The sequence below is a fragment of the Peromyscus eremicus genome, chromosome 8a (genome assembly GCF_949786415.1).
Source record: "Peromyscus eremicus chromosome 8a, PerEre_H2_v1, whole genome shotgun sequence".
Classification (NCBI taxonomy): Eukaryota; Metazoa; Chordata; class Mammalia; order Rodentia; family Cricetidae; genus Peromyscus; species Peromyscus eremicus.
The window spans coordinates 38,045,047-38,186,483 of NC_081423.1; the positions used below are offsets into that span (position 1 = coordinate 38,045,047).

The 141,437-nt window shown below is 51.2% G+C and overlaps 3 protein-coding genes and 1 long non-coding RNA gene across 7 annotated transcripts; 2 read left to right on the forward strand and 2 right to left on the reverse strand.

The window, feature by feature from the left end:
- The first annotated feature begins 4,217 nt into the window (after window positions 1-4,217).
- On the forward strand, window positions 4,218-12,788 carry Gpx3 (glutathione peroxidase 3). The gene is made up of 5 exons (XM_059270579.1): window positions 4,218-4,353; window positions 9,161-9,314; window positions 10,926-11,043; window positions 11,391-11,490; window positions 11,818-12,788. The coding sequence occupies exons 1-5, from the start codon at window positions 4,267-4,269 to the stop codon at window positions 12,037-12,039; spliced, it is 681 nt and encodes a 226-aa protein (XP_059126562.1). The 5' UTR covers window positions 4,218-4,266; the 3' UTR covers window positions 12,040-12,788.
- A 1,077-nt stretch (window positions 12,789-13,865) lies between these two features.
- On the reverse strand, window positions 13,866-67,311 carry Tnip1 (TNFAIP3 interacting protein 1). Of its 3 annotated transcripts, none has more exons than XM_059270578.1 (18): window positions 59,961-60,065; window positions 45,574-45,745; window positions 44,450-44,587; window positions 41,270-41,388; window positions 39,379-39,462; window positions 36,782-36,973; window positions 33,607-33,701; window positions 31,814-31,937; window positions 28,864-28,953; window positions 26,807-26,872; window positions 26,530-26,661; window positions 22,936-23,064; window positions 21,119-21,250; window positions 20,152-20,277; window positions 19,659-19,724; window positions 19,204-19,398; window positions 17,887-17,977; window positions 13,866-13,936 (listed from the first exon to the last, which is right to left on the reverse strand). In XM_059270578.1, exons 2-18 carry the CDS (start codon window positions 45,707-45,709, stop codon window positions 13,905-13,907), a joined length of 1,947 nt encoding a protein of 648 aa, XP_059126561.1. In that variant the 5' UTR covers window positions 45,710-45,745; window positions 59,961-60,065; the 3' UTR covers window positions 13,866-13,904. The 3 variants fall into 3 exon arrangements, with proteins under 3 accessions (XP_059126561.1, XP_059126560.1, XP_059126559.1); XM_059270577.1 differs by lacking the exon at window positions 59,961-60,065 and adding an exon at window positions 67,223-67,311 and having other exon boundaries at window positions 13,872-14,010; XM_059270576.1 differs by having other exon boundaries at window positions 13,872-14,010.
- Window positions 67,312-84,848: 17,537 nt separating this feature from the next.
- On the reverse strand, window positions 84,849-117,121 carry Anxa6 (annexin A6). Of its 2 annotated transcripts, XM_059270580.1 has the most exons (24): window positions 117,010-117,121; window positions 114,659-114,753; window positions 114,077-114,190; window positions 112,055-112,145; window positions 110,612-110,691; window positions 109,714-109,770; window positions 108,963-109,056; window positions 108,515-108,610; window positions 106,986-107,044; window positions 105,287-105,409; window positions 103,967-104,025; window positions 102,623-102,701; window positions 100,624-100,705; window positions 99,282-99,376; window positions 98,874-98,987; window positions 98,691-98,781; window positions 97,101-97,180; window positions 96,520-96,573; window positions 92,566-92,583; window positions 91,626-91,719; window positions 90,715-90,810; window positions 88,426-88,484; window positions 86,752-86,874; window positions 84,849-85,261 (listed from the first exon to the last, which is right to left on the reverse strand). In XM_059270580.1, the coding sequence occupies exons 1-24, from the start codon at window positions 117,092-117,094 to the stop codon at window positions 85,202-85,204; spliced, it is 1,998 nt and encodes a 665-aa protein (XP_059126563.1). In that variant the 5' UTR covers window positions 117,095-117,121; the 3' UTR covers window positions 84,849-85,201. The 2 variants fall into 2 exon arrangements, with proteins under 2 accessions (XP_059126563.1, XP_059126564.1); XM_059270581.1 differs by lacking the exon at window positions 92,566-92,583.
- Window positions 109,066-112,888, forward strand: LOC131916933 (uncharacterized). The gene is made up of 3 exons (XR_009380621.1): window positions 109,066-109,223; window positions 111,305-111,409; window positions 112,592-112,888. It is a non-coding gene; the product is annotated as an uncharacterized LOC131916933 (long non-coding RNA).
- Window positions 117,122-141,437: the final 24,316 nt, after the last annotated feature.

The following is a 141,437-nucleotide window of genomic DNA, read 5'->3' on the forward strand; positions in this document are numbered from 1 at the left end:
CAGTGTATAAAATAAGCAGGGGCCGGGCGGTGGTGGCGCACGCCTTTAATCCCAGCACTTGGGAAGAGCCAGGCGGATCTCTGTGAGTTCGAGGCCAGCCTGGGCTACCAAGTGAGTGCCAGGAGAGGCGCAAAGCTACACAGAGAAACCCTGTCTCGAAAAACCAAAATAAAATAAAATAAAATAAAATAAAGTAAGCAGGACATGATGATGGGATGGGTAGCTGTTTTAAGATAAACAAATAAAGAAATTACATTAGCTGGGCACACACACCTATAATCGCTACACTTGGAAAAGTGGAGGCAGAAGGATCAAGAGTTCAAAATCCATTATCCTTGAGAACTGGCTAGATGGCCCAGCAGGGAAAGGCACTTGCAGCCAAGCCTGATGACCTGAGTTCGATTCCTGGGACCCACATGGTAGAAGAAGATGAACAACTCTTGCAAACTGTCCTCTGACCTCCACAGGTATGTGAAGGTGCATGTGCCTTGCCTCCAAATAAATGAAAGTTGAAGTTTTAAAACAAAAGACTATGTATCAAATTTTTGGGGAAAAGAAAGAAAAAAAAAAAAGAAAAGAAAATCATATCTCCTTTGGGAGATCTTTTTAATGTTTTCTTAATAAATGTACATTCCCTATGCTAAAAAAAAGTGTAATAGAGTTGAGGTAGAAAGTGTTGAATATTCTAGGAACTAATAAAACCAGGGGTCAGGTATGGGAAGCAGAGGCAGGAAGATCTCTTAGTTGGAGACCAGCCTGGTCTACATAGTGAGATCCAGGCCAGTCAAGGCTATATAGTGAGACCCTGTCTCAAAAACAAACAAACCAACCCAGTGGATCTGAATAGCACTCAAGAAATGATGTTAGCAGAGTCCTGAACTGGTAGAAGAAAACTAGCTAAAGTGGAAGGTCGGGTTTTTGGGGTAGGGGTGGTGTTGGACACCGCACAGAGAAAGCCTGCAGGTGCGGATGAACTGCAGACTGAGAACAGAAACCCTTCTATCTATCCAGCTAAGGAAGGCAGGATCGGAAGAGTGGCCGGAAGACGAAATGGGTAAGTTCCAAGTCCCTAAAGGAATTTGAACTTTAACCTGAGGGCAAATGGAAGCTGCTTGGTGGAGAGCATCTCTCAGGAACAAACCTGCCAGATCTGCTTCAAAGGTCTCCCTCTCCTCCTTTCACTGGGGATCAAATCCAGGGCTTTGGCACTTACGAAGCAGGCACTCTATGATATTTTCCCCTCTTCTAGACAAGCTCTCACTGAGTACGGGACTGTTCTGGAACTCCCTCTGGAGACCAGGCTGGCCTCACACACGGGTGATCCTTCTACTTCAGCCTCCCCGGTGCTGGAATTACAGGATGAGCCATCGCATCTAATCCAGCTGTTTATGCCTCCTCTTTCTCCTCCTCCTTTTGAGACTCTCGAGTGTGTGATCCTCCTGCCCATTTATGTGGTGCTGAGGCTGGAACCCAGGGCTTCATGGTGCCAGGCAAGCACTCTACGAACTGAGCTATATTCCCCATTCTTTTTTATTTTTGGTAACTTAAGACAGATGTTCACTAAGTTTCCCAGGCTGACCTTGAACTTGTGATCCTCCTCCCCTGGCACCCCAAGTCATGGAGCCATAGGTCATGTCACCAGCCTCCATGCTCGTCTCTTGCCTGGTTGGTTTTGGGGGAAGGGCTTTTTTTTGAGATAGTGTTTCACTTTGTAGCTCAGGCTATTAGTTATTTTTGTAGGGGAGGGGTAATTCTTTTTTCTTTTGTTCTTGAAACAGGGTCTCACTGTATAGTGCAAGTGAGACTGGCCTTGAACTTGCTACCTACCACCTCACCCTCCTTAGTTACCTTAGCCACCTCAGGATCCCTGGGATTCATGCCTCCTCTGTGTAGACTGTAGAAAGCAGTTTGTTTTCTTATACATGCAAGGACCACCTGCCCAGGGGTTGAACCACCCACAGTTGGTTGGACCCTTCTACAATCATCAATCAAGAAAATGTCCCACAAGCCGGGCGGTAGTGGCGCACGCCTTTAATCCCAGCACTGGAGAGGCAGAGGCAGGCGGACTTCTGTGAGTTTGAGGCCAGCCTGGTCTACAGAGCGAGATCCAGGACAGGCTCCAAAGCTACACAGAGAAACCCTGTCTCAAAAAACCAAAAAAAAACCAAAAAAAAAAAAAAAAAAAAAAAAAACCCAAAAAAACAAAAAAAAAAAAAAAAAAAAAACCCAAAACAAAAACAAAAACAAAAAAAAGAAAAAGAAAAAAAAGAAAAAGAAAAGAAAACGCCCCATAGACTTGCCCACCAGCCAATCTGATAGAGGCAGTCCTCAGCTGAACTCCCTCTTCCTAGATGACCCCAGTTCAGATCAAGTTGATAAAAACAAAATACAAACAAAAAAAACCACCCAATCCAAGCACACTTACTAAATGCAGTCATTCAAAGCCCAGAGTGTGAGGGTTGTAATTCATGCCAGACCGTACAGAACAAAGGAAACAGAGCAACATGGACTAGAGACTGGTCTCGGGGACCTTCTTTGCCATGAAGTTGCTGTGGGAATTTTCATAAAAGACTCCAGTGTCAATAGGCCTCAGGGACTTGAGGTGACATTAATTGAGAACCTATTGTGTCACCCACAGTCACATTTCTCCATGTGTTATAAGGGTTTTCTGGTTCCAAGTTCTTTCTACTTCAACACAATGAGTTTATTATCTATCTATCTATCTATCTATCTATCTATCTATCTATCTACCTATCTATCCATCATCTATCTATCTATCTATCTGCCTATCTATCTATCTATCATCTATCTATCTATCTATCTATCAATCAATCTATCTTATCTATTTATCTATCATCTATCTATCATCTATTATTGTGCTGGAGGTCAGTGGGCAACTTCAGAAATTGGCTCCTTCCTTCCACCCTCGGTTCCATAGATTAAACTCAAGCCATTAGGGCTTGCACAGCAAGGGCTTTTATCTACTGAGCCATCTCTCCAGCCCCACCATGAGGTTTGAGGAAAGCTTTATGAATGCAGCAAACAGCTTCCAAATTCCACAGGTCACATTAACTTCCTGAATCATCATAAAAGCATAGTATCTCCAGGTATTTCTGGGTCAGGAAATTTCTAGAAGGCACCCAATCCCAGGACTCATTGACCAAGACTGAGGTCAGGTGCCTTAGAATCCCTTCTGCAAGGTGTCTGAAGACAGAGGCTCAGCAGATGCCTTAGAGACTACATCATAGTGGTTCCGATGTGCAGTCCTAGGAATCTATTCCCTGTCGCAGGGATCTATCCCAACCGCTCCCCAGTAGCAAGGCAGGAAGCACCGATTCCCTATTGCCGCCTGATTAGGCCTGAAAGCCCCTATCCAGAGCTGCCTGGCCTGACCTTATACGAAAGCACAAACGAATTTAATCATTGATTCAACAAATATTATACATCTGTTGTATACCCTCAGAGATTCAGGGGCTAGGTCCACCTCATCGTTCAGTCAGAGCCAGTGGGACCTGAGAGATCATTAACCAATTCCATCATTACAGTGGGGAAACAGAGGCTCAAAGAGGGAAAATAATGAGTTTAGGACCACAGGGATGAACACATAGTTTTTATGTGCTAATTAAAAGGGGGGAGGGAGATATATTTTCTGGTCCCCACCCACCTGAGTCGTTATCCATAACTTAACCAAAGAGAAGACTGAATTCAAAACCCAACGCATCCACACATTCCTCTCGTTTGCTAGGGATTGATTGGACTTATGACCTCATGCATTCTGGTCAAGCAATAAACCACTGAGCTACATCCTCCAGTTGACATAGGGTCCCACTCTGTAGCTACTGTTGGTCTTGAATTACTGCGCAATCCTCCTGCTTCAGTCCTTTGGATTCCGGGATTACACATTGCTGCTTCTGCACTAAATGGGTCCGTACCCAGGGCAGGGTCCCTGGGTTTTAGAGGTTGGGGAAAGAGCTGCGTGCTGGGGTGCTGTCTGGAGCCCGGGCCGCGCCCATCTCTAGTACCACCCTGGCAGCTGACTCCCTTCTCTCCCTCCTAAGCTTGGTGTTACTGTCGCCCCGGGCCTGGGGAGAGGGAGGAAAATGGGGGCGGGAACGTCTCGTCCTTGAAATCCCAGCCACCTTGCCATTGGCTAGGAAGACCCCGGCTTAGCTGCGGATTGGCTACCGAGGAGGGCTTGAAAGGTGGCTGAGCGCCTCGGGCACCTCAGACGGACGGTGGCCATCCCGAGACGCGCTCCAGCCCGCCATGGCCCGGTTCCTTCGGGCTTCCTGCCTTCTGTCCCTGCTCCTGGCTGGGTTCGTTCCGCCGGGCCGGGGACAAGAGAAGTCCAAGGTGAGTGAACCTCCAGGGCGCCAGACAAGTTCACTGCGCCCAGGTGCCCACCGCGCCGCTGGCAGAGCCACGGCTTCCCCAGAGGCAGCGGGTGCCCCGAACCTCGCCCTGCCGCGGGGACCCCACCCTGCGACCCCCGGTCTCTGCGCCCTTCCATCAAACCCAGACCCGCGTGCTTCAGCGGGCAGAACGAACCCGGGAGGACAGTCTTTCCTGAGTTCCTATGTTCTCCACGGTCATCTCGGGGTTGCCCTACCACGTTCAGTTACCTGGGACCGACTGTCCCATTCAGCGGGTTTTGGAGAGGGTGTGGGTTCCACTCCCACCCTCCCCCACCAGGTAGCAGGAGAGTGCAGCTGGTGGCCATCCTGAAAAATTGCTGGGGGCGGGGGTGCGGGGGCGCGGGGGGCGCGGGCTGAAAGCTTGGAGGCACATCTCTTTCTGGGCCTCAGTTTCTCCATCAGCAGGGCATAGCTGGAGAGGAGAGAGAATGGTTGGAAGGCTATGGAACCCTCTAGCTGCCCTATCTATTCACAGCCCACTGGCCAGCCACGGAGTAAACACGGTAGCTAGAGAAGCCAACCCAGGCCAGGCAGAGTCTTCTGGAGCTCCGTCCATGCTGCTCCAGGTGTGGCACCCTGAGCCGGAGTCGGGATGGGGAGGCTGAAGGCAGATGACCCGGAATGCTTATCTCCTTGGTCAGGCCTGGGTGGGCTCTGCAGACCTCTCCTCTCCCTAGGGTGAGGAGAAAGCAGCAGAGTCAGACCCAAGGAAAGAGAGAGGTGTCTCCAACTCCTCTCTCTCTCTCTCTCTCTCTCTCTCTCTCTCTCTCTCTCTCTCTCTCTCTCTCTCTCCCTCCCTCCCTCCCCCCCCTCCCCCCTCCCTCTCCCTGGGTAGGCTCTAGCTTTGAGTTTCTGGGTTTCTAAAACCCTCTAGGTCTTCATTCTAAGATCTTGTAAGTCTACAACGCTGTTTCCAGATTCTGTCTACCTCTTAGAGAGCCCCAAGAGTGGTTCCTGTTTTTAAGGCCCTTTCTGCCCTCAGCTCCTTCGTCTAAACTGACCGGGTCCCTGAAAAGCCTTTATTTTTCTCTCCAGCCCCATTCCTGATCACCAGCTCAGTAGGCATTTTCTATGACAGAGACAGGACGGAGTTCAAGATTAGGGTGTGGAGTAGGGGTGGGGGTGGACTGGGGCACCAGCCCTGTGCCTTCAGTGGGAATAGCTTGGGGTGGGGGGTGGGTTGAATCCTGTCCTAAGGAGGCTGCAGGTAAGCGCACAGGCCCTGATACTCATCACAGCTATCCATGGAATCAGGGAGGGATGGGTGAGTTCAGAGAGAACAGAGAGAAGATGGTCTAGAAAAGTCTTAGGGTGAGGTGTGATCTTATCTCACAACCAGCCGAGGCTTGTGGTTCATGACAGCCCAGGCATGCCCATCTGGTCTCCCAGGTCCTTAGAGTTCACATGCTACCGCTCTGGCTTCTGGAACTCAATGGCTTGCCTTGGCCCAACTTCAGGACAAGGGAACAGGGAGGGGACAAGCACAGACCCAAGGTGGCGCAGCCACAGGACGATGTCCTCTTGACTCAAAAGGAGGGGCAACAAGAGGGGAAGCGCTCTGTCTGGTCCAGCTTACAGCTGCAAACGGCTTTGCAGAGCTCTGGACTAACAGCTGCTGACGTGGGATCCTAGTAACCGCTGGTTTCTAGGTGACTGCACAAGGCAGAGAGCATCATGGGACCACGGGGTGACGTCAAGGCTGAAGGGCCTTGAGTGGCCCTGAATCCCACTCTTTCAGCAGACAGGCTGGAATCCTGAGAGGGGAGGGGTGGTCACGCACTGCCAGAGGCACAGCTGGGCCCAGTTGCTGGTCTCCTACCTCTCAGACCTGTCACGTTCACAACATCACATCAATGGGCGTGGGAAGATGGCAGAGGGGAGGGCATGGACCAGCAGTCCTGGGCAGCCAGGTGCCTGGTCCAGTGTCACCCCAGCCTCCAGCTCTCAGCCCACTCCTGGTGTCCACTCAGTACTCTTTTCTGGTCCCTCTGGTAGAGGAACAGGGCTTTGGGACTCTGGACCCAGAGGAAGGGGGCTTTTGTGGGGACTGAGCTGGTGAGTGCCATCCATGGCTCACTCACCACTCACCACAGACTACCCTCCCAGCCTGGGCTCCCAGAATGAGCCCCATTCTCCTCCCTATAGAAAGCATGACAGTTGTAGCTATTCATTTTTCTTTCTTTCTTTCTTTTCTTTCTTTCTTTCTTTCTTTCTTTCTTTCTTTCTTTCTTTCTTTCTCTCTCTCTCTCTCTCTCTCTCTCTCTCTCTCTCTCTCTCTCTCTCTCTCTCTCTCTTTCTTTCTTTCTTTTTCGAGACAGGGTTTCTCTGTGTAGCCCTGGCTGTCCTGGATCTCGCTCTGTAGACCAGGCTGGCCTTGAACTCACAGAGATCCACCTGGCTCTGCCTCCCAAGTGCTGGGATTGAAGGCATGCGCCGCCACTGCCACCCAGCTGCTATTCATTTCTTCAGGCAGCTAGCGAACACCTAAGGCGGCCCCTTACTCTGACAGAGGGGCCTCACAGGCTCTTGGTCCTTGCTGCAGGTACAGCAAGCTCCATGTCCTGCTAGCCCAAGCCTGTGCTGACCTGCTAACAGTTTCTCAAAATAATTTCAAGTGTTGGGGAGCTGACTCAGTGAGTAAAATCACTGTCATGAAAGCAAGAGGATCCGAGTTCAAATCCCCAGCATCCATGTAAAGTCAGCCCTGGCCATATGTGCTAACAATGGGGGACTTGTTAGGGGCAGAGACAGGTAAATCCAGGGGCTCACTGGCCAGCCTAGCCAAACACTGAGCACAAGCTGGAGAGGGCCAGCAACATAGCTCAGTGGGCCAGGATGCTTGTAGCCAGACTTGACGAGCCGAGTTTGAATCCCGGGACTCACATGGTGGGTATGCACTGACTTCGGCAAGTTGTCCCTTGATCTCCACATGGGTGCTGCGGCGTACATTCACAAATAAGTGGATAAATGTAACGAAATACTTTAATGGAGACAGTCTCGCAGCTCTCCCTTCGGCTTCTACGTGCATCCCGGCACAGTCAAACCAAACAACCGAAACACGCGTTGAGAGGCAGAGGGGTTAAACTCTTAGACTGAAGCCCGAAGAATGAAAGCGGCTTGCTCAGTGCCATACAGCCAGTGAAGAATTCAGGGGGCTCCCCAGGTTCCCTCCCCTCGAAACTATCCCTCCCATTGTTTCAAAGCTCCCATTACCCAGTCAACTCCTGGGACTCTCTCTTCACCACACCTGAGGTTCAGCATCCGGGTGGTGTGGGGGAGGTGGGGCAACTTGCAGGGAGGCAGCAGGGGCTGTACCCTGCTGTTTGTGTTGTTCTTGTTGAGGCAGGATGTCCCTATGTAGTCCAGGCTGGCCCTGAACTCTCCATCTCCTGCTTCTGCCTCAGGTGCTGGCATTACGGATGTTCACCCCCAAGCCTGGTACTGTTTGCCCCTCAGGGTGGAAGTGATTCTAGCTGGGGCTTCAGGAGCCTGGAGCAGGGCTAGCCAGCTCAGCACTCAGTCCAACACCCAGTAATAGTACCTGGACTATTAGACCCATGGAGAGCAGGGGCTTTGCACCACAGCCTGGAGAGCTGTTAGCTGTCAGGGGTGACCCAGCAAAGGCAGCCAGATTCACTGCCAGGCCTGCAGCGACTCCATGACAGAGGCACTCGGCTGCATCCCACTAGGGGCCCCTGCCCTGCTGCCTGGGCTCCTTCACCCAGTCCGGCTGAGGACCTTGCTTTGGCAGCAAGTTTTCCAGAACCAAAGGCAAGAGGGAGTGATCTTCCTTTCCCATGTGGCCCTCTCACCTACTGAACCAATGACCTCTCCCACTTCAGTAGCAGCCCTGGGGGGTTGTTGTTGGGGGTGAGGTGGGGTGAGGGTGGGGATAGGGCAACATTCTGCTGGCCGGCACTGGGCCCCTTTCCCTCTCTCAGGGTGAGGTGAAGTCTGGGACGGCACTGAGCTGGTGCAGGGCTGTAGTGGAACCTGGGTGCCCTGGGCTCCCCTCATTTTCCTGGGGCAGACTGTGGAGTGGCAGCTGGACAGACAGGAAGGTGTACGGCTACCGTCATACTGTTCATCTCTGCAGACTATTCTGTCTCACACTTCGGCCTCGCGACAAACCTTTCCATACTCCTGGATCCTGGTCTCCTATCCCTGCTTCCTCATACTTCATCTTTCCTGTCCTCCAGACTGGGAGGCTCTGACTCATTCTCGACATCTTGACACATCCTTTCTGTCCAGCGTCTCCTCCCCAGTTACCTAGCACAGGCACAGGCCTCTTTCTTCATATTTGTCTGGACTATTGCAGCAGCCACCCAACTCTGCCCCTCATCCTAACCCAACTGCCTATAAAATACAGAAGTGATTACTGCTAACCTCAGGATTCCACAGCACTCAGTAAGTGCTTAATGCAAATACTGAGTGTTACAGGGGATGAGGAATTAGGAGACTCAGTTTTAGCCCAGTTCCAGGTTCTGTTATCCTGGGTAATTCTCTCTTCCTGTTTCTTTCTTTCTTTTTTTTTTTTTTTTTTTTTTTTTTGGTTTTTCGAGACAGGGTTTATCTGTGTAGCTTTGCGCCTTTTCCTGGAACTCACTTGGTAGCCCAGGCTGGCCTCGAACTCACAGAGATCCGCCTGGCTCTGCCTCCCGAGTGCTGGGATTAAAGGCGTGCCACCACCGCCCGGCTCTCCCTGTTTCTTAAATGTCCCTGGTGTCCATCTTTTTCTCTTCCAGATGGACTGCCATGGAGGCATGAGTGGTACCATCTATGAATATGGGGCCCTCACCATCGATGGGGAGGAATACATTCCTTTTAAGCAATATGCCGGAAAATATGTCCTCTTTGTCAACGTAGCCAGTTACTGAGGTCTGACAGACCAATACCTTGGTAAGAGCTCCCTTATGCCTTAACTTGCTGCTTAATTCAGGGCTGATTTGGTCACTTGGATACACTTTATTTTTTAAAGATTTATTTTATGCCAGAATTAACTTTAACCATTATGCCAGAAGAGGGCATCATATCCCATTATAGATGGTTGTGAGCCACCATGTGGTTGATGGGAATTGAACTCAGGACCTCTGGAAGAGCAGCCAGTGCTCTTAACCACGGAGCCATCTCTCCTGCCCACTTGGGTATACTTTAATCCCATAGGGTGTAAGGAGAAAGGGGTGATGGTGGCTGAGACCAAAGTCCATATCCCAGCTCCACTGTATTTCATATTTTCTGGAGATAATTATATAAGCCTGAGGTCTGATGGACGTATTCTGGGGAAGTTCTCAACTACCCTTCACACACACACACACACACACACACACACACACACACACACACACACACACACCACTGCACCTCAGCTATCTTGGCTGCATGCTTGCTTTCCTTGACTGGAATAAGAAACCATGGCTGCAGCTCACTGTGAGAATGCCTCCTCTCCCTTCAAGCCCTCCATCTGTGCCCTTCTCTTGGCCCCACTCTGGAGAGTGGGTCCCACTAGCTTGGAGCCCTGGAGGGAGTTGATAAGGAAGAGGTATGGGGTGCTAGTGGCACCCAATAGTTCATTCTTTTTTGTTTGTCTTTTGGAGACAGGATTTCTCTAGATAGCCCTGGCTCTTTTGGAACTCAATCTATAGATCAGGATGGCCTTGAACTCAGAGATCCACCTGCCTCTGTCTCCAAAGTGACAAGATTAAAGGCGTGTGCCACCACACCAGTTAAACAGTTCATTCTTGAGCAAACTTTTCAAAGTCCAGCTCAGCCCTCCTCTTAACTCAGTCTACAGGACAGGGCACCAAGGCCCAGCATGTGTAAACTAGGGCCACAAGGCTGGTGATGGGTGACCCCAGCACCTGCCTGGAGCTCAGTCTCCTTAAGTCAATGTCCTCTATCCTTTCTTCTCAGTGTTCCCAAGGGAACAATCAGGTCAAAGCTTGACGGCTCTCGGGCAGTGTTTTGAAGCCAAGCAGACCCTGTCTGGCACCCGTGGGGCAGTTCCTGGGTTTGCAGAATCTGAAGCTCTGTGCCCATGCCTTTGTCCATTCCTTGAACAGCGCAGTACATCTTTGAAGACAGAGGCTGGGTGCTAACACTGCACCCAAGTCCAGGGGTGCTGAGGAAACTGGAGAGCTGGCCAGGGCCTCTCCTGGGTTCCTGAATTCCCAGATTGGGGGGGTGGGTGAGTGTGTGTGTGAATCCTGCCCTCACCACCACCCTAAGAAGTCCTCATAATCTGCCCAGGGCAGATGGAAGAGCCCTTAGCTGGCCCTGTGACTACTGACATGAGGAAGCACATTCCCGACTCTTCTCCCAAACCTCACTGTCCCCAGAACTGGAATCAGGACAGGACCTGAGTCCCAGCCTTGCCACTGACTCATTGGGTCACTCTGGGGAAATCTTCCCTCCTTTGGGCCTCAGAGGTTCCAGTGATCTGGAGGGAGGGTGGGTGGGGAGCAGGGTGATGAGGCAGGTTCTTTACCTGCTCTTTGCTCTCTCCCTGACAAGAACTGAATGCACTACAAGAAGAACTTGGGCCATTCGGCCTCGTCATTCTGGGCTTCCCCTGCAACCAATTTGGCAAACAGGAGCCGGGCGAGAACTCGGAGATCCTACCCAGTCTCAAGTGAGTTCTTGTGGTTGGAGATGGCGGCCTCTATGGGGCAGAGGCGTGGGAGGCTGCAGAGGTTGTTGACTCTCCATGCCAGTTACTCCCTCATGCCCATCCCAGGATGGGGTTTAACGGAATGAGGGTGAGGGGATAGGAAACAGAAGGCCATGGGTAACTGGTTGGGAGTCCTGAGGCGTGTGAGGTGGCGCACAGGAGACTGAGATGGCAAACACACACTGGGCCTGTGTCCAGTAATGAGCTGCCACTGGGTAAGATTCCCAGCTCTCCTTCTCCTCAGTTCCTTGGCCTCACTTCTGAGTCACGTGGGGCTCCTTTGGACCCACCAAGTACATTCCTTGCAGGTATGTCCGGCCAGGTGGGGGCTTCGTCCCTAACTTCCAGCTCTTTGAGAAAGGAGATGTGAATGGGGAGAAGGAGCAGAAGTTCTACACCTTCCTGAAGGTGAGAGTGGGTCCTCTGGAGGACCTCCCCCCCCAGCTGCTCGGGCCCATCCCACACACCTCAGCCCCTAGAAATGTCCTGGCATTGGTCTAGGACTCCCATGAGAGGGCTTGGCAGACCCTCTGGTCCCTCAGCCTATGTACAGATAAGGCAGGACCCACAGGGGCATCCGAGGGGCCTACAACCTTCCAGTCACTGCAGAGATGGGCAGTCAAGTGTTCTAGCTCCCAAACTGGGGCCCTTCCTTCAGATTTCTCCCAGGAAGGCTGAGAGGAGATGAGGAGGGGGCTTTGAGACAGGCTGACACCCCTCTCACTCCTACACTAGAATTCCTGTCCTCCTACCGCGGAGCTCCTGGGCTCACCTGACCGCCTCTTTTGGGAACCCATGAAGATCCATGACATCCGCTGGAACTTTGAGAAGTTCCTGGTGGGGCCGGATGGCATACCTGTTATGCGCTGGTACCACCGGACCACAGTCAGCAACGTCAAGATGGACATCCTATCCTACATGAGGCGGCAGGCAGCCCTGGGGAACAGATGGAAGTAACTGCCGCTCCCCACCCCATCCCGTCCATCATGCAAGGGCTGGAGAGGGGCTCTTCAGGAAGAACCCACATTCCCAATCATTCTACACACACCCCGGGCCCCTTTCTTATTACGTAAGACAAGCCTGGCACAACTGTTGTGTCTGTGCCGCTGTGCACACGTGTGCCCTTTGTGCCAGTGTGTGCATAGCTACACAGCCGTGTGCCTGCCTGCTTGATACCCAGGGATGACCACCCGTGCTCACACCTTGGTACTGGGGAACTATACACTTCTATTTTTTCCAGCTTTCTGTTCCAAATGAGCCCGGCGGAAACACCAGTGCTGGGTCCAATAGTCCTGCTCAAACCTGGACATCACCCTTGGGGCCAGCATCCCCCACATGCCCACACTGAAGTCCTCATACACATCTGGGTTCACTACACTGCCAGCCTCCTTCATCCTTCCTGAAGGGCCCTCCCAAGTCCCCAACCCCATCCCACAGTGTTCCTGAGAACTGCCAAGGCAACTGTTGAGTGTGATGGCCATGTACCCCAAGTCAGGGGTGGTGTCTCCATGAAGGAGGGGCCCGAAGCCCTTGTGGGCGGGCCTCCCCTGAACCTGTTTGTGGGGCCAGCCCTTAGTGCATTCAGGCTTAGGCTCCCAGGCAGGGATACTCCCCCTGCTCCTCTGGAGGACATGCTGTTCTCTCACTTTGTCCACTGGCATCTCACACCCCCATCTGCCCAGTAAAGGCTTTTCTGCAGCAGCTCAGCTTACCTGTGGTGGCTTCCTGGTATGGGAGGTGGGGACTGGGGATGGAGACAGGGAGGGTGAGGAAGGAGAAAGAAATGAGGTGTGTGGGGTGTGCTTCGGGGCCTGTGAAAGCTTTGGCTTCTATTTAGGCCCATACTGCAGCCCTTGCCCAGCTACTGGAGTCTATAACCAAGTTCACATCAGCTCAGTCTTACCTGCCTGTCCCAGGGCATCGAGGGCTCAGAGAGTGTCACTTCTGAAGGGCTGAACTAAGGCTCGCCCCAGCCCCAAGACCTCTGATTCCCTGCCCAGGATCTTCCCTCCACCCTTGGGTGCCTCTAAGATGCTAGCAACATTCTCAGGGGTATGCAGGAAAGGAATGCTGAAGGAGGGACTGGAATCAGAAACACAGCCTCCCATTGGCTATGAGGGCATGAAAAAATTACCAGTCACAAAATGTTGATCCTCAAGTTGGATTTATGTCCAAGATTTGTGCAAACAGCTGCCTAGCAACAGACAGCTACTTAATACAGACCTCTGGTGCCATAAACATCTAACTGTGTGGCTGAGGGCCGCTTCAAGGTTGGGGCCCTTCAGCAGACACGGCTGGTGTGGCCTTCGTCCCAGATCACGGTGACTCTCAAGAGGCGGCTGCCACGGGTACAGTGAAGAGCACGCTGACATCCTAACATCCCATTGTTCTTCTGCTCGAGAGAAGCCCCCTCCCATAACTCCTCACAGAGGGGTAAGGAGGGGGTATGGGGCAGGTCCTGCTGCTGAGCTTGAGGCAAAAACTACACACGCACGCACATGACCTGGGTGTGGTCTCTGGAGAGCCTGGAACACATGCTTCAAGGTTCTGAGAGGAAGGGGTCTTGGTTGCACCCGACTCTCAGGATGAACACAGCCGGTGGCCTCAGCAGAAGAGGGCAGGTCAAAGCCAGGGGAGGCCCCCTTGTCTTGGCAAGAGGCAGGGTGGGTTAAGTTTTTCCTAGTTGCATCCAGAAGAACCTGGTAGAGACCTCGTGGGTAGAGTCTCCCTAGTCTTGTAAACAGTTCGAGGTGGGGCTTGTGACGTGGGCCGCCTGCTCATCCCAGCCTCTGCTCGGGCCACACAGAACATGCACATGGCCTCTAGTTTCTCGGCAATCTGAGGTCAGCTGGCTCTGCAAGATGAAGGTGGAGCCAAATGACCCAATGCAGTCTCACTGAGGCCCCTCACAGCCACTTTTTGCCGACTCTAAATAAACAAAAGTTTTGAAGCTTTAAGATCACGTGGTCTGGTCAGCCTCACTGTCTCACACAGACACCAACTCAGGCTTCCTCACCAGAGTAAACAACAGCTGGTTATTGAATGCTACTGAGTGCCAGGATGTCTCAGGCACTCATCATGTGATCTGCACCCAGCCGAGGGGCAGGTCATCTGTTACCCCTGCAACAGGAGGGACAAAGTCACACAAGCTTGCCCCACGTCCTCAGTCTGTCCATCTCCAAATCCCACAAGTACGTACCAGAAGAGGTCCAGCCCTGCCCTACCATGCCACCCTCTGCCACTCACTAAAGCAGCCCCAAAGGACTTCAAGACCCTCTGGGGAAATGACCAGCCGGCCCAATCCCTCCTTCTAGTCACCAAGTTCTCCAGCCCCACCCGAGTCTTCTGTCTGCGGCCTCTGCTTGCACTAGCTCCTCACAGAGCTGGCTTCATTTCTGCACAACAATGGACATGGCCTCCCTACTGTATGCACCCACTTCTCACGATGGCCTTCCCAGAGTCCCACAGGTTCAGGGGGAATGCAGAGAGCGAGGTCCCAAGTCCCCGACTAGCTTGTAGCTCCAGGTCCTTTAACCTCTTCAATGGCACACTCTGCGGCCAGGTGGAGTTTTCCAAAGTGTCAATCTGGCCATGTCACTGTGTTTTACAACATCCCAGGACTCCACACTACTCTCAGGATTCAGACCGGCCCTCCTACCACACTCTGCAAAGGCCCCACACCTGGGGACCTCTGACATCTCTCACCCCACCTTGCCCCCAGCTCTCACACCTCCTTGATCTCACACCTTCTTCAGATGGCAAATCAGCCACTTTCCTTCACTCCTATTAAAATGCCATGACTTGGATCTTAAATGTTTTCCAAGAGGCACATTTAAGACCTTAGTCACCAGCTAGCCCACGGTGCGCTCAGGATAGGACAGTTAGGAGGTAGGGCCCCATGGGGGAAATCAAAGTCACCGGGCAAGCACCCTTGAAGGGGATGCTGGGACTCCGGCCCTTTCTTGTTTCCTGGTGAACAGGCCTACTCTGCGATATACTCCTACTATGAGAGGCCATGCCCCAAATGACAGAGCCAAGTAACCATAGGCTGAAACCTCTGAGATTCTAAGTTTAAAAAAAAAAAAAAAAAAAAAAAAAAAGAAATCTTTCCTTTGTGTAAGCTGATTATCTTGAGGGTTTGGGCCAAGGGATGGAAAGCTGAGTAACACAGAAAAGTAAGCTGATTATCTTGAGGGTTTGGGCCAAGGGATGGAAAGCTGAGTAACACAGAAAATTGCCCACCAAGCAAGCTGCCAACCAAGGAAATTGCTGACCAAGAGAGGGATCAGTCATCACGGAGTCTGTGATGCAGTTAGTTCAGAGCCGCAGATACCACCTAGATGTCTATAACCAAGACTAAATGGGCAACTGTAGTGAGGATTCAGAAAGCTTGATACTGACTGGTGTGTGGGCAGTGAGGCCAGGCTCATGACATTTTGGCTAGACATGAAGATCCTTCTGGAAATCAAGCCACTTGTGTTACACTCTAGCAAGAACCCATCTGTTTTGTCCATGCCCTGACACTTGTGTGAGGTGGAGTTTTAAGTAACAATCAGGTGGACTAAATGTCAAGGTCACACAGCGTTCTTTCTGGCAGTGTCATGGCTACTGCTGACTGCTTTCAGCCAGATTTACTCTAAGAACAGGAGCAAAGGCAGAGCAGATTAAAAAGTACTGTAGCTTGGCTGGAAAAGCAGCATCAAGTGTACACCAAGGGGGACCCTTAAAAAGAATCAATTTGGGGTGGAGAGATGGCTCTGTGGTTAAAAGTACACACTACCACATCAGGTGGCTCACAGTCACCTGTAACCCCAGCTCAAGGGGGATCTGATAACTGACTTCCATAGGCGCCAGCACTCACACATGCACATACCTACATACACATAATTAAAAATAATAAATCTAACAACAACAAAAGCAGCAAAGCTTTGCCAAGAAATAGTCAGAAAGATGTATTGAGGGTATCTCCATAATAGGAAGACCCCATCTTGGTGGTGACTTCCATCCATAATTCCAGCACTTGGGAGGCGGGGGCAGGAGGATTACCACAAGTCTGAGTCCAACTTGGTTTATTACACAGTCCCAGGCCAGAAGGCCTAGACATGTAAACTCTCTGATTTGAGATGAGAGCACCAGTGTGCCTTCAAGTGGGGCTACCTAGAGAACTACTTTCAGATTTCTTTGCCATGTTCAGGTCCAACATACTCATAGACTCTTGACCACTGCAGCTGTGACTCAAGCAGGCTCTGGCATAGCGCTAATTGGCAGTAGATGTTGGCATTTGTCCACATGATGGTAGTTTGGCAGTATGCATAATGCCAAGTGTTATGGGGTCATGGCTTCCACCCAGATTTCAAAGGAAGGGCTGGGGTCAGGCAGTATGTGTGGCAGGATCCAAGTCCCAGTGGGCAAGCCCAGACAGGGTAGTAGGTGAAACTGTGATGACGACGTCTAAGCTGTACTGGAGACCCCAGGAAGTTAAAGATGCCAGGAGTGTAGAATGTGGACCAGCAGGGAGCGAAGGGCAGCAGGCACAGCCAGCCAAGGTGACAGACAGCCCAGAGCTATGGAGCGCTTGTTCGCTTTTCTGGGTTTTAGTGTTCCTTCGGTCTACTCCTTCTTGTCTATGACACTCTCTCTCCCTTCTGAAACAGGGATATTTACTCTATGCCTGGCCCAATACTGTATACAAGAGCATGAAACATCCTCTTTCGATTTTTGTTTTGTTTTGAGATAGGGTCATAGCCCAGGCTAGCCTCAAACTTGTTATGTAGTCAAGGATGATCTTGAACTCCTGATTCTCTGGCTTCTACCTTCCAAGTGATGGGAATATAGTGTGTGCCACCATATCTATCTTCTTCGTTTCTGCAAGTGCTCACAGATGAGTCTGCCTGGAGCCTTAGAGACTGGGCTTTTAAGCAATGCCAGAAAAGTCAAGATCATGGGGACTCTGGGAGACTGCCTACGTGCACTGTGCACTGTGAGAGGGACACAAGCCTCAGGAGCCAGAGGCAGAATGGCCCCAAATGCTTTCGTCACCAGCCTGCGGGTCTCTGGGAGTGGTGGACCTTTAGGAGGTGGGGGGCAGTGTGGTCATTACAAGTACAGCCCTGCAAAGGATACAGGCCTCCCAGCTCCTCCTTTCTATTTTTGCTTCCTGGCCATTAGGAGGTAAAGAGACCACCTCTGGTGTGTTCTCCTGCCAGGATGCACTAGACAGCCATCGGCTCAAAGTGATGGGACCAGGTACCCAGGGACTGAAATCTGTGAAACCTTGAGCCAAAACCGAAATCTTTTCTCCTTGGAAGTGGATTGTCTCAGGCATTTTGTCCCAGCCACAGAAAGCTGAGTAATATATGAGGTCTTTGTGGCTGTCCTTTTTCTCTGCAGGAATATCCTCTACCCCTCTGGCTTCTCAGCTAGGATGTCACCGCCTCCACAAAACTCCCCTGGCCCTGCCTGTTCCAGGTCAGGCCCCTTGACCTCTCTCACAGAAACTTGCTCTTCTGGGCACTTGAGTGCAACTCGTCTGTTTACATGAGTACTGAATTCACTTCTGCTCACCTCACTAGGACAGGAACACGCCTGCTTCCACTTTTGAGCAGTGCTAGCTCCCAGCACAGTACGAGAAAGCGAATGCGTGCTCCTTCCAATCATTTCTAACTGCAGTCCACATCTTTCCCCTCTCAGTACCGTTTCAGGAAGCTGGGCCTCCATGTTACCAAGCTCACAAAATACCAACATTTGCAAACTGGGTCAATGTCGGTGGGTGAACGTCCTTTCTACCAGGGGACTCATACTCACCTGCTTCTGAAGGCCTGTCGGGGGGCGGGTCCATCACTTGGGAGGTCGGATTCTGGATCCCTGCACAGGGTGGACGCCAGGGGTACTCCGGCTGCAACAGATGGGTGCTTAAGAACTCACAAATGAGCCAGGCATGGAGGCACACACCTTTAATCCCAGCACTGTAGAGGCAGGTAGATTTCTGAGTTCAAGGCCAGCCTCATCTACAAAGCTAAGGCTGTACAGAAAAATCCTGTCTCAGAAAACTAAAACTATGCCAAATCAAACAAACAAAAAAACTAACCCCCACACCCCGAGGGGGGAAGAAAAAGAAAGGAGGACTCCACAACCACGTTCCAGAGCCACAGCAGGAACCTCAGCCAGAACAGTTCTAAATGTACAGGAACAAAGTACCAAATCCTAATACATGTCGCTCAGCTGAGAAAATGGCCAAGTGTAGCTTTGAGTCCATGCCTCCTTCCCTCTCTTGTTTTATGAGATAGAGTCTCGCCAGGCAGTGGTGGTGGCGCACGCCTTTAATCCCAGCACTCGGGAGGCAGAGGCAGGCGGATCTCTGTGAGTTCCAGGCCAGCCTGGTCTACAGAGCAAGATCCAGAAAAGGTGCAAAGCTACACAGAGAAATCCTGTCTCGAAAAACCAAAAACCAGAAACCAAAAAAAAAAAAAAAAAAAAAAGAGATAGAGTCTCACTCTGTAGCCCAGGATAGCCTCTATCTCACTGTGTTGTCCAGGCTGGCTTCAAACTTGTGGGCAGGTTTCTTCCCTCAGCTATGCTGGGGTTGCCTAAGGCAGCCAGCTTGACAAGCTCTCAAGGCCACCAGTGCTGAAGTGTGCACAGGGGAGAAGCGAGACCGGAGGCTGGACCGGAGCCACTGTACCTGCCGAGGGGAGGGCTGGGCACACCTGAAGGGGCTGTGACAGAGACTGCAGAGGAGGGGAGGGGACAGCAACGCTGGGGGTGGGAGAAAGAGGAGGGGAGGGGGAGGAACCGAACTAAGAGGAGGAAAGAAGGGAATCAAGGTGACGTCAGCCCTGACTCCACTGAAGGTGATGGATGAAGTGCGGAGCCAACTCGGATGCCCAGCTGGGGGCACGATGGCAGTCCTTCCTATCCTGTACTCCTACCGGGCCTTCTCCCTTTGACACTAGGGCAGCTAGGGGCTGCAGAGTCTTGACCCCCGGGAGAGCAGCCCAGGCCCAGGCCCGGGCACCTGCCCACAACCACCCTATCTGTGAGAAACCGCCAGGACAGCAGGTTCCCACCCCTCACGTGGCCTTCCTTTCTAGACAGAATCTGCTGGAAGGGACACAGACTCACCATGACGAAGAGACGAGAGCTGGGGAGTGGGGGCGGGTGCTCCATGGGCATGGGGGATGGAGGGTAGCGGATCTGGGACCAGTCCTTGTAGGCGTGCTGGGGCACCATGGCTGCTGGTATGGGAGGGTAGACATAGGGATAGGCCCCACAGAGGTGCTCAGGGTGGGGTTCCACGTGGTAGCGCTCTCCTGAGGCCTGCAAGAAAGGCTTGTATCTGCCTCTGGCCTGGCACCCCCCCTCGTTGCCCTGTAGCTGGAATCTTAGTTCTCCAAGGGCAAGGGAGGCTGGGACACAGGCAGGACTGGGGACCTGGTGACGGATGACTGATAATGACAGTTAATGGGGACTGTTCTGTTGGCACTTACCTGGCAGAGGGTCAGCAATCTTTCCCTTGGGACCCCACTCCCTGAAGGTGGCCAGACAGTGCATGCTGCCCATTCCCTCCAGCGGCTCACCTTCGCTTTCCTCTTCTGCTGTTTGAGGGCTTCTCTGGCCTTCTCCTCATCTTTGAGTGCTTTGAGCTGGAGGAGAGAGGGAGGGAGGGAGGGCCTGACGGTTCACAGGCAGGTGTGGGCCCAACGCCTCGCCACCCTGGGGGCAGATGGCTGAGGCCCAGGAGACCACTCATGCGTGGGAAGTTCCAGGAAGGGCAGAAGCTGGGCTCTTAGCTGTGGCCCCCCCACTCCTCCTGGTGGCCCGAACACCGGTCAGGAGGGCAGTCAAGTGCTTCCCCGCTGGTGTCCTCTCACTCCCCCGTTAACTTTGCTCCTCTAGGCATCAACTCTGATGGAGAGTCAGAGCTAGAACACCGCAGTTAGACCAGACACTGTACAAAGTTCAGAGGACAAGGGGCTGGCGGGGTCAAGAGAGCAGGGGCAGCAGAGCTGGATGGAGGCCAGGAGGTCCCCAGGGTCCTCGAACCCCGTGAGGCCAGGGCAGTGCTCTCACCTGGACATTGGTCAGGGTGACCTGAGCCTGCAGCTTCTCCACCTGCTTCTTCAGCTCTTCCTTCTCTTCGTTCATGCGCTCACGGTCACTCCGTTCCCTCTGGAAGTCCTCCTCAAAGATCTTGACCTGGAGGGGATCGGGAGGTGAGGGGTCAGGGCGGCCTTCTGGAAGCTGCACTGCTCAGGCCCGGACTCCAGGCTTCTCGCTGGGCTGTCGGGGAAGAGCTGCAGACACTGGAGATTGGAGTAGGCCATCTCGAGCCTCAAATCCCACTTCTCTAGAGGAAGTCAGTCTGCGTTCTCCTGTCTTATACTCGGGACTCTGGGACAGGACTTTATTGGAACAAAGGGATCACTGACTTCATGTTAAAAAGGAGAGACATGATGGCCAGGCCCACAGAGACGGGACAGCAGAGCCAGCCTGGGGAAGGTCGGCTGGAGACATGACGGCCAGGCCCACAGAGACGGGACAGCAGAGCCAGCCTGGGGAAGGTCGGCTGGAGACATGACGGCCAGGCCCACAGCGAAGGGACAGCAGAGCCAGCCTGGGGAAGGTCGGCTGGAGACATGACGGCCAGGCCCACAGAGAAGGGACAGCAGAGCCAGCCTGGGGAAGGTCGGCTGGAGACATGACGGCCAGGCCCACAGAGAAGGGACAGCAGAGCCGGCCTGGGGAAGGTCGGCTGGAGACATGACGGCCAGGCCCACAGCGAAGGGACAGCAGAGCCGGCCTGGGGAAGGTCGGCTGGAGACATGACGGCCAGGCCCACAGCGAAGGGACAGCAGAGCCAGCCTGGGGAAGGTCGGCTGGAGACATGACGGCCAGGCCCACAGAGAAGGGACAGCAGAGCCAGCCTGGGGAAGGTCGGCTGGAGACATGACGGCCAGGCCCACAGAGAAGGGACAGCAGAGCCAGCCTGGGGAAGGTCGGCTGGCTCCCAGGGAGGGATCAGCTCTCTGAGCCTCACCTGCTGCTTCAGCAGCTCATTTTGCGTCACTAGCTCCTGCTTCCTCAGGTGGCCCCCAGCCCCTTCTGGGCTCCCAAAAGCTGGAGGTGGAGAGGATGGCGAGGCCTGGATGCTGAGAGCCTCCTCCAGGGCCTGGGGTCAGGAGAGAAGAGACAGGGTCGTCAGCAGGCCTCCCTGGAAGTCAGACCCCTCTGCAGACCACCCCTGGAGAGCCTCTCTGATAACACAGTGACTCTAAGTGTAACCCCAGCAGCAGTGGTCCCTCACTGCCCAGCAGGGCTGGACTGGCCACCGCACTGAAGCCTCTTGTCATCCCACGGGGTGAAGGCTAGACCCTCACCCCCACTTTACACATGTGAAAACTGAGGCCCAGAGACCCACTGTGACTTGGCTGAGTGTCCTGTGTTGGTTTTTCGTCAACTTGACACAAGCCAGAGTCATCTGAGGACAGGAAACTTCAATTGAGAAACTGTCCCCACCAAACTGGCCTATAGGCAAAGCCTTTGAGGTATTTTCTTGCTTAGTGATTGATAGGGGAAGGCTCATCTCACTGTGGGTGGGGCCACCCCTGGGCTGGTAGTCCTAGAGTATACACTAAAGCAGGCTGAGTAAGCCATGAGGAGCAAGTCTGTAAGCAGTGCTCCTCCACGGTTTCTGCTTCAGTTCTTGCCTCCAGATTCCCTGACTTCCCTCAGTAATGGACTGGGACCTGAAAGTTATAAATGAAATAAATCCTTTCCTCCCAAGTCGCTTTTGGTCATGGTGACTTATCACAGCAACAGAAACCCTAATGGAGACTACTGAGGGTTTCTGTTGCTGAGGGAAACTGTAAACAGAGACAGTTAATGAGTGAACACAAGGACTTCAACCCAGCCTGTCCGTGCTCTTAACCTGCAGGTTAACCTGAGCCCTTCACGTACAAAGACCTTCTCTGAACAGGCCTCGCTCAACTTTTCATACCCAAGACCTAGAAAGAAGCCTAGCTCTCCAAGAAACGCTGCATTGTCTGACAGATTCTTCAGGATTCTCAGCCTCAGCAACCCACTTTGTCTCTAGTTACATAAGCCTGGACGGCAATTTCCACTTAGTTTCTATTTTACCTACCAACCCTGAAGATCAGACAAAGCTGGGGTGGGGTGGGGCAGGGGAGTCAGGCATGATGGTGCACGCCTTTACTGCCAGTACCTGGGAGGCAGAGGCAGAAGATCTCTGAGTTCAAGACCAGCCTGGTCTACAGAGTGAGTTCCAGGACAGCCAGGGCTACACGGAGCAACCCTGTCTCAAAAAACCAAAAAACAGCAAAGTGCCCTTAGTCACCCACACCTTCTCATTCTTTCTTTCTTGTCCACAGGAGCCTCCCTGGACTTCAGTCCCTAGACATCAGGGACTCTCAGCGAAGGTCTCTTACACTGCCTTCAACAAGTTTGTGTGTATGTATGCATAAACAGGACAACCCATCAGCAGGGTGAGAAGACAGCTGTTGCTACCCCAGGACCATAAAATGGGGCCACCAAAAAGAGACAGTTTTGCTGATCAATTGACATTCAAGCTTGGGTAGGCCAGGTACTGGCAGGGGACAGAGGCCCTCAGAGGAGGCCACCATGTACAAAGGCTACATGGGAGGCAGGAGTGAGTCCAGACTCCCATTGGGGCTGTGACACCCAGGGTGTGTGGGGGCAGGGAAGACAGGAACTGGGCCTCTAACCCACTGAAAGGGGTCACCTCTCCTGAACTGGGGGTGCCAGCAGAAGGGTGGATGGGCCTTGCAGCTGAGCTCACCATAGCCTTCCCCCGTGGGAGCATGTCTCAGTGCCCACCTTATTGAGCCGCTGGATCTCCTTTTCCTGGTACTCTCGATGCCGGGTGAGTGGGCTCAGCTGATCCTGCAGATACTTGACCTTCTGGCGTAATTCCTTGGCCTCCACTGCCAGCTGCTCCTTGCCAGTCTGCAGAGAGTGCAGGGTTGGTAAACAGGGACTCTCCAGGAGGCCTGGACCGCCTGACTCCCCACCCTGGCTCTCCTACCCTCAGGCCATCTCAGTGCTTTCTGCACGGAACCTGGGGAGAGGCTGGTGTCTTTGAGAGCCCATTTGTCCCGCTCTCGAGGAAGAGAAGCCTGGCAGAGTGTAAGGCCCTCAACTCTGATGTTCGCTCCTGCAGAGACCAACTGTAGAGACCTGGGGCACCACACAGGTCCTCTAAAGTAAGCTTTCTAATCCTGGGACTAATTGAACCTTAACAAAAGTCACAGAGGGACCTCATGAGAGCTGTGAGTCCCCAAACTGGGTATAAAATGTTGTCTGTGAAATTCAGGAGTAAAGCCCCTGTCTCCACCAGATTCTCAAAGAATGAAGAATAACTCAGCCCCTTAAGGACCTCAAGCTTCTAAAAATAGAAGAGACTATGCTCAAAGACATAAACAGGACAGGAGGAGGCCCTCCAGAGTAGAGCACAGAGACCTGGAAGCATCACACAGTCACAGCTGGAATGGAGCAGGGCATCAAGGCCCTTTGCTCAACGGGAAACCAACGTGTGCATGTGCGTGTGTATGCATGTGTGCATGCGTGCGTGCGGTGACTTCCTGCAGACCACACAGGGAGCTAGGGCGGAATTCAAGGCCCTCATGTCTAATCCATTCACATCAAAGGAAGGGCTTCCTCACTTCTGACATTTTATTTATTTATTGTCTGTGTGTGGGTATTCACATATGGAGGTCAGATGACAATTAATGAGGGTCGGTTCTCTCCTCCTACCATATGGGGCCCGGCAAGTACTTTATCCATTCCGCCATCTCACCAGCCCAAATATACTTCCCTGGCTGGGAATCAAACTGGGCTATAGGGGTGAGAGTAAACGCTGTTCACCAGGCCAGGAAATGGACTGTTTCCTTTTCCAGGGGCTGAGTTTCATGCTTGCTAAGCAACTGTCCTACCCCTGAGCTATGGCCCCAACTCCTCAGCCCCTGACTTTTGTTATTTTTATATTTTAAGACGTGGTCTTACTAAATTGACTAGGCAAGCTTTAACTCGTTCTGTAGCCCAGGGAGGCCCTGGGTTTTGGTGATTATCCTGACTTGGCCTTCCAAGAATCTGGTGCTGCAGGCCTGCACCATGGGCCAGCTAAGCAGTGTTAAACTGTGTTTGGGGTAAAGTGGCGGTGGACACTTTTAATCCCCACAGCCCGGAGGCAGGGGCAGATGGATCTCTGAGTTCAAGCCCAGCCTGGTCTACATAGTGAGTTCCAGGCTACCTAGGCTACATAGCAAGAAGCCCATCTCAAAAGTAAATTAAAACAGTGCAGCATAAAGAGCAGGCACAGCTAAAAACTGTATCGCCAGCAGATGTTTGATCTGAAAAAAGGTCTGGGACTGGAGGGACAGCTCAGGGGTTACAAGCACTTGCTGCTCTTGCAGAGGACCTGAGTTCAATTCTTGGGACTCATATGGTGGCTCACAAACATCCAAAACTCCAATTCCATGGGATCTGATGCCCTCTTCTGGCCCCCATGGGACCAGGCACACATGAGGTGCACACACATACACCAAGGCAAAATAATCATATACATAAAATAAATAAATCTAAAAAAAAAAAAAAATGTAACCATGGTTACTTCTTGGAGGACCAGGGTCTGGGGAGGGGGCGGGGAGGTATTCCAGGAAAGTGTTTAGCTTATCTATAGTGTGTCATGTGAATCAAGTGACAGACTGAGGAGGATCAGTGCTCATCCCTTCCTGTGTGACCTTTAGTCAATATTCACACATCAATGGGTGAGTGGTTTCTAGTTGGAGGTGACTCATGGGCAGCCTGGGCCAAGACACAGGGGTGATGTCCTGGCTCCTGCTGAAGACTCCAGGACAAGGCATGTCCTGGACCACGGGGTTCCCATCTGCAAGGCCAGGCTGAACCTGGAAAGGCCCTGCCCTCCCCCAGCAGACAGGACAGAAGGTCAGATTCCAGGGATTTGTCTCCCTTGTAGACATGAGTGAGGAAAAGAGACCACAGAGCCGGGACATCTGGCTTGAGAGCCATGCTGATGAACTCAGAAGCAAGTACACAGTGTCTCTGTAACCAATCCTCAAGGGAAGGGGGTAGTCACAGAACAGTGCTCAGATAAGACCTGGGTGTCACGTGCTGGTGGAGGGCCTCTGAAACGCAATCCGTGTTGAAAATATCCGATTTAAAGCTAGGCAAAGCAGCCCACGTGCAGTTCCCACCAAGAGAAAGAAGTGGTTCTGTCACTAAACCCCCAAGGGTCTGGGAGGCAGGTGGCCTTTCCTCACTCAGTTGCTCCAGGACTCCGGAGGGCCACGGCTAGCACCAGTCCCACATGGCAGAGCAGATGCCATTTCTTCAGAGTGCTGCTCCACAGCACAGCCCAGCCCAGGTCTCTGCTGCCCAGTCTCTGGTCACTGCCCCTTCTTCGTTGTGGGACTTAACATACTTTTCCTTATTAGCCTCCATCTGGTTGCTCAATATCTCTTCTCCAGCCAGGGTGGAGCTGACTGTTTCCCCTGACTCTATCTGGTACAGTGCCTGAGCAGGCTGGAAAGATGCCTGGATAAACAAATCCCCTCTCTCTGAGGCCCTACTCTACTCTGAACAGCACCTCACCCCATCTAGGCCTGCTTTTATCTGTTTCAGAACACAGGGTCTTTTTATTTTATTTTGACAGAGTCTCATGTAGCCCAGGCTGGCCTCAAACTCACTATGTAGCCAAGGATGGCCCTGAAGTTCTGTACTTCCCTCTGCATACTCCCATGCCTGATTTATAGAGTACTAGGGACTGAATTTAGGACCTCATGCCTACTAGGCAAGCACTTTACCAACTGAGTGCCAGCTCCACTCTGTGACAGGGACTTGCTATATACCTCAGGTTGGCCTGTAACTCTCTATTCTCCTGCCTCAGCCTCCTGAGTGCTGGGATTGCTTGCAGGTGTGAGCCTACCATGTCCCATTTTTATATTTTTATATTATTTGTATAGTTCTTTAGGATTTAAGATTTGAACTTATCAGCAGATAGAGAGATGGCTTAGTGGTTAAGGGTCCTGGCTGTCCCTGCAGAGGACCTGGGATTGGTTCCCAACACCCATATCGTGGGTTCACAACTGTCTGTAACTCCAGTTCCAAGAGATGTGATGCCCTCTTTTGGCTTCTGCAGGCACTGGGCACACATATGGTACACAGACATAATGCAGGCAAAACACTTACATACATAAAATAAAAATAAGTAAATCTTAAAAATAAAGTCAACTGATCAAAAAGCTGTGCAAAATGCAAGCATGAAAAACTGAAAAGCAATAGTTATCCCATGTTCTCAATTTTAAGAAGGTCACAGAGCACCTGGCTCTGTCTTTGGCTCACTGGTCCCAGGGACTCTGGAACCTCAGAGATTGGGAGTCTGGTCACACTTGCCTCCTCCATCTCGATCTTGGACTTGGCCAGGAGGAGTTTTTGGTCAAAGTCCCGCTGCTTCTGCTCACGCTCAGCCTCCAGCTCAGTCACCTGTTTCTGCAGGTCCGACAGCTTCTGGCGGAGCTCTGTGATCTGGAGGAGTGGCAGAGAGGGAGTGTGAGGGCAAGGGGGCAGCATGCCCCAGCTGTCCCTCCCCCACCCCACCTCAGCCTGGCCACAAGCCTCTCATCCCTCCTCCCTGAGCCATCCTCGGCTCAGCTCCCAGGAACTCCATTACCTTCTGCTCATACTGCTGCTTCATGGACCGGAAGTGCTGGTCCCACTGCTTGTTCACTTCCAGCAGCTGTGGGCAGGCAGGTGCCAGGTTAGGAACCTGGGGAAGGGGTGCCCGATACCCACCCCATGTCCCAGCTCCCCAGGTGCCCAGAGTACATGCAGGGCTGAGCTGTAACACTGCCTCCATGGCCCACTGATCCAAAGCTCCCTGCTGCTCCCCAGCTGCATTTCACCCTTGCTGGGAAAGCAACAGGGAGCGCAGACCATAAGACAGTCACTGCGAAGCACAAACGTGATTCTTCAGAGGGCAATCTGAAAGGGGTGTGACAATCTCAGGTTTTCCCTGACTTTAAATTTCACTCTGAAAAATGTAACCAATGGAAATACTAAAACCAAGGGCTGAGGTGTGACTCTGTAGGAGAGTGCTTGCCAAGCATGCACAAGGCCCTGTTTTCATTCCCTGGTACAAGAAGAAAAGAAGGAAAGAAAAACACTTTAGACAAGTGTGAAAACAAAGACTAATTAGCCAGACATGGTGGCCACATCTTTAACTCCAGCACTAAGGAAGCAGGAGGATTTCTGTGAGTTTGAGGCTAGCCTGGTCTACATAGCCAGAACACAGAGAGACCCTATCTCAAAACAAAACCAAAAATAAAATGATATTCTTGTGTGTGTGTGTGTGTGTGTGTGTGTGTGTGTGTGTGTGTGTGTGTGCGCGCGCTCGGGGGCCCAAAGATCAGCATAGTGTAGGACATGGATTAAATTACACTATAAACAGATAATGCAAAGTCATTAAGAAAATAAAAGACACAATACATTCTCTCAGCTTTAAGATAACGCTAATTATAAGCCATACTCTTGACAGAGCAATTACTTGGGGAAGAAAAACAACCCTACATCACTAAGAAAATAAAATGACAGACCATGAGAGAGGATATTCTGATTTCAGATGTACCACAAAAGACAAAAGTACTAAAAAACAAAGAAAATGGCCTACGCTGTAGATCTGAACAGATATCCTGAGATAATTTTAAAAGAAAAAATTAATCTGAAAAGCAGTATGTGTCATTTTATTTTCTGCATTAAAAACCCTGAATACAGGGTTTGCACCTCTGTGCCCTCAGCTACTTAGGAGGCTGAGGAAATTGACTAGGAGTTCAAGGTTCACCTCGGCAACTTGGTGAGGCCATAGGTCCAGTTCCTAGTACCACAAAAAACTGGAACAAAACAACCCCGCGGGAATGCAGTGAGCTGAAGTCAGCTGTAGTTATTACTAGGGAGATTCTTGGTTCATTTTATAATGAGCATTCTTTAGTTGTGAGATATGAGTAAGATAAATCTAGAGTATGCACATAAGCAAGCTTTCAGATGTGTGTGAAGGCAAGAGCGGCAGGTTGGGGAAGGACCCAGCTGTGAGAAGAGGCCTAGAGAAGAGGCACAGGGACAGGCTACTGCCCTGGGCCGGAGGTGGGGAGGGGCTTGTGAGACACACAGTGCAGCTGCTGCCAGGGCAGTGAGCTTCCTTCCCCGTCGGCCCCTCCCTACACTGCAGCACTGCAGCACGGGTCTCCAACGCTGATGCTGGCCTGACTTAGCGCGACCTCCCCAGGCTATTCAGTTTACTTTAGCCATCCTAAGCTCCCCCTTTTAAGTTATGTGTGTATGTGTGTGCGCCTGCATGAGTGTGGGTGCCCATGGAGGCCAGAACAGGGGGTCAGACTCTCTGGAGGTGGAGTTGTGAGCTGCCCTATGCGAGTCCTGGGAACTGAACCCAGGGTCCTCTCCAAGAGCAGCGTGCACTCCTACCACGGAGCCATCCCTCTAGCTCCCTAAGCTGCTCAAACAATTTCAGGCTGTACCACAAATACAGTGTACTCAGTGATCCCTGTGGTGGATCAAGAGAGACCTTTCCCATGGGCAGATGGTTCAATGGTTTTCATGATAACTCTCCAAGATGACCCGGGACCAGTGGGCACCAGAGAGCCAAGTGGGGCCTTCATCCCTCTGGGCCCAGGAGGGGAGAAGGGTGCTCACTGACCGCCCTGTCCAGCCACCTACCTCCATGCGTTGCTGCTCCAGCATCTTCACCTTCTTCTCGGCTGTACCCAAGACCCCCACCTCGGGGACTTTACCTGCCATCGCACTGGCCTGGGGAGAAACAGAGAGAGCCTTCACCGAACTGAAGTCTCAGATACAGCGTCACTCCCCAGCCCACTGCCCTTCTAGGGCCCAGCCCTGTCTCTAATCGCCCTGCTCCTCCTACCCAGCAGCAGCACCAGGAGAGGTAGGTGTCACAGCCATGACCTTCTTCTGGAAGCCCATAAGGATTTCTTTCCTTTGCTGATGTGTACTATGGCTGCCGGCCTCAGCATCCCAACCCCATGTCTTTCCACAGCCATCTTTCTGGCTTCAGCCCTATCTCTGAGGCACTGCTGGTCAACCCCCATAACAACCCCAAATCCCCTGACCTGGAAGGTGTGAGTACATACTTCTAAAGTTATCAGGAGCCAGTGAGATGGCTCAGTGAGGAAACCAAGTCTGATGGCCTGAGTTCCATCTCCAGCACCCACATGGTGGAAGGAGAAAACTGACTCCTACAAGCTGTCTGACGACCTCCACACACACATGCAACCGTCAACACAAAGTAGACAAATGTAAAAGTTTCATGGAACTCGGCAGACATGGAGCCCAGATGCATGTGCTAAGAGTCCAGCACTGTGCAGATGTGTGCACGTGGCAGCCACTTCTGAGATTCCTTCCGAATTCTACACCCACAATCTAACAGAAACCCAAAGCTATTCTGCAAAACTGGCCAGCATAACTCAAAAGCGTCAAGGTCATGAAAACAAGGAACAGCTGAGCAATGTCACAGGCATGAGGAGACTAAGGAGCTGTGACAACTGACTGCCATGTGGGTCCTGGACTCAGTTCTAGAACTAAGAGAGGACAGGAGGGAAGGACGTGTGGCATCTGAAGAGTGTTGCAATGCCGATGTTAACTCCTACTTTGGTGACTGAACCAGAGTTATGTAAGATGGCTGGTGAAGTGGTTCTGCGGTTATGGAAGCTGGCCAGGGAAGCCAGAGGGAGTTTGGGGACAGAACTCATTTCTGCCTAAGTTTCAAGTTACTTCAAAATAAAGTATTTTGAAATTAAACAACTAGTAAGTGTTGAGGTGACAGCCACAGAGCAAGGCTGGAGTTGCAGATGCAGTGACTGTCACCACGGCCCTCAGTGTGTGACCAACACTGTGGGGTCTGCACGGCCCATCGACTGGAGCCCACATGGTGAACCATCCACCCTGCAGTCATGCTGCTCCTGCTCACATTCTCTATTCCCTATCACAGGCTGGGCAGAGGCTGGAAGCAGCGTTTGTGGGCCTCTAGTGCCCCCTACAGGCTATGACCTGTAAGCACACCATGGCACCTGGAGAGGAAAAGGTGTATGTATAAGGTGGCCTCGTGAGAAAGGGCAGGGATGCCTGCTTCCAGGAAGCCCACTGTCTCCTTGAGGGTGCTGCGCTCCCTTACCTTGGCAGACAGAGGCACCTCTGTCCCAAATCTACTGTTAAAAGCAACAGCTAAAGGCTAGGTGTGGTGGCACATATCTTTAATTCCAGCAGAGGCAGGAGGATCTCTGTGAGCTGGAGACCAGGCTGGTCTACACAGTGAGTTCCAGACCAACCGTAGCTATACAATGAGATCCTGCTTTAAAAAAATTAAAAGAGGGGGCCACAGATGCCAGTGAGAATGAGAGTGAGGAAGTTTGCTGTTTAGCTGGCCAAACCCACGTTTGCTTGAGAGGTGATGGAAGAATCTTTTCTTTTTCTTTCTTTCTTTCTTTTTTTTTTTTTTTTGGTTTTTCAAGACAGGGTTTCTCTGTGTAGCTTTGGAGCCTGTCCTGGAACTTGTTCTGTAGACCAGGCTGGCCTGGAACTCACAGAGATCCACCTGGCTCTGCCTCCCAAGTGCTGGGATTAAAGGCGTGCACCACCACGGCCCGGCCAGAAGAATCTTAATTACATGATGGCACATGACCTCTCCAAGACTCCTGCCAGAGGTGTACATGGAAGAGACATCCTTTTAGGAAGAGCCTGAATAAGCTCAGGGCTCTGTAAGTCCTGGGTAAAGTACATCTCCACCAAGTGAAGAGGAGTGAGTGACCAGGATAATTACATCACATAGTATAAAGTTATTAGCATTAGGGCTTATGCCGCAACTGATCACACTCACGTAAGGAGGAGGGAGAGCATGTTCTGTATGCTGCAACTGATTACAACTCACTCCAGCGTGGGGTGGGGAAGCATGTTCTGTTAAAGACTGGGTGAGAGGAGACGGGAGGTCCCGGTGAAAGTGGAGCAAGGGACACTTGGGACTTGGCTGTGTGGCAAGGCTGGGCCTGGAGGTGGGGAGGTGTGGGTCAGTGCTGTGGCATCCCGAGACCATAACGATGCTGCCAATGTCTTCCTCTCCACGCAGAGGCTCCAAGGTGCAATCTCACAAGCTTAACACAATCCCTAAAGGATCTCACTCAGCCCGACACCTCAGTTCTGCCATGGAATGTCTGATGTGCTACATGACTTTTGGGAGTCACCTTTTAAGAGAGAGAGAGACCTTGACAACCCCCCCATCCAAAAAAAAGGCGTATACATTAAGGTGCTAGTACCCAGAATGAGCAAAACACTGAACCCAACTCCCAGGAGCAGCAGCTGGATATCTGAGCTAACAAGCAAGAGAAGCAGCCACTGTGGAGGGAGGGGTCACAGAGCCACGTGACCGCCATTAGTTCTGAGCATGTGTCTCAGGGAGTGGGACACTCCACAGGGAGTGAAGGCAGAACAAAAGGCTAAGGAGTGGTCATACCCCAGAGGCGGATGCTGAGCTAGGAAACGCGGTCTATCTAGAACCTTCTGCTGCTGGAACTGTGCAGGAGGAGGTGGGCTCACTCTGAGGAGGTGAGCAGATCCCGGGTCTAAGAAGCCTGGGACACTAGAACTTCCCGCCACGCACCTGCTGCTGTCCGGCCAGGCCCTTCTTGCCAGCACCCTGTGTCTTTGGGGGGCTGGGCTGCCCACAGAGGCCCTCCTTGCAGCTGCTGTTCATCAACAGTTTCTTGAGCTCCATGTTTTCCTCCCTGGGTAAGAGGCAAGTGGAGAAGTCACAATGTCAGCCCTGGTTAAGGAGCCTTTGAAGCCAACGACCCGCTGCCACCGGCACTGTAGCAGTGTTCTGGGAAGTGTGACAGGACCGAAAGGACATCCACGAGCCACCTAGAGGGTGTGCGAGCTTGAGAATCCTTAGCAGAGTTTCCCTGTCTGTGTGTTGTCTGCACACATGACGTCTTCAGATCCTACCATCTTGTTCTCCTAAGAAAGTTCTGTCCCTCTGGTTACAGCCGAGCGTCCTGGCTCAGCTGAAGCAGCCGGAGCCTGTGTGGTGGTAGTAGGTCCTGAGCATTCACTAGCACCTGCCACTCCCCTTCGTCACCACAGAAAGAGCAGGCTCCTGCCTCAGAGCTGCTGCTGGCAGAACCATCTTCTCACCCGTCAGTGAATCTGTGTACACCTGTCACTGTATCTGCTTCTCCAAGGTATTCATCTGGTGAATACAGGTGACGCTCCAGGGGAGACCTTTGTAATTTACAGTAGGGGCAGCTGCCAAGCAAAGCTGAGTGTGGGTGCTCACACCTGCAACCCCCATGTTCAGAAGGCTGAAGCCAGCCTGAGCTACATAGTGAGTTCCCTGGGCTATGGAGCAAGACTGTTCCAAACCAAACAAGCAGAAATCTAACTAAATGAGAGTGAAATCCTAAGTTCATGAGGCAGGTAGTGCTGGGGTCTCAGGATGCCTGTAATTGCAGGAACACCATGGAGTCAAATGGCTTTTCCCCAGGCCACTCAGCAAGGACCTAAATTCCTGCCTTCTTACCCATATATAAGCCCTTGGGAGAAGGCTTTTGCCTTCTCACCCACTCACCTTTCCTTTACTCTGGGCATTGCTGCCCTTGACATTATCCATGTCCTCCATGAATAATGGCATATGGCTCTAAAGCTCCAACCACCAGGCCATCCAAAAGTAAAGCACGGCACCATGATGCAAAATGGCCCGTGGCCACAGTGACCAAGAGGGAACAAGAGTGGCAAGTCCTGGCTCTAATACAGATTCTCTTGTCCAATAGATAACCCAGCACCCTTACCCAGGACCACAGTGAGCAGGAACTGTTGTTACCCCAGTGAATGCCTAGGTCCCTTTGTGAGACCCTTAGGAAGCCCACCTCTCTCTGGGCCTGTCTCCCCTCAATGGTGGTTAGTCTGTATGATATGAGGACAAAGGCCCTTTGAGATCCAGCAATCACAAATTCCTGTTTCCCCAGGCCTCCTACATTGTGGTCACAGAGATCTTGGTGATGGGCAGACCTTATGGTTCATTAAGACATCCCAACTCAGTCTTGCCAAGGACAGAGACACTGGAGTAAACACGTATGCCTTCCCATAGGCCTGAGTCCAGTGAGGGACTCCCAAAGATCCCAGAAAAATGGGAGCAGGGAATGATAATGACCACCAGGGGGCATGAGAGTCCTGAGCCAGCTCGTAGCAAGTGTTAGCAGTTGCCCGGATGGAGAAGGGCAGCTTTCAATGCTGTCTACATCCCCTCCCAAGGTGAACAAAATACAAGGAGAAGGACCAAGAGATCTGCTGTCAGAACAGAGCTCCGAGACATGGCCTCATCCCGGGAACCAGTGTGTCACATGACTCCTCCTGCCCTTTTCCTCCTCTTCCAGTCTCCAGGTGGCCTGGACTTACCGCAGCCTCTCAGCAGCCTGATCCCGCTGTTCCAGGCCCTTGTCCAGCTTGGCCTTCAGGAGCTCATTCTCCTGGCGCAGCTGCTCACACAAGGTCTGTGGGGCAGATGGTAGGCAGGGTGAGGGTTAGGAGGGAGGCTGACATACTAGATCAGCCTGAGAGTGGCCCAGGCAGGACTACACACTGTATCCCCTTGATTGGCCGACATCTGGGAGCCAGGCCACTAGGCCCATCCATCCAGGCTTCTCTTCCATGGGAGCCAGCAGTGAGGATGCACTGGGGTCCTGGTCCTCCCAGTGAGAATTTCCTCCCTCTTCCCTTCATGGCTCTCCCTACCTAGACTGCTCCTCCTTGGCAGCCCTCCCTGGCTCACTTCTCTGGTCTCTTTTTCTAACTAGGGTAGTTATCTTATATCCACTCTAGGAATGGTATGGACAGAAACGAATTCCTACTACACAGAATACAAGAGAAATTGTGTCATGTCACCAAGGGAGACCAGAGCTGCTGGCTTCCTTTCTGACCAGCCTGAGACAGTCCTGGATGGATGGAAGGGCAGCCTTGCACTGTGGGTGTTGGACACTGTGGGTTGAAGGCTGAGAAACCTTGTTATTGGTTTCTTCAAGGTCCAGCAGAGGGCCCTGTGCCACATTTGATCTCATATATATATAAAATATATAATATATATATTATATATTATATATATATCTTTTTCTTTTTTAGGCAAGGCCTCACCCACAGACCGACTGGCCTGAAACTCACTCACTCTACCCCTCAGCACTGAACTCCAGCAATCCTCTCCTCGGCCTCCCAAGTGCTGAGATTACAGATGCTAGCCTGCAGTTGTTGTGTGGACCAGACACAAACCAGATAAGAATGAGGTGGAGCCGGACTCGGCTTCCTCCACTGAGAGGCTGAGACACAGGGAGTTGCTGTGGCTGTGGGTGGGGACTCCAGGGAACAGAATGTTCTAATGTCCTAAGGAAAGGCCACAATGACAGCTCATTTGTTACACTGTCATTCCGGACCAGAGGGCTGTTCTGGGCACCTCTAGGTAAGTGCCCTGGTACACACCAGATGCTGGACAGGATCAGCAGCAGCCAAAGGTCAGCACTCTCCACCAGAGAGCCCAAGAGCACAGCAGTGAGCCCCTCTACCGTTTGTTTCAAAGACTGGTTTGTCTTTATTTTATGTATACAGGTATGTCTGTGCACCATATGTGCGTAGGGCCCACAGAGGCCAGAAGAGGGCATCAGATCCCCTGGAACCAGAGCTATAGAATGTGAGATGGATGCTAGGTGGGTGCTGGGTACCAAACCCACACCCAGGTCAGCGCTCTTAACTGCTAAGTCATCTCTCCAACTTTGTTTTTTGTTTGTTTGGGGTTTTTTTTGTTTGTTTTTTTGAGACAGGATCTAGCTATATAGCCCAAGATGGCCTTGAACTTGAGATCCTCCTGCCTCAGCCCCTAGAGCTGGCATTATTGGGTGTGAGCCTCCACACCTGGCTTGCTCACTCATTCTTTCAATTGTGGATGAAGTGCCAGGCACTGGGGCACCATGGTGGGTACACTCCCTCTCTGAAGACATCACTCAGCAGGGAAACAGATTAAGCCAATCAACTACCTAATAAGATGGAACTGTTGGGAACTGTTAGAGCCAAGATAGGAATAATCAGGAAATTGGTATAAGAGGCTGGTGGGTGTCAGGAGCCAGCACACACTGTGCTGAAAAGCTGATGCTCAGAATGATCTCAGCCCCCATACCATGCCAGATTTTCTTTCTCAGGGCTCAGCTTGGAAACCCCAAAGCCTTGGCAGCCTCTCAAAGAGGTCCCCTTACCCAGCCTAGACCTGTGGGCCCTCCACCACACATTCCCGTTGCTTCTTCAGCCTCCAATGAAAGGATGTCCTGTGTGCTCCTTGCCATAGAACTAGCCAAGACTTCAGCTGCTCAAACACACAGGGTGGATCCCTCCATTCACCAGTGTCGACTGGCCAGAAGGAGGAGTCTCCCCAAAAGTTGGGAGCCTTCAGGTGAGGGCTCTGCCCAAAAGGAGGGTTGCTCAAGTCCTGAGCGGGCCCTCTAGGAACTCACTTTCACCATCTTCTCAATGGTTACCAATTAACTGTAAGTGGACCATAACTAACTGCAAAGCCCTCCAAGTGAAGACGGCCTGCCCACGGGGATGAGTACCATCAAAGCTGACAGTGACCTCTCCCAGCGCTGGGTTCTAGACTGCACAAGGGCCTCCTCTGATGCAGTAGCCCCAGGATGGGGACACTGTTAGCTCCAGGACAGAGATTAGTGATCTGTCTAAGACCACTCAGTAGTGAAGAACCAAGGGCCTGACCTGAGCAAAGAAATCTGACCATTCCCCAGCACAGGGAGCCTTTTAAGAGGGATTTGAGAAAGCAGGTGGGTAGGGAGGGTGGCTAAGGGTATGAGATTTAAAATATGACAGATTAAAGCGGGGTGTGGTAGCTCATGTCTGGAATCCCAACACTTAGGTAGCTGAGGCAAGAGGATGATGTGAGTCTGAGCCCAGCCTGGGCTACAGAGTGAGACTGCCTCAAAAATAAACAAACAAACAAACAAACAAACAAAAAACAAATAAAAGCAAGAAAATAAGAACTGAGGTTCTAATATCAGCCCATCATTTACCAGCTGGGTGACCTTGGGGTTTAAAAAAAGAGACTTTTTTTTGAGGGCTGTTTGCCTATCTGGGTAGGGGTCATATGAACAGCTCTTACTGTGGGGGGCAAAACATACAAAGAGCCGCAGTGACAGCAAAGCAAGTCTCAGGGTGAGTTCAGGTGGCAGAGGCAGGTAGATCTCTAAGTTTAAGGCTAGCCTGGTCTACGTAGTGAAGTACAGGCCAACAGGAGATACACAGCGAGACCCTGTCTCAAAAAACAAAAACAAAAACAAACAAACAAAAAGCCAAAGAGAGACCGGAACAAAGCAGGCCATACCCAGCTGGCCAGGCTGCGGCCCGCAGGGCACCCATTATGAGTTCACCCACTTCCCATTTCCCCATTTCCTTCTTTTTCACACACCTTCCCACAACTTCCGTACTGCAGTCACCAGTGTGAATAAGAGGCCCCATGTAGGCCTGGAATCCAGCCCTCCAAAGTCCCCCATGAACAGCTGGGGGGAGGGGCACTGGCCTGCCTCACCTGCAGGATGGACGTGCGTTGCTCATTTTTATGCACCTTGGAGGCCAATCTGTTGAACTCGAGGGCCATGCGGCCCAGGTGGGTGAAGAGCTGGCTGTGGTCGGGCTCCTCGGCACACACGCTCAGGGTGGTCTCCAGGCGCTGCAGGTGGAGCATGAGATTGCCGTCGTCCGGGGGTGGGGACCCCAGCTCCTGTGAGAGCAAGGGCACGATCTTCACCAAGCCTAAGCAGGCAATGCCAGTCAATTCTCCCACTGCTTCCCCATTCCTCATGACTCAGTTTCCCCTGTGGCCTCTGCTTAGCCCAGGGAAATTTTCCAGTTACACAGGTTCCCCATCTGGAGCTGACTCACAAGGCAGGACCTAGAACTTCCAGGCCACTTACTGGCCTAAGCAGCAGAGCCATCTTCCTCCTATGCTTTGAGTCTTACTGCGTGCCCGAGGGTAGTCGGTTCACCCTCCCCCAGGCGGGCATCCTCTCCGCAGTGTATCTATCACTTCCCTCCTTTATTGCAGCAAAAATTCGCAGCAGGGAAGGCAGAGAGTGTCTCTAGCTGCACACACCCTGCTTCCTGAGCTCAGAGAGGCTCCACACGGGGGAGGGGGTCTGCCTGGGAGTGGATGCGACACCATCTGATTCTAAGACACAGCAGCCTGGGCAGAGCAGTTCAGTACTGCTCTCTGCACTGTCTCTAGAACATTCCCACTGAAGCCACTGCCCTGGTTATGCCCACATCAGGCCTAAGGGTCCATGCCAGTGGGACTTCCCTTCTCACTGCACCGATCCTGGCCTCCCAACCTCCTCGTGCCCAAGGCCCTGTGCCAGACCCCAGGGTTCTGGAGGCCTCACTTCTGTGTATCCTGATCATCTACCCCAAATGCTCCCATGCTTCAGCTCCTCCAGGCCCCCTCCCCCCAAACACTTCAGAGACTCCCACAACAGACCTCCTGCCACACTTCAGGGAATCAGAGAGCAGAGCTACAGGGACTTCAGGGTTCAGGCTGGGACAGTGACGCACAGTGACAGAGAATGTGCTCACAGCAACCCAGTCCGTACATGGCAGAGCCAGTCCTACAACCGGAGTCTTCTGACTGCAATCCAGGGCTCTGGGACCTGCTACTAAGTTCTGTGGCAACTGGATGCTCAGCCTGTTCCCTATCAACACCATGTTCTGAGACAGGCGACACCACTCTTCAATTCTGCATCCCTTCCCCACCACTTCTTCCCACGAAGGGCCAGGGGTGGCCAAGGCTGCTCTCTGAAGGTTCATAAAGTGCTTCAGATCCCTCAAATTTCTCCAACCAGCCCACAAACTACCAGCAGGAGCTGGTGCATTCCTGGCTTGGCACAGGCAAGACAGACTGACTACGCAGGGACTTTTAACTCAAGAGGTAAGTTACCGGCCCATGGTCACATGGTGAAACCTCTCTGAACAAGGGAATCTTCTCTCCTCAGTTGTGTCTGAGTCCTCAGGGACAGAACAGGACGAGACATAAGGTCCCAGGAGATAAAACACAGAGGTTCTGTCTCACACTCAGCACCGTCTGACAGGATGATTCTCTCAGCACTAAAGGTTAAATGCTGCAGGAGGTGGGTTGCTGTTTGTGGGTGAGCAACAGTGCACCAGCCACTCCAACCTTCACGACTGGAGGCGGTAGAGGCTGCAGCATCCGTGACGGTGAGGTCATGTAGCACTAGCATGACAACAATCTAAAAAGAACTTTGGTCTACAGTGGGGCATGCCTGGCATTGCGAGGACTCAGGAGATGAGACAAGGGGCTTGCCCTGAGTTCTGGGCTAGAGTGAGACCTTATTTCTCTCTCTCTCTCTCTCTCTCTCTCTCTCTCTCTCTCTCTCTCTCTCTCTCTCTCTCTCTCTCTCTCTCACACACACACACACACACACACACACACACACACAAAACAGAATAAAGTAAACATTAAATGGGAAGGGAGGGAGGGATGAGGAGAAGGTAGGAACTGGAAGGTCTCTGACGAATCTTCCAGATCTTTCACAATAGCTCTCCCAGAAGTCTGGCAATTTAAGGAAGAACAGGACTACATGGCTGGGACCAAGGCGGCAAGTGCTGCATGGGTAGGAACAGGGATAAGTGCGGCCCCTCTGAAGCTGGAGGAGTGTGTGCACCCCGCCCCACATGTGAACAGAAAGTTTAACCTCCAACCCATCGCTCCTGGGGAGTCAAGGATCTGCACAAAAGGGTAAATTACTCCCATCCCCCACCCCCACCACAAGCACCAGGCGGACCCTTTCCACACCCCCAGGCTTGGAGCCTACAGACCCAAAAGGCTGAGTCATCATAACTGATAGAAAGGTGATTGGCCCAGAGGCCAGTGGGGCTGGCAAATGGCCCAGGCTTTCACAACAGTGGGGTACTGGGTGCCCCAAGCCGGGGAAGTCACCAACAGGGGATTTGCATATGAGAACGAGAAGCACCCCATGCTCTAGCCCCTCTGTGTCCCCCACATAACTCCAGGGGACTCAAGGGATCTGAATGGCCCCAGGGTCTGTCACGCAGGGCAGGTGACAGACAGAAAGGAGAGCAGAGGATGTGCCCAGGGGGCCTGCCAGTGCTCACCATCATGGTCCTCTGGTGGCTGCCAGTTTTGGGTGGGGAGTTCTGCTCCTCAGTGGGGACCACTTCAAAGTCAGAGGAGGCGCCCTGTGCAAAAGAGAGTTAGAGGCTGCCCAAAAGAAATGCACTCTGCCCCCAACGAAGAGCCGTGAGGGGACCGAAGGGCAAACAGTGTAGAGTTCCCAGAGGTGACCAGTCACACACCACTCACATGAGACCACCGAGACCCCACACAACTGCCACCACCCTCCTTGTGATCGGAGGTCACACCCCTCCATGTGAAAGGGTTGTGGGGTGAGCTGACCCTGAACCACTGTTATTTCTTTGTTCACTGGTGTGCATGTATGTGTGCACATACGTGTGTGCGCGCGCGTGCGTGCGTGTATGCGTGTGTGTGTGTGTGTGTGTGTGTGTGTGTGTGTGTGTGTGCCACAGCACACGTGTGGAGGTTAGAGAACAGTGTTGGGAGTTGCTTCTCTCTCCCCCGTGGGTTCTGGGGCTAGAACTGAGGTTTCTAGTTCAGACTTGACAGCAATCATCTTTACCTACCAGGCCACCTCACAGGCCCAAGGACTCGGTATTTTAAAATGTTTCACGAGCTTTACTCCCCAAAGCCACTCACGGAGTGGCTGGGAGGTTCACGTTCTCTTTGGACAGACGAGGAAACCGAGTTCACAGAGTCAGTTAACACACAAGGCGTGACTCTGCACAAGGCGACAGATCCTGCCAAAGCAACCAATCCACCTCCTAGGTCAAGTGCCTCTAGCTCACCCCTGGGTGACAGCGGCCACTACAGCCACCACTAAGGAAGGTCCCGCCCAAAGGGTCCCCAAGAGAACTGCTCTGAGAACACCGAGGATGGGTAGACGATGCAGAAAGGGTCTCGGGATGCACCCCAAACTGAGGTGGTGGCTGCTAGCCAATCTTCTATTTTTTCAAACCTCTAGACATTCTGAGCAGACTTTACTGGTTGTTCAATCACGATGGGTCCACAGTCCATCTGAACTGCACTTGGCTCTAAGATTCCCCAAAGCTGACCAGGGGCTAGGGAGATGGCTCAGTGGGTAGAGCCTTTGCTACTCCAGCAGGAAGACCTATCTATGTTTTGATTCTCCCACACCCATGTAAAAAGCATGGCTGGGCATCCATGACCCGTAACCCCAGTGCTAGAGTGGACAGAGACAGGGGGATCCCTGGAACTTGCTGGCCAGCTGGCTTATCTGAAAACAGCAAGCTCTAGGTTCAATGAAGAGACTTATGGGGATAAGGAAGAGAGCTATAAAACAAGATACCTGATGTCCTCCTCTGTCCTCACAAGCACACACTGGTGTACACCCCCCCCCCCATGCATGTAGTGTACACACACACACACACACACACCCCAAAACAAAATTAAACAAAAACAAAACAAAACAAAACTCTCCTGACCTGCAGAGACTATCCTGGTTTCCCTTCCCTGAGATGGGGTAGGACAGATGGGAGAAGCCAGTCCAGCTGGCTGCCACCTAGTCACAGCCACCATGACCCTATCTATGGTCTCAGCCCTGCTAGAGAAGACCTCCCCCAAATCTCCACTCTCTGGGTTCCACACATGACCAGACATCTGAAGGGTCCCTGGAGGAACTGATCCTCCGACATCAAGCTAACCTTCTCCACTGAGCCTGCAGGCCATGGTTTCTGAGCCTCTTGGCAGTCTGTCTCTGTACCACACTGGTGAGCACATCACATCACACAGCTCAGTAAATGAGAACTTCCCCGTCAGATCAGGGCCTTCCCGATCACATTAACTATGATTTCCATCTCAGAATGGCAAGCTGCCCCCTCCCAGCGCTCCAGACTAATGTGAGGACAGAAGAGCTTCAGGCAGCCAGTCACAACTCCAAATGCAACTTACATTGGATGGAGGCTTGGAGGCTGGTGCTGGCTTCTCCATGGAGTTTTCGGTGGTGGTGGTGGTAGTGGTGGTGGTGGTAGTCGTGGCATTAGGATCTACCTGGACCTGTGTATCCTGTCCTGGAAAATCAAGACTGTGGTTAAAGAAACCCAAGAGGGAAGAAGCCTGAACCCAGCCCACAGTGATGGAAGCCCTCTGACTGAGTTCTCTCTTGATCTGGAGAAAAGGGGGTCTGTCCCTTTAAGACAAGAAGCCAGGTGAAATGACTGGCCTGGGTAATGGGGACAGAGCTTGGGCAGAGACCCTCTCCCCAGACCTTCCTAGGAAAACTCCAAGGTGTCCACGGCCGTCTGTTCCCTCCATCTGCCTCGGGGATATGGACAGAATTTTTAGTTAACCAAGTGCTTTCGTTTGGGTTTTGAGAGAGGCTCATGTAGCTTCTTAGGCTGACTTCAAACTTGGTTTCATATAGCTCAGGCTGGCCCCAAACTCAGAACGCAGCTGAGGATGACACTGGACTTCTTGTCTTCCTGCCACCAACTCCAAAGTCCAGGATGACAGGCATGTGCCACCACGCAGTTTACTCAGGGCTTCATATGCGCTGGGTGAGCACTCTGCCCTCTGAACTACAGCCCCACCCGCTATGGTGTCCTCAAGACAGCTCATATTATTCTCGTTTTAAAGAAAGGAGGCCAAGGTTTGTCATGGTCATCAACTTGGCTAGTCACTCTTGTTAGCAAACTGTAAAACCTGGACTCAGAAGCGGCTCAACTCCCCTAGACTGGAGGCCCCTGCTGCAGAAGCCTGTGAGTGTCCCCCACTGCACTGGAGGAGGCCCCTGCTGCAGAAGCCTGTGAGTGTCTCCCACTGCACTGGAGGAGGCCCCTGCTGCAGAAGCCTGTGAGTGTCTCCCACTGCACTGGAGGCCCCCGCTGCAGAAGCCTGTGAGTGTCCCCCACTGCACTGCAGGCCCCCGCTGCAGAAGCCTGTGAGTGTCTCCCACTGCACTGGAGGCCCCCGCTGCAGAAGCCTGTGAGTGTCCCCCACTGCACTGAAGGCCCCTGCTGCAGAAGCCTGTGAGTGTCTCCCACTGCACTGGAGGCCCCTGCTGCAGAAGCCTGTGAGTGTCTCCCCACTGCACTGGAGGCCCCTGCTGCAGAAGCCTGTGAGTGTCTCCCACTGCACTGGAGGCCCCCGCTGCAGAAGCCTATGAGTGTCTCTCCACTGCACTGGAGGCCCCTGCTGCAGAAGCCTGTGAGTGTCTCCCACTGTACTGGAGGCCCCCGCTGCAGAAGCCTATGAGTGTCTCCCCACTGCACTGGAGGAGGCCCCTGCTGCAGAAGCCTGTGAGTGTCTCCCACTGCACTGGAGGCCCCCGCTGCAGAAGCCTGTGAGTGTCCCCCACTGCACTGAAGGCCCCTGCTGCAGAAGCCTGTGAGTGTCTCCCACTGCACTGGAGGCCCCTGCTGCAGAAGCCTGTGAGTGTCTCCCCACTGCACTGGAGGCCCCTGCTGCAGAAGCCTGTGAGTGTCTCCCACTGCACTGGAGGCCCCCGCTGCAGAAGCCTATGAGTGTCTCCCCACTGCACTGGAGGCCCCTGCTGCAGAAGCCTGTGAGTGTCTCCCACTGCACTGGAGGCCCCCGCTGCAGAAGCCTATGAGTGTCTCCCCACTGCACTGGAGGAGGCCCCTGCTGCAGAAGCCTGTGAGTGTCTCCCACTGCACTGGAGGCCCCCGCTGCAGAAGCCTATGAGTGTCTCCCCACTGCACTGGAGGAGGCCCCTGCTGCAGAAGCCTGTGAGTGTCCCCCCACTGCACTGGAGGAGGCCCCTGCTGCAGAAGCCTGTGAGTGTCCCCCCACTGCACTGGAGGAGGCCCCTGCTGCAGAAGCCTGTGAGTGTCTCCCCACTGCACTGGAGGCCCCTGCTGCAGAAGCCTGTGAGTGTCTCCCACTGCACTGGAGGCCCCCGCTGCAGAAGCCTATGAGTGTCTCCCCACTGCACTGGAGGCCCCTGCTGCAGAAGCCTGTGAGTGTCTCCCACTGCACTGGAGGAGGCCCCTGCTGCAGAAGCCTGTGTCTCCCCACTGCACTGGAGGAGGCCCCTGCTGCAGAAGCCTGTGAGTGTCTCCCCACTGCACTGGAGGAGGCCCCTGCTGCAGAAGCCTGTGAGTGTCCCCCACTGCACTGGAGGCCCCTGCTGCAGAAGCCTGTGAGTGTCTCCCCACTGCACTGCAGGCCCCTGCTGCAGAAGCCTGTGAGTGTCCCCCACTGCACTGCAGGCCCCCGCTGCAGAAGCCTGTGAGTGTCTCCCACTGCACTGGAGGCCCCTGCTGCAGAAGCCTGTGAGTGTCTCCTCACTGCACTGGAGGAGGCCCCTGCTGCAGAAGCCTATGAGTGTCTCCTCACTGAACTGGAGGCCCCTGCTGCAGAAGCCTGTGTCTCCCCACTGCACTGGGAGTGGACCTGGCACCAATCAGACCCTGAGAGTTAACAGAGGACTGGGCCAGTGAGGACTAGAATGCCCCTCTGACAATAGTACCACAGGCTCTGACACCCCCACTTTTCTCATCTGTCCAGCAAGTCCCATCACCCTTGAAAAAGAAGGTGTCACAGGAGCCTGGGCTGAGTCTGAGGAGGAGCAGCAGGAAGTGCCCAAGTCTGGTGTTTTGTGGGGGATCTTCTCTTGGTTCCAGACCTCGCCCTGGACTCGAGACACTCTGGAGTACCACAAAGTGACCACACAGAGACCAACCCTTAGTCACTGTCCTCCTCTCCTTTAACAGACAGTGTAGTCACTGCTGAAGGCTGAGAGGCAAGGCCAGGTTCTTCTCTGGGTGTCAGCCTTCCTGATTATGAAACAGAAGCGAGGAGAAGAGGGGCGGGACGTCCAGCTCCCATGCCTGGGGGCTGGGCCTGCCACACAGCAGCTGTGGACTCAATAACAATGCCGATAGGGTCCTAAGGCTATATTCCTGGTGCCATGGACCACTGGGATGGATCATTAATGCCTGCCAGGGCATCAGGAATGCTGAGTCACTAGAGTCTTCTGGGGTCCCTTATAGATCTGACCATCTACAGGTGCTGTAGCCAAAAGATGTGCCCGGGAAGATGGTCTGTGGGAGAAGGGGCTATTTGGGGCCTGGTTCAGAGAAGGCAGGGGTTCTAGATTTTTTTTGGTACCTGTGAGCTCAGCCAGGGGATCAAAGGAGCCCAAAGAAGGGGCAGGTGGTGGTGGAGGCAGCTCACTGTCCTTGACCAGTTCCTCCACTTTCTGTCGGAGCCTGGACGCTTCCATCTGAGACTCCTCCAGAAGCTCCCCTAGAGACAAGGTGGAGAAGCACACAGGTTTACTCAGCTCAGTGCATGGCTCTCCCATCCCTGACCCAAACCTGGCCATGGACTGACTTCATTCCCACCGGGGCTAAGTGGGCTCTAAGCCCAAGCTTGTGCTGTCCCCCTGCCCCAAACAGGCCATTGTAAGAAGAGTCTGGCAGTGGAGCCCAAGGAAACGCCCTACCTCTGGCCTCTTCCTCCTGCCCACGTCTCCCTTCATACCTGCTCCCCCCATGCAGAAAGTGAGGGGTTCTTGAGGGACTGCTTACATCCTAGGCCCCAGTTTCCCTTCTGCAAGTGGAGAAAGGAAAACTCCCCACCCCCACCCACCACTATCCCACGTGGGTTCTGCCAAGCAAGGAGAAAACACTTGGAAAGCCAGGGTGCTAGGCCCTCCACACCAAGTGTGAACACAGAGAAAGTGACTTCCAGACACAGTGTGAAGAGAGGAAGTAGGGTAAGGCTCTGCACCAAGGAGAAGCATGCTGTGCAGTGATTGGGGTGGGCGAGGATGGAGGGAGGAGGCTGGACAGTGGGGAAAGCCTGAGCAGAAGCTGGAGGAAGAGGGCCGAGGGCCCTGCTGCACTGAGCTCCGGGCCAGCTCTGCTCCCGGCCTGGCATATCCAAGCCCTGAGTTCTGGGGTTGCCCTGGTACACTGGCTCTCCTCATCTCGCACACTTCACTTCTCCAATAGGTCGAGACCATTCTGGCTCCAGGTCCACAAACTGGGCCTTGTACTCCTCTCCCCCTGCATGCTTCCTTCTTGGTCCCTCAAGGACACCCTTTGGGGTGGGAGAAATCAGGGCTGGGAATGCCATCACCAGGCTACAGAATGCAAAGATGGCAGGGGCTACCACTGGGTCACAGGGGCAGCAGCGTGATGGGCAGAGGCACCTGCCAGCCTCTGTGAGGGGGCTGGCATGGCAGGCTGCGGGAAGAGGGACAGGGGCAGGGGCATGGTCTGCTTTACCTAACGTCTTTATCCCTTGTATTTTCCCCTTCAGCCGGGTATTCTCCACCACTAGGCGTTCAAAAGCTGCTGATGCCTCTCCCTGAGGCGCGCTGCCCCCTGGGTCGTAGATCCGGTAGGGTCCTCTCCCTTCCATGAGGGTAGCTCAACCCCTGCCGAGACGGCCACCTGGCTGTAGGGACAACGGCAGACATCAGAGGGCTGGCCAGGCCCTTAAGTCATCTTTTCTGGGGACGATGATGTTCTAGTCTGCCACAGCTCCAAAAAGTAGTCCCCACGACCCAGCACAGAAGCCCTCACTCAGGCGAGGCTGGTCTGACCAGCACTGCATAGGACACCTCCTCTGATACACACGTTCTGATTCTAGGAGAGTAAGCGGCGCGGAAGCCGCTTCTTTTAGCAGGGGCGCTGCCCTGTAGCTCACCTGAGATGGTGGTAAAACGGACTGTGTGACAGAGAACCCGGAAGGAGCCAGGAGAGGCCTGAGTGCCGCCCGCTTGGCCCTTCCCAACACCTACCACATGCCAGTGACAAAGTAAACACCCAGAACATACAGCACTTGAGTAAATGGCTTGGTCACAAACCCACTATGAGGCTGGGGGAGCTCCTCTCCCTCTCCTGGAGGGGAAAGGAAAGCCTTAAACTCAAACAATGATCCCTAAGGTAAGGAAGAGACCCTGGCTAGGTTCTAACACACTGTCAACCTCCTCCCTGGGTCTCGGGTCATGACTGCTCTGTCCCATTCAGTTCTAAGCAGAATTTCCCATCACACCACTGTGGAGCACATTTCCTGCTGTAAGTTGTTGTTGTTTATCGGCTTTATTTCATCTGAAACCACTCTGCTAGTACTATAGACTCCTGTGGCTTAGCAGCCTTCATTCATTCATCCCTGCGTTCATTCAACAACGACCTCTGGGGTTTGGGTGCTGGATAGAACTCTGGGTATGGGGTTGCAAGTTACCAGTCTGGGGTGGTGGGCCATAACTCCAAAGACTTCCACGGGGAATGGGAAACTCAGGATTTGGGGGTACCGAAACTGCCTCCCAAGATCATCAGCCCACAGTAAAAAACTGCTTCAATCAGGAACCTCAACAGCCCTTTTGACCTCCACACTGTCCACACTAAAGGCAAGCATGCAGCAGGGCTGGTGACAGTGACTTCACCACCATGTGCGAACTGCATGTCTGTCTGATGCATTCTGTTGGGGGCCCAGCAATCTTCACTTTATAAATCAACAACAGAGGCCATTGAGCCTAAGTACCTCAGCCAGGCGGCAAGGCCAGTGTGTGGGCATCAGATGCAGAGCTTTGCCTGGAAGGACCACAGTTCCTACCCCTGCTAGATACTCATGGTGGGGACCCATAGCTCCCTTAACATGGGCCAGAACGGCAGAGTTCAAGCCCATTTGTAGGGTAGTCTCAGGCCACCGAATAGCCTCTAGCTCAGTGGTTCTCCACCTTCCTAATGCTGTGACCCTTTAATACAGTTCCTCATGTTGTGGTGACCTCAAACCATAAAATTATTTTCATTGCTACTTCATAACTGTAATTTTGCTACTGTTATGAATCATAATATAAATATCTGCGTTTTCAGATGGTTTTAGGTAACCCTTGTGAAAGGGTTGTTAGCCTCCAATGGGTCATGACCCACAGGTTGAGAATCTCTCAAATATTATTATGGTCCAGCCTTAATAATCTTCTTCCCAGGGGCCCAGAAGAGAAGCTATGAACAGTGCAAATTGTTTTTGGGAAAAGAATCTAAGTACACCAAGCTCTTTAGTCTAGTTCTCAAGTAAAAAAACTTCTCCAGTCAAAATCCTCCCCCAGTCTCTGAGGTTTACAGTTAAACACCCATGCAATAGCAGTGCTCTAGCTAAAGCAAGGTCACCAGGCTTGAATTCTCACAGGGCCGTAAAGGCAGTCAAGAGTTTTCCTCAGGCAGTGACCACCAGGCTTTGTTGGTTTGTTTGTTTTTTGAGACAGGGTTTCTCTGTAGCTTTGAAGCCTGTCCTGAATGAAACTCGCTCTGTAGAACAGGCTAGCCTCAAACTCAGAGATCTGCCTGCCTCTGTCTCTCCAAGTGCTGGGATTAAAGGTGTGCACCACCACGCCCAGCTTTCTTTTACAATCCAAAAGGGGAGTGGTAAAGGAGGAGGTCAACTAAGAGCTGAAATCGGTTAATAAATCAGAAAAGGGGAATTTATGTGCTCAAACTACATTCCTAGAGGTGGTGAGGTAAATGTTAGGAGTCTACAATGTTAGTATAAATACCACTAAGGCTGTATAAGAAAGGAGAGTTTGAGTTTAATTTACCTTAATTCAGGAGATCGTTTGGCCTTGGATGCTTGATAGGTATTTCAGATAAAACACAGTTATGAGTTCTTGGGAGCATACGTAGCATACAAGGAAATCATTGCAGGAATCGATTAATTTATATACAAAAGCTAAAATATCACCAAGACTTCCTAAGCCATGGCTTGACCTTGGGAAAAGTCCTTGACCTTCCCAAGTAGTAGCTTTTGTGATAGCAGCTGGATTCCATTACGTTTTCCTGCGGCTTGCAGCAAGAACCACTGCTTTGCTCTGTTTCCTTCAGTGCACGAACCAACAGCCTTCTTTTTCTTTAGGTTTTTCGAGACAATGTCTCTCTGTATAGCCCTGGCTATCCCAGAACTCGCTTTGTAGACAAGGCTGGCCTCAAACTCACTGAGATCCACCTGCCTCTGCCTCCCAAGTTCCCAAGTGCTGGGATTAAAGGTGTGCATCACCATGCCTGGCAGCCATCAGCCTTATGCTGGGGACAGAGCAGGGCCTTGTCCACTGGACCAGTACCACCAACACAGCCACACCCACAGCCCCATAAGCCATCAGCTCCCTTTACCAAGGGTATCTGTGGAACACACTGGGACAGAAGGAAAAAAAACGAAGCTGTGACAAGCACCCCACCCCACCCCAAGGCTGACAAACACCAGCTGAACACCCACTTCGAGAGGTACCCACTCCCTGCTGGGCCCTGTGAGGCAAAGGACAGCTGCCCACACACCCACATCGCTGGCTAGGAGGGATTTTTTTCTGAAAGGTCAGCATACACTGCAGAATGGTAAACACTGATGCACCGCTGAGCGAAAGGAGACAGTGTGGGTGAACTACTAGGTAGACAGCTGGACGCTCAGACCACCAGCCCACATGAGAGTCCTCCTCTGCTCACCTACAGTTGCCACCACGTGACTGCACCCGGCTGGAGCCTGTGTCTGTCCATTAGCGTAACACCCTCCTGGGCAGAAACAGGCTTCACATCTCTGTGTTCCTGTCACCAGCAAAGGGAGGAAATGGGGAAACTGAGGCTGGAGCCACCCTGAGTGGCAAGTAGCTGCAGGTGGCCTGTCTCCTAGCCCCACTCCCTAGGGTTCACAGTAGACTCAGAGTCACTGTTATGGGCCAGTTTGGTCCCTTTCTCCTCCGTGTGGCTTTCTCAGTACACAGAAACTCCATGGAAGCAGAGACCAAGGCCAGGGCTTCTTCAGAAAGCAGTGATCCCACAGGTCCAACACACACCACTCATTTCAAGGCCCAGAGCCTGAAAGGACTTACCCCACCTCCCAAGAGACCATGCTGAAACCAGCCAGCCAGCCCAACACTTCTAGAATCAAAACTAGACTCCCCCCAGTGCCGCCCAGAGATGCCCAGACAGGTGGCAAACTGGTATATAGGGGCTGACAAGCAAGGGGTTCACAGGAAACATGACCAGAGTGGACAGAGGAATGGCCGAGCTGGGGCAGGGGTCAGGCTTGCTGCAAGGTAGCAGACTCAGGAAGAACCCCAGAAAGGAGTGGCCTGAGAGATGCCAGGAGGAAAGAAGTGAGAGCTGAGGGGCTTCCAGCCAAGCTCTGGACCAGTGGCTAGTACACCTCCAGCACGGCTTCTGATGGTGTGCAAGGATGGGGGGATGAAACACGAATTGCTAAACGGTCTTATTAATAAAAAACCTGGAGCCAGACATTGGAGTGAAAGCTGAAAGATCAGAGAAGCTGAACAAGCCAGCCACAAGTTCTTACCTCTACAAAATCCTCGGTGAGTTCCTGTTTCCTCAGGCCTTCTGTACCTTTTTCTGCCCTGCCATCACTTCCTGGGTTTAAAGGCGTGTGTTCTTTCCGAGCAAAGATATGAGATCCCAAGTGTTGGGATTAAAGGTGTGTGCCACCAAGCCTGGCTCTGTTCCCAGTGTGGCCTTGAACTCACAGAGATGCAGATAGATCTCTGTCTCCTGAGTGATAGGATTAAAGGTGTGTGCCACCACTGTCTGGCCTCTATGTCTAATCTAATGGCTGGCTCTGTCCTTTGATCCCCAGATAAGTTTATTAGGGTACACAATCTATCACCACAGGGGACCTCCAAGGACTAGCACCAGGAGGGCTCTCCCAATACAACAAAGCCAATCTCACCCCCAGGCAGAAGGCACAGGGAACTGCTGGAGACTGAGAAGCTGCCTAAGAGAAGATAGTGTGGTCCCCAAGGACCAGAGCAGTAGACAGATAGGAAGATCAGAGCCTGCTTTTATGTGATTCTCCCTCTGGGTCCATGCAGGGCCTGGAGCTGGGAGGCCAAGGCCACACAAAGGCCCATTTCCTTGTGGGTCTGGCTGCAGACTCTCTATTAACCAGGGCCCAGGAGGAAGCCATAGTGGCCACCTATACAGATGCCACCATTCAGCAAGGGGCCTTCCTGCAAGGTGCCACCAACACCTTGCCCAAACCAAAGACAGACACTGATAAAGAGGCAGCCAGCTCAGACCTAGGTAAGCCCTGAGCTGGTGAGTAAGGAGCTCCCCATGTCCCTCCCTGGACTAGATCTGGCTATGTGATGGAACTAGAGAGGCCTGGTTTGAGGACAGAAAAGGACCCAAACTCACAGGTCAGCCCACAAACTCAGAGCATGTGATGAAGTGATGCTGTGACTCTGAACACACTGTGACTGGGGAGCAGCTAGGGGCATACATGGGGCTGGAGCGGGGCTGAGGCAGTAGAGTGGACCCCCATTCCTGACCCACTTCTGGAAGAGAGGGATGGAAGGGCCAGAGCCACGCTAAATTCACACTCAGCTCCTGATTGTCTAAGGCTGCCTTGCCACAGCCATGTTCTAACGGCTGAGGAGGTAGGAGCAGGTCAGGAAGGATAGGACACTGAACCACAGGGAAAGGCTCCGTGACCCCCCCCCCAACCCCCGAAGTCATGCTCATTTGCATAGTCACTCGCATTTATAAAGTACGAAGTCTCAGGCATTCTTTCACCTGACTGTCCCAGCAGCCCTGGGGAGAAGGCATGGTTGAGGGACAAGATCACCAAGCTCAGCTTGGGGACTTGAGCCCCACAATGTCTCTGGTTTCTGGCTGTATCAGGGGACAGCTACACCCTACAGCCCTGGAGGCAGCAAAGGTCTCTTGGCACCAAAGGAATGGTTCCAGCACATCACATCATGGTGGCAAAGGTCTATGTCCTCAGCAGAGGCAGAGCTGTGAGATATGTCAGCAGGTGTGGCCAGAACACAGGGACAAAGGAAGCTCAGAAGAATTTAAAAAAAAAAAAAAGCCTGCCTCCTCCTCTGTTCTATGACCTTGGTCTCCTGTCCTCTTATGCAAGGGGAGGAGCCTGGATGACACAGACGCTGCCTGACTAGATAAAGCTGGGTGCTGTTCTAATGGCCAAAGGATGGGAGGGACCCAAGCCTGGAGAGGAAGAGCAGGTTAGAGAGCAGAGGAGATGGAACACAAGATGTACAGACGTACAGATGTACAGCTGCAGAGTCAGGAAGAAGGTTCCACCTAGGACCAGGAAAGGTGAGGCGCACAGGCCATGCACTGGCATGTTCTTGTGTATCACACTGCACCCTGGGGCCTCACCTGTACCAGGCCCAGCTCTGTCCTCCCTGCAGCTGTGGGATGCTGGGCCAGTCACTTATCCATTCTGGGACCCAGCTGTTCATCTGTAAAACAGGAATATGAAAACCCACCAGGCTAAGGGGAAGACATTCAATGGCGTGTCTGTGTGTAGTGGTGAGAGGTTCTCACTTCTGACTTTATTTCCCAAACATGATTTACTCAACAAGAAAACATGTTTCACGATGAAATACCCAATATAATGAGTAAGTGGTTCCCAGCTCAGCATGCAGCACACTGTAGGTATTCAGCAAAAGAGCAAGGGGATCCCACCACTGTGCCCAGTTGACCTCAGAACTGTCCCGACACTCCAACTTTGGCTGGTTTTTATTTTGCCTCTGTGTGTGTGTGTGTGTGTGTGTGTGTGTGTGTGTGTGTGTACTGGGGTGTGTGTGTGTACTGGGGTGTGTGTGTGTACTGGGGTGTGTGTGTGTGTGTACTGGTGTGTGTGAGTGTGTACTGGTGTGTGTGTGTGTGTGTGTGTGTGAGAGAGAGTGTGTACTGGTGTATGTGTGAGTGTGTACTGGTGTATGTGTGAGTGTGTACTGGTGTGTGTGTGTGAGTGTGTACTGGTGTATGTGTGAGTGTGTACTGGTGTGTGTGTGTGTGTGAGTGTGTACTGGTGTGTGTGCATGCACTGAAGGGTCAACCTTCTGTGCCATTCCTCAGGAGCTGTCTACTTTCTTTTTTTTTGAGGCAGGGTCTCTCACTGGAACCTGTAGGTTCAATGATCTGGCTAGGCTGGGCAGCCAAGGAACCCCCAGGGATCTGCCTGGCTCCTCCTCCTCTTCCTCCTCCTCCTCCGCAGCACTGGGAATACAGGTGAGGTGCCGTGTCCATCTGTTTTTTTATGTGGGTTCTAGAAATCAAACTCAGTCCCTTTCATGTTGGTGGAGCAAGCATTTTATTTCCCCAGGCCCTGCTATTTATAGGGTACTGTGGTGCTGAGGATGGAACCCACATGCCAAGCAAGTACTCTATCACTCAAATATATCCCAGCTGGTCTTAGTGTTTGAGATAGGATCTTACTATGTAGCTAGCCTCAAACTCACAGACCTCCCTGTGCCGCCTTCTGAGTCTTGGGATGTAGCCATGTGCCACCATATCTAGCTTTTTTTTTTTTTTTTTTTTTTTTTTTTTGATATACGGTCTCATGGAGCCCAGGCTAGCCTTAACGCCCTACATAGCCAAGGACAATGTTGAATTCCTGATTCTCCTGCCTCCAGTTCTCTAGTACTGGATCACAGGCATGTGCCACCATGCTTAACTGGACTGGACATTCTCTAAAGTTCTTTCTAGTTCTAACAGTTCAGGATTACTACTTCCACAGCCCATCCCTATCTGACCTTAACAGAATTATCATCTGTCCCCAGCTCTAGTCTCTACAGTAGCCTAGGGGATTCTCAACTCAGCAGTCTACCCATGAGTTTATTCTCAGGGACACACACACACACACACACACACACACACACACACACAGAGAGAGAGAGAGAGAGAGACAGACAGACAGACACAGAAAGAGAAAGGAAGGAAGCAAAGGCCTTGGGCTGATGGCTCTTTGCAGGCCCAGCTACTACAAGACATGCCAGGCTCCAGCCAAACCTGGGGACTGTGTCCCTCCAGCAGCACAGACCCCTCCCTGGGCCCTCTTCCCTCTCCTGTGTTGAGTCACTACAGAGGGAGTCCTTAGTGTCCCTTGATACAGGGTTCACAGCACTTGCCTGACAGCGGAGCTGGAAGGTCAGCTGGGTAAAAATGATATACACAAGCAGTACTCAGCAGGGTGAGGTAAGGAAATGAAATGGCTAGTTCAGCTCCACCATGTACCAAGTGCCAGCTGAACTATCACACACATCACCTCACCCAGAGCTAAACGTGCTTATCCCTGCTTTCCAGCAAGGAGGTCAACCCACCTGCCAGATAGCATGTGGGAGCAGACTCAGAGGGGTTAAGCTATCTGCCTGAGGATACACAGCTTGTTGTGTGTCAACAAATAATCCAGCTTCCAGTGCCCTGGGAGGAAAGAGGCAGAATCCCACAAGAGCCCAGACCCTGGCTTCCACCTCTGTCTGCCCTGACCTGCAGTCACCTGGGCTCAGCATCTCGGGCTGGAGGGCAGCAGAGATGGGGTTCTGCAAGACTAAATTTGGCACTTGGCACAATGGTGTTCCCAAATCTACCTCCGATGGCCTTTATATCCTGGGTCCCAAGGGAAGGAGCAAGATGTCACTCCTTCCACACCAGCCCCAAAAGTCTGGAACCTCAGGGCTTGTCTCGTAGCCTTGTTCCTGGCATTGTCCCACCATCTGCCAATCCGCTGTTCTAGCTGCAGCAGGCCCTGGAACTGGACACAACACTCAGGTATTGCCTCGTGATCAGACACACAGGGACTTTCGCTTCTACCCTTTCAGACACTATGCATCTGCTGACAGAGCCCTGGCATTCACGTGTTTCTTACAGTTGGGACACATACATGAAAAAGTCTCTGCTATAGTTGGACAGTGAACGTCCCCCAAAGCCCCACATGTTACAAAGCTTGATTCCAGGGTGCCCCGTTCTCCCTTTTCTTCCCGCTTCTTGACGGAGGAGGTGAGTGACCCTCCTCATGTGCTCTCCATTCCTGCCCATGTGCTATGCTGACTTACCGCAGGCCCAAGGCAATCACAGCTGGCCAGGAGCAGTGCCCAAACCACCAAAACTGTGCAGCAAAGCAGACCTGTCCTCCTTAAAGGACGGCTGTGTCCTCGGCAATGCTGTCACCTTCATACCCACATTCCTCCCCTCAGCTAGGGCCCAGGACTGACAAGGGATGTCACTGAGCCAGGGTGGCCTCGACTACCAGCTGAGAATAAGCCAATCTTAGGACAAAAAGGATGGTGTTGGGAGTAGCCTGTCTCTCAGCGCCCAAATACCACAGCTGGCTTATGCAACCCTGTAACTCCCCTCTCAGAGGAAGATACCGGTTTTTGTGAATTCTCCTTATACCAAATATGGTGGGAAGAGAATTTCAGACTCAAGCCTGACTCTGCTGCCTCCCCAAGACCTGTCGTTTTGCTTTCCCTATGGGAAATGCTGTGTGAACCGAGTAGGAACCACAGAGCTGTCTACAAACCTTAATGTGAAACCCAAACAGGAGTCGCCACGGCTAGGAAAGGGCCAGAGAAAGGAAGGCCACCTCAGGGAGAGACCCCAGATGCTCATCTCCAAGGGCAGCAAACAGCCCACAAAAGGAGGAAAACGATCAATACATGGTGGAGATGCCTCGGGAGTGAAAATGAATGGTGCAGCAGACACAGATGTGGACGGCTCTTTCACATTCAAGCTGTGTGAGAACGGGACAGTGAGGGGGGGCACAGAGCACATCTTACAACACACAACCACGTTACACACTGGTCAGAGACGCACACATTCGTGCTAAAGTTGGAAGAAACACAAGAGAGGGCTGGGGACAGGGCTCAGTCATTAAAGTGCTACCACAGGCGCATGAAAACCTTCGTTTGAGCCTCAGAACACACATTTACAGGGGGTAGGGGCGTGGGGGGGGAGGGGGGAGCGGGGGAGCGCTAGTGAGATGGCTGAGCGGGTAAGGTGCTTGCTCCCTAAACTAACGACCTGACTTTGATCCCACCCACATGGCACACTAAATCAATGTAATAATACATTTAAAAAGCCAGAAGCCCAGCATGACGCCCCACACCAGCAATCAATCCTGGCATGAGAGCAAGGCCAGCCTGGGGCACAGCCTGCAACCCCAGAGCTGAGGAGGTGGACATGGGTAAATCCCCAGAACTGACTAGCCAGCTAGTCGAGCCTAATTGGTGAGTCCCAGGCCAGGGGGAGAGAGCCTGTCTCAAAAAACACAGTGACTGGTGGTGAGCCGAGGCTAGCCAGGTGAAGATCAATCAGGGCTGAGGGACCTAGAGCAGGGGAGTTATAGAAGGGGTGGGGACCAAACTGAGGCCCCTGACTTAGAGGTTCCGCCACCCTACAAAGGCCAACTCTGGCTCCAGTGCCTCCTCATCTCTACCCCCACTCACCTGCCAAGGCTGAGGCAGTGGTCTGTCCACCCTTGTGCTCTGCAAAGAAAATGTCCCACAACTCAGGGAACAGCCTGGGGATAAGGTCAGTGAGGGAAGGCAGCCCTGCAGGGACAGCCATCAGAAAGGAGGCCGACACTCCTCAGCAGTCACCCTTCCCAGTCACTGGGGTGACCGTCCGTCCAGTGCAGGTCACGGGAAGAACACAGAGAACTAATTTCCTGCGGTAGCCTGCTGGCTGCCAAGGTCTGCCTGTGGCTGGAGACACCCCTCCTGAGAGACAAGGTGGACAGGGAGCAAGGGGCACATAGGGGACATCAGCAGGGAGGCAGAAGAAGACCTGGCCCAGCCGGAGCTACCGAGGACCATTCACCCAATGAACGGACAAGGAGGGTCCAATGGCTGGATTTCACTATTTGGAGTATTCATTTCATTTGGATTTTTGAGACAGAGTCTGGCCTTGAACTTAAAACATTAGCAAAGAATGATGCTGGACTTCTGGCTCTCCTGCCACCACCTTCTGAGAGCTGGAGTTATAGGCGTTCACTAACACACCTGATTTATGCAGCACGGAATGGAAGCAGAATTCACCCACAGTAGGTAAGCGCTCCACTAACTGCGCCACATCCTACGCCCAACACTTGGGATAGAGCAAAGGACAAGTCATTCAGAGAGCACAGATACAGGTCAGTAGAGGGTTGGAGGTAGGTTATTCAGAAGCCTGGGAAGTGGGGTCCCTTGCCACCTGTGGCTGAGATTCCAACAGCCTCAGCAATAACCACAGCCAGTACGCACAGAGAGATCTCCCACCATGCTGCAGGGTAATACTGCCATCTCTTGGAGTTGGGTGAGGAAACAAGGGGACACAGCACCCACCTGGTCTACACCAGGAGCTGTCACAGTGGGGTGGAGATTTCACCAGCCTTACACCCAACACTGGCACCTATCAGCCCGGCTGCTGCAGCCCAGCCATCGGAATGTCCAAATGGACACTCCCATGCCTGGGATCTTTGGGGGTCTTGCTCAGTCCAGCTGACAACTCCCCAACTAAGCACAGCTTCACTCCCTATCTGCCATGTCCATTCAGACCCCAATCCCTACTCTGTACATCACCATCCTTCCAGGGCCTACCCTTAACATCACTGCTCTCTGGGAGTCCCTCTTAACCCTCAGGTGCCCCCAAATGACTTCGCATCCTAGCTATATCCACAATGGCTCACATCCTAGCTATATCCACAATGGCTAGCCTTATTCACTGTCCACTGGCTCCTGATGCTGTCAGGAAGAGCTCTCAGCCAGAAGGACTGAAAGGCGAAGCCAGGCCCTCACAACAGGTGAGGCCTGAACACCTCCCAGCTGAAAGCTCACAGGACCATCAGAAAACTTACCCTCCAGCCATCCATCCTAGAACTCACTCTGTGGACCAGGCTAGCCTTGAACTCAAGAGACCTGCCTTCCTCTGCCTCCTGAGGCCAGGGAGCAAAAGCCTGCACCAGCACACTACATTTGGTGCACACATAAACTTATTTTAGATCATGATAAATGAATGAAAAAAAACGTAGTAATATGACAGAAAGTGAAAGGGGGGCTATTTTGCATAGGAAGAAGAGGGAAGGCCCCCTCTGAGAAGGTGACATTTGAGCTGAGACTCGACAGACAAGGAAAAGGCAGCCTTGGGAAGGGCGGGCTGGGAACTGTGTTCTGGGCACTGGGAAGGCAGGTGTGGGGAGTCAGCATGAGAACAAGCTGGGCACACACAGCTGGCAAACAGCGGGCAGCACGGCCTGCCAAATCACAGTGGGCACAGAAGGGAGCCGGTAACCAGCGGAGGGAGGCAGGCAGACAACCTCTCAGAGCACCATCAGACCCAAACCAGGTCGGCCTGACCCAGCCAGGACATCCGGGCCAGAGACACAGCAGCACTGGGGGTGAAGGAATGAGTCAGACCCATGGCTTCCTGGGGCCCCAAGGGAGCTGCTATGGGCATCCAGGGACAGGCACCCACCCCCAGCTATACTGTACCCACACTCACAGGACACCCACATGGAGGGGACAACATGATCATACACATAAGTACGCAGAACACTCCCATCTGTCGCTCTGAGGGACAAGATTAAATGTGTCCACAAAGGGCTGGGCCCTAAATATTTTCCAAGGACACAGCAATGATGACAGTCTAAGCTAGTGGAAAAAGAAGAGGGTCCTTGGGGAAAGGGGTGTAGCTCACCTGGTAGAGTACTTGCCTAGCGTGAATAAAGCCCTGGGTTCAATCCCCAGTACCACATAAACCAGGCACTGTAGGGCAGGCCTCTAATCCCAGCACTCAAGTGGATGCAGAAGGACCAGAAGTTCAAGGTCATCCTCAGCTACAAGTAAATTCAAGGCCAGCCTGGGCTATGGAGACCCCGTTATAACTTAAAACAACAGTTTAGAACTGTTGAGATGGCTCGGTGAGTGAAGGGGTTTGCCACCAAGCCCAACAACCCGAGTTCAAGCCCCGAAACCCCCACGGGAGAAGGAAACAGCCAAGTCCTGCAAGTTGTTCTTGGACCTCCACGTGGGCATGGACATCCTAGCATGCACTCACCCCCATAGAAGCACAAACAAACAAACGTAAAACTAAAAACCAACAACAGCGAAGGCCTAGCTGAAAATGGATGACTTCTAAACCTGAACACTACTATCAGGGTGGTCAGAAAGAACAAACGAGAACCAGGCATGGTGGAACACCCCTGTAATCCCAGCAGGTAGAGGTAGGAGGACCAGGAGTTCCAGGTCATCTTTAGCCACAGAGTGTCAGCCTGGACTACAAGATTCTATCGAAAGAAAGAAAGAAAGAAAGAAAGAAAGAAAGAGAGAGAGAGAGAGAGAGAGAGAGAGAGAGAGAAAGAAAGAAAGAAAGAAAGAAAGAAAGAAAGAAAGAAAGAAAAAGACAGAAAGAAAGAAAGAAAGAAAGAAAGGAGGAAATTAAGAAAAAGTTTTAAAAACTCATCTCTTAAGTGTAAAGTTACTAATTATCATTATGGGTTAGTTTCACAGGCCACTTGCTAGGGACAAAGGGATACTGAGCCTGCTTAGTTAGTGGGAGTATTCCGCTCTCCTAACACAATGTCCTCCGTCAAGGACCAAAAAAACCATTCTGAGAGTCCCCTGACTGTCCACTCATGAGTCTGAATTCCCCTCCACCACACCCCTCATTGTTGGTAGTATGAGTAAGAGCTGATCAAATCCCACTTTGACTGACTGTGAAATCAAAATGATGCATCAGGAATCCACACGTTTCCCACACTGTCATTCAGCAAGGGGGTGGGGATAGCTACTGCCGAGACTTTTGCTTCATCCCTGAAAGTCCCTCCCTCCCTTTTACCAAAACAGTTCCTCACTGACAGCACCAAATTCCCACCCACTGCCCGGCACAAGATGAATACATGCACAGCAAACCACTTCCATACACATGATCTCACACAGAGGCACAGAAACTTCCCACGGTGCAAAACACAACCCAAAGCATAAAAACTATCCCTCCATAATCATTCCCAGAAACTTACTGTATCTACCCAGCACCTGTGTACACAAATGCCTCCCAGGCTGTGCAAAACGAGCTCATTAAGGGTGGAGTAGGGGGCTTTAGAGACAAACATTTGGGTTAGAATCTCGACTTTGCAATTCACTAGTTGTGTGATTACAATCTGCAAGCTGCCTGTGCTCCTCACTGGTGAGGTGAAGATATAAAGTAACATTCATGGAGAAGGGTTGGCTAGATGGCCAGTAAAGACGCTGGCCACAGAGCCTGAGCACCTGAGTTCAGTCCCTGGCGGGAACCCACAAGGTTTGGAAAAAGAGAAATGACTCAGGCAAGTTGTCTGTCCACAACCTCACCACGCAAACAATAAATAAATGTATTTTTAAAAGAAGTAACAGTCATGCTTGGAATGAATGTCACAGTTGGATGAGTTTCACACTAAAAGTTTAGATCAACACTTAGATGCACGCCTTTTATCCTCGCACGCGGGAATAAAGCAGGAGGGTCTCTGTGAGTTCGAGGCCAACCTGTTCTATATAGCGAATTCCAGACCAGAGAGTACTACACAGCGAGACCTTGTCTCAAAACAAACAAGAAAAGACTATCTGGAAATTGACCAATAAGCGTGGCTACGATGATGATTTTCGTCATTATGACGTCTGCACACCGCTACCCAAACTTTGCTCGTTGGGCGTTGGGGTCCGCAGGCCGGTCCCAGGCGCGCTCCGCAGGCGGTGCGCATGCGCGCCCGGCTAGCTCCCGGGGCCGGGAGCCTCTGAAGCCTGACGACGGAGACGCAGACACCTCACGACTCTGGGACTCCCGCCACTAGCCCTCGCGCCCCGCGCAGGCCCCCGTCTCCTCCCGCCTGCCCATTCCCCGGCGGCCCCGCTCACCCTAGGACGAGAGCTTCGGGGCACCGAGCCAGACTCAGCAGCCCTAGGCTCCGGTCGGTACCAGGAAATACCGGGGCCACGCCACGCCCCTGGGAAAGTCCCCGGAGACCGACGGGCCGTCCATCCAATGGCGCTGCGCGCTGGGCGCTGGGGGTGTGGCCTGGGATGTAAACAGCTGCCTGGGCGCCACTGGGTGGAGCAGTTCATGGCTCAAACCTAGGCGGCCTCAGGGCACTGAACCGACCTCCCAAGTCCAGCTCGGTCCTTACCTCCTGTGTGAGTAAGCCCCTGCAGGGAAGCAAGAGCCGGGTCTATTCTAGTTCCCAGCTGCAGGACTTGCCCTCTCAGCACTCGGGAGGCTGAGGCAGGAGGATTCTGAGTTCGAGGCCAGCTTCGGATATATGAGACCACGGCTCACCCCACCACCACCAGAAAGAATTTTATATATTATATTATATATATATAATTTTATATATTATATATTATATTTAATATATATATATATAAAATTCTGGCTCAACAAGTAAGATGAAAGGCAAAAGAGAAAGACACCTGACGTTGATCTCTGGCCTCCATAGACATGAACATACACGATTCTGAAAGGTGGAAAGCCTTGACCTTGGAATAAAGGACAGCTCTTTAAACATGGAGGACAATATGCTTTTTAGGAGATTGAAACATTCTCTGACACTGGAATTGTTAAACGTTGACCGGTCTTCATCTTGTGGACTGGGGGATGAGGATCTAGGGGACTCTTTCATGCATGCCCTCATTGTACATAGAGACCTATCAACGGGGACTGTGAACAGGCACCTACTTAAGCATATGTCTTCAACAAGGACCTTCCTTTTGGGCTTTGTGTCACTTGTGTCCCAGCTACCTCAAAGGAGCTGGCAGGTTTTCAAAACAACATTCTAGGTCACATTTCTTATGCAAAGAAGCATGCATGTACCTTAATCCTGAAGGTTGGGAAACCAGGCACCCCAAAGGGGCTACACAGTCCCCCTCAGGGGAGGCTGCAGGGAGAACTGGGTCCTTTGTTCCATGCATCAGTTCCCCAAAGATCTGTGTCTCTCTGCTCTGTGCTTCCCAGTTCACCTCTTCCTGGAATGCTCACTTCTGAAATCTTGTCCCAACTCTCCACTCCTAAGCCACTACCCAGCACTGAGATTTCCCTTCAGATGGAGTCTCCAATAATTTCCATTCTGATTGCATACTGTTGCCACTGTTTTTGTAAAATATTTGACTTCAGAAAGTTGAGCGGTTTCATTCCCACAAATGTCCATGATTCCTAGGAAGCCTTTAATCCAAGCACTTGGGAGGCACAGGCTGGAGGACCACTGTGAATCTGAGGCCAGCCTGCTCTACATAGTGAATTAAAGGCCAGCCACAGCTACACTGTAAGACCATGTCTCAAAACAAACAAACAAAAAACAAAAACAAAAAAAATCTATCATCATCACCACCAATAAAACATCATCCAGGGGCCAATGAGCTGGGTCAGAGTTAGGTAAAGGTACTTGCTGACCAGCCTGAGAACCTGAGTTCAATCCCTGGAACCCTCAAGGTGGAAGGAAAAAACTGACTCCTGCAAGTGGATGATTCTCTTGAGGTGGGTAGGTGGGTGGGTTCTCACCATGTAGTCCCAAGCTGGTCTAGACCTCTTCATCCTCCTATCTGAGCTTCAAGTGGGATGATAACAACTTTGCACAATCGCACCCAGAACTTTCTTTTTTTTTTTTTTTTTTTTTGGTTTTTTCAAGACAGGGTTTCTCTGTGTAGCTTTGAACCTTTCCTGGAACTCACTCTGCAGCCCAGGCTGGCCTTGAACTCACGGAAATCCGCCTGCCTCTGCCTCCGAGTGCTGGGATTAAAGACGTGTGCCACCACTGCCCGGCCCCAGAACTTTCTTATCAGTTCCACTCATCAACTCAAGGTTGTTACCTTCTTATCCTTGTAAGTCTTAGGTTTCACTCCAAAGCACCACACCATCAGAGCCGCCTTGAACCTCAGCATTGCTCAAGACCCCACACATTGACACAACCAAAACCAGAACCCAGGGCCTTGGTTCCCAGTCCTGTTTGCTTCTATCCACAGTGCTGTGTTGTCTCCACAGTGTCAGAATGGATCTCTCTCTCTCTCCTTCTCTGACCTCAAACTTGCAAGGTAGGTTGACCCCTTGAATTCCTGACCCTCCTACCCCCACCTCCCTTGTGCCGGGATTTATTTATTTATTTATTTATTTATTTATTTATTTATTTATTTAGTTTTTATTTGCATTGGTGTTGCCTCCAAATATGTCTATGTGAGGGTGTCAGATCTTGGCGTTATAGACAATTGTTAGCTGCCATGTGGGTGCTGGGAATTGAACCCAGGTCCTCTGGAAGAGCAGTCAGTACTCTTAACTGCTGAGCCATCTCTCCAGCCCCTTATGCCGGGATTACAGACATGCACGACCACTGTCCAATTTATATAGTGCAGGAGATAGAACACAGGGCTTCCAGCAGGCTAGGCAAGCTCTCTACCGAGGTTCACCCCCCAACCCCTTTCTCACTTTCTTACAGGCCCCAACCCCAACCCAGCCCCTTACTACCCTGGTGACCTCTAAACCCCGGGTTCTTTTCTGAAAAAAAAAAAAAAAAATGAGAATGATTACACCTCCCCTTCAGGTGTTTGTGAGGATGAGGATGATTCAGACAGAGGCTCAGCACACACTAGCATCCGAGAAATGATGGTGATGCCCAAATGTAAGTTACACGCATTGATAGATTTCACTGTTAAAGCCAGAAATGTAGTCTTCTTTGGTTCCGTCCCCCTAGACTTGGGACATGGAGCTGGCGGGAGGCAGATGCCCCTGGCCTGGCATCCTCTGCCACCCCTTAGCCTGGAAGGGAGTTTCCAAGTTGGGAGGTGAGTGACTCAGGCAGGTGGCAACCTCTTACTCTTCTAGAGTGTCAACAAGCACCCTCAAAAAGCCCCACCTGGGAGGAGAGCCACACCGCCTGGGTTTTGTTTTGCTTTGTGCTGAAGAAGACAGCGTCCCATCCTCTCCGCCACTCCCTCCTCTACCATCTCCACCAGGGAGACTCCAGAGTAGCCAAGTGCACACTTATAAAAACATGCCCTGAAAAGACTATGCCCAGTCATGTGGCAGAAGCAGGAAGTGGGGGCTGTGGTATAAAAGCATTAAAAGATAACACGAAGGGGCTGGGAAATGGCTAGGGAGCAAGAACCCTTCCTGTGCAAGCATGAGGACCTGATGTGAACGTTCAGCACTCACGTCAAAAAGCCAGGTGTGGCTGTGTGTATGCCTAAAACCCTATTGTTGTTGGGGTAGGAGGTGGAGACAAGAGGATTGCTGTGACTTAGCTGACTACTGACTGGCCTAGCTCCAGGTTTGGTAAGAGACCCTGTCTCAAGGGGACAAGGAACAGTATGATAAAGCAGGGGTACATGATGTCTCTTTTGGCCCTCTATGCATGTGTGTACCCTCCCCCACACGTGAGCAAACCACACACACACACACACACAAGATGGAGTGCACACTAGGCCTGTGCTTTTACACAATTCATCTCCCATCCACTCTGTGAAATGAAGTTCATACAGAGCTTGATGCACCTGGGCCAGGCTCTTAAGCAGCACCATCCTGTCACAATATCTCACCGGCTAGCGGGCCACAGAGCTCAGAATGCCAGCCTCAAAAGGATCTTTAGAAGTGATCAAACCCCCAACTCTACTCAAAATAAGTGATGATATTGCAGTGAAATATGGACAAGAGGGAAGAGACAGGCCTGTCCTTGGTGGGTGGAGCCACACTGAGGGCCAGAGCAAGGCTAATATTTGCAGCAGGTGTGACCTTGAGGTTTAGATCAGTGCTGATACCAGCTCCTGGGCTCCCCTTGGGAGCATCTGCTTTTTTGCTACACACTCCAACTGATGGGAAGCACAGCTGCTCGCCTGTGTGTTTGTGTACGTGTGTGAGTCTCGGTGTGTGTGTGTGTGTGTGTTGAGCACAGGTGTGTGGAAGCCAGAGGTCAACCTGGGTGTCATGCCTCAGGAACCCTCCACTTTGTATTTTGAGACAAGGTCTCTCACTGGGACCTATGACTGGCCGATTAGCCTAGCCTGGCCGGCCAGCAAGCCCCGAGGATCCGCTTATCTCTGTCTCCCTCGATGCTGGGATATTAAGTGTACATCACTATACCCAGCTTTTTGTACATGGGCTTTGGGGATTGAACTCAAGTCCTCCACATTACTGTTTGAGCTGTCCCCTCACTTCTTTACTTTTTTGAGATGAGGTATCATGTAGCCAAGGTTGGCCTCAAAATCATTGTGTAAGTGAGGAAGACATGATATTTCTGGTTTTCATGACTCTTGGTCCTGGGTTCTGGGATACGTCACATCTCATTACTACTCTCCTGGGACCCCAGCGGGGCTTTATGTGTGGTAGGCAAGCTCTCTGACTCCAGAGCTAAGTTTCATTCCCAAGCTGGAAACAGAATTTTGAATCAAACAAGCATGAGCCTTATTCTGTTAGAATGAGAGACTCAAGAGCCTTGGCTGGGAGAGGGTGGAACTGAGGAACTTGGGTAGGAGTAATTAAGCAGTCCTGGATCCCTTCCTGGATCCTTTGCCTCAGGCGACCTCAGAATACAAAACCCTTCAGTGGATTCTAGGTACTTTCTGCTCTTGGGTGTGTGCTTATCAAAAAGAGAGATTTGGGTGATAGTTAATTGAGATAAGGAATGTCAAACATGTGACACTGACTAAAATGGGGCTTGGGGGTGCTGGTGGTGATTGCTGAGAAGTAAGTGATGCCAGTGAGGACAGTCCTCCCCTGCCATGCCCGAGAGCCTGGGTTCATCCCTAGCGCTCCAGAGAGCCAAATGTGATGACACACATTTGTAATCCTGCACTCAAGAGGTCGAGGCAAGAGGATGGGAAACTCAAGTTCATCCTCAGCTCCACAGGGAATTGGGGCTAGCCTGGGATACATGAGACTCAGCCAGAGAAAGAGAGAGAGAGAGAGAGAGAGAGAGAGAGAGAGAGAGAGAGAGAGAGAGAGAGAGAAGAGAGAGGAAGGAAAAAAATGGTATGTCAGTTGGAAGCAGTGCTCAACACTCTCCATCTCGAGCTCTGTGGAGGCAGAGGTAGGAGGACCAAAAATCCAAGGCCAGCCTGGGCTATATGAGACTCTGACTCAAAACAACAACCAGCCTCCCCCCAATCCCAATCACACACAACCAAAAACTGTCACTAAATGAACATCTGTAGTCCCAGCTCCCCTCAGCCTAAGGTGTTTTTAAACTCTATCTGCCCTCACGGGCTATGAGGGCTACAGGATTTTTGTGTTCATTTAGCATCTTTTACATGTATTTATTTATTGCGTGTGTGTGTGTGTGTGTGTGTGTGTGTGTGTGTGTGTGTGTGTGTACACTCCTGCATGCACACATTCCACAGCACATGTGGAGGTCAGAGGACAGTTTGTAGGAGTTCTTTCTCTCTTACTGTGTGAGTCCCAGGGATTAAACTCAGGTTGTCAAACTTAACAGCAAGCACTTTACCCACGGAACCATCTTTCCAGGCTCCATTCATGGTCTCAAGGTGAATAAAACCATTTACATTCACCACTTGCCCTGTTCCCCGGATACCTGCCCTGCCGTAACTCAGGTGTGGGTTCCGAAGTCTGGGCTTGGATTCCAGCCCTGCCACTCAGGGTCTGCACCCTTATTTCCTAAGCAAGACCGTGCAGGTAGTGTCAGTTTGTGGCCCCAGTGACAGGAAGCATGGTAATTATGGTTTGGGACAGCAGGCAGTTTGGATCTTCCTTTCCTGAAGGGGATCCCAGGCCCGCAGCTGGGGATCTCTTTGCCTGGATCTCGCTGAGAATTCTCTGAGGAGCTGACCTCTGGCCATGGCTGCTAGCTTTTCCTCCAGCCTCTTTCTCCTTCCCAGCTCTTTCCCTGGTGTCCCTAACCTGCCTGTTATTCTCTGGTTTCTAGGACATCACTGGAAGAGAAGAAAGGAAGGACAGCGACACCAGGGAAATTCCCAGCTCGTCACATACTGGCCCTGCCAGGCCCCTCCCACAATCTCTAGGAGTCCTGGGTCTCTCCCCCAGCTTCTCTCCCTGGCCCTCCTGACTCCAGTATCAAGCTGGCCTTAGACCGGGATCCCAGCTTGCTCCTTGTCATCTTCCCGGAAGCGGGAAGAGCTCAGCCCCTACGGGAGGTAGGTAACCCCACAGGCAGGACCAGAACATTTCCCAATCCTGGGAAGCCCTACCAGATGCTGAGAGCAGTTCTCTCTCAGTCTACCCCCGCCTTCTCACGTCTTCTAGGACCTCTCCAGAGTCCTCCCTCATTCCGCAGCCCAGAGGCCACTGTCAAATGTCTGACACAGCCTCTGACCCTTACCCTCCTTCGCCAGGGACTTCCCTGGGCTGGGCCTCCTCTGACCAGTTTTGGAAAAACTGGACTGTTTGTGATCAAAGAAGTCAGTCAGCACCATCTGCCAGCCCTTGGCCCACTCCCAGGGCCTCGGGTTCTCGGTGAAAGGTTTACCCTCAGAAGGAGCCAGCGGGCCTGAGAGCAAAGAAGTCTGGAGACAGGAGAGGGGTCCCTCTACTCCCGTGTCAAGGAGGGCCTCAATCACTGTTGTGTACCCCAGGGAGCAAGATGGGCTCCACCTGCCCTCCTTGTTTGGGTTTAGACTTCCAAACTGCCCAGCTCACTCCACATCCCACACCCTCAAAGTTCACATTCACACAGAGACAGACACCCAGACCGTCCACAAACACGCCCACGGACCAACACGTACCTGCTCCTGTGAGCCTGCCTGACAGAGAGGCAAACACACCATCTCACACACAGAAAACACATATGAGGGGGGGGAAAGTCCGTCCATTCATCCCCCTCAATGCTGAGAGAAAAACAGTATAGACATAAGTCTCTTTTTTCTGCCCTTTGGAAAAGTTAGAGAGATTTGAAGGGAAGGTTGATTGAGGAGGCAGGATAAGCATAAGGAACCAGAGGTAGAGGTCAGAGGGCCAAGCAGGCTGAGAAAAGAGAAGGGGCCCAGAATTCAAGGCCCTAGGTGGGCCCGCCAAGGTAGGCTGGGGAGCAAAAGACCCCAGCTAGCAGAGAGGGGGAGGCCGGGCAGCTGTTGACACACAGCTGGGAGGGTCTGGTGGCCTCTGCATCGCCATGTGATGAGTCTTGTCACCCATGCTGTCACACCTGCCCCTAGCCCAGGTCACTCACCTGAGGAAGCACGGGGTGATCTGAGGCTGTGCCCGGTGAGTGTGGCCATGCGTCCCTATGTCCCTGTGAAGGCTGTTGGGCTTTCTGAGCTTCTGCAGGAAGGAGGGCTGGGCGGAGCTGACTCTGAGGCAGGAGGGGAATTCCCCCATGATGGAGAAGCCAGCCACCAGGCAGCCCCACAAGGCCCAGCTGAGGCCCCATCCCGCCCTCTGGCAGAGCAGAGGCCCTTTGCCAGCCTCCACCTGTTGCTCCCCAGGCCGCCTGTCACTTGCTGTGGATTCCAGGAAGGGGAGGGGGCTCTGGAGAAGAGCTGAGAGCCTGGTGGCCCCTCAGCCGGGGCCAGGAATAAGGCAAGGACAGGTACAAGAGCATAGGCCACCTGGCCTGCCCTGCTGGGATCTCCTAGAGATCTGTGTTTCCTTCTTTGTCCAAAGTGGGGGATTCCAGCGCTCATGGCCTTGAGGAAATCGCCAGACGTCCCGCTGACATCCTCCTGCCTCCTGTTCCTGCCTCATCTGTTCCCATGTAGGACTCTCTGTGAGTCCTCTCCAGACAAGGAAAACATTCTCCTTCCTTCCCGAATGCTGGGTCTCCTCTGCATGTCGAGTCATACCTGGTGACCCACGGCCCAGTCTGAACCTGCCAGCTGCAGTCCGAGCAAGCCACCCCCTCCTGAGCCTGGTGTGCTCGTGAATCTCTATCATCGAAGTCCCTAGAGAGACACCTCTGGGGTGTGCCTATGAAGCCTTTTCCAGAGAGGATTCTCTGAAGAGGGAAGCCCCACCCTGAATGTGAACAGCCATCCCAGGGGCTGGGGTGCCGGAATAAATAAAAAGGGGAAACAGGAGAAAGTTGGTCAACCACTCTCTCTGCTTCCCGATCGATCGATCGATCGATCCACTAGATGTGAGCAAGCAGCCGAATGCCCCACCTGCCACAGCCCAGAGCCACACTCCCAGGCTGCCAGCCCCTCCTTACCATGGTGAATTGTGTCCCCTCAAACTGGGAGCCAAAGCAAACCCCCCTCCCCAAGATGCTGCTTGCCAGTATTCTGTCGAAACAACGAGTAAAGAGGCTAACACACGCCCTGTGACCCACCCTCACACCCACTGCAGAGTGGGGAAACTGAGTCCTGCTCTGTCTGGTTTCTGCAGCTCTACAGAAGCCAAACGATGCTCTGCACTCACCTCTTGTAAACTGTTGATTACATACATAGGGCCGTACCGTGACACAGACACGGGGCCACACCGTGATACATGCACGGGCCGCACCGCTGACACAGACACGGGGCCGCACCGTGACATAGACACGGGGCCGCACACTGACACATGCATGAGGTTGCACCATTCAGTACCTGCCACAAAGATGCTGAGAGAGGGGAGAGAAAGGGAGAGAGATTTTCTTTTTATTTATCTTTTCCTTTCTTTCTTTTTTCTCTTCTTTCTTTCCTTTTTTGTTTTTAGAGACAGGGTTTCTCTGTGTATCAGTCCTGGCTGTCCTGGAACTCGCTCTGTAGACCAGGCTGCCCTCAAACTCAGAGATCTGCCTGTCTCTGCCTCCCGAGTGCTGGGATGAAAGGAGAGAGCCACCCAGCTAGAGAGATTTTCTTAATCATTCCTAGTTCTGGTGTAACAGTAACCGAGGACATAGGAATACACAAATCCAGTCAGATCTCTGTCCCCCAAAGCTCACAGAGACCAGGGCTATCCTGTCCAATTGTGTGACCCTCATTCACACATGATGGATCAAATGTAAATAAATAAAAGCAAGAACTTAGGAGCTGAGGAGACAGTTCAGTGGGTAAAGTGCTCCCTGTCCAAGCATGATGACTTGTGTTTGAGCCGCGGGGCCTGAGTGAAAAAGGCTGGTGTGGTGAACACGCAGTCCCAGCACTGGGAAGGCAGAGGCAGGAGGATTCGTGGGACTTGCTGGTCAGCAAGTCTAGCTAAACCGGTGAGCCTAAGGCCAATGAGAGCATCTGTCTCAAAAAGCAAGATGGATGGCATCTGAGGAACAACATCTGAGATTATCTGCTGGGCTCTGTACATACGTGTACACACATGCCCTACACACACACACACACACACACACACACACACACACACACACACTAACTCAGTTCCTCAGTAGCATTAGGCACATTTCACTGTGATGTGTAGCCAGGGTGACAGCTGCTCCTACGTGGGACTTGAGGTTACAGGTGTGCACTACCGTGCCCTGCTCTACATGCGGCTTTCGAACCCTTGAAGGGTGGCCAGTGCCATGAGGAAGGGAGTGTGGTGTAGAAAAGAGTACTAGACCAGGAGTCAGGGAACTCCTAACTTAATTCATGCAGAAGTCGTTTCTCCTGTCTGGCCTTCAGTTCCTGACTACCACACGAGACTGCAAGTCCATCCATCACCTCCATCGTCACAGAGGGTGCCATTGGGTAGCACTGTCTGGAGGCTGTGACATATGATCAGAGGGACACAGTGAAAGGTGAGAAAAGTGTGTTTAGGTAGGGGAAAAAAAATGCAGGGAGCTGTAGGTACCAGGACAAATGTCTAGATGGGATTTGGGGGCCTGGGAGTCTTCCAAAAGTAGCCAAGCAAGAGCACAAGGAAGGCTGTTCACCACAAAGGGAATAAAATGTGCACAGAGAAGAGTCTGTGTGAAGTACTGGCGATTGCTCACTCCAAGTGTGGCATGGAGTTTGAAGAAGGGGGAACTGGAGTCGTAGGTACACAGGGGCCGCCCAAAACCCTCATGGAAAGCTGGGCCCAGAGAGGGTGATCTGGGACAGAGTTTGTGGAATTCACTCCTCAACTGCTTCTGTGCCCTTGAGGTTGGGGCTGCACAGGGAGCAATGGAGGAGCCTCCTCTTGGACATTGCATCACTTTGCAGCAGGAAGTGAAGGCCAGACAAGGGAAGTGACTTCTCCCTGAGTAAGTTGGGGCCTTCCTGACTCCTAGGCCGGTGCGCTATCCCAGACCATACTCTCTTCCTCATGGCACTGGCCACTTGTCAAGAGCTCAGTAGTCACTTGTCAGAGCAAGGTGGTGCAACCCCTGGGAGGCTGAGGCAGGAGTAACTTTGAGGCCAGCCTGGCTACATAGTAAGATCCTGTCTCAAAAAATAAACATGGAGCTGGAGAGAAGGCTCAGCAGGTAAGAGCGTCCACTGCTCTTGTGGAAGACCTGAGATCAGTTCCTAGTATCCATGTTAGGGGCAGCTCTCATAACTACCTGTAACTCCAGTCCCATTGGGGTTCAACAGCTCTGACCTCCAAAGACACCTTCAAACATGTGTGCATGCAAATATATATACACACACATGTGCATGCAAATACACACACACAGACACCCACACATACACACTTAAAAATAAAGTAAAATCTTTAAAAAAAAAAATCAAACAAGCAGCAACAACAAAGAAATCCTCTTAAAACAGCAACAAGAAATTTCATCTAAAAGCAGCTACCATATTGGGCTGTACAGATATTTTTAACATCACAAGAAGTTCTGTTGGACCAGAGAGGCAAAGAGAACAGGACGTTTCCCTAGACATAGACCTTTTCATCAACAGGGAGTAAAAACGCATCACTTGGTTCAGATGTTCTTGTAATTGGAATATTCTCTACAAACATGGCCACAATAATTGTGGAACCCCTGTGAGTACATGGAACCTGGCTTGTACCAGTGCCTGCCCATCAAGTGGCAGGGTCCTTGAAAGGACAGGGAAGTTCAAGGAGCTGGCTTGAACTGTCGGGGAGATTGTTACAGTCTGTCCATGATGAGATGCTGGTCAGCTTCCCCAGCCTCTCCCCACACCTCTTCCCTCTTTCCAGCCTGAAATTCTCCATCTCTTTCAGGCTATGGGATGGGCACCACGGAAGAAGAGGTACTTTGTCTGAGGATCAGAAGAGAAGAGCTGAATTTGAGTCTTGGTTTTGACATGTGGCCCAGGCAAGTCCTTTCTCCTCTTGGGTCCTCAGCTTTTCCTTCTATAATGTGTAGGAATCAGGCTAAATACCCACAGAGGGACATTCTATTCTGACATCTGAGGAAATGTGAAAATTTAGAGGAATAAAAGGCAAGCCAGCCAAGGGGTCAGGAAACACCATCACTAGTGGCTCCTCCCCCTGCTTGATGGAGTCTCCTGCAGCCCAGGCTGACCTCAGACTCTCTGTGAAGCCAAGGGTGACCTTGAACTCCCAATTCTCTTACTCCACCTCCTGAGAGCTGGGATGATAGGTATGTGCCACCAAGTCCATCTTTAAATTCTTTCGAATGAATTATTTCATGTGTCTGTATAAGAAATAATTCATTATGGTCCATTTCTGGGATGAGGTGAATTGAAAGTTCAATAACAAATCACAAATCCCTGACAGTCCTGGACCTCTGTCTTCCCTAGCTGGCACTGTGCCTGCATATCTAGGCACTCTCAGTTCATTCGAGGTTTGAAAAGTTGCAGGCAGTCTGCTACAGGACCCAGCCCACACATCAGAAAAGGAGGGACTTTGGAAATCCAGGGAATACATGAGATAAGGTTTGCGTCCTGAACCAGTAGGATGGGGGATTTAGCATGGAAACAGTCCTAGACACAGGGAAGATTGTGTCTCCTTGAAGAACTCATTGTTCGGCACCATATTGTCTTGCCAGTTTCTGGCTCTGGACTTCTCAGGTTCAAAAACAAACAACCCGCTGGGCGGTGGTGGCTCACGCCTTTAATCCCAGCACTCGGGAGGCAGAGGCAGGCGGATCTCTGTGAGTTCAAGGCCAGCCTGGTCTACAGAACGAGATCCAGGAAAGGCGCAAAGCTACACAGAGAAACCCTGTCTCGAAAAACCAAAAAAAAAAAAACCAAAAAAAAAAACAAAAAAAAAAAAACCAACCCAAACTGCCTCACTACTCTGAGGATTTGTATTTTGGAGTGATGATCCTTCCTTCTCAAACACCCAGTAAGAACCCTAGGAGAGCTGGGTGGTGGTGGTGCATGCCTTTAATCCCAGCACTCAGGGGGCAGAGGCAGGTGGATCTCTGTGAGTTCGAGGCCAGCCTGGACTACAGAGTAAGTTCCAGGACAGGCACCAAAACTACACAGAGTAAACACTGTCTCAAAAAACAAACAAAAAAACCCTAGGAGACCAGCACTAATGTTTTACAAACGAGGAAACAGGCTTGTGGAGGGTTAAGGGAACCAGTAATAAGAGGCACAGCTTCAGTTCCAACTCCAGCGCAGTTGGTATCCACGGGTTCTGCATCTGTGGATTCAACCAAATGCGAATGGAAAATATGCCGGAAAAAATTTGCCTCTCTGCTGCACACATGCAGAATTTGTGCGTCAGCACTCCCACAACCGTACTCTGTGACAGCTTTTTACATAACATTGGCATTGTATTAGGTGTAATGAGTCACCCAGGGCTGGTTTGGTATCCAGGAGGATGTGTATAGTAGTAGATTATAAGCAAACACTGTGCTTCCCTGGATTTTAATATCTGAGCAGGGAACCAATCCCCTGTGGACACCGGCCATACTGTCTCCTATCCTCACTTGGAGATAGGACATGCTGAACTCAAAAGACAGATGAGGCCTGGAGAAATGTTCCCTAGGTAAGAACATTTGCTGCTCTTACAAAGGACCCACATTCAGTCCCCAGGACTCACTTATGAATTGTATCTCACAATCACCTGAACTCTAGATCCTAGGGGTCCAACACCACCCGCTCCTGGCTCCATGGGCACCTGCACTCATGTGCACCTACCACACATACACATGTGTATGAAAATAATTAAAAACAAAAATATCCAGGTATGGTGCCACATGCCTTTAATCTCAGCACTCATGAAGCAGAGGTAGGCACATCTTTGTGAATTCAAGGCCAGCCTAGTCTACATAGTGAGTTCCAGGCCAGCTGGGTCTGCTTAGTGAGGCCCTGCCTCAAAATATATAAATAAATAAACAAGCAGGCAGGTTACATTTAATAAACCTAGAATGTTACAGTTTAATATGAAAGATACTCTCACAGGTTCATGTGTTGAATGCTTTGTACCCAGTGGCACTATTTTAGAAGGTTCTGGACATCTGAGGAGGTAGAGCCTAGTTGGGGGAAGTAGATCACTTTTGGGTGTGACTTTGAAGGTCAAACCTGGTCCCACCCCACCCCACCCCCTACCCCTAGTGACTGCTTCCAGTCTGCTGGTCTGCTATGAGGGGAACAGCCTCCTCCACACACTCCTTCCTCCATGATGTTCTGCCTCAGCATGGGCCTAGAGCCAACAGAGCCAAGGACTATGAACTAACATCGCTGAAATCACCTTCAAAACTAAATTCTTCCTCCCATAAGTTGTTCATGTCAGGGATGAGAAAAAAATGACTAACACAGAAAACTAATTCCAGAGAAGTGGGTGTGTTGCTAGATGCTTAAGCATGGCTCTTAAGCCTTTGGAACTGCTTTGCAGGAAGAATTCAGGAAAGTTGAGATGTAAGCTGAAGAGAGCTCAGTATGCTATTAGCAGAACCCAATGGGTGATTCTAGTGAAGCTCGGAAAACCGGAATGCTGATGGGAAGGCAGAGAGTGACGGCAGTGACGGCCAGGCTCATGAGGTTTCAGATGGGAATGAGGTCTCTATTGGGAACTAGATTAGAGGCCATGCATATTACATCTGAAAAAGAACTTGTCTACGCTTTATCCATGCAAGCCCTGAGACTTTGAATGAGCCTGAGTGTGAAGATGATTGGGTTAATTCATTAATCTGGTGGACTTCAACATTCAGGCAGTGGCACGGTTATTGCTAGCTGTGTTTAGCCAAGTTTATGGTGACAATTAGGGAAGAAAGACTTTTAAAACTTGTAGTTTAGTCAGAAAGCCTACGTTTAAGTTGGGACTGAGGAAGCTGTTGTTTCTGAAGAGATCAGCACAATTAAAAAGAGCTGGACACTTTGTACTGGGAGACTAGGAAAGAAGCCTTGAGGGTATCTCAGCTGTGGGCCAGACGCCTCTCTTTCCAGACCAGACTAGGGTTATAAAAGAGTATACTTCCTGAAAGACTTTTTTTTTCCTCCAGAAGAGAGCACCACCAGGCACCTGGCTGACATAGGGCATCATGGGAAATGCCTGTTCTTTGTTATTGTATATTGAAAGTATGTAATGCTGCTCTCTTTGAGTCTCTAGGGAGTCATAGTAAAGAGTCAGCCTTGAGTCTCTGAATAGACTTTGAATTTGAACTTGAAGATAATGCTGGGATTACTAAGACTTCAGGGACTCTTGGAGTCAGACTGAATGCCTTTGGCATTATGAGATGACATGGGTGTCGAGGACCAGGTATGGAATGTTACGGTTTAAATATCTAATGTCCCCACAGGCTCATGTGTCCAAGTGCTTGGTCACCGATTCTGTTGAAAGCTCCTAAAAGACATAGCTGCTCCTGTTATTAGGGCTGAGCCTGGATTATTAGGCAGGTCTATGGACCCTTCTAGAAACCCACGGTATCAGACCATGCAAGGTAGAAGCCTAGAAGCAGGCTTTTAAATGTGATCCCAGGGGTCACTGGGGGATTAGAAGAGTTCTAGAGACCCAAGCTCTCTGAGATGAGTTTTCAAACCTCAAAGTGAGAATTATCTGTTTGTGCATAGGTAGTCAACTTGACACAAGCTAGAGTCTTAGCAGACTTCCTGGGGGAAGAGAACCTCAGCTGAGGATTTGTCTCTATTGGACTGGTGGTCTGTGGGCATGTCTGTGGGATGCTTTCTTTACTGTGGGTGGCGCTACCCTTGGGCAGGTGGTCCTGGGTGGTCTAACTAGCAAGCCATGAAGAGCAAGCCAGTAAGCAGTGCTTCTCCATGTTCTTTGCTTCAGTTCCTGTCTCCGGGGTCCCACTTTGACTTCCCTCAATGACAGACTGTGATCATTCGGAGTATGTGAGCCAAACTAACCCTTTCCTCTCCGAGTTGCTTCTGGTCCGTGTTTTATCCTAACAACAAAGAACCTAACTAGGCCAAGCAGCCATGAACAAGAGTGTGTTTTTGCTTGGCAGAGTCAGCCAAGCATCAAATCCTCAACTTTGAAAAGGTCCTGCCGCAGCTGGCACTATTACCTCCCCCTTACCCCCACTTGAGACAGGGTCTCACTATGTAGCTCTGGCTGTCCTGGAATATCAAGCTGGTCTCGAACTCACAGAGATCCACCTGCCTCTGCCTCTTTTGTGCTGGCATTTAGGGTGTGTATCACTATGCCTAGCTATCATTCTTTTTTTTTTAGTTTTTCGAGACAGGGTTCCTCTGTGTGATTTTGGTGCCCGTCCTGGATCTCACTCTGTAGACCAGGCTGGCCTCGAACTCACAGAGATCTGCCTGGCTCTGCCTCCCGAGTGCTGGGATCAAAGGTGTGCACCACCACCGCCCGGCTGGCTATCATTCTTATCTGACATATCTAGAAGTAATAGAATCATACTCTGTCTGATATTCACTGGTCTAGTGCCCACTGGGGTGAATGTGTCTGCCTCTCCTCCCACTGGGAGGAGAGTGCCATTCAATTCCAAGTCCCACCTATATTTAGCAGTGATGGGGGACAAACCGCCCTACAGGGGACCTGAAACCTTGTTTGGTCGGCTCTCTTTTACATAAAGCATGGGTCTGTCTCCCAAGATAAGATCTTAAGTAGCCTAGGCTGGCCCAAAACTCACTATGTAGTGGGAGATGATCTTGGACTTGTGACCCTCCACGTCCCAAGTGCTGGGATTACAGGCATGCACCATCACACCCAGCTTTAGTTTTTCCACACTCAGTTTTATGCAGCGCTGGGGATGGGACCCAGGGCCTCATGCATGTGAGGCAAACACTATACCAGCTGAGCTACATCTCTAACCTGAATGAAAAGTTGTTGAGGATGGAAATGACCTGACCCAGTAGGTGCCTTAGAGACATGAAGATGGTGACAGGTGTGTCTTGAAGAGGAAGACTGGCTAGGGACAGAGTCACCATTTGAATCCACAGAATATTCCTCCCTACACTGTGGGCATACATTGAGCAACCTGGTTGCATTGGGGAGCTGCAAGCAAAAATTTCCAGACTCTGAACAGATGGACAGATAACCAAAACCGAGTTGAGTCTGCATGTACCTGCACACCTGCTACGTGCCAGACCTACACTTGTGTCTGACTCACCCTGTGACCGAACCAGTCTTTGTCCCTTACCTTCCTCCTCTGAAAGGCGGCTTTCCTTATCGTTTTAGAAACCTAGGAGCCGGGCGGTGGTGGCACACGCCTTTGATCCCAGCACTCGGGAGGCAGAGCCAGGCGGATCTCTGTGAGTTCGAGGCCAGCCTGGTCTACAGAGTGAGATCCAGGACAGGCACCAAAATCACACAGAGGAACCCTGTCTCAAAAAAACAAACAAAACAAACAAACAAAAAATAAAAAAAAAGAAAAGAAAGAGAAAAAAAGAAATCTAAGGATAGTTGTTGTGCGCACACAGAGCAAAATGGGGGTGAGTTCATGAAGGAGACCATTTGGCCAGGGGGCTCTCAGCTTCAGTGTTCTTCTAGATTATTGGGACCTGTGATTTTGGCCAGAGTTTAAATCAGCAACTCTCCTTCATTGTCTTCTCTCTGTCTCTCTATTTCCCCGTCTCTTTCTCTGAGACAGAGTCTCGTGTATCCCGGGCTGGCTTTGAATTCTCTGCATAGCCGAAGAGGACCTTTAACTCCGGATCCTCCTGTCTCCACCTCTGCGATTACAGGTGTGTAGCACCTGGGTTATGTAGTGCTGGGGACCGAACCAAAGGCTTCATGAGTGCTGAGCAAGTATTCTGTTAACTGTGCTCTAACCCCAGCTCCTTTTAATTGTTGGTTCTGATGAAGGGGTCCCAGGAACTCAGGATTGAAGCACCCCAATCTGCGTCTTCGTCCACTTTTTGTACCAGGGAGGTGCCTTCTCAGAGCCAAGTCACAGACTGAGGACATCGGATATTGGGATCCGAGAAAAAGTTCAGTTGCTCTGGAGGAGACTTCATGGCTCTTTTCTGGGCCACAGAGCATCACACACGATGGATATAACAGGAAAAACTAAAACTCCGCAAGTCACTTCAAGGAAATGGGGTATGTGTAATCCTGTCCGGATTTGAAAACTGGGATTCAAGGATGAGTTTTGCAAAATGGTGCTTTCCAAGGAAACAAATACCAAGGGGTGTGTTGAAAGAGGTTCTGTTAAAGGAGAGGATCCAAGGACAGATGTTGCAAGGCTGTTAAAGGAAGTGGCTCCTTAGGCCTCGGGACTGGAACAAAGATTCAAAATGAGCCAGTTGGTGGTGGCACACACTTTTAATTAGAGCACCCAGGAGGCAGAGGCAGGTGAATCTCTGAGTTCCAGGCCAGACTGGTCTACAGAGTGAGTTCCAGGACAGCCAGGGCTACCCAGAGAAACCCTGTCTCGAAAAACAAAAACAAGAGGTTCAAAATGATCTTCACCAATGTTCTCACTGGGCAGAAAGGGAAACTGAGGCTCATGAAGGGGAAGGCGAGGACCCAGGGCGAGGCAGGGAGCTGTTGAGGAGTTAACTGGGACCCCCTCCACCCTCCTGTCCTTTCTTTTGCTCCTCAAGTGTGTGTAGTACCTTGATATCTTTGCTCCAGGTCCTTGGGGCATGTTCCAAGGTCAAAGACTGAGACTAAATCTGTGTGCCTGGGACCCACACCTGCCAGATGACAGGGGCTGCAGCCTGCGGGTGGCTGGGGTACATCAGAGAGGAAGGAGCAGTGTGATGATGTGGCCTAACCTCAGAAAGGAAGCCTGGTCACTGGGGAAATTCCCCGGTGAAGTCGTATGCCTATGTAAATAACTAACTCCCATTAGCTTGGACTTCAGGATGGGTGAGGGAGAGAGAAGAGGAGAGGGTATGAGAAAGATCTCGGAGAGGGTCTAGGGCCTTGATATCCCTGGGGGTCCAACAGCCTGCTTGCTAGGCTTCTCGAAGGCTCCATCTCATTGTCCTTATAGCATCTTCCTGGGTCAAAGACTGGGAGGGAGCCTTTGAGCCTTTGGCTCAGTGAGACTGTCCTTGACTAAAAGAAAGTGTATCCTAGTTCAGGGGAGACTGGGTCTGGGGAAGGTGGCGTGATGACCGTGATGACGATGATCACGGTGATAGATTTGCCGCTGACAGAGGCGACAGAGATGGGGCTTGAGTCCGAGAAGTCTCAGCAGTTTCATTTTGGGTTTTCATCTCACTCACTGGGGAATTTCATTTTGGGAACAGCCCAACAGGCATGAGGCAGGTAGTGACCTTGACTCACCTCGGGCAAATCCCAGCACATTGCATTTTCTAGGCCCCACGGGGGTTGTCAAAGTCTGGCACTGTTGACCTTCCTGGAACACTCCTGGCAAGGTGTCCAGAGTGGGAACATCTCTCTGGCCTCCGTGAATCTCTCTCACCTTGGGCCTTCTGCCTCTGCGGGAAGGGGGAACCTACTCAGGATTCCACTCCTTTCTTAGGTCTGGGACTACACACCACCTGGCTCCCCAGGGCTTGGCCTGGTGGGACAGAGTGACCCCTGGCTGATGGGCACTACATGGGGCCCGTGTCTCTTCTTCACAAGACCGGGCAGGTGCCCAGGACCAGGCTGTATGTAGTACTCTAAGATTGTGCAGCAAGGAGAAGGTGAAGGAGCGCCAGTGTGTGTGTGTGTGTGTGTGTGTGTGTGTGTGTGTGTGTGTGTGTGTGTGTAAAGCGACTTTGGAAAGCCGGGCCGGGTGTTTCCCGTGTGGCCAGGGATGATGTCCTTCTGGTGTGCTTGTGGGCCTAATCAATTCGGGTTTACGTGGTTACCGTTGTGCTTCTGAGCGGTGCAGCAGGTCATGTCTTAGCGTGGCTAGCAGCATGTGTCTGACTCTCTTTGGTCTGTCCCTGGGGGCACGGCTGGCAGTGATCTGACTTTCTGTATGACCTGTGGGGAACTGGGGAGTGGAGTGTCCCTTTCCTTCCTCCCTGCTCTATCAGCCCCTCCCAGGTCAAAGTCCAGGGCTCTTTCCCTGGGTGCCCGGGAGGGGTTTTTAGCTGGCAGCATGGCAGACAGATGGTGATAGCTGAGAGGAAGGGGTGGGACCATCCACGGGAGGAAATGCATGTGCTGAAAGCTTCTGAGAACAGCTGGGCCTGGGGGAGGGGCCCACTCCCAGAGAGCTGGGACAGGTCCTTACGCAGGCTGTATGGCCTCTATGGGGGCTCTAGCCTCACATTCTGCCTTCAAAAAGCCCCTCCTGCCCCAACCCCACCTCTAGGTTCCAGGTGATGACACCTAGCTTCCTACCTGTCCCCATCCCCTCCTGAATTCATTGCAGGGTGGGGGTGTGCCCTCTCTTCTTGTCACCCCTTCCTCTCATTTTTCTTCCCCCCTGCACCCCAGCCCCCCTCTTTGCTAACAGTGTTAGCAGCTTCCACCACTTTTCACCGCACTTGAGGCAGGAGCTCGTGCTGAATACGGAGCTCACTGATCAGCTTAGATTAGCCAGCTAGTAAGTCCCAGGGACGCCCCGTCTTCACCCCCAACCCCCACACTGCCACAGCAAGCTTTCTTCTTTTTTTCTTTTTAATGTGGGTGCTGGGGATGGAAGCTCGGGTCCTCATGCTAGTTTGGCAAGCACCTCACTGACTGAAGTGTCTTTCCAGTCTTGACCTTGAACCCGGTTCTGCTTCCAACTTCTTCCTGAGGATTGAATCCAGGCCTTTTTTTTTTTTTTTTTTTTTTTTGCATTCCAGGCCAACACTACCAACTGAGCTACACCCCCAGTCTCTAATGATCCTTTTTCTCCGCTTAGGTCGCTGAGGGTGGGGGCACAGTGTAGGGACTCAGTTGAGGCTCCCTGTGAGCATGTCAATTATTAAGAATGAAGAGCTGATGTCATCGGGGGTCAGTGGTGGCGCACGCCTTTAATCCCAGCACTAGGGAGGCAGAGGCAGGTGGATCTCTGTGAGTTCCAGGCCAGCCTGGGCTACAAAGTGAGATCCAGGACAGCCAAGACTGTTACACAGAGAAAACGCTGTCTTGAAAAAAAAAAAAAAAGAATACAAGAGCCAATGTCACGGAGTTGACCTTCTGGTATGGACAATACTCTCAGAGATGTACATGCATTGTTTTAACTTTACAGCTCGGAGGTAGACACACCTTTGCTGCCCCCATCTCAGAGAAGGAAAATAAGACATAGGAAGGTCAATGAATTCCCTACTGCTAGTGGTGGACTGGGACTCAGACTCACGCCTGCGGCCCAAGATGGAAGCTGTGGTGTAGCTAGAATTTCCCTCTAGCCTCCTCCAACTGTGAAAATGAGGAAGTTTTCTCTGCCAGTCCCGCTGGGATGGTGTCTTCAGGCAAGTTAGCCTACCAATAGGAACCTCGCTTTGGTCCCCTTACAGTGACAGGAGAGCCCTGTAAAGGAAACAATGGCTGCCTTGGGTGAAGCTTCTCCTGAGAGGTTTGGTGTGGCTCAGCTCTGGCTTCAGCTGAGCTGGGGAAAGAAAACAGCAGGAATTTCACAGCAGCCAACAGTTCCCTCGATGCTGTCTGTTAGCAGAAGTGTGAGCAGATATGGGCTCAGCTTTAGCCGGGGCAACCCCCTCCCAAGCTGCTGCTTCCTTCAGGTGTTTCCTTGTGGTCCCAAAGCCCAAGGCTTCTGAAAAGAACTTCCCTGAAGGGAAAAATGCATGGTCCGAGGAAAAGGGACTAGGGGACCAGGGATGTAGGCATATAGCTTAGTTGGCAGAGTGCTTGCCTGGCAGGCACAGAGCCCTGGGTTTCAGTCCCAGCATGACATACTTTCGGCATTTGGGAGGCAGAGGCAGGAGGGTCACAGGTTCAAGGTCATTCTTAGTTACACAGAGTTTGAGGCTAGCCTGTGCTACACGAGACCCTGTTCTAGAAGCAAATGGGCTGGAGAGAGGGCACTTGTGGCTCTTGCAGAGGACCTGGACTTGGTTCACAGCTTCTACAAGGTAACTCCAGCTCCAGGGGATCGATCTAGTGTCCTCTTCTCGTCTCTGTAGGTACCAGGCACATGTGTGACGCACATACATACATGTCAGCACTCCCCCAACTCAACACATAACATAAAAACAAACAGCAAAAAAGAGCAGTAAGGACTTGGAGGGAAGGTGACCCCAGCCTGGAAGCTCATCTCAGAGGGTGACCGAGATGCTGGAAGGTAGGGGGCATTTATTAGAACCCCAGACTTGGAGGGACTGTGGAGTTCCCGTTCTAACTCCTGTGATGGCCAAGCACTTCCTCTCTGTACAAGTGATGGTTGCCTCCTCCGTCACTGAGGGAGGTGAGAATTTCTGAGGCCCGTTCAGTACCTAGCCCATCTCCTATTTTGGGACAGCGGTGGTTTGAACCGCTGTCCTTTTAATTTAACCCCCATCACTTTTGTGCCTTGAACTTGGGCCTCCAACGCTGTTGGGGAGAGAATCACACAGAAGAGGCACTCACTGAAGCCCTGTAGGGATTAGAACCATCACTGTTCTCCTAGCTCTAGCTCCTGGCACCAGCGCAGTACACAGCAGGTATCGGTAAACAGAAGCTCGTGAATGAATGAATAATGAATATGAACAAGCTGCTTCAGATTCAGAATGACTGTCTTCTGTATGAGTATAGCTTGTGGGAGTTGGTAGGCCATGCCTGCAATCCAGTGCTCAGAAGCAGAGGCAGGAGGATCGGGTTATCTACATCTCCAACAGCAAGGCCAGCCTGGGCTACATCATGAGACAAAGCCTCAAGAAAAAAAAAAAAAAGGAAGAAAGAAAGTATGGCTTGTTCTTCAGGCACGAGGAGGCTTCACCACCCCATGCCCACAAGCCTTAAAGACTTTCCCGGAGTCTAGGAAAATCCTGACATTTCAGACCCTCTGGGACTGGATGCAAACTAACACGTCTGTCACAACCACTTCACCCTATAAACACTGAAATCCGCCCTTATGAGCCATCCCTGAAGAAGGCTCACTTCAGCTGGAGAGAGAAGGAAAAAGTGCAGAGGCACCAGACAGGCCTTCCTCAGCGTAAGCACTGGGCTCAGCTGTTTGCATTCCTGCTTCCCACAGCATTTTTTTGTGATTACCTTGTGGGGTCTCCTCTTTCCTAGCCCTCACATTCCTCTGCTTTTTCCCCCCTAGCTCATTTCTCTTTGAAATATTTAATATAAGTGTGCACATATATGCAATTTTCAATTTTTTTTTTTTTTGAGACAGGGTTTCTCTGTGTAGCTTTGGAGCCTGTCCTGGAACTCACTCTGTAGTCCAGGCTGGCCTTGAACTCACAGGTATCTTCCTGCCTCTGCCTCCTGAGTTCTGGGATTAAAGGATTTGATGTATGGGTGTGAGTGTGGCCAGAGGACTGCAGGGTTCTGCTCTATCACTCACTGCCTTCTTCCCTCAAGGCAGGGGCTCTTACTGAACCCAGAGCCCTAGTGATCATTCCTACCATCTTTCCTACCAGCTGGAGTTACAGGAATTCACAGCCATACACTGCTTTTTAAAAATTATTTTTATTTTATGTGGGGAGTGTTTTGCCTGTGTGCGTTTGTGTACCACTTCATGCTTGGTACCTGAAGAAGAGGGCATTGGATCTACTGGAACTGAGATTCTAGAATGTTGTGAAGAGCAGCCAGCATTCCTAACCACTGATCCATCTCTCGCAGCCCCCATGCATAGCTTTTTACCCACGTGCTAGAGATTTAGATGTAGGTCTTCACCCGTATGCAGCAAACACCTGCTGAACCATCCCCTCAGCCCCATTTTAAGATGGGGGTCTTGATATGTAGCCTAGGCTCACCTCAAACCTTCTATGCCTTGGCTTCCTAAGTTCTGAGATCACAGCTGGCCATAGAGACCAGCTTTATATGTGTCTATGAGGGCATCATTTTTCTCCAATTTGGATGTGTCTATGATCCAAGGCTGACCCACTTGACGTCCAAGCCCAGAGACCTCGTGAATTTACCTCTTAGCTCCTGCCACTGAGCCTGGCTCAAAGCAGACGGTGATACCAGCTGCCTTCAAGGAAAATAGATGCTTGGTGGAGCACTTCAGAGAACCTCTCACTGGATTCCCACAAGGGCTATGGGAGAAGATTTGGGAGCCCATGTTACAGATAAGCAAACAGAGGTTCAAAGAGGCTACAGCTCACAACACCGATAAGAAGTCTGACTCCAAAACCACGAGCCATTTTGTTAATTGTTAAATTGGGCAAATATCCCAAAGCACTCTCAGCTGACCCTCCCTCCGGGGCTCCTGGACTCCTAGGAGCCCTGCTGGAAGAAGGGAAGAGATCTGAGAAGCTAAGTGTTCTTAGTTTCAGACTCATCATCATGTCCGACTCTTCATCACGTCCAATCCTTCACTATACAAATGGGAAAACCGAGGCCCAGTGAGGCCAGTGAATAACTGCAAGGTCACCCAGTGAGGAAATGACAAGTGACCAGACCCAGAATCTCCAACTGTCCATGTGGACAGCTTCTATCCCGAACACCCGGAGTACAATAATAACCTTGATGGGCCAGCCAAGGGGTCAGGGCTGATCCCTCTGCCCAGTAGCCAGCCTCCCATCACAGGACCTGGAAAATCTCAGATCCAAGTGCAGAGCAGAAGGTGGCTGTGGGAGGATGGACAGTGAAGCTGCTGTGGATCCTCATGGCTTATCTCCACCTACCTCTCTTGATGAATCTACTGATGGCATCGTGTCCTTGAGGATGTCAGAGAGGAAGTACAGGGTTGGTTGTAAAGGGAGAGCATTCAGGAGGCAAGGACTGGGGGACCTGAGCCCCAGGAAGGCTAGAACTTCCTGGGCTTGATGTAGGCTCCCACTCTGTATCTTCCCAAGAAGCAGGAGGAGGTGAAGTCCCATGATTCTCCAGTCTCCATCTCCCAGCACTGGGATTATAAATACACAATGCACCTGTTTCTTTGTTTATATATGCTCATTTGTTTTCATGCAGGTCTTTCAGGATCCCTGGCTGGCCTATGTAGACCAGGCTGGCCTTGAACCCACAGAGATCTGCCTGCCTCTGGCTCCTTAGCGCTGGGATTAAAGGCATGCGCCACCCTGCCTGGTGGCTACCCAGCTTTCTTAATATGGGTTCTGGAGATTGAGCTCAGGTCCTCATGCGTGCCCAGAACTTGCTGAAGTGAACTATCTCCTTAGCCCCGTTTCTTCCCCTTGTAAAAGACTGAATAAGGGGTTGGGGATTTAGCTCAGTGGTGGAGCACTTGCTTAGCAAGCACAAGGCCCTGGGTTTGATCCTCAGCTCAAAAAAAAAAAAAAAAAAAAAAAAAAAAAGAATGAATAAGATTCAAGCTGCAGGCTTGGTCTAGGAGGTCAGAGTTAGAAGGGAAGCCAAGATGTTTTGGCCTCTCATTTTGCAGATAATAAAACTGAGGCCAGAGAACGGAAAGGAAGGGCCCAAGGTCTGAAGCCCAGGGTGTCATGAAACCTGGGCGTGGAAATTCCTCAGTCAGTACTTTAGCAGGTTGGACGGTGACAGCGGGGGTGGGGGGGCGGGGGGGGCCGGGGGGATCACCACTCTATCAAACTAATCTATCTCCTTCAGCCCAGAATGCTCACCTGGCACCAGCCACCACAGCCCGCCCTTCAAAGCACACACATCACTCATTTTATAGCCAGAGGCTGGGTATGTTTTGAGATGTGACAAAGCCGGAATCAGGGCAGGGGTTATGTCGAGGGCTGGAAACTAGGGAGGGCTGGGGAGGAGGTAGAAGGGAGGCAGGGGTGAATGTGATTGGTGGCTGTGGTTCTCTTGCCACTCAGCCACGAGCAGGAGGGATAACAGAAGGGACTGCCCGGGACCCTCGATGGCTAAAGAGAGGCCCAGCTGAATGACAGTCCAACTCCACCCCTCACCCCTCCTTCCTTAGTCTCTGAAGCTGGAACAATGGCTTGGTCAGGTCACGGTGGCTGGTGCTGCTGGCCACCGCTTGGCAGAGGGGCCACCAAGACCAGTAGCTCTAGTCTTCTCCACCACAGAGAGCTAGTAAAGCCTTCAGGAAGTCTCCAGAGGTGTCACCCTGACAGAACAGAGAGAAAGCAGAGTGAGAAAGGAAGAATTCTGGCCCAAATTCCCCAGCCTCCTAGTGGCCATCAGCCTAGACATGACCCTCAGCATCTCAGTCAGCATCTCGGTCACCAACCCAGTTGCTGTACCAAGGCCAGCGAGACCTCTCCAGACACACACCTGGTACCTCCAGGAATCGGCCCTTTAGAACCTGACCCAGCAGAGCTGCAAGGCACAGTGCCTCCTTTTGGGAGCAGCTTGGATCCCATCTGCCGGCCCAGCTCCTGTCCGACCAGCCCTGCCGCTTCCCACTGAAGGGCCTGAGGCCTCCGTCTTACTTCAGGAAGCCAGGCACATTCCTCAGCCCTTGGTACCCACTGTTCTACAGCCCATCATCTGAGAGAGCCACCCTGCATCAAGGCCCAGGCCAGCAACAACGCTGGTAAACACTACTTACTCTGATATACCACAAGGGTCTGTCTGTACTCAGGCCAGGAGGCCAGACCCTCCCCAGTGGCACAGATCCCCATTTACAATGGGCTTCTATTACTTATGATGTTTTCGGTTTTGGAGACAAGGTCTCATGTAGCCCAGGCTGGCCTCCAACTCACTATACAGTCAAGAATGATTTCGATCTATTGATACTTCCAGATTACAGGATACATGGCTACTTGGAGAATTCAGAGCTGGGAATATAGCTCATTTATAGTGCGCTCACTTAGGCTGCATGAAGGCCTAGCTTCAATGCAGAGCACTATATCAAATAAATCAAAACTCTAAAAGAGGGACTAGGGGTGCGGCTCAGTTAGTAGACTGCTTGTCTACCAAGCATGAAGCCCTGGGTTTGATCTCTAGCACTGTATGAACCAGGTATGGTAGCACACACCTGTAATCCCAGCAAATAGGAGGTGGAGGCAGGAGGATGGCAAGTTCAACATCAGCTTGGGCTACAAAGTGAATTTAAGGCCAGCCTGGGTAGTATAGTGACCCTGTCTCAAAATAAAAATTTTTTTTTTTTTAAGAAGGGTTGGTGTTAATAGCTCAGTGGTCCAGTGTATACTTAGCATGTGTTTCAGTCCCCACTACCAGTAAATAAATAAATATTGAATTGTGTTCTTAAAAAAGATCAGTTTTGTGGTATGTTGATTGACAATTAGTGCTGGTAATTTGTTACCACCTGACCAATCTGTAAACTATACTTTAATACAATTACAAGAAGTAAAAACCAGTGGCTAGATAAATGGCTCAGCAGTTAAAAGCACTTGATGCGCTTGCAGAGGACCCAGGTTTGGTTCTCAGCACCCACATGGCAACTCACAACTCTGCAACTCCAGGGCCACCTTCTTCTGAACTCTATAGGGCACCAGACTTACATGTAGGCAAACACACATACGCATAAAATAAAAGAAATATTTTCATAGCAAAACCCAACAAGGCGGGTCTCCCTTTAGCAGTCCCCTGAATTACATGGTAATCCAAGAGCCCATTGAGTCCTTCCCTCACCTCAATGGTCTGGTGTAGAGACTTGTCATATTTCTCAATGAATTCCCTCCGAATGTTGAGCAGATCTATCTCACTCCGGGAGACCATCACCCTGGTGAGGGTCTTCTCATCTGTGCCAGCACCCTGGTGGGGTCCAGAAGAAGAGATACATGGGGCATGAGGGAGAGGCAGAGCTGGGTCAGCAGATGTCTGCCTGCCTGTTGCTTCTGCCCTCCCAAACCAGGCAGATTATTCCATCGCCATCTTCCACAGACAGTACCAATCAAACTTCCTTATGCTGAGGACTGGCCAGAGAGGTGCAGAGGGCCTGTGTGGGCTGAGCAGGCCCTCCTAAAATTCACATCCTCCTGGAACCTCAGAATGTAACCTTGGGAACAGAGTCTTTGTGTTGTTGTGGTTTGGAGGATGCATCCTTCCCCAAATTCATGCACCGAAGGCTTGGTCCCCAGTGCAGTGTTCAGAGCTAGAGATTTGGGGAAGCGGATCTTCAGGTTTCCGACTTCCTCGACAGGTCAGTGCACTGATGTATATACAGTCTGGTGGCGTTACTGGGAAGTGGGAAGGTGAAGTCAGTCCTGGGGGGTGTTAGAGGATGGACTTTGTACCGAGTCCTTTCCCCCCTCTCTGCTCCCGCTACCAGGAAGTGAGCAGCTCTGCTCTCCCGTGTGCTCCCTGCCATGACAGTCTACATCACCACAGGCTCAGAAGCAATGGACCAGAAGACCATGGGCTGAAGCCTCTGAAGTTCTGAGCCCAAATCCATTTTTTCATCCTTTAATTTGGTTTTCCTCCCAGATACTGTACCACTGAGATGGAAAGCTAAGTAACACACCATTGTCATGAGTTAAAATGAAGTCACGTTGGATTAGGACCCTAAACGCACGGGGTGGCAGCTAAGGGGAGCAGGGACACAGGCATACACACGAAGATGAGGGCAGAGGCTGGAGCGATACAGCCAAACCCAAGGCACACAAGGGGCTCCTGGCAGCCCCCAGGAGGCAGGGGAGGGATGGGAGGGATGGGAGAGGAAGGAACAGACCTTACCGATGCCTTGATTTTAGAACCAGATTATGTTCTTGTCATTCAGTTTGTGGAAACTCATTACAAAAGTCTTGGAAACTAACACAGGATCTGGAATATGTGAGCACCAGGGCTCCCTCTCCTCTCCCTCCAGCTCTGCCACTTGTTGGGTATAAGACATGGGCCAAGTTTAACTGCCCTCTACTGTCTTTGTTCTTCTAGAAAATAAAGAGGGTTACCGCGGGCCCATAGCACTGCATGGGGGTCAACTGTGGTCAGAGGTAGACACAGGCTCAGGCTTTGACACCAAGTGAGTTCTCAAGCAGTTGGGCTGGATCATTCTTTGATATAGGGATCCATCTTGTGTACAACAGGGTATATTAACGTCCCTGGTCACTCCCACCAACAGATGCCAACAGGAATACTCTTTTAAGTTTGGCAACCAGAAATTTATCTGGATATTAAAAATATCCCTGGGTGGAGGGGTACAAAAATCACCCCGATTGAGAAAGACTATCCTTGGGCCAAAGGCAGATGCTGATAAATAGCCAAGTGGGGAAAACAGCAGCCTGAAGTCCTCATCTGGGGGATGGTGCACATCTGTGCCCGTTGGTTTGGGAAAGACGGTGCTCATGAACAGGTCAGATGCCATACCTTCATGGACTTGTACAGTTTGTCAGCAAAGAAGAGAGGCTTGTTCTTGACACTCTGAACTGTAGGGAAGAGGAGAGAGAAGCAGGGAATCTGGTCAGAGGCTGTGTGCCACTCAGACCCTGGGCAGGGCTTTTCTCTATCTACTGCAACTAACGGACTGGGTCTGCAGGTCACTGCTAACCACCTGCCTTGCTCAGAGGTGTCACTTTAATCCCCTCCACGGTGCTACTCCCTTTTTGTCCCTATGTCCATTTCTCACTCTGTTATGTGCTGCATCTTTTCTACAGTGAAGATGTGTGAAGCTGACTGAGGTCAGCAGAATGCGTAAATGGGATTTAAGCCCTAAGGGATGCTGGATGCAGGGCCACCAATTGAGTGCATTAAAAGCATGTGAGAAGATGGCTAAAAACTGAATTTCTGGGTCTGGAGAGATAGCTCTGGGGTTAAGAGCACTTATTGCTCTTCCAGAGGACCCAAGTTTTGTTCCCAGATCTTCCTTTGGGCCACTTACTACTGCCTATTAACTCCAATTCTAGGGAATATGACACTTTCTTCTGGATTTCACAGGCTACCACACAAATGTGGCACACACACACACACACACACACATACACACACACACACACACCACCCCAAAACAAAAAAAAAAACAAAACCTAAAAACAACATGAGTTTTAGACTCCACTCGAGAAATTCAGATTCTAGAGATGTTCTGAGCAGGGATGGGGTGTGTGTGTGTGTGTGTGTGTGTGTGTGTGTGTGTGTGTGTGTGACTAACAACTTCTGTGTCACTTGAGGACTGGGTAGACGGCCTGTTTTCATGTCCTGGCACAGAGTGCAGAAGCTGAGACAGGTTCCGTGTTCTCCCAGGGACACACGGCAATCACGTGGCAGTTCCCACTTAGCTCCCCAGCTTCTGATCGCTATGCTGTCCTGCCTCTCTGGTGTTGCTGTAGGTGGTAAGGAGCTGTTGTAAGCAACACCTCCACTTATCTAATCTAAAACACTTTTCCTCCACATTTTAGAATTCCTGAAATTCAAGATGCATTTTGCAGTTGATAGAGATATTCTGAAAGTCTTCTATCGCCACCTGCTGGTACCATAAGGTAAGTACAGGATGCAATATTACGCTTAGCTCTGTATGGATCCATATGTACACAGTGAGAAATGAGACCCAAAAAGGCAAAGAGACCTTTTCAAAGTCAAGATCTTTGGGCTGTGAGGTGGCTCAGCAGGCTAATGGACTTGAAACCAAGCCTAAGGACCGGAGTTCAATCCCCAGGAGCCACATAGTGGAGAGGACCAACTCTATAAAGTTGGTTCCTTTGACCCCCACACACATTCTATGGTATGCACAGACCTGTACATGCATTTATGTGTACACACACAGAACAGATAGTAAAATGTAACAAGAAACTTAAAACGAAAAAGCCACTGGGCGGCAGTGGCGCATGCCTTTGATCCCAGCACTCAGGAGGCAGAGGCAGGTGGATTTCTGTGAGTTTGAGGCCAGTCTGGTCTACAGAGCGAGATCCAGGACAGGCACCAAAACTACACAGAGAAACCTTGTCTCAAAAAACCAAAGGAAAAGAAAAAAAAAAAAAAAAACGAAAAAGGGCCAGGTGGTGGTGGCGCATGCCTTTAATCCCAGCACTCGGGAGGCAGAGCCAGGCAGATCTCTGTGAGTTCGAGGCCAGCCTGGGCTAACAAGTGAGTTCCAGGAAAGGCGCAAAGCTACACAGAGAAACCCTGTCTTGAAAAACCAAAAAAAAAAAAAAAAAAAAAAAAACCGAAAAAAAAAAAACAAACCCAAAAATAAAAAACAAAAAAACGAAAAAGGTGGTAGCTCGGCGGAAGAATGTGGTATGAGAGAACATGCTTAAGGTGTGTCTAGTGTACACATGCAGTATGTGCCCTGTGAATGAAGGCATCTTGCACTTTATGTATACATGTGCTGTGAATCTCATGTGTGCATATACGCTGTGTCTCGTGTGTGATATATACATACACATATATACATATACATACACACACACACACACACTGCAATCCTGCAGAGCACTGCCCTTCTCTGCTCTCCTGGTCCTCTCCCTGGGATGCCCTTTTCTCACCCTGCCCCCAGAGCCTTGAAGATGTCCTCAGGCTGTCCCCCACAATCACACCTTGGCAGGGGAGGTGATCTGAGACAGTGTTTCGTTCCCAGGATGATGCTAAGGTTACGTTCCTCTAGGGAACCTGCCCACACTCTCAGCAACGCCCCAGCCCCTTCCCCTGGTGCCTGCCAATTACCGATGGCCACAAACGCATCCCTGACGTCCCCAGACATCTCCTTCTTGATGACGTGCTCTATGTCATAGTTGGTCATCTTGATGAACTCCTGGAAGACTGGCCAAGAGAAGTGAGGGAGAGGTGAACACCAGCTGGGCAGGGTCACCTGACCTACCTATCCCATGAATGCTCACAGTACACTCACAGTGTATGCTGTGTATTGGGTAAGGCTGAGGTGACAGGCAGGTTCTGGCCCCAGGGCTTGGCAAGTTCTGTTATCGCAGGGTGGTCTTCCTCTCTGGGTTCCCTCTTATTCCCCGACTTGCTTACTATATAATAATCAAAATGACACCCAAGCGGCTCTGCGTGCCCTGCACAGGCCGACTACTTTATGTTTCTTGTAGGTTTGGTATCCTGGCAACCATGTGAGGCACAACTAAAACCCCAATTCTTAGATAAGGGGATCAAGGAGCAGAGGCTCAGTCATCTGCTCAGCCACACAGCTGATAAGTGGGGGGCTGGAGTCAAGGCAACGGAGCGTCAGGCTCCCAGGATCTGAGTGTTGAAAAGGACTGAGCGGACACATTCGAGGCAGCAAACGTCTCAGCGACAGGGGACTTCAGGATTGCCACTGCACACAGCTGTGGTGGCCTGTCCTGTGCCAACCTCGCCCCTCTCTGCTTTGTTCCTGGCAAGCAGCACCATGACAGCACACCTCGGAATCCTTCATACTGCCTGTTTCTGAGGTGAAATGGGCTGCTCCTTCCTTATCCTAGGTGTCCCACATGCTTCTGGAAGGTGGGGAAGGGAGTTGGCTGAGGACAGGCTCTGGAGTCCCCTAACACCAGAGTAAGGAGAGGGCTGGGAGGCTCAGGTCGGATTTGGGGCTCCCACTGCCACACTGGGAGGGGTGGGGGGTCCTGCAGGCTCACCTCTGCGGAGGTGGGGATAGCTACGGGTGCACAGGACCGTCATGAAGCGAGTCTCCAAGGACGTTTTGTCTCCGCTGGGAGTGTCCGCTATTTCCTGCAGAGCCCAGGTGGGGCAAGGGTTAACACGAGAAAAGCGTGGTTAGTCTGACTGTCTCTGCCGAGGCTCAAAGCGGGCAGGGTGGGGTTAGACCAGCTATCCAAGGGGGTTGAGGTTGGTCCCTTCTCTTCTCAACTCTGGAGCATAGTGGTCATTCCATCTCCCTTTGAAGTCCTCAGGACCCAGAGATGGGGCTGGAGCTGGGTATAGGGACTTGGTACTTCTCCCCAGTCACCAGAGAATCCCTCTGGGGATGTGTGTGAAGGAGCAAAAATGTCCTAGCCAGGTTCCCCCAGTTGGGGTCAAGGGCAAATGCATTTTATTCTACCATCTAAAAGTTTCCACAGTTCCCTAGCTAGCTCACCTCTGATCCCATTTGGATTCTCTTTTAAAAACCCACTTTGGGTTTAAAAAAGAAAACTATAATGAATCAATTTAAGGGCAACAAACATAGTTGGTGATTATACGGCATAAATCAAGCCAGAGATGGATGAATGGCTAAAGCATGGGAAACACTTGCTTTGCTCCCGACCCCCGTTTTTTTTTTTTTTGAGACAGGATCTTGTGTAGTCCAGGCTAGCCTCAAACTCTCTAAGAAGCTGAGGATGACTTTAAACTCCTGATCTTCCTGCCTCCACTTGCCACGTGTTGGGATTATAATCATGCACTATCACACCGGGTCCTTTAAAAACCGAGTCCTTGAAAGGCCCGGAAGGGGAGAGAGAGAAGCTGTGAGGGAAAGGGCCCCACTCGTTGCCCAATCCTGCCCCACTCAGCCCAGCCCAAGCACAGCAGAACTTGACTCAGAGGCTGGTACCTCCCCGTGAAGAACAGAACACTCACCAAGATCTCAGCAGCAACCTGAGAGCGGGAAGGAGAGAGAGGAGGGAGAGAGGGAGGCAAGAGTCAGAGGCCAAAGTGAGCGGCCGGAGGACCCTGGAGCCCCAAAGCCTGGCTCAGAGTGCCAGAGGTCCCAAGAGACCCCAGGGTCACAGTGAAGGACTGTGGGGGACACATCCTTTCTCTAATCTCTGGGCTAGAACTCAGAGCGGAAGACTATCAGACTCTGTCACCTTAGCCCCTCAGGTCCCAGACCGAAAGGCAGGGCAGCTGAGGTCTGGGAGTCACAGGCACGTGGCATAGGTGGACACTACACCTTAGGAGCATTGTCCTTAAGGAGAATGGCCTGTGGAGCGAACACTGTGGACAGGACTTTTGTGAGCCAGGATGCTCTGACCCAGGATGTCTGGGAATAAATGCAGCTGGTCTCCATGTACCTGAACTGTCACCTTAGTCCTTCCCCAGCATCCTGCCAACCTTCATATTCTCCTGCATAGACCGAGATCCCAGGCTTTATTTATTTAGTTTTGAGACAGGGTCTCACTATGTAGCCCTGGCTGGCCTGGAACCCACTATGTAGACCAGGCTGGACTGGAACTCATAGAAATCCGCCTGCCTCTGCCTCCTGAGTGCTGGGATTGCAGGTATGCACCACTACACCTGGCTTCTTTTCTTCTCTTTGGAGACAAGGGCTCACCAAATAGCAGCCCAGGTAGGCCTTTTAACTGCACAGCCATCCTCCTGCCTCTACCTTCTGAGTTATGGGATTACAGATGATACCATGTTCAAGGTCCCATGAAGCTTTAAAAAAATTAAAGTGGTTGGAAAGAAGGTTCAGTGGATAAAAGCAGGTCCTGCTCTAGCAAAGGACTTGAGTTTGGTTCTCAGCACCCATGGCAGATGGTTCACAATTGCCCATAACCTCAGCTCCAGGGGAGGAGCTGCCCTCTTCTGGCCTCTGCAGGCACTGCACTTATGTGCACATAGAAACACATACACACATTTTTTTTTTTTCTTTTTTAAAAAAGGTTAAGACTGGGATAGGCGAGAAGCTCAGATAGAGTAAGGCCCTGGGTTTGAACCCCAGCACCATAAAAACAAGACTTCTCTGTATGATTTGCATAAGTCCATATGTGCATATGCATTGTATATACTAGTGCTTCTTTTATCTAGATGAAAAATAATACTCATATTCACCAGGCAGTACATGCATGGACGATGTGGCTCTCAATTAGGCCAGAGTTAGGTGGCTCCTTTACCCACCCCGGAATTTTATGATCATATTCCCCATTGTAAAAATATTTTATTTCACTTAGATTTAAATGTCAAGCCACGATGATCCCGTTTAGAAGGCTTATGGGCTACTCCAGGCTTTCGATACTTTCAGTCACCTAGCTGAATCATGGGGGAGCATTGTGCCGGGTGAAGTAAGCCAGCTACAAGCAGACAAGCCCCTAACGTGATGCTTGCAGAGGGGTCAAGTCCAGAGACGGAAAGCAGGCTGCTGTGGGTTAGAGGGAGAGGACGTGAGGAGCCACTGGCTCATGGGCTCAGAGTGTCAGTTTTGTTAAGAGTTCTAGGGGGCGGGGTAACAGCCATGGCTGTGCAATGTGAATGGATTGGATGCCACTGAAGAATGATTAACTCGGGCCGGACCCGAGATGGCTCAGCTGGTCAAAGCACTTGCCATGAAAACCTGCTGAGTGTGATCCCCGGCACTCATGCAGGGGTGCACATCTGTAATCCCAACACTCTCACAGGGAGAGCCAGTGAAAGCTTGCAGGGCCAGTAGCAGTGCTGAGGCAGGAGAGACTCTGCCTTGATAAGGCAGAAGGAAAGAACTGACCCCTGAACCCGCCCTCTGACACCCCCATGTATCACTCCCCTCTCCCTTCTTTCTTTCAATAGGGCCTTGGACAGTCCTGGAACTCACTCTGCAAAAACAGGTTGGCGTTGAACTTGTACGGAGCCTCCTGCCTGTGCTGGGATTAAAGGGGAGGTTTACTCTGCCTGCTTATTTTAACTGCCATAAGTGGGAAACTATTTATATATACAAAAACAAAGCTCAATTTGAATAGCTATATTAAGTGATGGCTACAGGGTGGGAGTAAGATTGTTTTTTTCCTTCAGCTATATTTTTTAAATTTTTTGAAAGCATACATATTACTTATGAGACAAAAACTTGCTAGCTGTCAGGAAACAGATTGTACTAGGATCTGCTCCTTATTCATGGAGAAGCTACTGAGCCTCTGTCAGGGCTATGGTTCAAAGGGTCCCTCCACTGCCTCCACCCCGGTTCTCTCTCTCCCCTTCCCTTGCAAAGCAGTTGCTGGGCCAGGACCACCACTGACCCATTAGCATCCACGGCAGACCAGGCACCAGGCAACAGCATTACCTAGAGATAAAGTCAGGGTACAGGGTGGATGCTGGTGAAACCTAAGATCCAAAGCCTCCTGCTACACCCAGAGGCTGCCCATGAATACTAAATAAACACCTGCTGTGTGTGTGTGTGTGTGTGTGTGTGTGTGTGTGTGTGTGTGTGTAATGTGGGCTCAGTAAACGACAGTGGGGTTACCCCATGGCTAGCTCCTATGAACGTCTGTACTTGAATATAATTGAAAACGCCCTGTTGACTGGGACCCTGGCGCTTCTGACATTGTATTTCAGAAAAGAATTGGGCAACTGGACTACAGCTTCTTGAGCAAGGAGCTGAGTACTGGAGATAATGGTACTGGGTCCTGGAGGGTATTGTGTCAGCCAGACTGGAGATAGTTGGACCTGAGTGCCAATCAAACTGAAGCCATTCAGAAACAGGTTAAGGCTGCTGTCCTCCCCAGGAGAAACAACCTGGCACACAGAAGGGCGTTAAAGGGCTCACCTTCCGAACTGTAAGGAGGGCTTGGGGGCTGTTGGGGTTTTGTGTTGTTCTTTTGGAGACAGGGCCTCGGGGAGCTGAGGCTAGGCTCCTGCTCTTCCTGCCTCAGCCTCCACACCCCCCAGTGCAGGGGTGTGCCTAACTTCGCAGTTTCAGTTTCATCAGGCTACCCTAGGGATGGCTGAGCTGCCACTGGTGTCTCAGCCCCTGTCTGCTGGTGAAGCTGGGGGTTCAACAGCTGGGACTCTGGGTTTGTTAACGCTCCTTCTAGTGACCAACTGTAACCCCAGGATGCTAGCGTTACGGTTGGGGGCATCTATGCCCATCTCCAGCAGGGGGCAGCTCTTGCAGCAGGTGGGGATGCAACAGATGGAGACCCGGCTCAGGTCCACGGGGACAGTAGTGAGGACCTCAGTGGGGGCTGCGCAGCCGCAGTGCTCCTCAGGGGAAATGACACGGGGTTGTTGCCCAGCCTCTAAGCACAGCTTCAGAGAAGCCTGAGAAGCAGAGCATCCAGGACTCTGGTGACCTCTCCCCTGCCACTATTTGGCGGTATCCAGTCATCACTGGACACAGGGTACCTGGGATCCATCATCGGTGAGTGGCAGTAGCACCAGCCTTCAGGAGCTTGCTACACTTTGCCAAGTCACTCGCGTTGACTTTGGTCTCATTTTTTCAGATAGGAAACCCAGACATTTGGTTCTCAGGCCTCTTGCCCAGCAGGATTCCAAACCCCTTCCTTCTGGGTCAGGTCTCCCAGGGCCAAATTTGCTTGTGTGATTTGAGAAATCAGTCACCCTCTTGGACTTCCATTTCCCACTGCGGGCTGAGAGGTTTGAACCTGGGTGACCTATGGTTGCCTTACAGTTCTGAGGGGCCCACTATCCACATGGGAAGTGCCAGGAAGCAAGCTCACCCTCTCAAGTCCACTCTGAAAACCCTCAAGCATTTGCTTTGCTTCTTCAAGTGGAGGTAAAGGGGCATCTGTCGGTCGAACCAGCCATGTCCCAGCCAGGAGCCTGCCCCACCTACAGCCACTGCCTGGCAGGGACCCGCCAGCTGGAGATGGGCGGGAGTCTCACCTGAGCATCTTCCCGGGCCTGGTCTCGGTTTTCTCCTCCTTCCTCGCGATTCCCCTGTCACACACAGGACCGTCGAGAAGTCAGTCCCCAGACATTCCCCACTTGCACCCTTCGGTCACCTGTGGGTCTTGTTCAGTCACCTCCCGGTACCCCCTTTCATCTTTTGCAACACCGAAACAATTCCAGGGCAGGCCACGTGGCGTGGCCCCTGGGTTATAGGATCACAGGACAGAGTCACCCGTGTGGCTTTGGCCTACACAAAAGAAACCCAAAAAGTCACAATACCAACCATCAAAAAGGAATTTTCACAGGGTGGTAGTGGCGCACGCCTTTAATCCCAGCACTTGGGAGGCAGAGGCAGGTGCATCTCTGTGAGTTCTAGGCTAACTTGGTCTACAGACTGAGTTCCAGAACAGCCAGGCTACACAGAGAAACACTGTCTTGAAAAACAAAACAAAACAACAAAAAAGGGGAACACAGAGATTTGAGGTGGAACCCGGAGGAGGCGAGGGGGTGAGTGGCGGGGCATGCTCTCTCGTAGTCTGTGGATGAATGGACCTCAGAACCACGAATTCACTCACCGTGGCCAGAGAAATGAGGATCCTTCTGAAGTGGCCAGATGTGTCTGAGCTCAGGGCGTCCTCCAGGGACTTGTGATAATCTGAGATAGGAAGAAAGGTGTGAGCAGCTGCAGGCCGGAGGCTTGGAGAGTGAGAGTCACACCCGAGCCAGGGCCATGTCGGCAGAAGAGGTGGGGATGAAGGAGTGTGCAGTCAGTTCCTGAGGGCCTCCAGCTATCTTCCTGCTGATTTCAGGAGGCAGCTGGTACCGGTGCCTGCCCCTCCACACTCCTGCACCAGCTCCCCACCTCTCCCATTCATTATCCATTCATTTTGGTGCATTGTTGGGAATTGAACCCAGGACCTTGTGCATGCTAGGCAGGGATCTAGAGCTATACCCCCAGGCCTCAACACCTTCCAGTGGAACCTCCCTGCCTTCCTTCACTCTCTACCATCCCTCATACCCAGCAGCCACTGAACCCCAAAGTATATCTGGGACCTTCGTGCCTCCCTTCCCCTACTTAAAATGACTGTTTTCTCAAAGCTCTGCAGGAAGAAAGCTGTTCGAGGTCTGACCAGAAGCCACAGTGTTTCAGAATGACAATCCAGGGCCGCTTGACTAAAGCTTAAGGATTTCCAGACTATAGCAGTGCAGGGTACAATGAGGCAGGGAGACCCTTCGGAGGGCGGGTCTCTGTGCAACTGCTCAGGCCCCATTCCCATGAAGCCACCCTCCCCCTCCAGCAGGCCAAATGCTCTCTCTGCTCCTCAAATTCTATGCAAATTGTCTTCTACCACCAGGACTCTGTTCTCTTGGGGGCAGCCGACTCTTCCTAGATGTGGAGCTGAGTACACTAAGAGGTTTGTTAAAGCCCCAGAGAAGGGCCGGGGAGAGAGCCCAGCCAGTAAAGGGCTTGTCATAGGAGCACGAGGACCTGAGCTGGATCCTCAGACCCACTCGGCAAAAACCAAACCAAACAGGCCTGGCAGTGCCTACTTGTCATCCTACAGCTGGTGAGGGGAAGAATGGAAGATCACAGAGGCTCTTTGGCTATCAGCCTTGCCAAACCGGCAACCCTTAGACCAGGAAGAGAGCCTGTCTCCAGAAGTAAGGTGAGGCCAATGAAGTCAGTCCCCAAACATTCCCCACATGCACTCTTCAGTCACCTGTGGGTCTTGCTCAGTCACCTCCCGGCAACAGGTAAGGGTGCTCGCTGCCAAGCCTGATGACCTGAGTTCAATACTTGCAACCCACACAGTAGAAAGAGAGAATTGATGCCCACAAGTTGTCCTTTGATCTACACATACATGTGCTCTCTCTCTCTCTCTCTCTCTCTCTCTCTCTCTCTCTCTCTCACACACACACACACATACACACACACACACACACACACACACACACACACACACACACACACACAAATTATAAAACTAAAACACTAAGGTGGATGGTACCTGAGATTGAACCCTGGTCTCCATCCACACACATACATATCCCTGCACACACACCTACACAGCGTCACGGAGGTGGTAGGTCAGAGCTGTGGGCTGATACCGACAGGTGGGGGACCCCATGTTTCCCAGCAGCACTGGGCCAGGCCCCCCACTCACCCTCCTTGTAGGCCTCGTTGATGGCCCGGATTTCAGCATTGGTCCGAGTAGCCAGGATTTCGATGAGAGTCTTCTCATCCGTGCCAGCCCCCTAGGAAGTCCAGACAAAGGACATGTCCGCTGCAGGTCTGACCCTGACTACCAGTACCTCCCCATCCCACCCTCTAGTTCTTGCCCCCGTACCTCCATAGCTTTCTTCAGCTGCTTAGCATCATAATGGGCTGGCGGCATCATGAGCCCCAGGATCAGCCTTGCCAGGTCTCCAGAGATCTCGGACTTCAGGTCAGCCATTAAATCCTGCAAGGACAGACCCAAGAAGATCACACCGGTCTCAGATCCACACAAAATTGCCACCATCTCTGACTGTGTCCCCACCAAGCCATCTCACACACATTACCACACACTGATCACAAAGAATTGGGAACAGAGTGACCCAAGACTAGAACATTCCAAGATGCCACAACTAGGTGGGAGGTCTCATTACCATGAAGCCCTCTGGTACCTAACTGTCCAGAGCTGGCAGTGACAGGCTGAGCTTCACTGGGGAGGTGTAACGATGTGAGACCCAGACTAGGGAGGAAGGACCCTTACCCGGCCAAAGTGAGATTTGAAGGTCTGCCGGATCGTCTGCCGCTGGGCGTTGCTACGGTGTGTGACGATGTCGATGATGGTGGCCTCATCAGTTCCTGGGTCACCAAAGCCACATGCCTCAGAGGAGGTTCTGTGGCTCAGCTTCCCCAGCATCCCCCCACTGATAGTTCCCATCAATCTTTGTCGGGGTAAAGGCCTGGGTTGGTGGCCATATGCTCCTGGCCCCTGTGGGCTCCTCCTGGCCTCTGTGGGCTCCTGGCCCCATGCTCCTTGCTTTCTTCTGACATGCCACTGGATGAGATAAAGCTATAACCAGGAGGGTGGCGGGCACTGGGTCATGAGCACCTGGTTGGCAGTTGGGGTGGCAAGCAATGGGTTGGGTATCAGAGCCTCTGAGTTCTAACCTTGGCTCTGGCAATGGCTGCCTACCTCTTTCTGGGACTCATTTTCCACATCTCTAACATGAATAGGATCGAGTAACCACTAAGGGATCCTTCCAACTCTGTAATCTCAGCACAATTAGTGACTGTATTTCCTTTGTCTTCAGTTCCCTGACAGTGGCTCCCAGGGAGTCCCTCTAAGCATAGCAGGTTAGCTGAAGGCATTGGGGTACTGCCTCCTGCCTGTCACATGAGTGCCACCAACCTCAGGTCTGACACAGGGATCTAATTTTCAGAGCATTTCCCCCGCCCTCCCCCTGTAGTCTCACAGTCATAGAGATGCTAGGTAGGCATTACTCTCAGGAGAAGAATTCACTGAGACCCAGGAGGTGCAAGACCCCTTGGGAGTTGCTGCTGGGCGTATGAGAGGAGGAAAGACAACAGAAACCAACCCCCCATTCTCCTTCCCAGCAAGGGCTTTCCAAGCACAGACTCAGTTGGGTGCAGGCAGCTGACCAGTCATGCCGTGGCTTTTCCCACGGTCAGCCAATGCAGCCTGGAGGGGCCAACAACTGGAGTGCTGTCACCCCAGCACTGGGGCTCTGGGCTCTTAGGTCAATGGACCTCATTTTACACACGGGGAAAGTGAGACCCAGAGCTGTTTAAGGACTTATCCAGAGTCCTACAAAGTCAACACCTGAAGCTTGAGTACTTTCTTCTACACCGAGCTCCTGCTCAGAAGCTGGGGGTCAGACACTTAGGTGTCCAGGAAAGACTCCGATGAAGTTCATTCTAAACCCTCTTCTATCTTTCCTTTCCACTGAGGTGGAGGAAGTCCACACAGACTCCTCCTCATCCTGCAGAGCCTGGCTGGAGGCTTCATCCCTCCCCTTGTCTAGTCCCTTACTGCCGAACCTGCCGGACTGCTGCCTAGGGGCCTTCCCTGGTCCTTGTCACCTTACCGATTCCCTTCATGGCTTTCCGCAGGGCCTTGGCATCAGCATCGGGGTTGAAATCATTGGCTGCACACACGGTACCCCTCAGCTGTGAGAAGAAGAACGAGGTTCAGCACGCGTTTGGAGGCCCCCGGGGAACCAGGTCCAGAGAGGAGCATGCAGAGTGGCAAGGGCCTTCCAGGCTGAGTCCCAAGCCAAGCAGCCTGGGGGAGGAGGCACAGCACACAAAGCCACTCAGGGCTGAGAGAGCAGGGTCTCAGGCCTGGGGACAGCTGAGTGCTGGAGAGGAAAGGGGCAGCTCCTGCAATTGGACTCGGCTCAGTCCCAGCTCCCGAGACTGAACGTTCCCCCGGGGCCCCTCAGCATCCCACCCACCCTGCCCCGGTGCCCTGATGCCAAGTGTAGCCACGGCTCCCTGGTAAGGAGGCCAAAAGACTCAGAAGCAGAATCGTTTGCAAATTTTAGTCATTACCCAATGACGTTCATGTTGCTTCCTGTATTTGCTATGTCTTAATATTTCTTTTTTTACTTTGCTTAAGTGGTTTTTGGGTTTTACTGTTTTTTTTTTTATTTTCTATAAAGACAGTGTCTCACTATGTAGCTTTGCCTGGTCTAGAACTCCCTAAAGAGCCCAGGATGGCCTCTAACTCAGAGAGCTGCCCACCTCTGCCGCTCTGAATGCTGGAATTAGAGTGGCCATCATCACACCTGATTTTTGCTTAAGCAGCTTTATTTAGAAAAATTTGGGGGCAGGGTGCTTGACATACCAAGCAACATCTCAGCCCGGACAGATCCATCTTCAAGTACATTTAAATAGACCAGGCTGGTCTTGAACTTACAGAAATCTGTCTCTGCCTTCTGAGTACTGGGTTTAAAGGCAGGCATCACTATGCCTAAACTTATGTATATACTTTTTATATCCTCTTGTGCTAACAAGTGCCTAACATGTAACAGACACTTCAAAAATACTTAACAAATTAATAAATAGGTGAAAAAATATTTTTCAATGGTAGCAATGAAACTGAAAGCCTCGTGCTTGCTAGGCAAACACTACTGAGCTATATCCCCAGTTTTGAGATAAAAATAATTTTATACTTTATATACTATCACAAACTAGAAAGAATGTATCCCATGTCATTAACAGATGATCACCCATAAAAATAAATGTAATGCCTGCTCCCACTCAGGTTAAAGGTCACCAAATTTAAGACGCTATTGCTTGCCAAGACCATGGAACTTTAGGCCAGCTCCCTTGGCTCTCTGTGTAAAAGGGCAGCCACCCTGTACAGCACCAATGTGGCACCAAGCCGATTTTTTCTCTTTACTTATCAGAAAGGCTGGTGGAACCGAAAAGGAGTAGGCTCTCTTTGAGAGGTTGGGTGTTACTTAATGCCTTGGGAGGCACCTCCATCTGCCAGGCCAAGCTCGTTCCTCATATGATGTGCTAGCGTTTGCCTTCAAATTTAGGGGGGAGTAGAACATCAGAGTTCAAGGGCCTTTAGGCCACCAGGACCGCCATGTATTAGCCCCTCGTTTGAAAGGTTCAGGCATAGAGGCCACGAGGAGGGTGAGGGCCCGACAGTGTCTAGATTGATTTGTCAGGAGCCTCTGTGAAATCTTTCATCCTGTCCTTCGTGGACTCCCAGGTGTGAGGGTGCTCAGGAGTACATCCCTGACCCCTGTAGTAATATACCCAGGAGCACCCTCTGCTCTTCTGGGGGCAGCCGAGTATGCAAAGCCCAGCTGCCAGGTCCAGGATGCAGAGGCTCCCAAGGAACCAACCTAGTCAGTCTCACTGGAGGAAGCCCTGTTAGTAGAGAGCAGGCAGAACACTCCCCGGGCTGTTAGAACCAAGGCAAGGACCTGGAAGCTTCAGAAGTAAGACGCCTCAGCTCAGGTTGGCCACCAGGGGGCAGCCGAGGGCCAACCAGCTCAGCGGGAAAGGTGCAAGCAGAAGAGGAAGGCAGTGATGTAGAGGCCAAGCAGGAAGTGGGGAGGGTCTGACCTCGACTCGGGCCACTGCACTAAGTTCCCACATCTGATAGGCCACCTGTGCTGCCTCCGGGAAGAACTGGCCAGCCGCACTGGAATGGAGGGGTTCGGGAGAGGATGGGAGGGAATGTCATCAGGGGCGACACCCCACGAGTCTAGCACACTCTTATGCCCAACGCGCACATACAGTCAACACACACACAAGTACAACCAACACAGGGTGAGGCACTCACACACATTCTAGCCCAAGGACACACAGGAACACTTGGTGAAATCACAAATGTACACCCCAACACATGTATCCTAACACACACACACACACACACACACACACACACACACACACACCTAACACCAACGCAGACCTCTCTGGCTTTATTTATTCTCCAGCCTGAGCTCATCAGAGGACCCTCTAGTCCAGAGATTCTCCCAGCCTCTCTTGAGCTCCCTCTAACCTGTACAGTGGGGCTTTCCTCAGCAGCCTTGGTGGCCCCAGGCCCAGGTAGGACAGTCCCTCAATCTCCTTTCTTCCTTATAGTCCTCTGGTGACTTCTGTCCAAATCCCCTCTCAAATAAGCCAAGGGCCCGATATGGCCGTATCATTCTCATATCTCTTTTCGCAAGGCACCTGGGCATGTGAGGGGCCAGTGTGTGTGGCACGGGACTTGCGGCCTTGTGGCCTGAGTGGAATCAACAGGAAGCTCTCGTGTCCCTTCCTTAACTGGCCATTGAACCCTGGAGAAGGCAGTCAAAGCACCCACAATTCCCTTGGTATAAATATCGTCATGTCATGACGCAGTCACCTAGTTCAATATTCCAGGAAGGGCCCTTCAGCCCGCCTGCCACCTCCCCTCTTTCCCCAGCTCTCCACAGAATGCATTGGCGGTCACAGGAAGAAGCCAGGCCAGTTCTCATCACCAGGCCGTCTGAGAGGCGGCTTCTCAAGGCTCTCTCCTCCTGGCTCCTCCTCCTTTCACTTTTTGAGACAAGGTCTCACTATGCAATCCTGACTGGCCTGGAATTTGCTACATAGACCAGGCTGGACTCAGAGAAATCTGCCCACCTCTAGCGTGTGCCACCATGCCCAGCTTAAATCCCTTGAATTCTAATCCCTGGTCCAGACGGCAGACTGACTTCCAAGTTCACCCAGCAGAGAGTTCCACGTACAGTAGACCACACTTGTGCAGACACTCAGACCCCAAGACAGCAGAGACTGGAATGCCGAAGGCCGCTTTGCCCCTCGTTTGGCATTCCAGCCTCAGAGGAGACCCAGGCTCATGCAATCGACCCATCCATGGGGGACGGTCCCCAGAAGGGTCAGGCCATCCTTCCGCCCTGGGGTCCGGGACCCACTTACTCATCATCTCCTCCACACAGCTTGAGTAGAGCCTTCTTGTATTCACCAGAGGTATCATTCTGGGGAGAGAGGAAAGGCGACCTCAAACACAGCCCTGGCTCTTCTTGGACAAGAAGAGGGGGCGGGGCAGAACACTCACACCAGCCCTGCCTCTCCTCCTGCCTGCAGTGGCTGAGGCCACCGAACAGTGCAGTGCTGGTCACTATCCAGCCACCAGCTCTCTGGGAAAGACAGGAAGGAGCAAGTCTCTGGAGTATGCCATTTGCCACATTTCCTGAGGTATGAATACTTCCAGTAATAACAACTCACTGACCTGTTGACTTCACTAATCATGGAATTCTGAGATACTTGCTGTCCTCCCATGGCCCTGGCATTCCACTGTCCCTGGTGCATCACATCCAAGGGAAACATTTCAAGGAGGTACAGTTCCATGAACAAACCCATGGGAAAATGCTCAAAGTCAAGCAAATACGATGATGTAGATGACTTAGTCCTTGAGGCTTTGGAATGGACCTCAAAAATATTAACGGCTATGAGAAGTTCTAGGGTAGAGACCCTGTGCAACAGCATCTTTGCTTATTCTGGACTTTTCCAGATTTTTTTCCCCCATGGAATGTCCAGGGCATGACACCCATAAAAATCCTCTTTAGACACCATTTACGAGTACAAATTGGATCTTTTCCCCTGCTGGCCTATAAAACTACTACGTCTGATGATCTCTTGGCAAGGCCTCATGGGATGGCCACCCCTGAGATAGTACTAATTACCCAGCGGGCTCTAGGGTTCTCTAATTAATGCTCACTTGTGTTCTTCAGTGAACTTCTCTGCAGAGACTGTGGACACCCACTGCCCTTGGGACAGCATCCTGGTCCTTAAATCTATTTGCAAGCCCTGTAGGGTCCAGTCATGCCTTACTTTTTAAAGTTTTATTTATTTTTACTTATATTATATGTATAAGTGTTTGCCTGCATGTACGCATGTGCACCACATGTGCCTGCAGAGGCCAGAAGAGGGCATTAGATGCCCTAGAACTAAAATTATAGATAGTTGTGACCCCTTAGGTGGGTGCTGGGAACTGAACCTGGCTGCAGGAACAGCCAGTGCTCTTAATAGCCCAGCCATCTCTCCAGCCTCCACGCTTTCTTTTCAAGTTGTTCCTGCTACCAGCTCCCCTGGGGCTTCAACTTCCTGGAAAATGCCCTAAAGCAAGAGCTCTTGGAAGGCTCAAGACCTCCACGCTCCTGCTCCTGTGAAGGTTCCCAAGACCTTGGTGGTGGTGGGAATTCTCTGCTCCCCTCCTCACCCCCAAAGCCCGCTCACCTTGATCATGCTGTACAGCGACTTCTCGTACTTGGTCCGGAAGATCTCCCGAATGTCAAGCATGTCCAGCTCGCTCCTGGAGACCATGATGCGGATCAGGGTGTTGTCTCGAGTCCCCAGGCCCTGGAGGACATGAGGGCATGAGGGACAGTGCTCATGGGGAATGTCTGGCCATCCGCTCTGCACTTTTGGAGTAGCCGAGAAGGGATGGGACAGCGCATGCTCCTGGATCTCTCATAGCAAATATTCATTTACTCTAATGTGCCAAGGAAATGCCACAGGTTTCTGTGTCATATGAGAGAAAGATTGGGAAAAGCTGTCCTTTGGAACACGCCTAGAGGGAAACCAGCTGCCCGGTCACAATGATCAGCATTATGAATGTGGAGAAATTACTGACAGATGCCGAAGTGTTTTCTTTTTTTAAAAAAATATTTTTTTTATTTATTCTATTAACAGTGTTCTGCCTGCATTGCCTGCCCGCCAGAAGAGGGCACCAGGTCTTACTTTAGATAGTTGTCAGCCACCATATGGTTGCTGGGAATTGAACTCAGGACCTCTAGAAGAGCAGCCAGTGCTCTTAACCATTGAGCCACCTCTCCAGCCCCACCAAAGTGTTTTCTAAAATGGTCTGATATATGTAGGAATATTCTGATTTATTACTTATTTTTATAGTTTAAAACTTTTCAAACATTTATTTTGATTTTTATCTATGTATCTATTTGTATATATGCCATATGCATGTAGGTGACTGAAGGGCATGAGATCAGGTTAGAGTTACAGGCGGTTGTGAACTGTTTGATATAGGCTCTAGGAACTGAACTTGGGTCCTCCGGGAGAGCAGGAAGTGCCCCTAACTCCTGTGCCGTATCTCCAACTCATAAAACTTTTAAAAATAACATTTATTTATTTGTGTGGGTGGGTAGGCACATGCCACGGAGTGTGTGTGGAAGTCAGAGGACAACCTTTGGCAAACTGTTCTTGCCTTCCACCATGATGGCCCCAAGGACTGAACTAAAGTACCTTTACCTGCCAGCCTGACTTTGTGCTTTTGTGACCAGGTTCAGGATGACCTTGAACTACTAATCCACAGCTTCACCATGCCAAGCTGTGTGATTGTAAGTATGAACCACTTTGCTCTGCTTTAATTACTTTTTTGTTTTTGGTTTTTTGAGGTAGAGTTTCTCTCTGGAACTTGCTCTATAGACCAGGCTGGCCTCAAATTCATGGAGATCTGTCTGCCTCTGCCTCCCGAGTGCTGGGATTAAAGGCACATGCCAACACCTCTAAGAGCTCAGCCAGTGCTCTTAACCACTGTGGAAGGCACCACTTCCTACACAGGTGGTCCTGGGCCATATAAGAAAGCTAGCTGAACATGAACCTGAGTGCGTCAGCAAGCAGGTCCTCCAGATTTCTACTTCAGTTCTGCCCTAACTTTCCTCCATGAGGGACAATGTCCTAGAAGTATGAGACAATACATCCTTTCCTCCCCTAAGTTGCTTTTGGTCAGAATCGTTTTTTTTTTTTTTTTTCTTTTTGCTCCCCACCCCTGGTCACAGTATTCTATCACAGCAACAAAAACCAAACCAGAACAGGCTCTTTCTGGCCACTGGACACCAAGGATTTGGTAAAATCCCAGCAGTCTTGAGGGTGCAGGTAGAGGCCCCCCCCCAACCTCATTCCCACTAACCCCACTACATACCTTCATGGCCTTGAATAGCCTTTCGGCGAAATACTCTGGGGTACTGCGGATGCACTTCACTGGGAAAAAGGAGGGAAAAGGGAGATGAGGACTAGTTATCTCCACTGCCTTGGAAAAGGGAAGGCACCTACAGGGCTCCCTCCCTCCCTCCCTCCTTCCCTCCCTCCCTCCCTCCCTCCCTCCCTCTCCTCCATTTCTGGCCTTGGGTGTGCTGGGAAGTGCTTTATAACTGAGATAGAGTCCACATCCTTTCATTACTTTTTATTTTGAAACAGTCTTTGCTGAATTGCCCAGGCTAGCCTCACATTTACTCTCGTAGCCCAGGCAGGCCTTAAACTTGCAGTCTGGCTGCCTCGGGCTTCCCTAGCGATGGGATTACACATGGTGCTACCAGTTGTTCCTAACTCTTGGGGGCCACCAAGTTCAAAGGCAGGAGGAGTCCTTGTCCTCAGCCTCAGAGTACCTCCAACTTTAAACACAAGGGAAGCGTGTTTGCCTGTGTGTGTGTGTGTGTGTGTGTGTGTGTGGTTGGTTGGGAGTGATGCACACCATAATCCCAGCCCTCCAGAGATGGAGGGAAAAGGGTCAGAAATTCAAGGTCATCTTTGGCTACACAGTGAGTTGAGGCCAGCATGGGATATAGGAGATCCTGCCTCAAAAAATTAAACAAATAAACAAACAAACAAACAAATAAAATAAAGGAAAAAGAGGTCTGGAGAGATGGCTCAATGGGTAAGAGCACTTGCTGCCCTTCCAGAGAACCCAGGTTCAATTCCCAGCACCCACATGGCAGCTCACAGCTGTCTGTAACTCAAGTTCTAGCAGATCTGACATCTTCATACAGACATACATGCAGGCTGAACACCAATGCACATAAATTAAAGAAAAAAAATATAAGAAAGAAAAGAAAGCAGGAAACAAGGCTGGGCATGCAGCTCAGTGGCAGAGGGAGTGCTTGCCTAGTACACACAAAGTCCCCAGCGCCAACTAAGTCAAGCAGAGTGTGCTCACGCACATGCAGAGGCTGAAGTAGGTGGTCCAGAGTCAGCCTCAGCGGACCTCATAATTCAAGGCCAACCTGGGCTAAATGAGACCGTGTCTCAAAAACAAAAACCAACTAACTTGTGGCCTGGCTATGCCGACTCTTAAAATACCAGACTGGCGAAGAACTCAGTAAATCCAGCTATCCCCCCACCTTCATTTAATCAATGGGGAAACCAAGGTCCGGCTAGGCTAGGTGACTTGCCCCAGCTGTGCGGGATACTTAATACAGCGTGGTGCCTGGCAAGCAGATTCTCCAAGGTCTTTGATGACTATTATCCCAATCTAAGGTGGATGTTTTCTACCCTTATCACACAGGACATCAGTGTCTAAGGCTGAGTTCCGTCCCATGCCCAGCCTCAGCCATGCTGCTCAACCAATCCTCTACTACCTGCTTTTTCTATCTCCACCCATGGGAATCCCTTTCCTTCCTGTCCCCTTACTTCTGGGATGACACCCCAGACTCCTTTGCAGCGCCCAGTACATACCCACGGCCAACATCAGCTTCTCAAAGTCTCCAGACAGCTCCCCTCGGATACTGGCTTCAATGGGCTTCCCCGTGGTCTTCAGATACTCATCAAACACTGAGGGAGACAGACAGATGACAGACATGACATCTAACAGTGTTGCCATAGCAACAACAAAAGAACAGAGACTTTCGAAGGGGATGACCTAATAGCCGATAATCAAATGCTAGCCGCAGGCTGGGGCTGGCACTTCGGTGCGGTGGCTGGGAGGTGACACAGTTGTGTCATATGTGTCCATCTTGAGACAGGGCTGTCCTGGCAAGGACTCAGGTAAGGAACAAGACAACCCACAGCAGGGCTAGTATTTGGTTTGGAGGTGAAGCGGCTCCCATGCTCCATCAGTAGAAAAGGGAAAGAGAAAGGGTTCTCGGTGTCACTCACGGAGGAGCTGCGGTTTTCGGGAACTCACCCAACCGCAGGTGCTGTTTGCTACGGTTTCCCAAGATATAAATGAACTGGGCCTCGTCTGTTCCCCATTTCAGCTCCCCGGCCTCGTACAGGTCCTGAGAAGGAAGAAGTGGGTGAGATGTAACGGAAAGAACAAACCTGGGGAGACAGGACACACTCCGAGCAGCTACCTGATCCTGAACGCGGCAGTTACCGGTGACCTCTTGACCTTTGCTCACCCCCCTCTTTCTGTGGAAGCTCCCACTCAACCTTCACTGCCCAGGTTGAACATCTTCCCTTCTTCCAAAAATATCTCCGTGGTCTGTTAGATGAATGCTTTCCTTCTCTCCCTTTCCAAAGCTTCCCTAGTTTCCTCTTTCTGTGTGTGGCTGGGGGGGGGGGGAATGGGTGATGGAGGGGTGTCAGAGGGTCAACCTCGGGTTTTGTTCCTCAGGAACTGTCCACCTTGTTTGCTTGTTCTTTTTTTTTTTTTTTTTGAGGTGGTGTCTTCAGCTTTTTACGTGGGTGCTGGGGATCAAATGCAGATTACCATTTCACTCCAACATACTCGTTGACTTCACACGCTACATGCTACCTCTGAAAGAAACCTACATCTCTTTTCCTGGTGAAATCCTATAAAAATCACACTGTGATTCAGGGATTTTTGGTGCTCGATACAAAAGACTTCACCCCTACCCCACCCCAAAGCCCCTGACCTCTCCCCTCACAAAAGGCTCCTGGCGGAGCCAGAGACCTCCATCAGCATCGCCTACCTGGACATCCTGTTGGACCAAGTCCTCGCTCACAACATCATCATTCTCCCGGGTTCCCTGGATGGAGAGACAAGGGAGTGTGTGTTTCCAATGTACAGAGCCAGGGGGAGGCCCATGAGAGTGACTGAGCAGGAGAAATGCCCAGTGTCTATTTTGTACAGAGTTGTAGGGAGCCTCTCCCTGACCAAACAGGAGTCTTAGGAAAGACTGAAGTCCTTCTGGTACTTCCATCCCAGGGTAGCAGACAAAAGCCCTGTACTTTGAAGACAGAGCTCTAGAGGGCAAGGCCACAGGTCTTGGCACTCTCCAGGTCATTTCATGACAATAATGCCCAAGGGGTAAAGGATGGTTCAGGGTCTTACTATGTAGCCTTGGCTGACCCAGAACTTACTACGTAGACCAGGTTGGCCTAGAACTTACACTGATCCTTCTGCCTCTACCTCTTGAGCATTGGAATCTTAGACATATAATCATGTCCAGCCTAGAACTGCCCATTTGTGTGCTAATACTAGGGTCTCCCATCCCCCAACCTAAGAATTTACCCATGAGAATTTGGGACTTATATTCTAAGGTCTGAAATCCCAGAAGGGAGTTCAAGGTACATGAGGAGGGGAAGGAGGCTGTGAATGAGGCATCTGGGTCTCCATAGGGCACACGCCTGTGTAAAGCATGGCGTTGGGACAAGAGTAGACCAACAGACAGAGCCTAAGCTTCAGAGTGGCCTCTCCAGCTCCAGAGGATAAAACAAGTGGGGATGGGTAGTGAAGGAGGCCAGCCTAGAGGAGGCCCTCACACCCTGCAGTCCTCCAGGGCCACTTGTTTGAGAAGCAGTGAAAAGACCCTGTGGCTCCCATGGGGAGAGCAGTAGAAAGGGGCATATGTCTGCACGCAGACCCACCTGGAGCAGCACCACCAGCATCTTCTGGAAGTGGCCGGAAGTGTCTCCAATGATGTCAGACTCCAGATCTCGCTCATAGGCTGTGGAAGGAACACAGGGGCTCTAGTCTCATCCCCCACCCCAAGCCTCTAGGATCCAGAACAGAGGTCATTTGCTCCCCCCACCCCGTATGATTAGCTGTTGTTATAAACCCCAATCCAATCTGCATGGCTGCCATGACAAGTGTCCCTTCACAGCTGCTAGCACCAGGACACACTGAAGTGGATTCTTCCTACTTCTGTCCCCTTGTACCATCCCACTGGATCATCATCCTCACCTGGACAGAGGGTTCTTCCACCCACAGTGACAAGGCAGCTGTCATAAAGTTCATCCGATTGCAACACCCCTGACTTGTCACTGGACTCTGAGTGAAATGTCAGCGCTCTTTTGGTTACAAAGTCCTCTGTGATGCTAACTCACCCTCTACCTCTTCAGCCTCATCTGGGCCACCTAACTCACTTCTGCATAGGGGTCTATATACCGCCGTTTCCTCTGCCAGAAGGACAATCTGTCACCCCATTCTCCATACAACAAGCACCTCATTTCCTCCTAAGACAGGTTTTCTGACATAGGTCCTCTCTTGGGAATGTCTGGTTCTTGTTCATTTCCTTCGTAAAATCTGACCACTGTCTGTCATTACTATTTTTCTCTGAGACTCATTGTTATATCACGAGGCTACAAGTTCCAGCTATCAGAGACTACACTGCTTTTATCTATCACCATCTCCTGAGAACCTGAACACTGTCTGGCACAGAACAGGTACTTACTGCATGGATGGACGGAAGGATGGTGGATAGATAGAGGGATATATATCTGGGTGGGAAGATGGATATGGACGAGTAGATGGATAGATGAGTGGGTGGATAGATGGATTGATGAGTGTATGGACAGGAAGATAGACGGGTGTTAGATGGATGGATAAATGGTGTAAGGATGGGTGGGTAGATGATGGATAGAAGGATGGGTAGGTGGAAAATGGATGGGAAGATAGATGGATGAACGGTAGATGGATGGGTTGATGGATGAGTGAGTGGATGGTGGGTGAATGGATGGATGAGTGAGTGGATGGATGATGGGTGGATGTATGAGAGGATGTTGGATGGATGGATGGATGGATGGAATGTGGATGGGTAGTGTGATGATGGATAGAAGGATGAGTGGATGGTGGGTGAGTGGATGGATGAGTGAGTGGATGGATGATGAGTGAATGTATGAGAGGATAGATGGATGTTGGATGGATGGATGGAATGTGGATGGGTAGTGTGATGATGGATAGAAGGATGAGTGGATGGTGGGTGAGTGGATGGATAGATGGGTAGAGAGATGGATGGTCAGAGGGAGGGTGGGCGGTTAGTCTCAGTGGCCCCGCCCTTGCAGTCTGAGTGTCCTTCCCGCCCATCTCACCGTCTTTGTACGCAGCCACTAGCTGGTGCATCTGCTCATTGGTCCGGGAGGCCAAAATCTCAATGAGGCACTTCTCATCTGTGCCAATGCCCTGCAGGAGAGAAGGAACATGTCGGGTAGAGCAGAATGGGAAGCCCTTAGCCACAAGGGGACCCTGGGGCAGCCTGGGCTGTGACACCTCCTGTAGTCATGGTGTCTTTGGCTTAGCTCTTGGGCATCATTTGGGAGATGCCACCCTAAGACTCAAGGCATGGGTTCTGGTCCCACATGTACAGCAGCTGTCTTGACTTATCACTAAGAAATGCAATCTTGGGATTAAGGGTGTGGCTCAGTTGGTATAGTTCTTACCCAGCATGCAATAAGGTCCCGGGTTTGACCCAGTGCTGCATAATAGGCACAAACCTCTAGTCCCAGTATTTAGGAGACAGAGGTAGAAGGCTTAGGAGTTTAAGGCCAGCCTGGGCTACATGATACCCTGACTCAATAAATAAATAAAAATTCAAAAACCAATATAATCCTGTATTCTTTTCCTTCTAGAATCACCACCGAAAGCAAGATGGGGCATTGGTAACTTTACAGGAATAGTAAAAGTTTACTGCAGAGATTACACCAGGGTTGGCATTCCTGCACAAATCCTCACAGCCTGATGGGAAAATAGAGTCTCACTGTGTATTGCCAGAGTCCTTTCTGTAGAGTACATGGTGTTCATTAAGTCGAACTGAGTGATCTTTGAATGAATTCTCCAAGTTACCTACCCAATGGGAGAAGCATGCCAGCACTTTGTACATAAAGTGAACATTTATAAAACCTTCAACAACAACAACAATGACTTCATCTTTCTGGCCTCAATTTTCTCATCCATACAATGGGAAAACTCTTTGTTGAGCTGCCAAATTCTAAGGCTGACCAAGAAAGCAATACATTCTTGCATGGCTAAGTGTATTCACTCATGAATTGAATCTATGTGTGGGAACTCAATGATGGCAGAGGTCATAGACTTTATAAACAAAAAGTGCCAGGTATAATCAAGGGCTTTGTGTACATTTTTCAGGATGCTAGGGATGGAACCAACCCAGAGCTTCAAAGCAGGCATTCTACTACTGAGTCACACACCCTAAATCGGGGGCTTTGTGTACACATGCAAGTATTTGCATGCAGAGGTCAGAGGTCAACTTCAGGTGTCTTCTTTATCACTTTCCACTTTAGTTTTTCAAACAGGGTCTCTTACTAAACCTAGAACTTGCTGTTCTGGCTAGGCTGACTAACCACTAGGCCCTGGTGATCTCTGTTTCCACTCTCTACAAGATGGGCGTTACAGGTGCCTGGCTTTTATGGAGAATTTGAAGTCAGGTCTTCATGCTTGCAATAGCCAGCACTTACCCACTGAGCCATCTTCCCAGTGGCCCGCTCCCCCCCCCCCCCTTTTTGGTCTTTTTGGTCTTTTCTGTAACCGAGGCTATGGTCTCAAACTTACCATCCTCCTGCCTTCGCTCCCCAGTGCTGTGACTGCTAGCCTGCACTACCACACCCACTCAAGGGTTTTGGCCCCTCTTCCTAGAGGGCATCCCTCTGCTTTAAACAGGTTAAGTCTTGCTGAAACCTGGACACACATCCCCAGCCTGGAATGTCCCCTGCACTCCTACCCACCAGAGCCTCTGCAGACTTTTGGGCTCAACTTGGTCCTCTTAGACCCAGTGTCTTGCAATAATTAGTTTTTATTGTGTCCTTAAGCTTCTAGTGTACTGGACAGCATTTGTCTCCACGTCTCCAGTTTCTCAGGACTATAACCCCTGGCATGGAGATCAGAACAAAGGCCTCATTTTTACAGGGTCTACTTTTCCCTGACATCTGTCCACATCTGTCAGGCTGCAGAAGACTAGGAAACCCATCTGGGACAGGCTGCCTCTTAAAGCAGGACACATGGGCTGGGTGGGCAGGGGCTGACCACAAGCTTGTGGCAAAGCCCAGAACTTATCAGCCCTGTCTGCACCCCCAGTGCACACTCGGACCCATGCTTCTTACCGAGATGGCGTCTTTAATTTCTTTGGCATCACAATAGGCAAGTGGCCTCATCAGGTTCACGATCAGCCGCTCGAACTTCCCTGTCAACTCATACTTCAAGTCGGCAATGAGGTCCTGGGGGGTGGAGGAGCACCGTGGTAGGAATGGGTAATAAGTGAATGCTTTCTCTGCCTGGTCCAAGGCCTTGCTGAATCCAGCTCTCGGGAGGAGACACCATCATCGCCACTTATAGAAGATTCTAGAGACTTCAGGCCACTGCCCCAAGTCACGTAGCTAGCAACTGGGCTATGTAGGTTCAAGCCCTCAACATCCTCCCCCTCCACTGTCTGTCTTTTCTAGGATGCGGGAGTATAGAGAGTGGCTATGGCACAGGTCTGCTTTCTCAGTGCAGGCCTACCACCTGCACGGTGCCCAGCGCAAGGTACTCAGATAACACGTGAGAGACCGAAGGACAAGTAAGAGCAGAGTGGGAAGAGCCAGCATGCAGGCAGAATGGAGAAGAATGCTGGAAAAGGATCCTGAATAACAAGACAGGAAGTGACGGTTCCCTTCCTCCCTGGCCCCTCCAGACGCCACGCTTACCTTGCCATAGAGGGACTTGTAACTCTGGCAGATCTCCTGCCTCTGCTTGTTGCTGCGGGAGGTGATCAGCTCCAGTATGGACTCTTTGTCACTGCCTAGAAGAGTTGAGGGCACCTGTTGTTAGTGACTGAGCAAGACAGGGCCTTCAGGCTCAGATTCCTGTGCTAACTTCAAGCGCTTTCAAAACGTCCTTTTACCAAAAAAAAAAAAAAAAAAAAAAAAACCCAAAAAATGTCCTTTCGACTGTTTGCACCTAAGGCTCCATGGTTCAAGGGGAGCATGCCCAGAGGCATTTATGTCACTTTAAAGTGAGCATGCTTGGGACTGTACCCCTAACACGAGGGCGCGTTCTCTCGGGAACGGGACCATGGCTGTGTGAATCTGTACAGGCCTGCATTAAAATGTCCATGCTTCATTTGTTCAGCTAGAACACTGGCTTGAAAATGACTGCGGGCCTCCTCGCCTGCCACAGAGAATAAATCTTCCTCCACCAATCTCTACTGTGCATATTTTGACTTGCTCGACAAGATGCAAGCCTACTGTATTGGGTTACACTGTCACCGTGCCCAGCCTGCCTCCAGCAAGCCCTCCAGGGCTGCTTCCTTTATCAGGCAGAGGCCTTGCAGCTCCTGCAGGTTATCAGCAGAAACCTTCTGCTCTCAACAAGGAGGCGACAGCAGTGGTTGTCAACCTGTGGGTCACCCCTCAAATCAGCTGAGTATAAGATATTTATATTACAATTCAAAACAGTTACTGGGCGGTGGTAGCGCACCCAGCACTTGGGAGGCAGAGGCCGGCAGATCTCTGTGAGTTCAAGGCCAGCCTGGTCTATAGGGCGAGTTCCAGGACAAGCTCCAAGGCTATACAGAGAAACCCTGTCTCGAAAAACAAACAAACATGGCTGGAGAGATGGCCCAGCGGTTAAAAGCCCTGTCTGTTCTTCCAGAGGACCTGAGTTCAATTCCCAGCACCCACATGGCAGCTCATGACTGTTTGTAATTCTAGTGCCAGGGGATCTGACACCTTCACACCAAAGCACATAAAATAAAGTTTAAAAAGTATTTAAAAAAAACCCCAACAAAACAACAACAAAAAACCAACCAACCAAATACACAAACAAAAAACCCCAAAAAATTCATAACAGTAGAAAATTATAGTTATGAAGTAGCAACGAAATTATTTTATGTATTAAAGGGTTGCAACATCAGGAAAGTTGAGAGTCACTGGTCTAAAGGGACCTAAGTCCCCACAGAGAGGAGTCATTGCATTCACAACACCTGAGCACAGAGGGTCTCTGACTGAGCTCTCTGTGACACAAATACAGAAAGTGAGGCTCAGAGACAGGTGAGGACTTTCACAAGGCTTCACAATGCACTTGACTTAGAAAAACCCAGATGTCCTAACAGCTTGTGTTCTGCCAACTGCAGACGAGCAAAGGTGTCGATAAGCACAAATTCAGGTCAGGGGTCACCCTGAAGAAAGGCAGGGAGTCACCAGGAGGCTACAAGCTCACCAAGGTTCCCAGCCATACTAACCAGGTCATTCCTTAAGCTCAGGTCTGTGGTTAAGGCTTCAGTATTCTTTATCTCTTTAGTGGTTACACACACACACACACACACACACACTGGTTTTTTTTTTTTTTTTGGTTTGACATATTTTATTGTAAATTTATAAAATATGAAAAGAGGCCAAAAAAAGTGAATTAAATAAACTCTGGCCTGCACGAGATCCTGGGTCCAATCCCTAGCAACAGGAACAAAACAAAACAAAACAAAACAAAACCACATTGCGACATTCCAGGCTCCTCCCCCACCAACAGCTATTTGGTGGATCCATTTCCACGGAAAGGAGACATTCTCTCAAGGATGGAGGAGGAAGGCTCCTAAGACTTGGAAGCTCATGAAATTTACAAGGCTCAGCAGAAGTTCAGGGACCTTAGCAGATTCAGAAAGCCCAGACTGAGACATGGACCATAAGGCTCCAAGATTGTAAAAGCAGTAACAATGGCTGGAGAGGCAAGCCTCTCTGGTGGAGCTGTCTACAACTGGGCAGGGGCTACTAAGGACGCAGCTTTCCAGTGAGTGGGTGTTTTGGTCATGTGGCTGTTTTGGGGTCACCTATGCTCCTGTAAGTAACCCCAATAAACTCACTGGTTTATCAAACTAGATGAATGGAATGGTGTCTTTGGTTTGTTGTTAGTGCCCTAACTGGGTAAAGTCTGTTCATCTTTCTCTAGGAAAAGTCACAGAATACCGCAAATGACTTGAGGGTAGGCCACATGTTGGGGGGACTGGCTATCTCCCATGCACCCTCCTCCCCGTAGGACCCACTCTTGGAGAGCCGACACCCACCGAAGCCCTTCATGGCTGTGTACAAAGCTTCAGCATCCTGATTTGGATCAAAGTCTGGGAAGTCATGGACGGAGCCTCGGTACATCGTACCCTGTGGAGAGAGAGGCAGAGGGTGAGTTCTGATCTTGGGCCTGGACCCAGGACAGACCGTTAGCTCTGGTTCAGGCCGAGCTCTGTTCCCCAGAGGAAAAGAAAACAAGGGTTGAGGTCACCTGGGAAGGGTGTGGCTGACTCTTCAGAACTATCAGATGCAGCCTGTTCAAAGGACAGTGCCTTTCCTCCAAGAGAGGGCAGCTTGGCCAAGGCTTCCACCCTTCATCACCTGGCACCACCAGGAGAGGTTAAAGTGTGGCTGAGTGGCTGGCTGGAAATGATCCCTGAGAGTGACAAGAGCCCCTCCTGCGGCGTGTGTGTGTGTGTGTGTGTGTGTGTGTGTGTGTGTGTGTGTGTGTAGCTGGAGGTCAGAGGTCAGTCACAGGTGTTGTTTCTCAGGTGTCACCCACCTCATTTTTGTTTGTTTTGACATAGGGTCTCACTATGTGGCCATTTTTCACAGCATTTTTACAGTTTACCAAGCTTCTTACCTCCATTAACACAGATATATTAGCCACTGCAGGAGTGTTTAAGGTCTACAACCAAACCCTGAGAAGGAGCGAGCCCCACAGACCCAACCCTCTTCCCTGCTTCCCCTCAGCTGCACAAACCTAACAGCTGCCAGCTACTCACGGGGACCCAGAGCTGCTCTCAAATTCAATACCAAGATGAGCATTGGTCCTGGGGGCCCAGTAAACTGAGCTGTGAAACGGCATCTGAGGATACGCTGGCAGGGTCCTTGCAGGCCAGAGGAGGAAGGCAGAGAGCCAGGAGACCTCAGACATCAGATCAAAGCTGAATGCACAATGGGCTGCTTCACGGAGGAGTCAGATGTGGGTCAGCCATACAGTATGGAGAAGTATGGGGTCTGAGAGAACCACCGGGCAAACCCAGTACACCAGGGGCTGTCACTGGGCAGGCACACAGCACATAATCCATGCCAGGCCCTGGGCCAAGGGCTAAAGATTCAGAAAAACCAAAGATCTAATTTTGTTGAGCCCCTCACCCAGTGGCAGATATGAGCTATAAATGATTGTAGTAAACACCTAAGGAGAGAGGCAAGTTACGGAAGAACAGCTAAGCCCAACACCAGCTCCAAAAGGAGACCAGAAAAAGTTCTGTGGATGGAGGAGCAGCGGGAGGCTGGGGAGCACAGTGGCAGACCAAGGAGCCCATAGATTGTGCCTTCAAGGAGTGAGACACAGACAGGCAAAACGGGAGTCCTCCCACGGTCCGGTGTCCCCTGGTGGCTCCTACCACTGAATCCAGCCAGACATCTGTCTGCCCTCTCTCTGCCTTCGGTCACTGAGCTGACTCTTTGAGAGGCATGCATGTGTGGGTGCAGGGCTGCTATTTAAAGTTCTCCAAGGGCGGGTGACCAGAAAGGGACACAGCCTTCTTCCCGCCATTCGTGAATCCCCTGCAACCCGATCTCAGCCCTGGGCAAAGAAGGAGAAACAGGCCAGACAGCAGACCAGGCGAGGGATGGCGCATGCTGGTCCCACCTCCTGCCTAGACTCGCTCCGCCCTCTTCAGCCCTTCTGAGGCCTGCCACATTTGCATTTGCACAGTGCCACCCTGGAGAGTCTGAACCAGGGACCTGAGGTCCAGTGTCAGGCCTGATCTGCGCACGGCTCAGAGGCTGACCAGAAGAGGTCCTCAAGACCCTGTTATTGGAAAAATGGACTGTGTCCATTTTACCTCCTAACCATTTGGTGTTTCTGTTTATCCTGGTCTAGCAATGTCAAAAAAGAATGGCCATCAGCTTCTAGGGTGGAGAAAAAGGGGGCAGAGGGGACCAGGATGTCTGCTTAGCAAAGGGCCTTAAAGACTTTTAGTCTAACCTTCCTCTTGAACCTTTCGGATTGTTTGTTGGTTTGTTTGACATAAGGTCTCATATAGCCAAGGCTGGTCTTGAACTCACTATGTAGCCAAGGCTGACCTTGAACTCCTGATGCACCTGCCTCTGCCACCTGAGTGCTGGGATTACAGGTGAGTGACACTACGCAGCTCTGTGATTCTTGACTCCACAAGGACAGGGGCCATCAGGAATGGGACATGACTGCACAGGAGAATAGTGGGTCCCCACATCTAGCACAGGCTTGGCAATGGAGACCAGAGAGGCTTGCTAAATGTAACTGAGTTGAATGAAGGAACGAAGAGGTTCTCTTCTGAGGTGAAGGATGCTAAAGAGGGAAACAGGCGGGGTGGGGGGGAGGGGGGAGAAAAAGCAGTTGGACTCCTTAGCATGGATTCCTAGCCCCATGGCTCAGCATTGGAGATGCTGGGACCAGCACTGAAATGTCCAACTTTGAAATAGCTTTCTGGGAGCCAGGTCCTCTGGGGTCTGTCTATCTGGGGCAGCCAGCTGCTGCCATGACTCATGATGTTTTCCTCTCCACCTGCCTGAGGCCACATGTCCATCATCTCTCTAGATCCAACCTCCTTGCCACTGATCCTGGGGCTCACTTGGAGAAAAAAGGCAAAGTACCTTAAACTTTCAAGGACCCAAAATAGCGAGGACAAGTGACACGTGACCAGCCAGCATATCAGAGGCCTGACGGGGGAGGAGAAAGATGGCTGTTTCTAGCAAACCAAGCTTTCACCCTCCCTGCCAGATGCCAGGATGGTGTGGCGGGTCATAAGGGAAGGACTGACCATCACACAGCCTAGGTCTTCTTCCTCAGCTAACGACACCCACCTGTCGCTCCTTGAAGACAAACATGGAGTTATTGTACTACACTGTCTGCCTCCCCTGCTGGGATGGCAGCTTCTGGAGACCTGTTTCCTCTCTGTGCCAGGGTGACCCACTTTCAAGTTATAAACAGGCATCAGTGCCCCATCATGCCTAGACCCCAACACAGATTCTCATTTCCAAGGAAACCAGAACCACCCACTTATCCATCTGTTATTCATCTGCCTACCAATCCACCATTTGCCCATTCATGCTATCTTTCCATCCATTTAACTGCCTGTTTATCTGTCCATACATCTATCAATCTGTCCATCTGCCATTCCATCTACCTACCAAGCTACCCATCTATCTTCATGCCCACCCATCCACCCAACTATCCATCCATCCATCTCTCACTGAGAACCTACTATGTGCTAAGCCCAGGAACCTGCAAGAACTCACAGCTGGCAGGGAACTACATGGTAGATGCAGCCATAATCCAGTCAGCTAAGAGCAGCACAGGGGCCAGAGCAGACACCCTGTGAAGGCCGGGACTGCATCTATCTTGCTCACTGAGGTATCCCAGCCCCTAGCACAGGACCTAGGACATCTAGGCACACCTTGGTATTTGCTTCAGAAATAGACAAGTGAATTACTGAGAATACATCCTGAGCAGATTAGAGCTGACTTCCTGGAGATGATGTCTGAGTTCCTGTGAGTTCTACAGGATGGGTAACAGCGGCCCTCCACCCTGGGGAGAGAGGCTGTGGAAATTACCACACGGAGGAGACCTGGCAGAGGCCTGGGAGACAGTGAGAACATTGGGGAAAGGAACCCCAGGTTACAGTGCTTAGGAGCCGATGCCCAGAGTCTGTCAACTCGTGTGGGGTACAATGAGCCTGAAGCAGAAGATGGGGTCGCCGTGTCAGGGAGAGCCTGCAGTCCTGTTGGCTACCCTGGGCATGCCACCTACGTCAGGGCCTAGGCAAAGCAACGCTCTTGCACCTGGCATTGCTGTCTCTGCTCTTAAACAGAGATGCTCCTCATGATACTGTTTCTGGGGTTTTGCATTTTTTTTTTTCCAGGAAGCTTAACCGTGTAACCCATCTTCTGTGTAGGTTAAAAGCAGTCAAGCAGCAGCAGCCATTTCAAACTGATGCCTTTCTCAAGGTCAACAGCAGGGATGCCTTAGCTTCTTTTCTGTCACTGTGATAAAATACCCTGAACAAAAGCTACTTAAGGGAGAAGGGGCTTATTTTGGCGCAGTCCATCATGATGGAGAAGTTGGGGTGGCAGCTGGCCGTGCTCCTTACACTGTCGAGAAGCAGAGAACAATAAATGCTTGTGCTTAGCTCATTTTCTCCTTTTCACACAGTCTAGGACCCCAGCCTAGGGAATGGCGCTACCCATAGTGGGTAAGTCTTCCTACCTCAATTAACTTAATTAGGGTAATCCTCCAGAGCTGGGCACAGTGGGATACCCCCTTAATCCCAGCACTCAGGAGGCCAAGGCAAGCAGACCTCTGTCTGTTCAAGGCTATCCTGGTCTAAACAGTGAGTTCTGGCCAGCCAGAGCTACATAGCAAGACTCTCATTTAAAAAGGGGGAGGGAGGGAGAGAATCCTTCCCTAGGCATGCCAAGAGGATCATTTCCCTAGGTGGATCTAGAGCTCATCAAGCTGGTAACTGAGATTAATCATTACAGGGGACGTGTTAGAGGCAGCAAGTGCCAAGATCGATTCTGAGATGGTTCCTGAAAGCTCACAGTCACATACCCAGGGTCTCTCTGACTATAGGGTTGAAAGCTGCCTAGAGGGGCTGAGTGGAGACAAGAGGCACCTGCTGGGCTGCAGGGCCAAAGACAGAGTACCAGACATGCTTCCCTCTCTACTGCGGCTTCTTCATCTCTGTCCTCCTCCCTCCACGGATGGTGTGGGTGGGCTCTGGTGGTGTTTCGACTGAAGATAGAATAGTCAATGTGACACCGGGGAAGGATGGCTAATGGCCCGCACAGGCTTGGCCAGAGTATTCACGGAAAGACAAACTAAGTGGGGATCTAGCTCAGCCTCCCATGCTGCTCGGCACAATGACGGAGAAGTGTTTTCAGTGCTTGCCTGCTAGCCCCACGATCCAAGATGTCACACGGTCATGGGTACTGCAAGCAAAGTGGGCCTTAGCTCTGGCTGCTAACATAAAGGTATAGGAACATTCCCTCAAACTATCTAGGCCTAGCTCCCACAGGCCATGACTCGCCCCGTTGTGGAAGTTTATATTCCTAAATGCCACGTGTGCAGCGGCCCAGGCCACCTGTCATCAGCCTGTCCCACCCCATGCAGACAGGATTCTGGATGCAGATACCCAGGGTGGAGGGAGTGGGGAGAAAGCTTTCCACCCTGAAATATTTAGCAGACCCTGTTGCCAGGTGGTGAGCAGCCTGGGCCCTGGGGCTCCAGCCTGTGAGGCCCCACCCCAGCTACTACAGGTGTCCTGGGACTCATAGAACACAGATAAACATTACCTAGGCAGACGACTGCCTGCATGGGAACTCTAGCAGAGAGCAACCATAACCAGCTCTGACACCCACCTCATCCTGCAGCTGCTGGGGTCCCAGGACACACACCTGCCCCTCTCTCCCTGTCTGCAAAGTGTTTTTATATCCACTGCAGCACCCCAATACCAAATGTCACTAGTGACCAGGCCACAGAGGCACATCTCCCAGGGCCTTCCATGGAGTCATTCATAGTCTGCCCTCTTCCCAAGTTTACCTCTTTGGAAGGGGACAGGAAGGACCAGTCAGCATGATGGAAGGGGCTAAGGTGACTGGACCCAAGGAGCGTGAACAGTGTGCTGTGTGTCTGCAAGGGTGTGTGGGTGTGTGGGTGTGTGCACACGTGCGTGGGGCACTACAGACAGTCCTGAGAACAGGCAACAGACCAACTTCCTTCTTCACATCCCTCAGTACTATCTTCTGCAACCCTCTCCCTCTTGAGGTTGCTGCCCGCCAGTTACTCAGAATTACCCTTCGCCCTGACGAGGTTGGATTCTTTCTCAGTTCTGGCTGTCTGATCCAGCCAGTCCGCCCCAGACCCTTCTTGTTTTCCAAAGCCGCTTGACCCAAAGGGTGCCCTCCTGCTTTCATGTCCCACCTCTTTTTTGTCCCACCAAAGCGAGTGCAAGGACATCATCTGACTTGCACTCACGCCCAGCCACCCTGAAACTTGCTTGCGGAAGGTCCCTGGCCCAAACCTCTGAACCCCAAGTATTGGCCCTACTGTTCTTTCAGACTGACCTGCCGCTTGAGTCATTCAGAATCCTGTGGGGCAAGTGCCTCCCAGTTCCTGTGCGCGCGCGCACACACACACACACACACACACACACACACACACACACACACACCCAGGAAGAGGGAAGCAGCAACAGCTCCTGGAGCTTTGCCCACAACAACGAACACTTCCCTGATCAGCCTGATCAGAGAGGCTGTGGAACCAAACACGCTCCTCAGGGGTATGGAGGGAAGCTGGGCAAGAGCTATTTTGAGGGTCTGCCTTGTATCATATAAACACAACTCTCTGCAAGCTGAGACTATCCCTGTTTCATTGGGTGTCACGTGAGGGATGAGAGTGAAATTGGCTCTCAGTTCGGCCAAGGAGTAAGAGGCCTGCTTTGTGATCAGAAGTTCCAGAGATGGATTAAGCAACAAAAGGGGGTCAGCTGGGGATCCCTCAGCTCCTCCTCCCCTTCCAGTGCCAGGTTCACACTGTAAGGGTAGCCAACTGGGACCTCTCTCAGGCGAACCCTAATGCAGAGGAAGCCCTCACGCCACCCTTAGCCACATAGGAGAGAATGTTTCATTTGGTCTCAAATTCTATCACCCAGCAGAGTGGTCAGACAGTGTGAAAGACTGAGGTTAGAGTCTTCCTGGCCAGGAGAACTTAACGCCAATGGGTCTGACATGGAATACACCTCTTCAGGGCATAAGCAGCCTCACTGTGATTTGGTGTCTGTCTAGTTGCCCATCTCCCTTCCTGGGGCCACATAGTTCTGGTGGGGTCAGTTCAACTTCCCACTCCAAAAAGCATGTCACCCAGGCCCGGCCAACGAGGATAAAACCTGGAACCACTGGAAATAAGTTTTGTATCTGGGTCTATGAAGATAGGAGAATGGAAGCCCGGAGGTACATGCTGTCCATGCTAGGCAACGAAGAACCTCTCAGGAATGAAGCAATCTAGAAAAAGCTGCCCACAGAAGCAGAATCCTCACTCTATCATCTGAGCTATCATCTGAGCTCTTAGATCCAGCCAGTCCTAAAGTCCTGCACTTCCCAGGACTTGAGCCAAGTCACATCCTTGAGTACTTGGGATATTGTGTATCATCACTGGTGACTTGCATATGGAGAGCTGTGAGTTTAGAACCATCTCTATTCCTTTGGGGCTGAAAGTACCAGGGATGATCTGAAGGTACCAGGGGTTAGCTGAGGGTACCAAGGGTTAGCTAAAGGTAGTAGAGCTTAGCTGAGGGTACCTGGGACTCTGGCCTACTGATGCTGGGGTTCCCAGACCTAAGGGCAGGATGTTGAGGAAGAGTGACCCTTACCTGGACTGTTTTGGCCATGGTCTCGGGTTCTGCAGCAGAAACCACTGTGGAGAGAGAAAGAGAATTTGAGAGACCACCCCAGTACTCTGTAACTCTCCATTCTTGGCTCCTTGTTTTCCCTCCTGCTGGTCTCATGTCCGGAGACCTGGTGGAGGCAGGAACTTTGCTTTTCAGGTGACAGTGGCTGGGTTAGATAGTGCACAGTCAATCACAGCAGGGTGGGAAAGGGACCTGGAGGAGAAGGGAGGCTGGGTAAGACCACTCACCTAACACTGACCCAGGCCCTGCTGTGTGCCTATTATCTGCCCTTATCTTTTCAGCAATCCTTACAGGCAGCAGGTACCCTTGTAAGAGAGGGGAGACCACCCAGGCAGTGGTGGTGGCACACGCCTTTAATCCCAGCACTCAGGAGGCAGAGGCAGGTGGATCTCTGTGAGTTCCAGGCCAGCCTGGTCTACAGTGCGAGTTCCAGGACAGCCAGGGCTACACAGAGAGACCCTGTCTCAAAAAAATAAAGAGAGAGGGAGAGAGAGAGAGAGAGAGAGAGAGAGAGAGAGAGAGAGAGAGAGAGAGAGAGAGAGGTGGGGGAGAACAAGGCTGGGTACCACATTTGATCCAAAGTCAAGACACTTAGAACTCCAGAATCCAGAGCCCCTGTGTTCCCTCTTTCTAAGCCACTGAGAATGGCTTCCCAACCAGGTCTTCTCGAATGCAAATGAGAAGCAAGACTTCCCAGGTGTCTCCCTGAGGACATCATCACAGCTTGGGTATGTTGCATTCACCCACTGTCCATCCCAGCCAGCAGTGCTCTGAATCCTGAGACCGCAGCAGGACATACTCAAGACATACTCAAGACATACTCAGGACATACTCAAGACTGGACAGTCCCATTTTCATGGGTCCCAGTGATAAATGCACCCACATGGATTACAATAAGCACCTAGAGGAAAGACAGTGTGCGGAACAAGAGGTGACAGGATGTAACGCAGGGTGGCCAGTCAGAGGTCTCAAACAGATGCCTGGGTAAGAGGCAACATAGAGCTCGGTGTGACTGAGGTGGCAGCAGACAGAAGGACGGTGACGGGATGGTCTGAGCCAGTACCTGAGGCCGCTGTGAAAACTTGGCTTCACTCTGATGGAACAAGGTCATCACCACTGTGAGAGACTTGAGCAAATGGGACGTAATATCTTACTGAAACTGGGTGAGGACGATGGGCTGGAGGTGTCAGGGACAAGAGCCACAACGAGGGACACATTGTAGAAAGAGGGACACAGGTGTACTGCCCATAAATAAATGAAAAGGGGAAGCGAATCGGGTGCAGAGCTGAGCTGAGCTCACAAGCACTCAGCAGAAAGGCTGGAGATGCAAGTTAAGCAATCAGGAACCACGGAGGAGGACCCGGGTACGCCAAAGAGCGGCTGGTACAAGCTGACTGCCTTAAAACAGCTCCATACTGCTTCGTAAGAGTAAAAATAACTTACTTGCAAGGAATGAACTAGAAAAGAGGATGGAACCATGGAGACCTGCAACTCTGCAGTCTCCAGCCCTACACATCCCCCAACTTAGGAGAACTCTCCTCTGACACTTAGGAGTGCTCAGTGCTCATTTCCCGAGTTCAAGGTTATGCTAAGCACAAACTGCCTGGGAGTGCTGCTGGGGGATGGGGCCTGAATTACTTCCAGCACAAGCGGACATATCAGGGGTGGTGGTATTCACTGCAGCGGTGAGACGCTGGGTACAGCGGCTTTATCAGTTTGCCCCCATGTTGCCACTGCCAGAGTACTGCAGTCAGCAAGGGTCAGTCATCTGATGAAGCTGGGGGTGGAGGAGACAGAGATCTGCCTGCAATTGAAGCTCAGCTACAGGAAACCCTGCTGTTGCCCTAGCAACCGGGGGCCCCTTGGTAAAAAAGTGCAGCTCTCACCAGGAAATGGAAACCTCACATGAGAAGGGGTGACTTCTAGGATTGGGCCCAGAACCAGCTCTGCTCTGGGGTTTCCCCAAACCTGGAGACTCAAGGGGGCAGCGGGTGAAGGAATGAACCCCCAAACTGCCAGAGAGCCAGGGGGGGAAAGAGGCCCCGGAAGTGAGCTGACATGGGGGTGGGAGGGCTGTGACCTGTCACTTGAAGGCTGAGGTACTTTCCTTTGGCCTTGCTGCTGGAAACTTCAGCAGCTGGCTGGCGCCCAGGCCCATCTGGACGAGAGCCCCTTCTTTCCACAGAGAGCCGGCTCCAAGGAGGGGCCCTCATGCCTTTGGGGGAGAACTCCAAGGGCAGTTTCTGTGGGCCCGTTGAGGGCCTGCCTCCTGCGTATGTGGAGTGTGAGTTTTCTTTGATAACTTCACGTGCAGATTGCAGTTCAGAGGGTCAAGCTGGTGCCTTCCCACAGGAAAGCTAAAGGCTGAAGCACAGCGGCCTGCTGCCTGAGCACTGGGGCCCCCTCCCATGACAACCTACACCACACTGCCTCAGACTGGCTGAGCAGCCACCGGCCCAGGATCCTAGCTGAGGCCTGAACCATCTGTCCTCCAAGCCCCCTCAAGATGGCCAGGACTCAGCCAGCAGCCCTGCCTCACAGTCCCAGGTCACAACAAGCTGCCACACAGCTGGAGAGACCCAGGGTGTGTGATTCCTGCTAGGTTCCCTCCAGGCCTTAATGAAATAAGGTCAATGCACAGCTGCCATCTTTGGGAAGCCCCACAGTCAATATGAACGACTTTTCTATATTTCGGTGAGCGGTTTCCACAACAGAACGCTGGGAAGGCTCTCCCCAGATCGAAAGACTCCTCAGCCCTCCCTCAGTCTGTAAGTTTTACAAACTTGCCTGGAAAAGGTGCTCAAGACTGATTAAAAACGGCTTCTTTCTCCTCAGAAAGTGCCCTAAGTCTCTTTTCATCTGACCACCCAAGCAATTGGATCATTTCAGAAAACTCCTCCCTCTGGGCAGTGACCTGGATGGTTTCTTCCTGGGTGGCCATCACCACTACCTTGAGTGGTAGCTTGTGACCATTGTGGATTTTTTTTTGGGGGGTGGGGGGTGGGCAGAGTCCTACTGCCCAACCTAGACGATGGGACGGGGCCACCGTGTCTCCTGAGTGCTGACTTACATAAGTTGTTTAAATTGAATCTCAGTTTGCGCATCTGCAAAGACATATTGGAATTCCAATGTGAACTATGACACAACAGATAAAAAATGCTTAGCAAGACTGTCTGGCACACAGAAAAAAAAAAAAAGCAATAAATAATCCTTTCTATTAGGATAAGTTTGACAGGGCAATAAATGAAAGCTCTGAAGTCAAGATCCCCAAGTTCAAATCCTGACACTGCAAATACCTAGTTCAGGACTCTGAACCAGGTGTGTTTCTTCTCTCTGCCTCAGTTTAGAAATTTCCCACTTAGAAATTTGTAAGGTTTTCTTAGGATATTGCAAGACAGTGAGCAAGCAAAAAAAAAACAAAAAACAAAAAACAAAAAACAAAAAACAAAAAACCGCCCTTTCTGTCGGAGACTGAAATAGCCCACCTGAAAGTAATTAAAAGTCTTTTTTTAGATGTATTTATGTGTATGACTGTTTTGCCTGTACGTATGGCTGTGCACCACATTGTGTATCTGGTGCTTCCACAGGTCAGAAGAGGGCATCAGAACCCTGAAACTGGAGTTCCAGACCACTGTGAGCCACCGTTGGATGCTGGGTCCCCTGCAAGAGCAACAAGTGCCCTTGACCACTGAGCCAGCTCTCTAGGCCTGCAAAAGTAACTTTTTAAATATTCCTTTTTATTATTTATGCTTACGTGTGTCTGTCTGTCTGGATGAACGTATGCCACACATGAGCAGGTGTGCATGGAGAGCAGAAGAGGGAGAGTTGGATTTCCATGGGGCTGGAGTTATAACAGTTGTGAGCGAAAGGACCTGGGTGCTGGGAACCAAACTTGGGTCCTCTGGAAGAGGGTCCTCTGGAAGAGTCGTAAGCACTCTTAAGCACCGAGCCATCTCTCTGGCTTCAGGTTGTTGGTTTGTTTGTTTTAGCTCAGTTTTGTTTCGTTTTTATTGAAACGGGGTCTCTTGTATGCCAGGCTATCCTTGAACTTACTATGTATCCTCAGATGATACATAAGGGGATCCTCAAGCTTTTACCTCCCAAGTGCTAGGATTACACGTGTGCATCACTGCACCCAGTTTATACAGTGCTGGAGACTGAAGCCAGGGCTGGCTTCCAGGGCACCTGCAAGCATTCTACCAACTGAGCCACACCCACAGCCAACCAAATGTATTTCTGTGGCATATGTCAAGTTGGCCATTCTGAGGAACTGCAGACGGAAATGACCACAGGTCACCCTGACCTGAGACATTTCATCTGCATTACAGGCTTGGGCCACTTCTTTTCCCCTAGAAGCCCAACCCTATCCATTTGTTTACTTCACTGAAGGACTCCATCATCCGGCCCCACGTTTTGATTTTGTTGTTTTGAGACAGGGCCTGACTATATGGTCCAGGCTGGTCTGGAACAGGATAGCCTCCTCTCTGTAATCCTCTACTGTGTGCTAGGATTACAGATGTGCACCCACCCAAGGCAGGCTCCCTTGGCTCCCTTTGAGTGCCTGGCATTAGCACCCATGCATATGAACACATGAACAGAAGTACATGGTTACGGTTTCCCCTCCTAAACTGTATAATTTCAGTTCATTTCAAAGATTATTTGAAAATAATCAAAACTGGAAGGTAGAGCCAGGAGTGGTGGCGTACATCTTTAGTCCCAGAACTGGCGAGGCAGAGACATGTGGATCTCTGGACGTTCAAGGCCAGTCTGGTGCGTGTAGTTAGTTCCAGGACAGCCAGGGCTACACAGTGTGATCCTGTCTCAAAACAAACAAATCTTGGCCAGTAAGACAGTTTCACAGGTAAAGGCGCTTGCTATGCAAGTCTGGAGACCTGGGTTTGATTTCTAGACCCACAGAAGGTGGAAAGGGGAAAGAGGACTCCACAGAAGGTGGAAAGGGGAAAGTGGACTCCACAGAAGGTGGAAAGGGGAAAGCGGACTCCACAGAGTTGTCCTCTGACCTCCACATGCATCTCTCTCTCTCTCTCTCTCTCTCTCTCTCTCTCTCTCTCTCTCTCTCTCTCTCTCCTCCCCCCCCTCTCTCTCTCTCTCTCTCTCTCTCACACACACACACACACACACACACACACACACACACAGCACCAATAATAAATTATCGTTTTAAATGATCGAAACTTTGCAACAGCCCAACATCTAGCTGTGTGACAGAGGACTTGGGATATACCCAGTCTCCCTCCCATAGTGCCTTTCAAGGCCAGGTCTCTTGGCTCAGCATTCAAGGCCCTCGGCTTCCCTTCACTGCTTCTGTCCACTCCTCTGCCTAAGCCAGGAATGCCCTCCACTATAATTTTTTACCCAACCTTCTGGAACCTAGACCAGTGTTTCTCCACTCTAGCTTTATTAATACAACCTGAAGACTTCTTTTTTTTCCTTCCAGATGACCAAAGGCCAACCCTAGAGATTGACTTAACACTTCAGGGCCATAGCAGCCAATAAAGTTGAGAACCAACTGACTGGTCTCAGTTGTTACCTCAACTGGGGAGCCACGGAGATTTCCCCTCCTTGGAATCCCCACAGGCTCCACACCACCCTCCCTCGACTGGCTTGTGGTCAACCACTGAGGATTGCCATTCTGTGTAGCTGGAGGTCACTGGCCCTGAATGCACTGTGGGGAAGAAAAAAAACAACAACAAAAAAACCCCTATCTTCAAAGAAAACCTTTCTGGGTTATCTGATTCTAGTTTTCTGTCTTCAGGCTCTTTATAGCTCAGCGAGTTGTAGGTGACTAATGTTCATACATAGCAATTCTAATAACTTGCACATTCCACTGTCTCTCCCTTCCCCCTTGGGTGGAAAAACCAGTTTTGCCTCTGAGTGCATATTCCTTTCAATATGAAGGTGGCTATTGATTCCATTTTGAGCTGGTTACTAATAACTGCTTGGACTAGTTCATTGATTATAAGTAGAATAAAACCATGAGTGAAAGATCATTTTTATTTTATTGCATGTGACTCATGGCTTGGCCTTTTTTGGGGACTTCACCGCAGAGCTATTGTGCCTGCTGTAACCCTCCCGCCGGGGATGGCGTTTCCTAAAGGTTGTCTTGCATGAAGAGGCTAAGAAACCAATTCTTCCAGGATGCTTTTCCTCAAAAGCATAGACCCCCCCCCCCCACTCTGCTCACAAGGAAACTAAATCCAAGGTATCTCCTGGCATCCCTTCATCTGGAGTCTGTCTGTCTGTCTCCTTTGCTTTGGCTGAAAGTACAGAGCTAAGTACTGTCCTGAACCTCTCCTCTGGAGTCACCTTAGATTTCCAAAGAACAAAACTCCGCAGAACCCATCACCCTGTAAAAGAGGACAGTCATTCCTGAGGGCAAGATGCACCCAGCAGAAGGGGTCCGCCAGTAGGAACCAGATTGAGCTCCTAAAGCAATGACATTGATAACGACAGAGATGAGAGATAAGAACCGCCCAGAAGGACCAGATGGAGATAACGAAGGCCAGGCCACATCGGGACCAGGATTAGTTGACTGTGCTCATCTCCTGTCCCACTTCTTCCTCTATGAAGGCTCATGTCAGTATCCTAAAAATGGGCTTGGTGGTCAGCCTCCCTCTGTTCGGTCTTCTTCCCATCTTGGTCACACTGAATAAACGTCCTTTGAATATTCCCCCCGCCCCCCATTACTGGTCTCTAACTGGTTTATTGGGACCAGGTGGCTGAGCCTTGTCAGTTAGGGCTGCAGAAGTCCGGGTTTACAGAATAAAAACTCCAGTTACAACCATGAGAGGTTTCTTTAGTGGCACCCTTGAGAAGTCATAGGGGGGAAATAAATAGAACCATTGAACCAAATTGCTTTGTCCCCAGGCTGTGGCCAGGGGGAAATGACCTGAGAAGTTGGGTAACTTGTCCAAGTCCATAGAGAAAATTACTGATTAACTGGGACTCATGAGAACACAAAACAAAACAAAACACCTACTAACAACCTAGGCTCACTGGCGGGAGCTGGGGTAAGGGCAGAAAATGGGATAGCCAAGGCTCCCGTGCCCATGGCACTGGCGGCCTAATACTGAAGTCTGCCCAGTAACTACAGAGGAAAAAACTGAGCACTGATTATGATAAACTTTTTAATTTTTTTCAGGGACGGGGCACACATGTGCCATGGGATAGCTTATGAGGGTTGGTTCTTTCCTTCTTCCATGTGGGTCCTGGGGCTTGAACTCAGGTCCTCAGGCTTGGTGGCAGGAGCCTTTACCTGCTAAGCAGTCACTTCCCCACCCTTCAATCTGCTTTTAAAATCATATAGAAAAAGTACATGTTGTAGGCTGGGATGTAGCTCAGCTCGTAGAGTACCTGTCCAGCATGCACAAGGCCCTGGGTTTGATCCCTAGCAACGCATAAACCAGGCATGATAATACACACAAGCAATCCTAGCATGTGGGAGGTGGAGGCCAGAGGATTAGAAATTCATCATCAGCTATATAACAAGTTCAGGGCCAGCCTGGGCTACATGAGACCCTGTCTCAAAAACAATCATTTTAATAACAGAGTCTGAGAACTTTCTGTAACCCAGAAAGGTCTGGTGCCTCCTGGGGTAAGTCTATTGTACTTTAAAGGGTTTGGTTTTCAAAATCCCTGTCAGACTGGGTATGCAGTTTAGTGTAGATTATTCATCTAGCATGTGTAAGTCCTTGAGTTCTAGTCCTACCACCTAGAAAAGATAAATCTAGAAAATTCTTTCTCTTTTTCTTAAGGGCTCCCTCCAGGCAGAAGGAGCAGCTCCCAGTCCCAGCTGATGCAGCTGATAGAGCACCCCTCTCGTGCCCCTCCCCCCACTCCAGACACTCAGGTTTCTTCGAGAGCAGTGTCTTCCAACTCCCGACCAACCGTCATTGATCCCTAGCTGGACAGGGCCCCAGGCATTCATCAGGCTGCCCCAGGATCAGAAATCCCCTGACGTGGGTTTGAATCCCGGGTGAGGTCACTTCGTGAATGATAAAGTCTAGCAACTCACAGGAGTCAAGTGTCCTGGGGTCAAAGCTCCAAGGTGCTGTTTAGAAGCTGCGTGGTGGGAAGGACCTGAGTTCAAATCCCCAAAACACAGGTAAAGCCCTGCACAGTAGCCAAGTCTACCATCCTACTGCGTGATGGGAGGCAGAGATGAGAGGATCCTTGATAGCTCACGGGCCAGCAGCAAACAAAAAGAGAGACCTTGTCAAATATAAAAAATGGGGGTAAAAACAGCTGCAAGATGGCTCAGCATATGTGAGGAGCCTTTTGACTTGAGTTCCACCCAGGACCCACAACATGGAAGGAGAGAACCAACTTCCGGAAAGATGTCCTCTGATCTCCAAGTGTACACCATGGCACGAATGTACATATACAAATAAATAAATACATGTAAATAATAACATTTAAAATGTAACTCTAATAAAGGTTATGGCTAAAGTATAAAGAATAAAGACAAATTGAGGGTTTTTTTTTCTTGTTTGTTTTAAAGACAGGGACTCTCTCCGTAGCAGACCAGATACATATGATAATAGACACAAGCTCAGAGATCCAACTGCCTCTGCCTCTGCTGGAATTAAAGCAAAGGCACTGATTGGCTACCACACCTGGCGAGAATGAAGACAAGATGAGTGTGCATATGAGGACCTTGCACAGAAAGTTCGTGCACAGGAAGTGCTGTGCAAGGGCTTACAACTATTCTTTACCTTTTTTTTTTAAAGACGAGGCCTCCTGTACCCAACTTACTATGTAGCTCAGAGTGACCTTGAACTTTGAACTTCCAGATTTTGCAGCCCCCACCTCCGAGTGCTGGGATTGCAGATACACACAGTTTATGCCTCCCTGGGGAAGGAACCAGGGCTTCCCCTATGTAGGGGAACCTATTTCTAGCCACTTCTTTACATTTGAGGGTGAGAGTGTCTCTATCTCTTACTGGTCGGATAGCAGCATCTAACAAGGCTTCCCCCGCGTCCGCTCAGCTGGAAGGGTTCCATCAGTGACAAAGACTTGAAGGAGCCTCGGGATGCCAGTCCTGAGAAAGAGGAACCTGAGGCTCAGGTAGCCTCCTGAGGACCACACCCTGCTGAGGTTACCACAGCAACACTAGCTTCTCTACACAGAGCACGCTACAGTTTACAAGGCACTTTCGAATCTGTAGGCGGGATACCACATGAAGGCATCTGTCCTTTCAGATGGGGGCCTCTGGGCTCATAGAACCCAGAAGCCCACACAGCTCTGCAGGGCCAGCCTCCGTGGGGGCTTCTCAGTCCTCCAGGAGAGGAATCTTCCAAATGCAAATGGAACGCAGCATGTAAAGAGCAGAGGCTGGAGTCCAAGCCAAGAAGCAGCGGGCTAGGATACATTTCCCACCCCCACCCCCCATATGAGGAATCTGTGGAGACCACATCCTCAGCTTTGACCCCACCCAGGAAGTCTCTTGAAGAAGCTGGCTAGGGGTACCCCTGAATGGCACTGTAAAGAGCCATCACCCAGGCCTAACACATCTTACCAGCTGGAGTCTTGGGTACAGGTCTCCTCCTCAAGGGAGGAAGGAATCAAGGTGGGGAGGTGCCCAGCTGGTGGGTGGCGGGGCAGAGGTGGGGCGGGGCGGGGCCTGGTGTGCAGGACTCCTCTGGAAGCTGCAGTGCAGATGTATGTGTGGTCTCTGGCGGCTCTCCAGTGCTGCAGTCCCCCATTCCCAGTCCCACCCCCACCCCAGCATCTCCACTCTCAGGGCAAACCCGGGTTCTGTTCAGCGACAGCTGCATCCCCTGCCCAGAAACAGCAAATAGGTTATGTATCCCAGCAGAGGGAGGTGAATGAACAAAAGGACAGGAAGTAGAGGGACATGATGAGCGACAGTCACAGCTGCAAGGCAATGAAGGCTTTCTCTTTCCTCCATGCCCGGCCACACCCAACTCCCAAATCTCAGAGCAGTTGAATGGGCCAAGGGGGGGGGCGGGGGTGCCGCCGGAAGTAGCAGCCTCCTCAGCAGACTGCTATGGGGAACAAGGGCTCAGAAAGAAAAGAGGCCCATCCAAAGGGCCTCAGGCAAGCCGCAGCCCATGGACATGAGAGAGGGTCGCCCAGGGTCTTCTGCAGGGCTCAAGGCCTGAAGCCAGAACAGCAGGGTGTATGAGGGGCAGAAACGGTTGCAGATGAGACAAGAAGGCTTCAAAGTCAGGCTGTCTTGTCTGGGGGTGGGGACAGCAGCGTCAAGATGGGATCTGGGCAGGAGAGGAGGTGGAAAGGAAGGCAGATTCTCAGGGGACACCAGGAGCTCTTACAAACCCAGGAGCCATATGCCCAAATTTGGAAGTGTCTGGGAAGACCCACCAGAGTTTAGACAAAAGGAAGGGGGAGGGAGGGAGGAATCAGAGGCCAGATTCATTCTCCTAAAGGAGCTTGTCACGGCCCGCACCTGTACCAGCAGCCAGATCAACCCACTTTCACAGCGACTGCTTACCTAGAAAGAGGGGTTTATCAGCACCTGGGAGAGGGAGCTCAGAGAGGGAAAGAGACCAGCTCAAGGTCACACTGCAAGTTGGTGGTAGGGTCTGGGTTCGAGGTCATTAGAAAGCATCTAAGGCCCTGGAGCTTTGGGAAGGCACAGGGGTTGGCTTAGGAGAAGCAGAAGAAAGAGTGGGGTCTTTCTTCTACATGTCGCTAAGGGCCTCCGTGGCTCCCCGACAGGTAAGCAGCTGCGCAGTGGGGGCCGGACCATCCGAACCCTCGGGATGGACAGCTGGGCCTTCCTCGGTGGGCATCAGGGAGCCTCTCTCCACGACCACTCAATAAGCCGTGTGGTGCTCAGCAGAGGATTCAATTCCTCAAGCTCTCAAAGTTGGGCAACTCACAGCCTCCCCCGAGGGTCCCCAGATCCGCGTCTCCAGTCTTCCCAAGTTTTTCCACTCGTGAAGTTAAGGCGATCAGGCGTCCGGGGCCTTGGACCACACCCTCGGCGGGGCCGGGGCTCCACCAGCTCCCCTCCCCCGCAGAGGCGCTGTCACCCCACGCCTGCACCTCAGGTTCCCTCCAGGGACACACCCAACCGCGACTCTCCCGGGGGGCCTCACCCCAGCAGGGACCCAGCCAGGTGCCTGTCCCGGGTCCCTGCAGCCTTCGACTCCGTGCCCTGCAACGACTCTGCACACTCACCGTGCGGGGGAGGCCTTGGGTCAGAGCGGACAGACAGGCGCAGCTCGAAGCCCGTTAGCCTAGCAGCAGCCGCAGCGCAGACTGGGCACACCGTGGCAGGGGACACGTGGCGTGCTGGGGCCAATCGGGTTCGCTCGCTGCCCGCCCCGCCCCGCCCCGCCCCACCCCGGGTGCTTCACTTTTGGAGTCAGGGTGTCACCAGCTGCAGGGGAAGGGCGTGGGGGAGGGCGCTGTCCTCGGGAACCTGCTACCTCCTACCTGGGGCAGTTAAGACCCCAGACCTGACGCCTCCAGAGGGGACTCGGCAAATCACAATTAGAAGTCAAGCTAATGTCCTGTTCTGGACACTTTCTCCCGCATTCCTGCCCCACCGAAGCTTTGTTGAGAAACAGAAAATAGAGGCTTGTCAGAATCGAAGTGGAGACCTTCCCGGACTGATCAGATTTCACGCCTTCCGGCACTACCTGGTCACAGGCACAGTCGCCTACTTTGCAGCGAAGGAAAGCCCAGAGGAGACAGTGCCTCGCCCGGGTCATACAGCTTGCAGATTGTGGTGTTGGGAATCGAACTTAGGGCAGATGGCTCCAGGGGGATTCCTTGGCCTTAGGGAGTGCGTTCTGGTCGAAGAGGGTCCATCTAGGAGACCAGAAGATGTCGTCTAGGTCTGCGTGGAGAAGCGGCAATCTCTGGGAGTCCCTAGGAAACAGATGGCCCGGCTTTGACAGAGATGGCTCGCTGCTTGGTGGCCACAGAGTGGACAGCAAACTGTTCTGTTTGTCAACAGGTTCTTCTTCGAACTTCTTCAAAGCGTCATCCTCAAGGACCAGTGAGCTGGCTCAGCTGGCAAAGGTGCTTGCTGCCAAACCTGAGTTGGGTCCCTGAGACCCACGTGTGGTACATTTTCCCCAGCTCTGATAAAGAAATAAAATGTAATTTTTAAAGTTTAGAAAATATTGTCTTCAGAATCTGTCACTAGTTCAGAGACTTGTAAGCCTCTATCTAACGAGGTCTGATTGAAAATGTGTTCTCTGTCTGTCTGTTTCGGCCAGTGAACATGTATTGAGTGCTTGCTGAATACTAGAGCTAAGAGAGCAGTGGACTCAGCAGCCCTGCCCCACCCTCGGGGACCTTCCAATAGACAGGAGGTTTTGATTGGTTTTCTAGGAAGCCTGGGGCTAAGGTGGAGGAAGCATGTGAGGTGAAGCCATTTGGGCAGTCTAACTTTTCGGAATGGGAACGGCAGAGTTAGAACGTCTGAGAAGAGTGAGCTCAAGTGGGAAACGTTTATCAGCCGAGTCTGTGTCCCAGCACTGAGAGGCTGAAGCAGGACAAGCAAGAGGATCAGGAGTTCAAGGTCATCATCGGCTTCATATCAACTTTTCTGTCTCAAAAACATGCTGTACTGGGCTGGGGGCTGTGGCTCAGTTTGTAGAGTGTTTGGCAGGCACGAAGCCCTGGGTTGGATTGCCAGCACCACATAAAACTGGATTTAGTGGTGCCCATCTGTAATCCCAGCACTTAGGAGGATCAGAAGCTCAAGGCTATCCTCAACCACACGGCAGTTCAAGGACAGCCTGGGCTCCTTGAGACTCACAGAAACCCAAATAAATAAATGTAAAGAAGAAAATGAGAGAAGTGGAGGAAGAAGACACCAGAGGGCTGGCCCTGCCGAGATGGGGGTCAGTGATCTTGCACAATCATAGCTGTCGCCATTTATTGAGCGTTCTTCTTGAGTCACGCCGTTGTATACTTCCCGCCCCCTTGTTTTAAACTCATGTATTTGTATGTACAGGTGTGTGCATGCACTCACCTTTGAGCACAAGTGCCACAGCAGCCATGCAGAGGTCAGGGGACAACTTGCAGGACTGGGTTCTCTCTCAGGTTCATTCGGGTCTCGAGAACAGAACTCAGGTTGACAGGTTTGGGGGCAAGCTCCTTTACCTGCTGAGCCATCCTGCCATCCGTGTACACCTTTTTAATTATAATGTCATATCTAATTCCAACAATTCATTGGTTGGATATTCATATTTATTTATTCAGCACCTACTATGTGCCTGGCCCTATTTCAGAAGCATTATGACTAAAATAAGATCTCCGCTGTCATAGTCTGCGTCCCAGCCTAGAGGAGATGGATACATTATAGCAGTGACAAATGTGAGCCAGGACAAAAAAAGGGGGGGAAAAAACAGGTGATATGTGCTGGGTGACAGATGTAGTACTTAGTAGGGTGTTTAGCAAAGGCAAAATCTGAGAGATTTGAGGAAGACTCGGAGGAGATGAAGTCAGCAGAACCGAGCAGACATGTTGGAAACAGTAGTGGGAACAGCGCTACGGTGCCTGGAGACCAGAAGGGGTCCAGGGTGTGGCGCCAGCAAGAGGCAGAGATAGAGGGAGGATCAACTCATGCAGGGCCTGGAGTCCTTGGGGCGGGGGCTGCTGCAGGATGTGGGGTAAGGGCGGGGTGAGGGTTTCGTGCATCCACAGCTGTGTACATGCTGTATCTGACTCCGTGCCATTTCTTGACTACGAAAAGCCAGGACCTTCTAGCAGTCACTCCCATCTCTCCTGAACCCGTCCCTGACGACCACCAATTTGCTCTCTCCTCCTCAGCCCCTCCCCCTCCCCCTTCGCTTCCTCTCTCCTCCCCCATTTTTGGTGTTTTGAGACAAGGTCTCCTGTGTTTGAGGCTGGCCATGAACTCCTCCTGTAGCTGAGAATGACCTTGAACTCATCATCCACCAGCTTCTCCCTCCCAAATGGTCCTATCACAGTTGTGAATCACCACACTTCGCTACCCCACCTCTACAGATTTGATTTCTGTCTCTATGGATTCTTTCGCCCACTTAATAAAAAGGGAACAAGACACACACAGCCTTTGGTCTGGCCTCCTTTGGCCATCTACATGGTGGCATCTGTCAGTACTTCCTTGTTACGGTGAATAATATTCTGTTGTGGGAGTCTGCTAAAGTTTGCTTTTCAGTTCTTTGGCTGGTGGGATTTAACTCATTTCAACTCTCTGGCTATTGTAATTGGGCCACTATTAACAGCGGGGAACACTTAAATGCCAGTGTGTGGGTTCCCTCACGTGTTTCCCTAGAAGTGAGACCAATGTGGCTGTATGATAATGCGGCTCTCCTCTCCTTGCAGCAATGGGCAATGAAGGCAGGACCTTATGTGTGCTAGGCAACACTCTCCCACTGAGCTACACCCCTCCATGTTGAGCTTGCTGAGGAGCCCTGTGACTGAATTTCAGTGTCTGTACCATCTGATAGTCTCATAGCAACGTACAGTGTTCAGATTGTTCAGATTTCTCTACATCCTTGCCAATGTGTCTGTGTGTGTGGTCTCCAGCGTGCTTTGCTGGGGATAGAACCATGGGCCTGGTTACGTGTTAGTTAATTACTCCTAGTTATAACTCCAGTCTAAGACCTGCATTTATTTAGGTGTTTGCCATTTGCAATATTGTTGAGGATGACCTTGAACTCCAGATCTGCTTCCACTCCTGAGTGCTGGGATTACTGGCTTTCATCTACACCGTCATGCTTCGTTTCTGTGGACCGGGGATCTGACCTGGTCTTTGTGCATACTAGGTAAGCACTCTACCAACTGCTGAGATACACCACCCTAGTCCAGGTTTCCCACGGTCTCTATGATCATTCCCATCAGCATAGGCTCTTATGTCTCCATGGTTAGGCATGCTGGCACAATTCATACCTGTAATTCCAGTATTCAGGAAGTAGGACTGTCAGGAGTTCAAGATCATCCTCAGGTATATAGAGAGTTCAAGGCCAGCCAGGGATACAGGAGACCTTAGAGGGGGTGGGCAATGGATGGAGAAGAGAAGAGGTAAGAGTGATATTGTAGAGAATGGGATAGAGTGTACAATCTCACTGCTCAGCCTGGGCTGTCACTATGACCCTGAACTATGACCCTCCTGTACTGGCCTCCCAAACACTGGAATTATAGGTGGGCGTTACCACACCCGGGCAGTACTGATTATATTTCATTATGATTGACAAATTTGATTTTGACTTTGGAGACAAAGTTTCCTGTATCTCAGGATGGCTTCCAACTCTGTGTAGCTAAGAATAACCTTGAACGGCTGATCCTGCTGCCTCCACCTCCCCAGTGCTGGATTACGGGCCTGCATGGCCATCGGTTACCATTTAGTATTCCTAACTTGCTGTACTTGTAATCAAAACCATCACTTTTACCTGAAGTCAGCTGAGGAGGCTGAGGCAAGATTAAAAGGCAGTTCCTTCGGCTGCATAGCTGAGGCCTTAAGTCAGGAGCGGAGGCACCCAGCAAGAATGATGGCTAATTACAGTTACCGTTCCCTGGCTGAGTTCATTGTCTTTGCTTCTTGGAATCGGTCCTGAGAAAACAATCTGAGATATGGGGAAAGCTTTGAGTGTAACACTGTATTTTTTTTTTAAGTATAAAAAGGAAGCCCCCTCAGCTGTGGGACTGTAAGTAAGCAGATGTCCCAGCCTCGCAGGCTGATGGAAACAAACCCTGGAAGGAAGCAAGCATCCAGATGGCATCATGCGTTCAGAATTCTCTTGGGGCTCTTCCTCCACAGACTGGCCCATCCAGAGGGGTCTGTATGGGAGAGGGTAAGATGCCATGACTCAGACCAGAACAATGCACCGGGATTGGGGATTTTCCTTAACTCTCTGCTCTGGGTTTTAATTTGAACTCTGCTTATAGCAAGAGGATCTTTGGGCAGAGAAGCAGAAAGTGGACAGATACTGCCACCTGCTGGCCAGTTGCTGGATGGCGGCCAGACAATGCGGTGTCTTCCTGCAGGCTCCCACATTCCCCTAGGAATCCTGTCTGATAATAACCTGGAATGCTTTCCAGCGAAAGCCCTCAAGGTCTCTCTCAGGGCCTGCACAAGACTTAAGAATCTTCAAAGGAGCCGGGCGGTGGTGGCACATGCCTTTAGTCCCAGCACTCGGGAGGCAGAGGCAGGCGGATCTCTGTGAGTTCGAGGCCAGCCTGGTCTCCAAAGCGAGTTCCAGGAAAGGCGCAAAGCTACGCAGAGAAACCCTGTCTCGAAAATCCCCCCCCCCCAAAAAAAAAAACTTTGTATGGAATCCTCAAAGAATTAATAAAAATATAATAATAATAATAATAATAATAATAATAATAATAAAGAGTTAAAGGTTTATTCTCTCCATAGTTCCTGGAAGCTCCAGATATGAGTACACCCACTTTGGGACAGGAGGTTACTTTAGGGCTGGGATGTGGCTCAGTTGGTAGCCTAGCACACATGTAGCCTTGGGTTCCATTCCCAGAACTGAAGGAACTGAGCTGGGCATGCTGGTTCATGCTGTAATGTCAGGATTTGGGAAGTGGAGGCAGAGGGATCAGACATTCAAGGTCATTCTTACCATACAGCAGAGAAGGGCAGATCTCCATGAGTTCCAGGCCAGCCAGGATTACATAGTGAGACCCTGTCTCAAAACAAAACAGCATCCTCCCAAACTCCCAAACAACCCAAAGATTAAAAAAATGGTAATCTGAGCTGGGCATGGTGGCACATGCTTTTAATCCTAGCACTTGGGAGACGTAGCCAGGCTGATCTCCATGAGTTCAAGGCCAGCTTGTTCTACATAGTGGTGAGTTCCAGGACAATCAGGGCTACATAGAGAGACCCTGTCTAAAAAAAAAAAATTGTACAGGACACGCCCTATGAAGGGGGTCTGCAGAACAGGCCTAGAGCTGCTCTGCTCGGGTGTCAGAAAGCAGTTGTGAGTGTGCAGGCCCAGAGTATTACAGCGTACTACTATGGACTTTATGAACATTCTTGGGCTACACTGTTTAAAATACATTTGCTG

What these genes read in the sequence shown, in the direction of transcription:
- Anxa6 (XM_059270580.1), bottom strand. Translation starts at nt 117,094, where the DNA reads ATGTACCGAGGCTCCGTCCATGACTTCCCAGACTTTGATCCAAATCAG. An exon ending in AGTGGCTGCGTACAAAGACG is followed by an intron (nt 110,692 to 112,054) that starts GTGAGATGGGCG and finishes TTCCTTCCACAG; the next exon opens with CCTATGAGCGAGATCTGGAG. An exon ending in TCAAATCTCACTTTGGCCGG is followed by an intron (nt 98,988 to 99,281) that starts GTAAGGGTCCTT and finishes CTGTCCTTGCAG; the next exon opens with GATTTAATGGCTGACCTGAA.
- Tnip1 (XM_059270577.1), bottom strand. Translation starts at nt 45,709, where the DNA reads ATGGAAGGGAGAGGACCCTACCGGATCTACGACCCAGGGGGCAGCGCG. An exon ending in CCTCCAAGCCTCCATCCAAT is followed by an intron (nt 39,463 to 41,269) that starts GTAAGTTGCATT and finishes TCTTTTGCACAG; the next exon opens with GGCGCCTCCTCTGACTTTGA. An exon ending in GCTCTCGTCTCTTCGTCATG is followed by an intron (nt 17,978 to 19,203) that starts GTGAGTCTGTGT and finishes CATCTGTTGCAG; the next exon opens with CCGGAGTACCCCTGGCGTCC.